At 37.9% G+C, this 144,179-nt stretch overlaps 1 protein-coding gene across 8 annotated transcripts; it reads right to left on the reverse strand.

The window, feature by feature from the left end:
• Positions 1 to 9,456: 9,456 nt before the first annotated feature.
• Positions 9,457 to 83,554, reverse strand: PAXIP1 (PAX interacting protein 1). 8 transcript variants are annotated; one of them, XR_009185919.2, is made up of 22 exons: positions 83,495 to 83,554; positions 83,147 to 83,252; positions 78,076 to 78,210; positions 71,392 to 71,435; positions 67,484 to 67,547; positions 59,915 to 60,028; positions 54,309 to 54,944; positions 45,157 to 45,892; positions 44,561 to 44,655; positions 39,928 to 40,023; positions 38,894 to 39,031; positions 37,677 to 37,798; positions 37,011 to 37,195; positions 35,580 to 35,623; positions 33,243 to 33,313; positions 31,179 to 31,281; positions 28,405 to 28,573; positions 15,016 to 15,116; positions 12,768 to 12,902; positions 12,605 to 12,680; positions 11,131 to 12,504; positions 9,457 to 9,965 (listed from the first exon to the last, which is right to left on the reverse strand). XR_009185919.2 is itself a non-coding variant. In XM_071215370.1 (22 exons), the coding sequence occupies exons 5-22, from the start codon at positions 62,762 to 62,764 to the stop codon at positions 9,918 to 9,920; spliced, it is 2,907 nt and encodes a 968-aa protein (XP_071071471.1). In that variant the 5' UTR covers positions 62,765 to 62,920; positions 67,484 to 67,547; positions 71,392 to 71,435; positions 78,076 to 78,210; positions 83,147 to 83,297; the 3' UTR covers positions 9,457 to 9,917. The 8 variants fall into 8 exon arrangements, 4 of the variants coding, with proteins under 4 accessions (XP_071071471.1, XP_071071470.1, XP_058153577.1 ...); XR_009185920.2 differs by lacking the exon at positions 83,495 to 83,554 and adding an exon at positions 62,756 to 62,920 and having other exon boundaries at positions 83,147 to 83,297; XM_071215370.1 differs by lacking the exon at positions 83,495 to 83,554 and adding an exon at positions 62,756 to 62,920 and having other exon boundaries at positions 9,457 to 9,933; positions 12,444 to 12,504; positions 83,147 to 83,297.
• Positions 83,555 to 144,179: the final 60,625 nt, after the last annotated feature.

Here is a 144,179-nt window from a genome sequence, read left to right on the forward strand (position 1 = left end):
CCCTCTAAGGACTTCTTTAACTGTATCCCATAGGTTTTGTGTTTTTATTATCTTTCACCTAAAAATATTTTCTAATTTCCCTTGTGAGTCCCTTTTTTACCCATTTAGTAATTTGAGTGTGTTGTTTAATTTCCACATATTTGTGAATTTCCCAAATGTCCTTTCATCACTGATTTCTAATTTCATTTTATGTCATTCTTTTTGGTCAGTGAATGTACTTATAAGACTTTAATGCCTTAAAATTTATTAAATTTTATGGATTAATATGTGGTATGTCCTACAGAATGCTCCATGTGCATTTTAGAAGAATATGTATTTTGCTGTGGTTGAGTGGAATGTTCTATAGCTGTTTGTTACGTCAAGTGATTTCTGGTGTTCAGGTCTTCTATTTCCTTTTTGATCTTCAGTCTAGTTGTTCTATCCAGTATTGAAAGTGGAGTTTTGAAATTTCTAGCTATTATTGTTGATTATCTATTTCTCCCTTTAATTCTGTCAGTTTTTGCTTTATGCATTTTGGGTTTTTTTCTTCATGTGGATATGTTTATAATGGCTCTATCTCTGTGATGTATTGATGCTGTACTCTTTATAAAGTGTCCTTCTTTGTCTCTAGCAACAATTTTTTAAAAATCTATTTTGCGATATTAGTAGACTCACTCTAGTTCTCCATTGATTATGGTTTGCCTAGTATATCTTTTTCTATCCTTTCACTTTCAAACTATTTGTCTTTGAATCCAAAATGTCTCTAGAAGACAGCATATAGTTGGATCATATTTTTAAAAATTCATTCTACCAATTTTGCTTTTTTATTTGAATGTTAGATACATTTATATTTAAGGTAATTATTTGATTATAGTGGGTTGAATAGTGTCCGCTCAAAATTTATGTCCACCTTAAACCTCAAAATGTAATCTTATTTGGAAAGAGTCTTTGCAGATATAATATATTAAGATGAGATCATACTATATTGGGGTAGGCCTGAAGTCCAATAACTAGTGTCCTTATAATAAAAGTAGAGTACTCATAGAAAGATGAGTCATTTTTTTCTTGATGCTCTCAAGATTCTCTTTGTGGATTTCTAAATTTTGATTATGCTATATCTCATGGATTTGAGTTTATCCTAATTGAAGTTCATCATGCTTTTTGGATGTGTAGATAACTTTCCATCAAATTCAGAAAATTTTTATCCCCTTTCCTTTCCTCTCCTTCTGGGACGCCCATTGTGCATATGTGAGTACACTTAATGGTGCCCCATAGGTCTTGAGGCTTTGTTCATTTTCCCCCTCAGAATATATAGTCTCAATTGACCTGTCCTCAAATTTGCTGATTATTTTGTCATCTCAAATCTGCTGTTAAGCCACTCTAGTAATTTTAGTCCTTGTACTTTTCAACTCCAGGTATTTTATATTGTTCTTCCTTGTGATTTCTATTTTCTTAAAGATGTTCTCTATTTGGTGAGATATTGCTCATATATTTTGTTTAGTGACTTTCCTGGATTAACTTTGTAAAGTTTGCCTTCTTTTTTTGTAGTAACTGAAGTCTCTGCTTGGTTAGCTTAGTGGTCAGCTAATGCTTGAACAGAGATTTCCTTAAATAACTTTAAGCATTACACCTCCCATGCTGTTTGAGAGACTTTGTTCAAGTATACCTTCAGCTCTGGCAAATTACAACTCCACCTTAATCTTCACTTCCTACTTGTCAGGGCATTCAAGGTCAGCCAGAAGGGAGAGCTTAGGGCCTTTTCAGGTCTTTCCCGGGCATATGCACAATCCTGCACATGTGTTTCTAGATTCCTAGGAATATGTTGGAAAATTTCAAAGCCCACTATATACATCTCATTCTCTAGATTTTCATTTTAAGTGTTTTTTGGTAATCTCATTTGCCCTAAATGGCATTGCTGCCTCAGGTAGATGTGATGTTAAATAATTGTTGCCAATTGTTCTCCACAAACACTCTAGGGATAGGGCTTTCCTCACTGGTTGAGATCTAAGGTCAAACAAAGACAAGCTCTATGAATAGGGACTTAACAGGGAAATGCAACACAGAGTAAAAAGTAAAGTTCTCTAGGAATGGGACTTTTGGGTGAACTTCAAACACATTCTGCCCCCTCTAGTGTCTACTAGGTTACTGGTTTTCACATTTACCATGGTTCCAAGGCTGCTGGTTTTTAAGGCTACTGCAGAGCTGGAGAGTGGAGGAAATGGGGAAAAGGCAAGTTAAACCATCACAAAACTCATTTTTTCACAGAGATTCAGCTGGGTTTCTTGAATAAAAATGCTTCAGATTGTTTCAAGTCTTTGGCAAATATCCTGAGTTCTGAAAAAGTAGATTCTGTTGAATTCTGCCTGTGTTCTCATTGCTTTTATGGAAGTTTTAGTTTCATAGACTGCTCAATCAAATACCATGAAATGGATCATGTTAAACAATGGGAGTTTGAGACTGGAAGTCCAAATCAAGGTGTCAACAGGTGATGCTTTCTTCCTGAAGACTGGGCACCCTGGGGGTGGCTGTTGGTAATCTTTGGTCCTTAGCTTGTTCATGGCAAGACATATGATAGCATCTCCTGGTCTTTCCCTTCTCTTCTGGGTTCTGTTAGTATCCATCTTCTGGCTACTCTCCAGGCTTTCTCTATGTCTGAATTTCTTTCTGCTTATAAAGGACTCCAGTAATAGGATTAAGGCCCATACTGGTTGAGGTGGGCCACACCTTAACAGGAGTAACTTCATCAAAAGGTCCTATTTACAATGGGTTCACAGCCACAAGAATGGATTAGGTTTAAGGACATGTTTTCGTGCGTTGTTTATTTTTGGGGGGTAGGGGGGTGGTGCTGTACATACAGCTTCAAATCACCACAATGGAGGAACAGATTTTCAGAGGTCTTTACTCCATCATTTCAGAAAGTTTTTTCCTATCCATTACACTTTATATTTCAATTATCATATTTTATTTCTGGAAGTTCCTTTTGGTATTTTTTCAAATCTGCTGGGTCATACTTATTAGTTTCTTATTCCCTACTCATATTTTCAAGCTTGTCTCAAAGTATTAAATTTTTCATGTTCTGTCTCAATTCCAATTTATGTAACTCTATTTCCATTACATCTGGTATTTGCCTGTTCCTGCTAAAGGAAACCTTGCTTCCTTGCTACTTTCTCTGTGGAATATACATTTAGTCCAAAATGAAGGTGGGTTCATTCAGAGAGGTTTTGTGATTACTTGAGGACACACTTGGTATAAATTCAGAGTTTGAGGGGTTTTTGTTGTTGTTGTTGTTTTACCACACATATATTGTGAACTGGCCCTGCAGATCCTCTTAGCATTAAGATTCAAGATTAGCAGTTACCCCCAGGGTTGCCATTCGTGGTTTTAGGTTTATTTCTGGTTTACACTTATACAGAGGAGATAGCCCTTTTGGGTTCCAGTTTTAGGGAAAGAGGGTCTTCTTCTACACCCTTCACCTTGAGTAGATGCTGAACTTTTATCTACTCAATGGGACTGTGAAAACTGAAACTCTGTTTGCCTAGTTGGGGCAAATACTCCCAAGATACTGGCTTCAGTGTTTAGTTTCTCCCTCCGTTCCCATCTTCACTAAGTTTTGGATCCTATTACTCCTGTCTTACCAGTTCATGGATTTAGTATCTTTATCTATTTACCTAATTTCAGCACTTTTAGCTTTCAGAAGGAGGACTGGTCAAGGAACCTGTCCACCATATTGCCAGAGATAAAAATCCACCTCCTGGACCTTGAGATCCCCTACCACCTATGTCTTATTGACTCACCCCTCTTTTCTGTCCACTGAAAGTAACCTTCAAACCTCAGTCATTGCCAGGGTAAATGGTAATTAGGGAGCACTGAACCCACAATATCTGTCACTATGACAACCCTCTATAATATAACTTAGAGTATACATCTTACCCAAACTCAAGCCTTTCACCCAAAAATTCTCCGGCTTCTTTCATCAAGTTCCTTGTTTATATTATCACTACTCTTCTTTTTCCCCAAATGTATAATTGTTATTTTAATCATGAACAAATTGACACTTTCCTTTGAGTCTATCCCAAACCTCTTTTTAAACCTCTTACAAAGATGACTCCAACATCATTTTAACTGCCTGCCTTCCCTATGTCTACTTCTAAATCTTTTGGGATAGTTTGTTATACTCCCTTCAAAACCATACAACTACTCCCTATTGTCGCCTCTCTGATTTTAGATCAATATATTTTGAGCAAATATCAAGCCTTCTACTAGAATTTGGGATACTCCATATTGCTTTCATAACAATTACCACAAACAGTAGCTTAAAACAATAAATATATATTATCTCACAGTTCTGTAGGTCAGAAGTCTGTTATGGGTCTCAGCTGACTGAAATCAAGGTGGTCAGGGGCTGCATTCCTTTCTGGAAGTTCTAGGGGAGAATCCATATCCTGCTCTGTGGGTTGTTCACACAATTCAGTTCCTTGCAGTTCTAGGTCAGAAGCCCCCATTTTTCTGCTGGGTGTTCTCAGCCCCCAGAGGCCAAGGTATTTTTTTTTTTCCCCTGCTCCCTCACCCTACCCTGCTATTTTTGCTGTCTGTGTCCATTTGCTGTGTATTCTTCTGTATCTATTGCTTTTTTGGTCATCTCATCTTTCTCCTCTAGGATTCAGAGGGATCCAATCCTGGGGACCTCTGATGTGGAGAGAACTTCCCTGTCAATTGTGCCTCCTCAGTTCCTGCTGTGATTCACTTTGACTCCCCTTCATTTCTCGTTTCATCATCATCTTGCTGTGTGACTCATTTGCATGGGCTCTGGCTTACCACGTGGGCACTCATACAGGCACTTGGCTCACCACGTGGGCACTGGCTCACTGTGCTGGCACACTTTCTTTTTCACCAGGAGGCCCCAGGGATTGAACCTGGGTCCTTCCATATGGTAGGCCTTATCACTTGAGCTACATCCACTTGATCTACAAAGCCAGCAATATGGGTTGTCATTTAACCTTGAGACATTTCTTGATTTGCAAAGCCAGCAATATGGGTTAAGTCCTTCTGTTGCATCTCTCTGACTCACTCCTCTGTCTTCCCCTTCTAAGTACTCATGTAAATAAATTAAATTGAGCCCACCTTAATAATCCAGGATACACCTCACACCCTCCCAATCTCCAGGTCCTTAACCTTAATCACATTTGCAAAGTTCCTTTTGCCATGTTGTTGGGGTCCGAGCCGGGCCCCTCAGTCAGAGTCGGGGAGTGAGGGCCATTAGCAAAGAAGACACATGGAGCTGTGGGGAGTTTATGAATATTGAGTTTATTCCATGCTTTTCTACCTTTCTCTGCTCTCTTTGCTCCTGTTCCTTTAAACTTTCTTTGTTCTCTCCACTGCTGTTTATGTAGGAGCTGCTTTTATGTTACTACTACCAGAATATATGATTGGCTCTTACAGTGGCATACCTATCATGTTACATATACTGATTAGCTGGTGCATGGGCGAGTCCAATCAAGTTCATTCCCTGGAAGCTGAGTGCAGTTATGCTGTGTCCAGGATGTAGCAAACAAGTATCCAGGATGCTTAGGCCACTTAACTATTGGGCTCTAGTGCCCCCTACACACGTACAGTTACGTATTCACAGGTTCTGGGCATTAGGATATGGACATCTTGGTGTGTGTGTGTGTGGGAGGCATACTCCCTATCACAGATAGATAAATGAAGGGGGTACTAGGGAAAGTGGATGTGGTGCAAGCAATTGAGCTCCCACCCACCACAAGGGAGGTCCCTGGTTCACTTCCTAGTGCCTCCTAAAGAAGACAGTGTGCTGGCATAACAAGAGACACAAGAAGTGAAACATGAGACACACACAAAAAAGCAGGGAGTGGAGGTTCCCAGTGTCTCCTAAAGAGGACGATGAGCAAGACAGCATGCTGGTGCAATGGGCAGGTATGGCAAGGTGACTCAACAGAGACACAAGAAGAAAAACACAATGAAAGACTCAACAAAGCAGGAACTGGAGGTGGCTCAAATGATTGGGGTGCCTTCCTCCCATACTGGAGGTCCCAGGTTTGGTTCCCAGTGCATCCTAAAGAAACAAGGAAGACAAACAGACACAGCAAGTGCAAACAACGAGGGGGAAGGGAGAATACATAAATCTTAAAAAAAAAAGGGTACTAGTCTCTGAGCTTTTATCAATCCAATAGAGAAAAGATTACGAACAAGTAGCTACATGCCTCTAAGGCATTTACTACATTGTATCAGAAAGGACTAAAGCTACAAAGAGGAGGAAGCTACAAAGAAAGCCTGGTAGAATCAGGAAAGGCTTTACAATTTTTAATGAATAAGAAAACTTGCCTGATAGATGTGGTAGTTATTCTAGTATGAAGGAATAGCATTTGAAAAAGTCAGAGATGCCCGTTAAATGTTTGGCAAGTTTGGACAGCAGCAAGGAATTTTGTGTGACTAAAGGAAATGAGCAGATGGGTAGGGGACCTCACATGAGATAAGTAAGATTTGAAACATCAATTTCTGCAGATTTTTCTTTTTGGCAGGAATGTGGCAATCAGAATCCTATTTCGGAAAAATTACTCATGCAACAGTATGGACGGTAACTTGATAGGGGAGCAATGGAGGCAAGGAGAGAAATTTAAAACATTGCTAAAGTTTAAGTGAAAGGGAAAGCACTTACAGTGTCAATGGACATGGACAGGCATGAGCAGCTCTGCAGGTGAGTGAATGAAGCTAGGTAATGGACAGAAAAGGAGAAAAGCAAAATGAAAAGGTGAAGATATGCTAGCAGCAAAAAGGAAGATGTTAATGACTGTTAAACACAACAAGGAATACTTAAGGGTGAGATTCATTTGAATCAAGAGGTAGCTAGACTTTCTTTGATTTTAGAACTTAATGACATAATTTTAAAATTCAACAAAAGTAATTTGGGAGTGCTTCACAGGGACCTGAGTAGTACTTGGGTTTTAAGGAGTTAAATTTAGATAAAATTATCTTTCCTTTAGCCTTATTCTTTTCTATGCTAAAACATTTAAAGAAAATAAAGTGTTGTACAGCTACTACACTCAAATACTTTTCTTAAATTACCTAATATTTGCAGGATTAAGACATGTTCAACTTTTTCTAACCAGACTGTAAACTCTTAGAAAGATACTCATTTATTCCATGTTTCCTCTCAATATCTAGCATCTAAACAGATAAAAACACATTTTTAAGTGTGTGATCAATCATATAGTAGAGGGAAATAACTTTTTAAATTCTACACAAAGATCAACAAACTTCCTTAAATGGAATATACACATTTTCATCATTGGTATTCATCTTTCCTCTCATTCATATTTGACAAGGTGTTATATAATTTAGGGTAAATCAAGAGAGCATAGTTAGAGAAAGCTATTTATTTTCTTCAACATGAGCAGCAAGACCTGGTCATTGAGTACCTGGAATGTGCCTAGGAAATGAATTTTAAATTTTACTTGACATTACTTAAAAATAACACTTGATTCAGTTATTGGAAAACATTTAAATATGTTTCAAATAATGTGAGCAGGTTAGTCTACTTTTTCAACTGGAAATATGTAATCTACATACAGATCAAATAGTTAAAAATAAAAACTTGTCAGAATTGAGATGTGCTCTAAGGATAAAATACAGGACTTTTGAGACAGCACAAAAAAGGAATATAAAAATACCTCATTAATAATTTAAAAAATACGAATTACATTGAAACAATGCTTTTGATAAAGATTAAATAAAATACTTATTAAATTTAATTATTTTTTTAAAATTATGGCTACTGAAAATTTTAAATATGGCTTGTGGCCTGCACTGTATCTCCAATTAGATGGTGTTGAGCTAGACAAAAATGGCAGAGCTAAATGAGACACATTTCCTTTTTGTATGAGAAATAATATTTCTGATTTAATCTTTTTTTTTAAAAAGCATTTATATTTGAAATTTTTACTCCTATTCATATGTTCCTATATAAGGCCCTCTTAGCCACCAAAATCAATGCTTAACACCTGTGCTAGCCAGTTGGCTTTAAAAGCTCCTGGAATTTTTAAGAATTTCTTGGTAGCTTTTTAAAAACCACTAATCGACAGGTTAATCAAACCACTCGTAACTTGTATGTTTGCTAAATAAACACCCTGTCCCCACTGATGATTAAATAGTTGTATTATGCTTTACCCAGAAGGTCCATTTATTCTATAATTAACTTCATTTTTTTCAAAGTTTTAAGTAGTTTGACAATATTTTTAACACTTAGCAAATCTAAATGTTATTAAAATTTATGAAAATTCTTTTCACTTCCAGGATTCTACAGAATTTAAAATATTTCATAGCAACACAAATTCTATCTATGGTTTTTGAAGGAAAAGGTCAGTTCAATTGATAAATATCTGCTTCGATATAAAAATATGAACTTAAAAGTAGACATAATTCAAGGCACAAACTTTGTTAAAAATGCAAGTGCCGGCATGTAGTTCAATCTGAGAAAAACTGCTTTTAGGGTGAATTTTTAATATTTCAAGGGATAACTATTTCTGATAGACAATAAATATATACCTGTCTTATCTATTAAGATCTGATTGTGTGCCCACATGGTATCAGATCACTGTGAGATGACCACAGGTCAAAGGTTAGATATATAAGGGATAAAGTTGAAGATACTGATCCTTACATAAAAACTTTGAAATTGGGTAGAGGTGGTGACCATATAAAGCTGAATTTCCTTTCCATTTGTATACGTAACTTCAACATGGCCCGACCCTACCAAAGCTGGGAGAAATACCTAAGGTAATAATGTCCTGAATGTGTCAAGTTTGTAAAACAATGTTTGTTTTACAACTCATTCAAGACATCATTATCGCAGGTATTTACACATTAAATGGAATTCATTCTGAGTTAAAAATTTTAATACATATGTTCCCATTGTGTTTTCTCAAAATTGGAGATTATGCAATTAAAGTCTGAAGTAAATAAAAAAATATTCCGAGGAAGACAATTCAGAAATTATTATAGAAGCAAATTCAGTTTTTCAGGAACCTATCTGATAAGCAGTGATGTGAGAGCAACACTGAACATCTATGACAATATCAAGCCACATGGTTTAATATTAATAGTTTTTGCCTTAATTATATTTAATAAAGTGGGGGTCTCCAACTACTGCGTTGTACCTATAATCCAGTAGGGACTACAGTACAATCAAGATGTGGTAAAGAAGAAGGGCTGATTACAGGCTTTTTGTGGCACCTGGGTTCTGAATAGCTGGTGCCTATACTGTAGTGATTGCTAAATATTTTGAATATACCCTTTGCCTTGGAGTTTATTATATTCTGAGATAATAGTTGTCTTCCAGAAATTATTTCTTTAGGAGAAAACTGAATAGAAAATATTTTGTCTTGAAATTACTTAAAATGTGATCCAGTTTGATGGGAACCATTTAAAAAATATGAAATAATAAAAGGATCACTCAATTCTAAGTAAAGTACAAAAGTACATTTATTTAAAATGTGGGCAAGATATCAATATAAAAGAAAAGAGTATAAGAAATAAAAATAATCAAAGTACAAAACAGTTCATATCTTTAACATCCATAATTTAGAGATAGCAAGGTCTTTATTTACACCATTTTACTTGTAGCTGAAGTTCTGAACAGTTTTGTGCAAACATTTAAAAACCTGGCAAATGAATCATAAAACCTAATGTGGGCTCTTAAAGTTATATAATACAAAACATAATTTATGTTTCCTCAGAATAAAATTACACATCTCAATAAGATGCAGTTTATTATATTTGTTCTCCTGCTTTAAAATGCTTATCACCTAAGAAAGCAGCTGGAAAACAAGAGCATCTGCAGGAAGCACTGGTTGCTTTATCCAACAGCTAAAACACCCAGATCTTGTGCTCCAGGAATCCAGAGTCATACAGGAGTTTAGGTGCCATCAATTAAATTTATATGTAGGCTTGTTGAGGAAAACAACTTTCAAACACTGCAAAATAACAACATAAAAGGATTTTAACTCTAAATTAGTTAACTAGTTTCAGGTGTTATTTAATAAGACTGAAACAGCATCTTCCTTATCCTTTTAAACCAGTCAGTGTTGCTGTATACCCAAATCATAGGAAACTTCTAAATATTCTGATGTACAGGTCTCACTCAAGCTAAGTAGTAAATAAATCAGACTCTCTGGGGAATGGACCCAAGGATCAGGACTTTTTAAGTCTACCCAGGTGATTCTAATGCACAGCCAAGGTTGAGATCCAGTAAGAATTGGGATTCTCCTTTAAACCTACCGTTTATAACGCACAACCCTGATAGGGTGTTATCACAAAAGCCCGACCACAAAAACAAACCAAAAACAAACCCCCAAAACAGTAACAAAAAACCCTGATGCTTACTTGTATCTTCAAGTGCACCTGTCAACCCTTGCAATTCTAACTCACCAATGTGGGACAAAATTTAGCCAGGCTAATTACAGGCTATAGATAGGAAAAAAGGAAGGTAATACCCATGAAATTTTTAAAGCTTTTCTTCTTTCTGAAAATAAAAGTAATACAGGATAAAGCTTAACACAAATATAAATTTAAATGGTAGGAAAAAAATCTAGAAAAATCTTCAGAGGACATACTGTATAAAAGCACAGTGCAACATATCTCCAAAAATTTTACAGATGTTTTATCACTTCTTTCAGTAACTCCTCCAATAATTTCCTAGTGTATGGAGAGGTGGGATATAAAAACCCTGTAACTTAGAAAGCAGTCTCTGGACTAAACGTCATTATAACTAGGTAGGTTATTTACTTTTAAGTGTTAACATTTGCCTATGGAACTGAAACAACTTTGCCTCTTCGTAAGTGCTCTACTTCCAATGAAATTTAGGTCTTCTGCATAACATAAAGCCTTTAAGGTTAAGGTTACATTAATTTTGATAAATATAACTAGATGAAACAGATATAAGAAGGGAAAAAGATGGACTGATATCATTCTAACCTGTATGATTTGCTTATGCAATAAGAACTATAGTACCCTTTTCCAAATACATCATAAAATTCCTTTGCTTAAGAGATCTAGCTAATGCTGACATTAGTCAGAAGATGTTGATAAAATTCCTCCCCATTGACAGTTTCTAATGCTTTATTCAGTCTTCTCCTTTACCTGGCCAACACTTCCTGTTTCTTTGTATGTTTTGTGACCTCTTGTTGAAATAAGGACATTTTGAAAATTTTAATGTTATTTCTGCAACTTAGAATCTGAAGCTCTGTTCCTTCAGCTTGTATCCAGGTAGCAGAGGTTTTTTTTGATTGCCAAGAGCTAACAACAACAACAAAGGAAGCCAGATTAAAAGAAAAGACCTTTTCCAATCTTTGCGGATTGGCCTGTGCAAGTGCCCTCCTTCAGGGCTTACCCTTACAGTCAGTTTAGGGAAGAGCTCCAGGTCAGGGTGCAGGGGCCTCCCAGGACTGAATGTCCCCTCTTCCCTAGAAAACTATTTTTTCACAGTCCAGACACGGCACTGTATGTTGTACAGCCAGCAACCCCTTGCCCCAGCAGCACGAATGACTGCTCTCCTACAGCATTCTGGAGGAGAGCCCTGTAAGCTGCCTTCCCCATGCAGGGCAAGCTCGGAGATGGTGCGTCCCTCAGACCACCACCAGAAGAGTGGGCCAGACATACATGCTTCCAGAATGTACCCAGGAAAAAAGGCTCAAGGGACATTATTGGAATATATGAAAAAACTGCAATATAGACTATAGGCTTTCTATTAATGGTAAATTTCTTGAACTTGATAACTGCACTTCATATGGCTACGTAATTACTTTGCTTGAAAGTATTAAGCGTTCAAGGAGGATGACATATACAACCTATACTGAAGTGCTGAGAAAATGCATTGAAAGGTAGAACGATATGGCAAATGTGGCAAAATGTGAAAATAGGCATATCTGGGTATGTGGGGGATCAGGGTACCCTGGATTTCTTATTTTTTTTAACTGTCATGTAAATTTGAAAATATTTCAAAATAAAAAGTTTTTTTAAAAAAAAGAATAGAATAGAAAGACTATTGCTCATGGGTTATTGAATTGTCTTGTCAATTATTTAAACACCTACATAAACTAGATACTAAAGGTCCTTTCTGCTTAGTAAGTCATCTCTTAAAACTGAACTTTCAAAGTAAGTTAAGAGAATGTTTTTATTTGAAATGCGAATGAATGTTCTGAAGAAAAAGAACTGCTAACTTCATAAAATCATAATAGTAAACAAAGGAAAGAAGGCTTGTAAAAATAGTAAAGCCACAGAGGTGCTGTGGCTCAGTGGTTGAGCACCTGCCTCACACACACACGAGGTACTGGGTTCAATCCTTGGCACCTCTTAAAAAACAACAATAACAGTAAAGCCATTGTTTCATCCTTCTTGGAAATCTATTTTCATATTCAACACAACCATTTTTCATTCTTTTTCTAAAAGGATATGATTCATAGTCCAGTGTTTGTGTAAGTACTCCAGTTAGAACAAACTCCGCATTATGAACATCTGAAAGGAATGAAAATTAAAATTAATTAAATAAGTGCACTGTTATGTCTGCATGTACACAAATACTATAATAATACACAGTGAGAGCAGTAAACCATACCTATTCCTCTGGCAAAGTATTCTCGACATAAGTGAAGGTCATTTTCACAGGATATTAAAATTATTTCTGACAAGCTCTAAGGAAAAGAAAATAAGGTTAACAGTTAATGAACAATGAATCATATATGGCAATATATTCAACAGCCTATTTCACTTCTATCCACCTTATTTTGCTTATGCTCCATGAGTTTCCGGAATGATGGTTGCTTAGATAATACTTTTCCTCCTGCACATTCCACAATAGCTTTCATAGTTGAAAGACTTGGACAGATCCCAGGTGTGATATAAAAATATTTTGCCTAAAAATAAAATGGAAATACATGCATTATATTTTAAAATGTTTTTAATTTTAACAGTACATAGTTTTTCATAACTTCTATCCTGAGATTTTTGATGAAAAGAATAATTTCATTAAGAAAGCACCAGCCCCCAGTCTCCAAACCTGAAGTGGGCCTAGAGGTCTATTTCTTTTTTTTTTTTTTTTAAAGATTTATTTATTTATTTATTTAATTCCCCTCCCCTCCCCCGGTTGTCTGTTTTTTTCCTGTCTTTTTGCTGCGTCTTGTTTCTTTGTCCGCTTCTGTTGTCGTCAGCGGCACGGGAAGTATGGGCGGCGCCATTCCTCGGCAGGCTGCTCCCTCCTTCGCGCTGGGCTGCTCTCCTTATGGGTGCACTCCTTGCGCGTGGGGCTCCCCTACGCGGGGGACACCCCTGTGTAGCAGGGCACTCCTTGCGCGCATCAGCACTGCGCATGGGCCAGCTCCACACGGGTCAAGGAGGCCCGGGGCTTGAACCGCGGACCTCCCATGTGGTAGACGGACGCCCTAACCACTGGGCCAAAGTCCGTTTCCCTAGAGGTCTATTTCTACCTATGTATTTTTCACATGCAGATATGACCTACGATTATTAAAAAGTAAGTAGAATTTATGATTCTAAAACTAATGAAGTATTTTGTGATATAAGCAAGAATATTATAAACATTTTCCAGAGTTTCTTTAAAACTCTAACTTAACATTACATTTAACCACATTTACATGCCAAGGAATAAACTGAAAGAGCACAAATCCTGGCCTATATTCCTTTCTTAACTATCTACATATTATTTAGATTTGAATAGAGTAGGAAATGATCTTGAAGGTTAAGATTTAATTCCATAACATCCCAGCTCCTAAGTATACCACAAAAAAATACTATTTCATTTTAATCTGCTCACAGAAAAAGAAATTCATTTAGAAAAATCAGTATTGCTAATCACTTCTAATTCCTAAATTGGTTCCTTAAGAAGTTTAAAAGAACCAATTATTTTTATGGATATATTTGGCTACACTTTGATACAAAAAGAATTCCAAACTGCCCTAAGTATTTTATTTAACATATATTTAAAAATCTTTACTTATGAGTTATCTATATAGTCAATGTTTTCCAAGTATCTCCTCCTTTTCAATATACATTTAATGAGACTAGTATTTAGTATAGAATGTCTTCCAAAGATTTATTAAGAAGTGAACTTAAATATTGCTTACCAATTAAATTTTTCATAAATATATTATTTGAATACCCAGCTATTAAAATTCATATTTAAAATAGACCCAGGATGATGATAAATAATGCCCATCCCAAAAAAACAGAGCAAGCAAGCAAGCAAGCAAGCAAGACAGTTCCATCCATTGGCCCACGGGATCTAAACCCCCTCTCAATCAGGAGCAGAGTGGGCATCATTACCTTAAAATCCTCAAGATAGAGGAATGAACAAACTTAAGGCAGGAATACAACTATGGACTAAAATAGACTTATTATTATTCTAGTAGTGGAAGAACTTGTAATACTGATATAAAGACAGTGGTCACCAGAGGTTCTGAGGGGAGGGAGAGGGAAGAATTTGTATAACATGGGGCATTTTTGGGACACTGAAACCATTCTGCATGACATTGTAATGATTACACATTTTGTCGAAACCTATTAAGCTGTGAGGAGCAAAGTGTAAACTATAATGTAAACTACAGTCCATGTTCAGTAGCAATGCTTCAATGTGTTCATCAACTATAACAAATGTACCACACTAATGAAAAATATGTTGTTAATGTGGGAAAGTGTAGGAGGGAGAGGAAATGGGTATATGGGAATCCCCTATATTTTTGATGCAACATTTAACATCTATCCTAAGCTTCTTTAAAAATAAAAAAAATTCAAAGAAAATAGACCCATTCATTTAATTTTTTTTCTAATTATAATAATGAAAAGTACTTTAGAGGTATACTGCATTTCACTGGAGGATGACAACCAGTAGCTACATACAAGAACAATTATGAAACAGGTAAGCCCAACAACACCTTAGATATGTTATCTGTTATCTTCAATTGTACAATCTTTTATAACTTCTTGGACTTATTTCATTTTTCCTTTAAAGTGTACCTTAAAGAGTGGAGAAACATGTGCCCTTTTTAAGGACTCTTCCAAACTGAAAGAGAAAAGCACTTCAGCCTCAGCATCTCGGAGAACATAGTTCTGTTCATCTGGAAAACAAAATACCACATATTTTGAAAATTTCAAACATACATGAAATGCGACAGGTGTAATCCACTCACAGAACTCTCCGAGCTATTCATGTACATATTAATCATGGATCACATTTACCTATGAAATCCTTAAGTATTTAAGTCTCACCCACCATATTTCATTTACTTACTCCTTGAAAATAGACCTATATAGGAAGATATTCTTTCTGTGTTCTTCTAGATCAGTGGTTCTTAACATTTTGAGACCATAAATTCCTCACAAAAATTTTTTTGAAAGCTATGAAACCCTCTTTCATAGCTGCATCTCCCTCTTCTACCCCACCAAACATAATTTCACATACTCTTTTAGGAACTTTATGCAGATCCCAGGCTCCAGTAGCAATCTTAAAACTCTGATTACATAGTATCTTCTTACACAAACAGTAATTTGAGGGACATTAGAGACAATTACCTAGTCATCAATAAGGTAAATTTACCAAATTTAATAGATTAACCAAAAGTTAACCCTTTTAAGTATATAAAAGCATATAGCAATTTTTATATTTCAAAGGATAGTTTACTACTTTTTAAGATTTCTGAGAATTTTTAATTGGCTAGTTTTTACTTTTTCATAGCAACATTTTAAGAAATGGTCAACTTGTCAAAAGTTAAAAGTCCACAATGTGGCTTAGTTTTCTTTCTTTCTTTCTTTTTCTAAAGATTTATTTATGTATCTGCCCCCTGTCCCCCCGCCCCCCCCCAATTCTCCCCATTGTCTGCTCTCTGTGTCCATTCGCTGTGTGTTCTGTGCCTGCTTGTATTCTTATTACGCGGCTCTGGGAACTGATCCTGGGACCTCCAGAGCGGGAGAAAGGTAATTGTTCTCTTGTGCCACCTCATCTCCCTGTTCTGCTACATTGTCTCTCCTCTGTGTCTCTTGTTGCGTCATCTTGCTGCACCAGCTCTCAGCGTCAGCTAGCACTCCTGCACGGGGCGGCTTTCCTGTGCTGGGTGGCATTTCAGCATGGGCCAGCACTCCACGTGGGCCAGCTTGCCCTCTCCAGGAGGCCCTGGACATTGAACCCTGGACCTCCTATATGGTAGACAGGAGCCCACTTGGTTGAGCCACATCCGTTTTCCACTTAGTTTTTTTATGAATATGTTTCATGTTCAGAAAAGCCATTTTTCATCATCTTCATCGTCCTTACCATTTCTGTATAAGACAGCTCAGAAATGATAATATATTTATCAAAATAAAATTATGGGGGGAAACGGACGTGGCTTAACTGATAGAGCTTAACTTAACATCTACCATATGGGGGGCCAGGATTCTATACCCAGGGCCTCCTGGACTGTCTGGTGACCTGGCCCATGTGCAGTGCTGCCTGTGTGCAAGGAGTACTGTGCCATGTAGGGGTGCCCCCGTGTGGGGATGCCCTATGCGCAAGGAGTGTGCCCTGCAAGGAGAGCTGCCCCTCATGAAAAAAAATCAGTCTGCCCAGGAGTGGCACGGCACACGAGGAGAGCTGACGCAGCAAGATGATGCAACAAAAAAGAGACGCAGTCTCCTGGTGCCACCAAGGGTGCAAGTGGACACAGAACACAAGTGAGTGGACACAGAGAGCAGACAACAGGATGGGGAAAGGGGAGAGAAATTAAATCTTAAAAAACAAAAATTGGGGGAAAAGGATGTGGCCCAAGGGGTTGGGCACCCACCTCCCATATGGGAGATCCTGGGTCCCGTTTCTGGTGCTTCAAAGAAGATGAGCAAATAATGAGTGGACACAACAAGCAGAGTCAATGAGCAGAGAGGCAGGGGAGCATCTGGGGGGTGGGGGAATAAAATTGGCAGGGAAGCATGGAAATGAAAAGCATGAAATTACCACAGGTTAGCAAACTAAGATTGGTCATACACACATATTTTAGGATTTGGGGCATACAAATTACCTCTGTTGTGTATTTTTCAATTTTTAAGAACAATAGGCTATAGAAAATGATACTGAAAAATTAAAGTTAGCTAAACAATCCTGCGGCAGATGAAATACTAACAGTTTAAAAAGAAGCAACATGGTTATGCTAACCTACTAGTAGCATATAGAAAGGTTCAACTGGAAAATTTAAACTTTTCAAAAAAGCGCAAAGGAAATGAGCATTTCAGAAAGTGATTATCCATAACATCGGTGCCTTAAATTTTATATAAATTAAACATAAATAATAGATTCTAAAACTATGCCCCTACCACTTCTTTGACAATTCAGTTCTAAAACTATTAGGCCCACAGTAGGGTGTCACAACGCAAGCACAGCAAGGAGGGCAATTCATTTTGGTGGCTGGCCTGGAATGGGGAATCAGAGCCCATGCAGAGAAAGAAAGGTGTCTGCATGGAGGAGCAACAGTGGCCAAGATGGGAGGACTGATCAAAAGAGTAAAAATATTAGAGTTAATGGAAGCCAGGTTTCTTATTGTTGGAGAAGGGATTTATAGACATAGGTAGGGAGAAAACTAGTATGAACTCTGTGGTGTTGGGGTGAATTGGAAAGATATAGAAATAAATACAGATATATATGTTCACTAAGAGGGCCTAGGAGGAACAATACCCAATAGCAATGTGCATATCTAACACCCAAATCTTGTTTCCTTAATACCATTCTCTACAAAAAGGAATAAGAACTGCTTAGAAAGGGCTGATTCCAAGGGCAGGGCAAAAAAGTTTAACATGAGCCTAGAATATTCTTGTGCCAGAAGCAAAGGAAGTGCTCAAAGAATAATGGGACATGTCAAAAGGACATAGAAGCCAGTTTAATGGCTCCATTGGTCAAAGCAGGCACAATGTAAGCATCAGTAAGGAAAGTAATGTAACAACACACTGAATAAAAAAAGAAAAAATGAGTCCATATAAAAGAAATAAGTAATTTGAAACTTTGAGGAGAAATAAGCTATTTCCACAGTTTCAAAGTACCTCCCCATAAAATATTTAATAGCAAAGGAAAAAGACTGTACAGTGGAGAAGACTGGCAGATATCACCATAATCAAGTGAGCAAAGTAAACATCATCAGTCAAAATTTTGCAAACATTGGATAGGATGCAATAAGAGGAATCCAGCATCCCTTCTGTTAGTTCTGCCAAAGATACATAACCTGAATTTAATCAAGAGGAAACATCAGATAAAGCCATACTGAGGGATAGTCCACCAAGTAACCAACCTGTAACTCCAGAGGTAACAAGGAAAGACTGAAGAACTATACCTGACTGAAGGAGACAAAAGAGACAGGACAACTAAATACAATATATGATTCTAAACTAGATCCTTTTCCTTTAAAGGACATTACTGGGGCAATGGATAAATCTGAATCAAGCTGAGAAAGGAAGCCACAGAAACCAGGAATTGAAAGTGACAAGACTTGGAGAAGAAAGGGGATGCTGCCACATGCCTTCCCACTTGACAGAGGAGTCCAGGATTGCCGACAGTTTGTCTTCAGGGAGAGAGTATTGCCTGATGCCAAAGCCTCAGAACTGTAAGCTTGCAACCTAATAAATCTGCACTGTAAAAGTCAACCCATTTCTGGTACTTGCTTTAGGCAGTCTTAGCAAACTAAAACAGGCAGAAAACCTTTTTTTAAAAATCAAAAGCCAAATTATTTTTTAAAAATCCTGAAAATGCTAATGATGGGCAAAAGTAACAAGTGATAAACTAAGGTCAATAGTCTTAAGAATTTTAAGAATGATCTGAAAATGTAAAATTTTGCCAAAACAGAAAATGTCTTTTAAAAGTATTAAAAATGAATCACTGGGGAAGAGACGTAGTTCAAGCACTTGAGTGCCTGCTTCCCACATACGAGGTCCTGGGTTCAATCCCCAGTGCCTCCTTGAAAAAAAAAATCACTGTAAAGTGAAAAAATTCTCTTAAAAAATCCTAACATTTGGGGCAAACAAATATGAAATGTTTTCTGAATAATGACTGTTTATGGCTAAACCACTTTAAAACCCTCAGAGATAAAGTAAATATTTATTAACAATGCTATAAAGAAATGAAAGCCAGTTATCCAAAACTTCCCATCAAATATAAATTACTGTAAACTTTGGGAATAGATAAAAGATTCACTATATTTTTTTCTCGGACTATTCTCTGGAATATACCATATGTTAGGTCATAAAACATAAAATTAAAAAGATTGAGATCATACAAACATCTGCTCCAACTACAATGGAATATAGCTAGAAATCAGTAACAGAGGAAGAATTAGAAAAATCACAAATACGTAGAAATTAAATATCTCAAACAACCAACAGGTCAAAAAAGAAAGCACAAGGGAAATTAAGAAATACTTGAATAAAAATAAGAACAACAAGCAAAACTTATGCAGCAAAAGCAGTTTGCAGAAATTTATGGCTCTAAATGCTTAAGTTAAAAAAGATGAACTATCTCAAAACAGTAACATAATCTCATTAGCGCAAACTAAACCTAAAGTGAAGGAAGGAAATAAAGATTAGGAAATAAACAAAATAGTGAATAGAAAAACAGTAGAGAATCAACAAAACCACAAGTTCTATCTTTGAGAAAAGATCAATAAAATGGACAAACTTTTAGCTAGACTGACAAAGAAAAAGAGAAAGGATGCATATAACAAAAATCAGAAAAGACAGGGGGACATTAGTACCAAGCTTACAAAAATAAAAAGGATTTCAGAGAACATTATGAGCAACTATATACCTCAGATGTATTAGACAAATTAGACAACTTGGATGACATGGATAAATGCCTAGGAACACACAAATTACCTAAACTGACTCACAAATTACCTAAACTGACTCAATAAGAAATAGGAGATCTCAACAAACCAATAATAAGAGATTGAATTAGTAATAAAATGAAACAAAATAAACCTCCTAACAAAGAAAAGTCCAAGACCAGATGGTCTCATAGAAGAATACAAATCCTTCTTAAATTCTCCCAAAAAAGGGAAGAGGAGGGAAATCTTTCTAATTCATTCTATGAGGCTACCATTACCTAATACTAAAGCCAGGTAGAGGTATCACGAGAAAAGAAAACTATAGATCAAAGTCTTAAGAAAATACTAGAAAGCTGATTCCAACAACGCATTAAAAGAATTATACATTTTGATTGTATTAGCCAAAGGGGTGCTGGTGCAAAATACCACAAATCTGTTGGCTTTTATAAAGGGTACGTATTTGGGGAAGAAGCTTACAGTTACCAGGTCATAAAGCATAGGTTACTTCCCTCACCAAAGTCTGTTGCCATGCGTTGGAGCAAGATGGCTGCAGACGTCTGCAAGGGTTCAGGCCTCTTCTTTCTCTTAAGGCTCCATGGCCCCAGCTTCTTTCAATATCAACTGTATTGTGGGATAAGTCTTGTCTCTATCTGGGCTCAGGTGCTTTGCTCTCTCCATAAGGCCAGCTGTAAACCATCAGGCGAATGGCTCAACTCTCTTCCTGGGACCTCTGCCATGTCTAAGGGAACCTTCTCTTTTTCCTCAAGTATCTGATTCTCTGTGTATTTACTTCCTGGGGCTCCAGCATTAAAACTCCAAACTCCTCTGCCATGTCATTTTCTCTGTGAGTCCCCAGTTGGGGATCAATGTTCTACTGACGTGGCCCAATCAAAGCCTTAACCATAATTTAATCAAGTAAAAGTGAAACCTCTGGGGAAGCGGCTGTGGTTCAATCAGATGAGCTCCCATCTACCATATGAGAGGCCCTGGGTTTGTGTCCCAGGGCCTCCTTGTGAAGGCAGGCTCGCCCGCAGACGCCGTGTAGCACCACCTAGCCCGCAGATGCTGCATAGTGCCAACTCAGCAAGGTGAAACAACAACAAAAAAGGGAGACAAGCTAGAACACAGAAGAGCCTGCAGCAAGTGGACACAGAGAGCAGACGGCAAGCAAGCCGCAAGGGGGGAGGGGAAATAAAAATAAATAAATACAGACACAGAAGAATGTACAGCGAATGGACAAAGAGAGCAGACAATACGCAAAAAGCCACGGGGGGGGGGGGGGTAGATAAAAAAAAAAGTGAAATCCAATACAATATAATATGCCCAGAGGAAGAGACTAGTTCACAAACACAACCCAATATCTATTTTTGGAATTCATAAACAATATCAAACTGCTATGCTCCACCCTCTGAATTCCAAAAACACATTACAATATTTAAAACACCTAAAATCAGTAACAATGTAAATATAAAATCATATCACAATCAATTTAAAGAAATACAGTTTGTCTTGGGGCAAAGCCCCCTCTGGCTGTAGATCTCTGAAACCCACAAAACAATTGATCTGCTTCCAATACACAAATGGACAAAGGATAAACATTCGCATTACTATAAGGAGAAACTGGGAAGGAAACATGAATCATGGGTCCCCTACAGTTCTGTAAACCTACAGGGCATACTTCATTATATGCCAAAGTCTGAGAGACATTCTGAAGATGGGTTCTTCTCCCCACAGCCTCATGAGGACTCACCCTTTCCATAGGCTTGCCCAACAGCCATTTTCTTGGTTTCACTCTCATCAAGCATCTGGGTGGCGACCAAGCTCCAGACATCACCCTCCAAGAGCACTGGGAAGATGGCGATACCTTACCCAATGTTTGGGTTAGAGTCTTAATTCCCCTAGTACAGTGAAGTAAAGACACATCCTCCCTAACCTGTAGAGTACATACAGAGCAACGAGTTGGCGACCTGGTCTTCCCTAAATCCTGGGGGACAGGCCTGCTCCTATCAGACCTATGGGGCCTAGGCCCCAACGTCCCTAATCCTTGGGGAATGTGCTCCACTTTCTGTACTCTGGAGCAGAAAAACTCTCCCTGAACATTGGGTGGGAACATCTACCCTCTTCAACTCTGGGGCGAACTCACTCTCACTGTAGATTTGGTGGGGCCCAAAGAGATGTCTTAATTCCAGATGCCAGATTTCATAGTTTTCCTCTTGAAGTCATTTCCCCTACAATCTCTCCCTTCCATGTCCCTTTTATTCCAGGCTAAGAGTGGTTTTGTTCATACAGTGCTCTCAAAAAGCTTGCTGGTTTAGCATGCAAGCAGCAGGGGTCCAAGCCATCAGACAGTAAGACTTTCCACAAGTTTTCCCTAGATAACTGCACTGTTAGCCCTGATTTGCAAGTTCCAAGTTTAAATAAGTCCTCAAATGGGACACTATCATCTGGGGACTTGATTTTCAGAGGCTTGGAATTTCTGGAATCAGTTTCTGGAATCTTTGTGCCCAACAATTCAGTCCTCAGCTTATCTCCTTCATCCAGTATTTTGCTTTAAGCTGCAAGGAGAAGCTGCAAGTTGCATTCTCTGAGTTTACTTTGGAAAGTTCTTCAGCTAAATACCCAGGCTTGCCATTTTCAAACTCTGCCTTCAATAAAACATCAGGAGTTAATCTTGTTAAGTTCTCTGCAACTTTAAAACATGGATGACATTTTGTCCAGTTTCCAATAATAGTTTCACCATTTACATCTAAGTCATCATAAAAAGTCTCTTCAAAGCACTCTAAGCTTTTTCTATCAAACATTTCACAATTCCTCCAAAAAATACCCCTTACCCATTTATAAAACCGTTCCGGCATTTTGGTAATTGCAAAAGAATGACACCACTTTCTGGTACCAAGCCAAAGGAGTGCTGATGCAAAACTCCAAACTCCTCCTCTGCCATATTGTTTTCTCTGTGAGTCCTACTAATGTGGCCCAGTCAAAGCCTTAATCATAATTTAATTAAGTAAAAGTGAAGCCTCTGAATACAATACAATATGCCCAGGGGAAAAGACCAGTTCACAAACATAATCCAATATATATTTTTTGAATTCATAAACAACATCAAACTGCTACATTAATCAGGCGGGATATACCCCAGGATTGCAAGGGTGGTTCGACATAAAATCAATCACACCTAAGCACATTTAATAGAATGAAAGGAAACAACCAACACAAGATCATCTCAGTTGATGCAGAAAAGGTTATTTCACAAAGCCCAGTACCTTTCTTGATAAAGACACTTAGAAAAAAATAGGAATAGAAAGGAATTTCCTCAAAACAATAAAGGGGATAAATGAAAAACCCATAGTTAACATAATATTCAACAGTGAAAAACTGGAAGCCCCCCCCCTCCCCCCAAATCAAGAATAAGACAATAATGCCTGCAATCACCACTACTATTCAACATTGTTTTGGAAGTGCAAGCCAGAGCAATTAGGCAAGACAAAGAAATAAAAGGCATTCAGATTGGAAAGGAAGAGATAAAACTATCCCTATTTGCAAATGATATGATCTTATTTACAGAACATTCTGAAGAATCTCTAAGAAAATCACCAGAGCTAATAAATTAATTCAGCAAAGTGGCAGGGTACAAGAGCAATACACAAATATAAATGTGGTGTTTCAATACATCAGTAAGGAACAATCCAAACAGGAAAACAAGAAAACAATTTCATTACAATAACAACTAAAAGAATAAAATATCTAGGAATAAATTTAACCAAGGATGTAAAGGACTTGTATACAGAAAACTACAAATCATTCCTGAAAGTAATAACTACTTAAATAAATGGAAAGATATTCTGTGCTCAAGGACTGGAAGAAATAATAACAGTAGATGTTAATACCACCCAAAATGGTTTACATATTTAAACACAATCCCAATCAAAACTACAACAATCTTCTTTGTAGAAATGGAAAAGCTAATCATTAAATTCATATATAAGGGCAAAAATTTCTAAACAGCTAGCACCATCTTAAAAAAATATAACAAATGGGGAGGACTCATACTTCCCAATTTCAAATTACAAATCTACAGTAACCAAAACAGTGTGCTACTGGCACAAGGACAGATATATTTATCAATGGAATAGAAATGAAAGTGCAGACATGCAACGACATATCTGTTGCCAATTATTTTTTTATTTTTTTAAGATTTACTTTATTTATTCTCCCTACATCACCCCACTGTTCACGCTTGCTGTGTGCTCTCTGTGTCCATTTGCTATGAACTCTCTGTATTTGCTTGTCTTCTCTTTAGGAGGCACCAGGAACCAAACCTGGGACGTCCCATGTGGGAGAGAGGCACTCAATTAATTGAGCCACCTCTGCTTCTGCTTTGTTGCCTCTCTCATTGTGTTTCCTCATTGCGTCAGGTTGCTGCGCTAGCCTATCATGCCAGCTCACTGTCTAGCTCGTCTTCTCCAGAAGGTACCAGGAACATGGGACCTCCCATGTGGTAGGTGGGAACTCAATCACCTGAGCCACATCTGCTTCCCACCAACTGATTTTTGACAAGGGTGCCAAGTCCAGTCCATTCAATGGGGAAAGAACAGTCTCTTCAACAAATAGTATTGAGGAAATCATACCCACATGCAAAAGAATGAAAGTGGATGCCTACCTCACACCATACACAAAAACTAACTCAAAATGGATCAATGACCTAAATATAAGAGCTAACTATAAAACTCCTAAAAGAAAACATAGGCAAATAACTTCAAGATCTTGTATTAGGTGACGGATTCTTAGATTTTACACAAAAAGCATGAGCAACAAAAGAAAAAATAGATAAGGTGGACTTAATCAAAATTAAAAACTTTTGTACATCAAAGGATATTTTCAAGAAAGGAAAATACAATCAACAGAATGGGAGGAAATATTTGCAAACCATATATCTGATAAAAGTTTACTATCCACGATATACAGAGAATGACAATATATATAAGAACCCAACAATAAAAAGACAAACAACCCAATTTAAAAATGGGCAGGGAGCAGATGCTGCTCAAGTGGTTGAGCACCTACTCGAGGTCCCAGGTTCGAGCTCCAGTACCTCCTAAAAACAAAACGAACAAACCAGCTCTCATTGGGGAGTGGATGCAGCACAGTGGTTGAGCATCTGCTTCCCAGGCATGAGGTCCTGGGTTCAATTCCCAGTACCTCTTAAAAAAGAAAAAGGGCAAAGGACTTGAATAGACACTTATTCAAAGAAGACATTTCTCCAAAGTAGCCAACACATCTATGAAAAGATGCAAAATTATTAGCCATTAAGGAAATGATAATCAAAACCACAATGAGATACCACCTAAGAGCCACTAGAATAGCTAGAATAACTAAAAATCAGAAAATAACAAATGCTGTGAGAATGTAGAAGAACTGGAACCTTAGTACATTGTTGGGAATGTAAAATGGAGCAGCCACTGTGGAAAGTTTGGTTGTTATCCAGAAAGTTAAATATAGAACTACCACATGACCCTAGGTATAAACCTAAAAGAACTAAAAACACAGACTCAAAAAGATATTTGTATACAATGTTCACTACAGCATTATTCCCAGTAGTCAAAAGGTATTAGCAATCCAACTATTCATCAGCAGATGAACATACAAACAAAATGTGGTATATACATATCCTGGGACATCATTCAGCCTTTCAAAGGAGTGAAGTTCTGACACATGCTGCAAAATGGATGAACCCTGAAGACATCACTATGAGCAAAATAAGTCAGATACAAAGGGACAGATGTTGGATTCCACTTGAACAATAGGTATAGGGCTTTTGTTTGGGGTAATAGGAAAGTTCTGGTAATGGATAGTAGTAGGGGTAGCACAACATTGTGAATGTGATTAATCCCACTGAATTGTATACTTGGGAGGGGTTGGAATGGGAAAGTTTATGTTGCATACCTTTTACCACAATTAAAAAAAAAAAGAGACTAACAAGGCAATGACAATTAAATCCAACACACGATCCTAGACTAGAGGAGAAAATATACAAAAAGACATTATTGGGACATATTAAAAAATTGAAATATAGACCATGAACTTTTTATCAATGTTAAATTTCTTGAACTTGATAAACTTGTATTTAAGGTGATTACTTAAGTGAATATCCTTATTCTTAGGAAATGTACATGAAAACACACAGTGTTTAAGGAACAAGATGAATACAACCTACTCTAAAATGCTTAGCAAATAGACAGATGGTTAAATTGACAGCAAATACAGCAAAATGTTAAAAGTTGGTGGATCTACGTATCTGGGGGATAGGGAATCTTAAGGATTCTCTGTATGGGTTTTATGTTATTTTTACAATTGTCCTGTCAGTTTAAACTGGTCATTTGTCAAACTGATTTTCACCAAATTGGCATATCTCTGTTTAGAAAAGGAAAATGAAAAGCCAATTCAGAAAGCAGTAATGAAGAACTCTAAAACAAGGGTGCTTGTAAAAAGGCAGCAAATGGAGCCAAGAGCTACTAGAAAACCACAAAATCTGTTTCCCAAAAGCACATGTATATTTTACCCAAAGTTTATGTATATTTCATTCCCTTAAACCTAAGAAATTATATTTAGTATTCCACTTAAAAACAGGCTATCTCATTCTAAATTTTATAATTCTCCAAATGATACAAAATTTGGAGCAGAAATATGTTTGTAATATTTGTTCTCCAATATTTTCTTCTGTTTCATTGTTATCTTTTATACTTTATCAATATTTTATAATTTAAGACCCCAAGTTTTCTAATATTTTGACTGAAAAGAAAATTTTGAAATACTACTCAATATACTGTAGTAGAGATTTAGTGTTTTTCTATAATATTAATAATTTAATGTTTTTTTTAAAAAAAATTTTATTTCTCTCCCCTTCTCCCCCGTTTTCTGCTCTCTGTGTCCATTCGTTGTGCGTTCTTCTGCATCTGCTTGCATTATCAGGCGGCACTGGGAATTTGCATCTCTTTTTTGTTGCATCATCTTGCTGCGTCAGCTCTCCGTATGTGTGGTGCCATTCCTGGGCTGGCTGCGCTTTTTCACGTGGGGCGGCTCTCCTTGTGGGGGCATACCTTGCACATGGGGCACCCCTACACAGGGGCGCCCTGCCCCTGTGTGGCATGGCACTCCTTGCACATGGCAGCACTGTGTGTGGGCCAGCTTACCACATGGGTCAGGGGGCCTTGGGGATCAAAACCTGGACCCTCCATATGGTAGACGGACGCTCTATCAGTTGAGCCACGTCTACTTCCTGATTTAGTCTTTATGTGTTATAACTTTGGATATAGAATCATGGAATTTTAAGTTTAGCTCTAGCTTTGCTATAAATGGCAATCTTAAGTATCTGTGTTTTTCTGTTCTTAATTTCTTGACTGTAAAATTGGACGATAGCCCCTGCTGGCTTTTTCTGTTCCATAGCTACATAGCTACACAGCTTGCCCTTAGGGTTTGAAAACTAAATTATTCTACCACTTAAGGGCTGGTGAGGGAGAGGATACAGGTCAGAAAGAGTAGGTACAACAGGGTAAAACAGGGCAAACTACTGGCAGAAAAACATAAAAGTAAACATAAAAGTACCTACACATCCTAAATCAGAAGTTGCTAACCAATATCATACATGGTAGGGGTAACAAAAGAGTTAAATTTTAGTGCTACTGTGGTTGGGGCATAGAGACCAATTGAAAAACAAATATGACAAAGTGATGAACGTGATACCAGGGCAAAATGCCTCTTCCCCCTGCTCTGACCCAAATAAATGGCCAGATGAAGACAAAGCTTTTGGAAGAACTTTTGGAAAGGTTCTAGATTCCTGTTCTACTAGATGATAGATTTGAAACACCAAGTCTGTATCTAAAAGATAACATTACAGTTATTTGTTATAATAAAGATACATTTGTTTGGTCTATATAGCTTCTATGTAAAAAAAATTATTTGGATTTTATATTCATTTAATATTTAACAAGGCTCTAAAAACATTTGGGTATATTTATTAATCTAGGGAAAAATATGCTTTACATTTAGAATATAATTTAAACTATCAGAGAAAAGAAATTGTGACTGCAATTAGGATTTTCACTTTTGTGTGCTAGTAAAAAGAATTAACTTTCAGTATTTGGAACAATGGATGGGCAAGAGGAGGCAGACAATTTTCTTCCAACATAAACTGATAATCAAATTATGCCAAAACATTTAAGTAAACCTTTCTTTCCAAGAGAAAAATTACATATTACCACATTGTGACAATCTCATTAGACAGCCAATTTTCCAAACAAAGTATATTAATAAGAAAACAACAAAGTAGGGATAGGCTACAGAGCTTATTTTTTCCCTTAATATTACCCAAAATACCAAGATCTTTATATTTCCGTGGTAAAAAGTAAAGCTATGAATCAAACTGGGACATGAAATTAATGTATACATTTCAGTGGATGATTAGCAAATAAACAGTAGCCTAAGATAATTGTTGGGATGAGGATGAAAACAAGTTCAAGAAAAAAAATGATTTATATTATTTGGCACTAAAAACAAAGGTACTGGTGCAATTACTTACCAATAAATTTCTGACATTTAAAACATTCTTCTAACCATTCTGGAGTTATGATGTGCTTTACTACAGAAATTGCTGTCAGGAACTTGACAGTGCGTGTCACTTTGCTGGCAATAAGATGAGTGCATTTCTGTGCAGACTCAGCTACCTCACCGCCAAGAATATACAGTTTCTAAAAGTTACAAACATAGATCAGAAAAGAACAAGCTAACATTCTAGAGAGCCATATCAACAGAGTGAAATACAGATGAATACTTACCTGAAGACAAGATTTATGAATATAATTCTCAGACATGGAGAACATATGATACATTAAAAAAAAAAAAAAACCCACAAAACTTTAGGAAAAAAGTAAAAATTAGAATTTAAAATTTATATTCTATAGTCAATTCTACATGAATTAAGATTAAAATAGGGAAATGGACTTTGGCCCAGTGGGTAGGGTGTCCGTCTACCACATGGGAGGTCCGCGGTTCAAACCCCGGGCCTCCTTGACCCGTGTGGAGCTGGCCATGCGCAGTGCTGATGCGTGCAAGGAGTGCCCTGCCACGCAAGGGTGTCCCCCGCATGGGGGAGCCCCACGCACAAGGAGTGCGCCTGTGAGGAGAGCCGCCCAGCGTGAAAAGAAAGTGCAGCCTGCCCAGGAATGGCGCCGCCCACACTTCCCGTGCCACTGACGACAACAGAAGCGGACAAAGAAACAAGACGCAGCAAATAGACACCAAGAACAGACAACCAGGGGAGGGGGGGGGGATTTAAATAAATAAATAAATCTTTAAAAAAAAAAAAAGATTAAAATAAAATTCTCCATCAAATAGGAATAACACCTCTATATGAAAAAATAATCCAAGCATTTTGCAGGTCATTTCATGGTAAAGAGAACACATGCCCAACTTTTATTGTTAAAACTGGTACTAATGAGGGAGATTAACAAATAATCTCTATTTTTAAAAAATGATGGCACAGAAATTGACTGAAAACACATGAACATAGTTTTAAAAATGACCTCCTAATAACAATACTCATATTTTAAAGGGAAATACATTAAATTGTACTAAACTTTAAGTAGCACTTATAATTGGTTTTTCCCTTTAAAAAATTGAGCAAATTATATCCAATGTGCAATTAATCTTATACTCTTAACAACCAGTTGTTAAATACTGATATTCTCAACAATCCCTTCCCCCAAAAAACGAAAACAAAATTCCACACTCTTAGGCTATTATTTCAAAAGGTATATTAAAACTTTTCTTCCTATTTATTATGAAAACATATAAACAAACTACTCTTCGGCCTAATCCCACCCAAGAAAACTAACTTGCCCTTTCAACTACAGAATGAAACTTGAAATTTGTACATCAGAGGAGATTGTCAAGAAAGGGAAAAGACAACCAACAGAATGGAAGAAAATATTTAGAAATCATATACCTGATAAAGGTTTAATATACAGAATATATAACAGAACTCCTACAAAAACAAAACGACAAACTACTCAATTTAAAATTGGGCAAAGCATTTGAATAGATATTTCTTCAAAGGTGGCATATAAATAGCCAGCAAACACATGAAAAGATATAACATTATTAGCCATTAGGGAAATGCAAACAAAAACCATATTATTACATCTCATAGCCTCTAGAATGGCTATAATTAAAAGCCAGAAAATAAGTGCTGGTGAGGGTGTGGAAAAATTGGAACCTTAGTACACTGTTGGCAGGAATGTAAAATGGTGCAGCTGCTGTGGAAATTTTGGTGGTTCCTGAGAAAGTCAAACACAGAACTAGTTGACCCAACAACACTGCTTCTAGGTATATACTCAAAAGAATTAAAAGCAAGGACTTGAAAAGATACATGTACATAAATGTTCATAGCAGCATTATTTCCAATAGCCAAGGGTGAAAGCAATCCAGTGTCCATCAACAGATGAATGGACTAAAAAATGTGGAAAAAATATGTGTGTGTCTATATATTTATATTTATGTACACACAGTGGACTATTATTCAGCCATGAAATGGAATGAAGTGCTGATATATATTTTATATCATAGATGAACCTTGAAGATAGCATGTTCAGTGAAAACAGCCAGACAGAAAAGGACAAACACTATTTCATTTATAAGAGATACCTAGAATATGCAAATATTCAGAGAGACAAAGAGTAGATTACAGATTATCAGAAGCCAGGGAAGGGACGGTTGAGGAGTTACTGTTTAATGGGCAAAAAGATTCTGTTTGGAGTGATGAAAAAGTTTTGGTAATGGATGGTTGTGATGATATAACAATTTGGTGAATGTATTTTATCAGTGAATTGTACAGATGAAGTGGGTAATGGGGAAAAATGATATTTGAGTCTTGCAAATATTTACATGATTGTAAAAGTAATTCTATTTATATTTAAGAAGCCTACTCAATTGATCATATTTTTCTACCAAAAAAGCAAGTATGAGATAATTGTATAGAACATCACTAGGAATTAAATAACTACTGATTACCATAAACACTACTACAAACACTTTTTTTGTGAGAAGATAAACACTTCTTTGCAAGAAGGCTCACACTTTTTCTTACTACCATTTTTATAAGAAAACAACCCTGAAATCCTCTACTTCAGCTAGACTGGCCTCCTCCACATCACTACAAACACTTTATAAAAATATACTATAAAAAGATACTTCAGATCAAATGTTTTTTTTTAAAATAAACTTCTAGCCCAAAGCAAAAATATACAGAAAGGAACACTGCTAAAAATTATTATATAAAGTAGAATAAAATTTCACCTTAATATATTGTTGAACTTGGATGGGCTCAAATCCAGTAAAAAGCACGAAAGGGGTCAATTCTGGTGTTAACTTTTTAGTGGGAGGTGGTATATCTTCAATCCTACAAGATAAATACAAAGTACAGTGATTTTATCATTTACCTAAGATAAACTTTCTATGGAAAACAAGAGAAGAGTTTAATTACTTTATCATGCTTTAATAGTTTTAAATTGTGTTTTTTTCCCTTAAGGTGAAAATAATGACATTGAGTTGCCTGTATTATCTGTGTGATTTAACAGCATTTACGCAAAGTCACCCCCAGAAAAGAAAGAATATCTGAAACCTCCATCCCGTTAAATACCTTTTGGTTTAAATGAATATTTTCCTCACCAATTCACTCCCTCCCAATTAAAATTTTTCTTTAAACTTGGCTTGAAAAAGAAGGCAAGCAAAAAAACTTACTCTCTTTTATATTTTATTGATTTTGCTAGCTCAAGTATTGCAAATAGCTCTTCATTTTTTATAACCAGTTTTAAAAATATTCTTTAATGATGGAGGCCTCTCCTTTTTCTCATGTTCAACATAAACCAAGGAGTGTCCCTGGTGCTTCAAGTATTTCCTTTTTTCAATCCTAGCCCTCTGTCTTCTATCACCCCTCCACTGTTTTATTCCAGAAGATATAAAGCTGTTTTATATAAGCACACATTTTAAATGAAACTTCTCAGTCTTTCCATTTCCCTTAAACTTTTTCAAATCCTATTTTTCAGCTTATATTTAAATGAGACAACCCAGGTAAATTTTCTGTAAAGTTTATTTGTAGCAATGTGATCACAGACTTAAAAAAGTAAAATCAGGATTTTACAAAAAAATTCAGCATTTCAGTTTGTGCTCTAGATGCAGGGAAAAGAAGGAAGAACAGTAAGGAGCAGGGAAGAGAAATAAGATGAAACTAGTTAACTGCAATTTAGGAGTTCAACTGTACTTCAGCAAAGACAATTTGGAAATAGGCATTTTCTAAAGTCAAGAATAGAGACCAAAGCTCCTTTGACATGTTCTTCCATTTGCTATGCTTCGCTAATTAAGTTACTGGCAAGATTTCATTATTGACCAATCATGTATTTAATAGATGTAAACAGTAGTTAAGGGAAACGGATATGGCTCAAGCAGTTGGGCTCCTATCTACCATATAGGAAGTCCAGGCCCTCCTGTTGAAGGCAAGCTGGCCCACATGGGAGCGTTGCCCTGCACTGGAGTGCTGGCCAACGCGGAGAGCTGGCAGAGAGCTGGTGCAGCAAGATGATGCAACAAAAAGATACACAGAGGAGAGACAATAAAAGACGTAGCAGAACAGGGAACTGAGGTGGCACAACAGAATGATCGCTTCTCTCCCACTCTGGAAGGTCCCAGGATAGGTTCCCAGAGCCGCCTAATGAGAATACAAGCACACACAGCAAATGGACACAGAGAGCAGACAAAGGGGGTAGGATGGGGGGGAAATAAAGAAAATAAATCTTAAAAAAAAAAAAATTAAAAGATATATACATATACACGCCAAGCCAAACTCAATGTGCCACACATTTGAGGGTGCATACACCTAATTCCAAAGGGGTCACAGATCCTCTTTTCCATCACAGGTAATATTCCTTAATTTTCTTCAAAATCCTCACCAAAAATTGGCAAACTCAAAGAAGTGAACCTAAGAGGATGTTCTTTCAGCACATCTAGATGAGGGGTTTAAAGAGCCCCCTGCAAAGGCCTAGGGATCTATAAGGTGTCTCAGAGCCTGGGGTTCCAGGCCTCCCGCCTCCATTTCAACCACATGGGCTCATGTTTTAAATACTGGGAGTTCTGTGTCAGATTTTACTTAAAGAAAAATATTTAATTTTTTAAAAGAAAGAAAAAAACATACTGTCCTATATAATTATTCACAATTTATCTCCAGCAATAAAATGAGACATATTCACAATAAAGTTGGTAGGCAAAAAGCAAATCCTTTGAAATCTTACTTACAATAAAAACTTTCCCCAATTGCTACCAATTTTCTAAAATGACCTGTGAAAAAAGTAAGCTGATTATCCATACCTGGCTCTTTTGGAAGAAGGTTGGATATTAGTAACTTCATTCTGTTTCATTTTGGGAGGTAACCTTAAACCCTGTAATTAAAACAGTGTTCTTTACTTAAATCAATAATGCCCCAAGTAATACAGTAACTTCCAAAAGATTTTGCTGTCAGAAAAAATCAAACTATCTAATCATACATAAGACTCAAACTCTTCACCAAAACAAAACTAGTATCTGCCTAAAAAGGTAACTTGAATAAGGTAAGCAAGGATTAGAAGTTAAGTATTCCAGAGTACCTCTGCATCATTTTTTGTTTTTCTTCTTCACTGACCAAATCCTATCAGTTCTTCAAAATATCTTCATCCCTTGCTTTCCTCATCTCAGGTGTAGACCTCAACTTTTTAACTTTCCGGGACAGTTTGTATTTCAAATATTTTGTTTTGTGTTTCAATATGGAATTTGGAAAACTTACCTATTGTAATTACATTCCCCTAAAAAAAGAAGACCATTCTTAAAACAAATTTTGCCCACGAGGTGGCACAAAAGATATTACATGATAATCAGACTGATACAGCATGAGTTCCTGATTTTGGAGCAGAAAGCCATGCCAAGCAATAGAAAGAAAGAAGGAAGAAGAGAATTCTCCCTTTTGGGATCTCCACCGTCAACTTCTCCATTCTATTCCTTTATCTTATTCAACTCTTTCAAAATGAAAACTCAAAGGTTCTTTAAAAGAGATACTTTATTTGTGAATGTTTAACTATTTAAAAAACCACCTCTCAATCTTATTAATTTACTTTAACCACCACTTAGGTTTTCTAAATATTGCTGCCATATCTAGAAAACCAAAATAAATATAAGCATATCTACATAAAATATTTGAAATCTATTAGCCCTTTCATACATGGAGCTTTACAATAATTAGTGAGAAGTTTCACACTTTTTCTTACTACCATCTTCATAAGAAAACAACCCTGAAACCCTCTACTTCAGCTGGATTGGGCTCTCCACATTACTACAACAAGGCAAGCCTTTTCTTGTTTTGGCTTTTTTCCAGAGAAATCTGAACTATCACATTTGGGTCTCCAAACAACTATGCAGGGGTAGCAAATACAAACACATAGTGGAATATACAAATAGAGTAAACTGGCCTTCTAGTCTCATCAATTTTCAGCTTTTAATTATTGATACAAAGGTATGAGAGAAATTGACATCCATAGGCCTTAACACAACATCAAGGGAGGACGGTATTCGGGAATCATACTGTATTTTCTATAGAACATTTATGTAATCTAATGCTTCTTAAAAAAAAAAAATAGTAGCCAAGAAGAAGAAAAAATATATATACATATAAGCCATCGGTTTGGGAGTAGACAAACTCCAGTGACCACTCTCAACTTAATCTTAAAGCCAGTCACCATAAAATGTTTTTCATCCAAATGAAGATAGAGAATATCTGCTGGTCAAGTTTTACTAAAATCATAATACTAGTTTATACCAAGAAAAAAAAAATACATATATGATATGTCCACAGTAGCATTAAGTAAACAAGGCACCAACCTACAGGCTGTCTGAAAGACTCCAGATGATTATCAGGATTTTCCAGATTAGACTTAGAAAATGAGTAGGTCAGTAGGTCAATAATCAGAAGACAAGCCTAGTGTTACTTGGTAATCCTGACAAGAATCTTCTCTTCACTTGTTTAAAGTGAATACAAACCCTAAATTACCTTTCTATATGATAGAGATGTTACAAAATATTGAATAAATACAAGAACATTAAAGTCCATTATTAAAAAAATATATAAGCCAAGGTATATGATAAGATGTATGTAAACCTAAACCTTTAAATTACACTATTATGAAGCAAACAGTAAAAATATTATTCTCACAATGCTGGCATGAAGTTAAATGGTGTCAATTAACAGTAGAAAAACTCTTAAGTGAAAAATTATTGAAATGGTCTGACTGTAACTTTCTTTTGCTCAAAATTCTTTTGTTGTCAAAATTCTTGTGTCTGTAACCCTATGGTTACCTATGCTATTTTTTAAGCAGTCATATAGCTCTTTGATTTTCCCTAGGGAACATAATTACTAATGTAATTACTAATATGAGAGAAACTAGATAGGGGATAGAAAAAAACTTCCAACTTTCCCAGAAAAATCCTCCTCACATGATTGTATACATATGTTATAACTGACAATAATATCATCAATAATTAGGATTAAAAAACACTACACTAAACATTTTGTGGCAAGTGAGGAAATCATTAAAAGAATTTAAAATTTATAAATACAACATTCCTACTGCATATTTACAATATTGTAATATCCAAAGTAAGGTTATAAACTTGACATACCATCAACAACTCTGCTGACACTTTTAATGGAACTCTCCAAGCATCTAAAGAGAGAAATATGTTATTTTTACAGTGACATATTGTTTAAAAGAAAAGTCTTGCTATAAAAGTCTTTTCTGGAGCTGGCAACACAAAGACGACTAAGATGACAACCTTTAATAGGGATAATATACTTAAAATCTTTACAGTACAAGATGAGAAATAGCAAACTACCCTTGCAAAAGCTCACAACTGAATTTAACTGTACTATAGCTATGTGAAGTAATGCTAAAAAAACAAAAAACAAAAAAAACAAAAAAAAAAACACAAAAAAACCAAATCAAACCAAAACAAAACAGCAAACAACAAAGCAAATAATGTGTCCAAATCAACAGTATCCATCATCCCACTGTGTGCTGTCTGGTTAGACCATTTCTAGAAGACTGTGTCCAGTTCTGGGTAATACATTTTGGCCTCTCACAAACCTGTTATAACTAGAGGTGGCCAATGTGAAGGACAGACAAAGAAACAGCATCTGACAAGGAATGACTGAAGGGACCAGCATGTTTACCCTTATGGTGTAGAGCAGACATGATGCTGCTGTTTAAATAGTTAAGCCAGATATCTACAAAAGGACCACTAGTCTTTATAATAGTTTCAGAGCTAAAGTAAGACCAATAGCAGATTATAGCTCAAAATGAAGAAGTTTTCTCATGATTAAAGCTATCCATTAATGGAAGGGGCTTCCTTAAAAGAAAGTTAAAAGTAGAGTATGAATGATCATTTTTGAATAATGTTCAATTTGGTATATGCAGAATTTAAATTAGGTGGGTAATATATACTATGAGGTCAGTAACCCCTCATGGAGTTTTTTATAAATGAAATGGGGAGCAGCAAGCATGCACACTACCACCTAATCTTACAAGGCATAACGGTCTCCATGACACAACTGCAATTCAATCCAAGTACCACAATGATAAAGATGAGACATCAATTCTAGCTTGACATAGCAGGAAAGCAGGGGATGTTTCATAGCATAGATGGCATTTTTTAAGAATAATGGCTCAAGAGACAAGACTAAAAGACTAAAGAGAGACAAGACTAAAAAGGCTTCCAAATGTTCCTTCCAGCTCCAACAGTCTATTAAAGCAAACAAAAATACCAAATGAACAGAAACTCCTGGGCAGAGTGGTGAAAAAGAAGAAAGTGGATGGAAAGGAAATAAGAAATGAATTAAAAACAGATTAGAAAGCTAAAGCCATGCTTGTTGGTTAGTATCAACAAAGGTGGTGGCAACATTTCCAATACTAGCAGAAGAAATGAAAGGTATCTTTTATATTACTGGAAGTTTAATCAAATTTTACTTCAATATTGCTGCAGTAAGAATCATTCAAGAATGTCTGAAATATCTCTTTACTTAAACAGAATTTTAGCATATGAAATTCCACTCACCTAGAAGATTTAAAACTAAATGCTGAGTAGGGGCAAATGGATCCTGTAGATTGAATGCTGTATAACGGCTGTACTGAATTTGCCTTAGAGCTTCAAAGTTTCCAAGAAGAATGTCTCCAAGCCACTGGGCATTTACACATGGTATCCTCCACTCTTTGGCTTTTTCATACTTTAAACCAGTTGGTCTTTTTTTTTTTTGGAGAGAACACATTTATTAAATGTTAGAAGTTAGAGTTGACTACTGTTTGAATTTATATTTATTTTCAACAAAAGTCAATAAAAATACTGTTTCATAATAGAAATGGCAAGCATATCTTAGCAAAGTTAACAGTAATCACTGGCTGGCTCCTTCTAGAATCCAAGACAACCACAACCAGCAAATACAATTTTTCTTAGTTCTACCTTTTACCTTATTCTTATTACCTAATTTCATTGTATTTTAATAATTGATCTTAATTCATCTAATTTCATGAATTCTAATGTTTTATGGGTATTTCTGCTAACACCACCACTAATACCATTACTATTTTTTTAATAGACTTTTAGTTTCACATCCAAGTTTTCACTACAAAACCATGACATAATAAAAAATACAGAAATATTGAAATAGCAATTGTATTGTGCATAAATTTAAGATTAAGTAATTTATTTCAAAATTTTGCTCACTCTTTACAGATGAGGACTGTGTTGCTGCGGCACAGATAACCTGTATATTTGGCACCTGCCAAGTAAGCCATTAACTTTAGGTCATCTCTGTCACTATCAACAAATCCCGTCACAGAAATAATCTAAGGAGAAAAAGCAAATAAGGTTAAAAAAACAAAAACAAAAACAAGAGAAATTCAAATCCAAGTCCTATTTATTTTACTTTTTAGTTGTTATACACACACATTCATGTACATACAACACATTCATTTAATTTTCTGGCATTATGGCAGTTATTTGGTAATATCATTCCTAAGAATTTCGTTGTTTTTTTTTTTTTTCAAGGAGGTACCAGGGATTGAACCCAGGACCTCGTACACGCAAAGCAGATGCTCAACCACTGAGCTACATTCGCTCACCATTCCTAAGAATTTCAAAACCTTAACTGTATTAAGGGGAGATAAAAATATGTTATATTTGAACCAAATATGGTTATACCTGAACCAAATATGGGAAAACTTTTTCTGTATTAATATGGCATTGCTTAGATAATTGTAATGACTTCTCAAGCATATATAGTGAATTCTTCACTCTTTTTTTCTTTTAAAGATTTATTTTATTTATTCCTGGGCCCTTCATTGTTTGCACTCGCTGTCTTGCTCTCTGTGTCTGCTCATCTTCTCTTTAGGAGGCACTGGGAACCGAAAGCCACCTGCTTTGTTGTCTCTCTCACTGTGTTTCCTTTTTGTGTCTCCTGTCCTTGTAGCTCACTGTCTTGCTCATCTTCTCCAGGAGGCACTGGGAACCAAATCCAGGACCTCCCACGTGGTAGGCGGGAGCTCAATTGCTTGAGCCACATCCGCTTCCCTTGTCATTCTTAGTGATCCTAAATTTGAGAGCATTTGAGTGGGAAGATTCATAACTATAGAGTAGAACCCAACAGTAGTCACCTCTGGTGCAAAAACACCTGAATTATTTTAGAATTTTAAATAGTGTCAAAGACTTTGGAAAAACAACCAAATATATACTATGCGCAGGAAACTTATTATTATAGGGGAATAAAAGGAAATAAAACAAATTTATTATGTTCAAGGCATAAAGTAAGCCAAAGTAGACAAAAACAACACTAATTCAGAAGCCAATATAAGAAACATCAGGTCAATCTCTTTAGCAAATATATGATTAATTGCCAAAGAAAGAGAATTATTAAAAAGCAAAACAAAATAATTTTTCCTTACATGCTGTGAGCATGGTTTTCCTCCTGGTGGAAATGCCACTGGAAAATGAAGGGCTCGATGAGGTGGTACCATTTTCTTCTTTTTTAAGACTGCATTTAACCAGTGTGCAGTGATACATCTCTTCCTTTCTCTTATTGCCTATCAATCATAAAATACAGGACTGTTGTTTTTGGATCTGTGTTGCAGGATTAAGTACAAAATTGTAAAACTACAACTACAATGCTGTCTTTATTGGAAGTCCCACAAATCTGAGAATTCCATGAAGTCTAGCATTCAATTTATTAATGGAACAAACTAAAACAGTGTAATTTGTTAATTTGAACACAATCTGAAAAATGGTTACTATCTATATATGAACAGGAACCTGGGGAGAAAAGTGGCCAAATTTATAACAATTTTAAAAGTAGCTTTAATCACAGATTGAGCTAACACTTATGATCATCAAAATTAAATTTCTCTCATAAGAACACCTAAAACTAATCATAGGAAAAAAACCTCATTATTTCTACCTTTTTAGCTGAAAAGTGGATCCAGTAAAATGGCTACTCTTATAAGAGGTTTCTGGAAGGTCCATTTATCACATACACCATTAACATCAGCTTGGCTACAAATAACATTTTTTAGAAAAGAGAAGAAAAGCAACTTTTGGAAATAAAAGAAGGTACTATTGAGAAGGCTTATGCCCCAGTAGTTTTAGAGAAGCTCTGTAGGATAGTCTATTCTTTCAGGCTCTTGCTTGCCAAGTCTTACACTGTTTTAACAGTGATGCTTTGATATTCATCAGAAGAAGTGTCTATCCTTTTTTTGTAACACTACCCAGGAATTTTCCTCTCAAAGACATAAAGATCTGGGGTCCACAAGGTTATCAATCCTACCAAAGAACCAATGAAAATTATTAAGAAGCAACTTTCCTAATCTTAGAAGTAGAACAAAGTCCTTTCCAAAAACAATAGTCACTAGAATCCTTAGACTGTGTATTAAAAATTATAAAATGATACTTTGTTCACAGTCATAGTTTAGATACTTTTACTTACCTGTGCATACATACTACTGACTTGACTTTCACACAGAAGGTGTGTACATCTACTAGTGAATGTAGGGTCCACAGTGCCACCATGTGCTTGAATTATCTATATACACAAAGTTGTAATCAATTTTGATTACTCAGGAGAATAGAGGAGAAATATAATTTCAAATAAGACAGCTATTAAAAAATCCACCACAGATTTACACAGTATATTTCCCGAAAGTATAAAAGATATGTAACAGTTACATTAACAGACTATTTGACCCAGCACTATAAAATGAAAATGAACTCCAACTCTCATTTAATATCAATTTACAAGGTGAAAAAGAAGAAAAAATGGAATATTTTCCTTCTCACACAGGGCTTCTCATCTCAGCACGACTGACATTGTGGACCATTTTGTTGTGGGGCACCCTACACATTATAGGATTTTTGGCAGCATCCCTGACTTCTTTCCACTAGATGCTAGTAGCACCCTAGTTGTGACAACTAAAAAAGCCTAAAGACATTGCCAAATGTTCTCTGGAGAGCAAAATCACCCCTACTAAAAACCACTATTCTAAAAGGAAGGGGGAGGAAAAAAAGGCAGGCCAGATCCAAGTAAGAGAACATCAAAGATTTATTTTTAAAAACAGATTCAGTTTTCTGGGGTGGGGAAACTATCTTGCAACCTGATTTTGGAGGTTGCAGGACACAATAAATTTTTCAAAATTAAAAAAAAAACAACAAAAACGAATACACACACACACACAAAGGAGGGAGAACTTTACTGTAGTTAAGTTTAAAAAATAAATTTAAAAAAAAAATCCCCCATAAAATTAATTCTACCTCATTTACTACTTTTTAATATAACTACTCTTATAGTTATTCATAAATACAGTTCAATAAGGCATATGATAAAAACATCAGTTTCCTATGCCATCCCAGTTTTCCATTCCCAGAAACAATCACATCCAGTCCTTTAAGCTATTTCTTCTTCTATTTCCTAATATATTCTAAATGACATGTTATGCTGCTATTTCTTTATTTTTCGGTTTCAGATATTATCTATTGACTTCCTCCTATGGATAGAGGATTTAGCTCTTTTAAAACCATTCTTTATCCCAGCACACACATAGTCACTTCCTTTGTCCCCCATCCCCACCTTCCTAATATAGTTATATCACAACTCTTTTTAAATCAGTCTTCTGTGATTTAATACAATGTAGCTCAGTCACATGGTTCAATACAGCATACTAGTATTAAAGTTCCTTTCATGTACAAACTTTTGTTATTCCCTGGTGTGAATAATCCTCATTTTTTCCTATCCCCTCACCTGCCTTTTTCTTAGTTTTCTTTGGCCTATCATTGTTTCATTCCCAAATGCTTCAGAAATGCAGATGTAGTTTAAATGGATGTCCACAAATTTTTTGATAGTCCTCCATTCCAGAGCTGGGGCGTGCCTCCCCTAGCTTTGAGTAGTAACTCACTTCTACTGAATGGAATATGATGAAAACGAGTGTGTGACTTCCAAGGCAAAATTATGAACCACATCGTGGCTTCCTCCCTGTTCTCTGTCTTAGATCACACACTCTGGTGCACTCAAGCAAGCCTGCGGTGAGGTCCAGGAACTGAAGCCTTCTGCCGACAGCCACGTGATCTCTTGGAAGGTGATCCTCTAGTCCCCACCAAGACTTCAGATTACTGTAGCCCCAAGCTCATAGGGACAGTTACCACCACTCTAAGCCACTCCAGAGTTTACGACCCATGAAGAAACTGTGAGGTAACAATTGTTTATTGTTTTAAGGCACTAAGTTTTGGGGTAATTTGTTACACTGCAATAATTACCTAATAGCTTCTCTTTTCTCAATATGTTAAAACATGACCCAGTATTCTATCAGCATCATTCTTTACTTATGTGCTCCAAATCTGGTTACTCTCTAGTCCTATTTTCGCATCTATTTGGGATTTCCCTTCACCTTTATCCTTCGCATCTATGACAGAGCTCCCCTTTCTTGGACACGTCTTCCTCTTTGCTGGTACAGTAGCTTCCTGAGAAAAAGGTTATGTGGGAAGTAAAGTTATTGATCTTGGAAGTCTGAAAATATCTTTATCCTACAGTTCCATCTGACTGATAGGCTGGGTATATTATTTTAGGCTGGGAACTGTATTTCCTCAGAATTTTGAAGAAATTGCTTGACTAGCTTCCAAGTATTGTATCTAAGATACCTGCTACCATCCTGATACCTGATCTTTTAACATTCTCCCCTCTATTGAGCTTTTAACATTTTCTCTCTCAAATTTTCAAAACTTTCCTGTCTTAATATTGTTCTCTTTTCATTCCCTTTCAATCTAAAGACTCATGTCTTTCTGTTGTAAGCTATTTCCTTTAATAACTTTCTTGCCTACATTTTCTGTGTTCCAAAACTTCTATTTTTGAATTATTTTTAGATGACTTGGACTAATCACTACCCTGAAAAAAAATCAAAACCTTTTCTCCATTATCTATCATTCACTTAAAAAAAAAAAAAGACATATATTTATTTCCCCCTCCTCCCCCATAGTTTGCTCTCTGTGTCCATTTGCTGTGTGTTCTTCTTTCTTCTATGTCTGCTTGTATTCTCATTAAGCAGCTCTGGCAACTGACCCTGGGACCTTCCAGACTGGGAGAGAGGCGATCACTCTCTTGTGCCACCTCAGCTCCCTGTTCTGCTACGTCTTCTTATTGTCTCTCCTCTGTGTCTCTTGTTGTGTCATCTTGCTGTGCCAGCTCTCCACATTGGTTGGCACTCCTGTGCGGGGCGGCACTCTTGCGTGGGCCAGCTCGCCTTTACCAGGAGATCCTGGGCTTTGAATCCTGGACCTACTATATGGTAAATGGGAGCCCAGCTGCTTGAGCCACATGCGTTTCCCTTATTCGCTTTTGTTCTACTTTCAAGGATAGTCTCTAATGTTACCTTCTAACACCTTCATTACTTTTTGGGTGGTTTAGTTTCTGCTGTTCTAATTGGCAAATGTGCCTGTCTCCAGCTCCTCACTATCATGGACCTACAGGAGGCTATCATCAAATCTCAACTGGTCCATGACACAGTCATCTTCCTGATCTCTCTCAAATTCATCATTTTACAATCCAAAATTTGGCCACCTCACACTCTGCCTTTTCTATATGCTTTAAAGACTATAAGGAGAAAAATCCAAATTCTATAACATAGTATATAAATAAGGTCTCCAAAGGCAAAGCCTTGTCTTTATTTATCTCCTGCCCCTCCTGTCTCTAATCTCACTACTGAGGAGCTTACACTTTACCACTTTCTCTATCAATTCCTGCTTTGCTATCAATTTATCAATTCATGTCTTTGCTATGCTCTACCCTATATCTAAAAAATCCTCCTCCTTTTACCCTTACTTATCTGTAAAGACTCAGTTGATAAACCACCTCTTCCAGGAGACTTTTCTTAACATGCCACCCCTCTAACTGATAGATTTTCTTAGGACTCTCATAATATCACATGTTTGACTCTCTCCTACCTACCACACTGACACATGCCTGTGTCTATTACATCTACCAGTCAACAGTTTTCTCAAAGGGTCTCTGTTTACTCATCATATACTTCCTATGTTTTGCAGCATGCCTGGCACATGGCAGGGGCTCAAATGCCAGCTGAGTAAATCAATTTCTTTAGTTTAATCAAGAATCTATGTGAAAGTTTTGGTAATATATAGTGCTGATGGTAGCACAACATTGTGAATGGAATTAACAGCACTGAATTATATATTTGAATGTGCTTAAAGGGGGAAACTTTAAATTATATATATGTTCCTGGAAAAATTAAAAACAAAACAAAACAAAACAAAAAACCCACAGGACTGTGTAACACAGTGAATCCTAATGTAAACCTTGGACTACAGTTAATAGTACAACTGTACTATTCAGTTGTAACTAATGTACCACACTAACGCAAGGTGTTAATATTGGGGGGGGAATAATGAGAACTCTGTATTTTACACATTATTTTTCTATAAACCTACAACTTCTCTAATAAAAAAAATTACTGCATTTTGAATGCTTGTAGTGAAGCACATTTAAGATATATCTGGAGCATACTTAAACTCAGTTTTTAAAAAACAACTCAGTTTTGACTTGTGGCACTGCAAGAATAAGTGTTTATTGTTTCTTTAAAGGTCACAGTGCAAGTAATAAATGGACACAGTTCTACAACTGGACTAGAAGACTTTATAGTCCTTTCTAACCTGAAGTTTCTACGATTTTCGAACACTGCTCTTTGGAGAAACAGAGATGACGAAGACATACAATTGATGGCTATTGTCCTGGGTCACCAAAAACCTGATTACCACCAAAGAATTTATTCTCATATCCTATATAGATACAGATAATTAGGAACCCTGAAAATTTCAGAGCTGAAAAGAATCCTAAGAATAATAAAGTACAACATCCTTACCTTACAGCTAAGAAAACTGAAGCCCAGAAAAGTGATTTTCCCAAAGTCACAGAAAAAAATGTTAACAAAAATGCCCATAAAACATTCAGAACACACATAAATGAATCTCAGTGAATAAACCTGAATGAATATAGTTAAGTCAGTAATCATAAAGGGGAATGTTCTAATACATAGTTTTATTTCTTCTAGGTATAACCTCACCCGTTTCCAGGTGGCCAGCAGCTGTTTATCAGACATCTGCTCTGGGTAATCTGCAATTGCAAATACACATCCCAGTAAGAAGCCTTCCTCTGGAACTACAATAGAATTGAAGAAGACAATGAAAATTAAAACCCCATGAATATACATGCACAATTTTTAAAAAAATGCATTTTGCTGAGTTATATTTGATTTTCTCAAGTTAATCAATCTCAACCATGATATGATGTTGCGGGATTTAAGTACACATGGATTACTTCTAAAATATATTAGCTTGACTGCTTATGTTAAATGATTGTTTAAAAATAAAAAGAACGTAATCTACTCCTGGCCATTAAACAGTCTGAGTTGGTTCTTGTGCCAGCCTTGAGGGTCTACGTAACACCAATAGTCACCTTAGTATATGACATTCCTAAGAAAGAAAGATGATAGAAGTATTCCATTATAACTATATTTTTTGTTAGGTATAGGATTTACACTCTCCATTTTGTAATAATTATTTTGATATGGATTCTTACCCCACCCACAAACATTCCCAAAGCATTTATGTAAGTATCAGACTTTTAGGAGAAATTTTTAAAAAAATCCACATTACTAACTCTCCACTGCTGGATCATGTCCAAAAAGCTGATGATGCTGTAACTGTGACTGCTGCTGGTGCTGCTGCTGGTGCTGTTCGGGTTGCTGAGGTGGAACCTGATGCTGCAAGACCTGGGATGTTTGACTCAAGTGTTGTGCTGTTTGATTTTGCATTTGTTGTTGCTGATGCTGTTGGTGCAGGCGCTGTAACTGCTGCTGCTGTAGCTGCTGCTGCTGAATTTGCTGCTGCTGCTGCTGCTGTAACAGACTCTGTTGCTGCTGCTGTAACTGTGCTAACTGTTGCTGTTGTAGCTGCTGCTGCTGCAGCTGATGTAACTGTTGCTGAAGGGCATGCTGTTGCTGGAATGGCTGTAGCTGTTGTTGAGGGCGATGCAGCTGCTGTTGAGGATGCAACTGTTGCTGTGGAAACTGTAGCTGTTGCTGTGTAAACTGATGTTGATGGACTTGCTGCTGCTGCTGCTGCTGTGAAAACTGATGTGACTGTTGCTGGGGGTAAGGCTGTTGAGAAATCTGTTGCTGCTGTAGCTGCATAAGCTGCTGGGGTTGAAGATGTAAAACGGGGTGGTGCTGCTGCTGCTGCTGCTGCTGGGCTTGATGCTGCTGTTGTAACATATGTGTCTCTGGAGTTACTTTCACTTGGCCGAACAGCACTGCATTTGCATTTGCATGTCCCTGTTGGCTATGATTCACCTGCTGTTCTAAATTTTTTGTAGGTGCTGAAAGAGACTGTAAGATCTAGAAAACAAAAATTAGGCAAAGTCATTATCAATAGTTTCTGAAATGTGCTAATATTTTTTTCAGAGAGTAACAATTTATTCAACATGTTTAATATCCAACTAAATGGGAAACTTCATATGACTGGAAGCTTCAAAACACAATCCTGCATTTTCTATTATATTTATTAAGCCTCATCATCTTTAATAAAGCAACTAAATTACTATTTGAGACCACCAAAATTTGAAACTTTCTGAGAGAATGGAATAAGCTAATGAGTTAAAACTGACAAACATTAAAACCTATATAGCTCATGTATTTCACAGAACAAAGAGTGATGAGGTAGTCAAAAAAATTAGAAGTAGTCTGTCCTATTTAGTTCTAGGACCTTTGGGAATCTGTCTCTGGCACTCACTTGCAATGTGCTATTGCAAACAAGCATCTCCCATCTCTCTCCCATCAGCCTCACAGACCTACTCTTAACCAGGGAATACTCTGGGGAATGACGAGTTATGAAAGCATCTGGCAGCCATAGACTGATTCTAACCCCAAAACCTATCCACAGCTGCCAATTTCAATCTCCTCCAGCCTTATGGCCACCAGAGTTCAATAAAGAAATTTTCCCTGGTGAGAGCAAAACATCAAAGAATACCTTGCAAACTAAAACCCAGGCATACGTTATAACCAGGAGCAGCCTGACAGAAGCTAACACCATCAAAGTCACCAACATCTCATCTACTGTCATCCTGGCCTGTGTGCCATGCTGCAGCTAAAAGATAGGCACAAAAAACACCAATTGGTTTGTTTAAATGGTAAACTTTCTCAATTGAAAAATCAATACAGCTGGCAAGTTTTCCTTCTTCAAAAATGTCTTTGAAGTCTTAGGACAAAAATGTGTCAAGCTAGAGAAAATCATACAAGTCATATGATTGTGTTCATTCTACAACACAATAACAGCGAGTAAGCTGAGTAATAAACATGCTGAGGAAGTAGGGGAAGGGATAGTGAATCAGGAGATGTTCAAGAAGCAAAGTATCAAATTTCAAGTTAATTTTATTATCTTCTATAGCACTGAATAAATCAAAAGAAATATAGCAACATGCCACACAATGAATTTTGTTCAACATGCTCAAATAACAAAAACTGGTAAACTTCTTGTGGTCATGGAAATTGATAATAATTGGATCGATTTTGCTAAAAATCAATACAACTAACTCTATTAAAAGCATATTTATCATTTAAATAGAATTCTAATTTAATGTTACTAAAGCTGTTCCAAAATCTCAAATTTAACATATATCCTGCACTAAAGTAGATGCTAAAATACAAACATTTTAAAATCTTTAAGGGTACATGTCTGTCTTTGAAATCACCTCATAGTTAAGACATCTTTATAAGGAGATTCTTTCAGTTGAACTCTCAGTTGAACTCTAAATAGAAAACTTTTTATTTTAAACAAATTTACAAATAAGTGGGTAACTGTTTCTTTTCTACACTGAGAAGAATTAAAAAAAACAAACAAACCAAAAACAGTTAAGTGGGGTGGGGGGAACTATCTCTCTCTATACCACTACCCAGAACAGTAGTTGATCTGCTAATATTTGTATAAGAAAGCACGGGAGGGTGAGGGAACAAACAGGTGGTGGTGTGAGAATACCTCCTTTACACAGATCAGGTATGAGTCAATACACAGAAACTGCTAACCATGGCTACCTTCTGAGAGGATAAATGGGAATCAGGGGTGAGAGGGAGTCTAACTTTCCACTTCAGCACGATGGTGAACTGATTGTGTTCTTCAGTTTGGATGTTTTCTTGGTCATGGCCCCCATTGTGGTGGGTATGAACCCTACGTAAATAGGACCTCTTGAAGATGGGTTATTCAGCTAAGGCATGGACAATGATTCAGACTGGGCTTTAATCTGGATTACTGGAATGCTTTATAAGCAGAATAAAATTCAGACGCAGAGAGAGCTAACCATAGGATGAAGTCAAAAGTCAATGGGACCCGGAGGAGAAAGAAGAAACATTGAAGCATGTATATTGCCGTGTGATAGAAAAGCCAAGGAAAAAGGATCACTGGCTGTCCCAGAACAAAAGAGACTTCAGGGGGAAAGCACTGTTTTGCTGACACCTCAATTTTGCACCTTTCCTGGACTCAAAACTATGAGTCAATAAATTCCCATTGTACAGTATTTGTTTTATCAGCCAGCAAACTAATTCAGGTATAATTTAAACTATTTATTTTGTGTATATGTTATTTTTTCACCCTCAGAAGTAAATAACCCATATAAATTTTATAGCTAATAAGGATCTGCCACAGGGAACCAGAGCCAAACCAACTGTTTGCCACATGCTTTTCCCCTCTCTGCACCTGCCAAGTGTAGAGCAAAGGGGAGCTCTGGAACTATAAAGAACCTATACACACAAAGGACCATACATTAGGAGTGAAATGGAGGAATGCTTGGGGTCAAAAGCTCTTCTGCGCACTTTTATTCCTCACTGGAGTGGCCAGGAAAACTCTGTGCTGGGGTCCTTCTACCTGGGATGACTGATCTAAGAGGGCTGAGGGAGGCCACGATGTGGCAAGCAGGGCAAAAGAGAGCTGTGTCTACTCCAGTAGAAAGGGCCCCTCTGTCCACTGTTGACCTAGCCCAATCAGGAAAAAAAGCAGATGGAGATGCAGGATGAGAGCCTAGAACATCAGCTTGGGAACACACTATGTATCTGGAATAAAGAGAATGGGAATCTGAAGGTGCAGATCTAGCTGAGTAGCTGGCATCCTGAAATGCCAGCAATTGAGATGCTACTTAGAACATAAAACAGATCACTTCAATCTTTTGACCTTGCTGAAAACTTGGGTTGGTCTTGAAGAATGTCATGAAAAAGTAAAAATTTTAATTCCTTGATCACATTAATAGTGCCACATTGCAAATGATCACTTTGAATCAATGCCAACTTTAGATTTATTTTTCCTTCACTTTTGTCATAGTCCTTATTTCAAATTACTTATTACTGAGTGACACAATATACAAAGGATTATGATAAATACTGCATGGCTCCTAACCACTGTAAACTTGCAAATGAAAGAGGATTTTGACGATTATCTATGTTTTCCCCTGATCTAATTGTAATCCAAATCTATCTTATATTTCTAACATTTCAAGCATTCATTTTCTTCTCATCTAGCAGAAAAATGTCCTGATATTCTCAACATTGCTGAAAAACTCTCAGAAAATCTCTTAGCAACTGATCTCATTAGTGATCCATGTATTCACTCATCAAAAGTTGATAGTGCCTTCCTATTTTTCCACCACCAGAGCACACAGCTGAGTATATTACAATTTACAATTTCATCTTACAAGGGTGTCTTACCAAGAAGAGGATTTCAAAAGCAGAGATGTGCCCAAACACTCTAGTATATACACTTATTTCCACTTCAAACTAGGTTATCTTATCACTATATCCAAACACAAACTTCGAGAACTCTGAGTTTAAATCAATATCCACTGTATTTGAAAATACAGAATATGGTAGAACAACCAGTTATTAATGAATGGTGCTTTTTACACTGAAAATGAATGAAAAGCAAAAAACACTTCCATTCTATTTTAGGTGGAAGACTATGATTCATAATTTTACAACTAAAGAAATGAAGGGGAAAAACCATTTATTGAGCTGTCACAGGCTTTCCATATTATTTCATTTAATTCTCACACCAACCCTATGAGATAGCTCTTTTTAGTCCATGAGTGAACACACAGGACAAATCTAAATGAGTGTTCCAGGCCTTCTCTCCACAGCTCGCTCACTCTCTAACTTTTCCCACTGCAGTCAGAGTTATTACTACACTTCTATAACAGTTTGACATAGTTATGAATTCCAAAAACAGATAATGGATTACGTTTGTAATCTGGTCTGTACCTGGGCATGACTGAGTTATGACAGGGGCTTTGATTGAGCCATGTTATTAGGGCATTGAGTCCCCACCCACTAAGGGGTGGGGACTCAGATAAAAGAGCATGGCAAAGGACAGAGTTGAGGGTTTTTGAGGTTGGAGTTTTGATGCTGGAGTTTGATGCTGAAGCCCTGGGAAGTAAGCTCACAGAGGAAAGAGAAGCCAGCCCCAGGAAGATGAACCTCTTGAACCCAGAGAGAAACAAGACACTGGAAGGGAGGAATCCAGGAAGCCTGAACCCTTGCAGCCATCAGCAGCCATCTTGCTCCAATGCCTGGAAATAGACTTTGGTGAGGGAAGTAACTTAAGCTTTATGGTCTGGTATCTGTAAGCTCCTACTCCAAATAAATACCCTTTATAAAAACCCACCAATTTCTAGTATTTTGAAACAGCACCCTTTTGGCTGAGTAATACACCTTCTAATTCCTCAGATCAATAATTTAGAATTATCTTTGCCTTTAGCCTATCATTCTTTATAGACTTTATTTCCTACTTATCACTAAGTTCTGCTTGCTTTCCAATACTACTTTGTGACCATTACATCTCTATCGTCTTCTAAAACTCTCTGTTCTTCTGAGACATTCTTAAATGGTTTTATCATTCACTACCTTTCCTGGGGGCTAATGTACATGTACCATATAGACAACATGCTCAAGCACTGAAAGATTATGGAAAGTGGTCCTTCTTTGCATTCCATCTTCTTTCTTTAACTTGAGTGACTTTAATACTCACATGGACAACCCTAACCACCCCTAGCCTTTTAGTTCTTTGAACGCTTCATCTCAATGGTCTTCTCCACTTTATTGCAGCCACTCATTCCCACTCATAACCTAGACCTGCTGTCAGTTACAAACTACAATTTATCTATAGGAAGTAGGCAGGTAATATAAAGTGTGACAGAACAGAAGTACTAAGATATAGTGGTAGAAACTGAAGCACACTGAACGGACCTCATTGAAAAAGCTGCCTCTCATTTCCAAATGAATGTTACCATTCGGGGCATTAAGAATGCAAGTGTAGTGTTTTATATTATCTACTTCTCAAAATAAGCCAGAAATCCAATTTTTTATAGAAATTTCATGATTTTGGCAAATAATTCAAGTTAAAAAATTATTTGGGCTAAACTAAATGTGTACAGGCATAATATGGTCTATAGGCTATTGGTTTGGAATCAGCATCCCTTGCTCTATGTCTTTCATTACCAATAGCAAACACCCAACTACAAAATTGCTAGTTCAACTAGACCATTCTCTGACCAAATCTGCTTTTCCTTCTGGGTTGCCAGTGTAACTTCTGTCATTATGACTGTTCTTCATCTTCATTGGAACTTTGAAGCCTGATTCCTCCACTTTTACCCTATCCAGATTAGATTATAGTTTACTGACTCTTGCCAATATCCTATGCCACCTACCCATGGTCACCAACTTAAATTGGCTCTTAACCATGTCCAGCAATATTGTCTTCCCAATCTCTCTATCGATTACTTCAGAATCTTCCATTCTCCTCAAATTCCTTCTCTCTTCCCCTATACTATATCTACTTTGCCTCATACAATCTTAATTTTCTTCCTTCTAATATCTGAAGATGTGTTTTCCTGCTACCTTACTGTGAATCCCTCTCCCCTTCTACCTTAAGAACTATGCACTATTAATTATTCACTGATTAAGCCTCTTTCATTATAAAGGAATAGAAAGGGAGTTAAAGACAAAGAGAAAGGAATGAAGGGAGGGAGGGATGAACCTGACTTACTATCTTTCTCTGGCAACTATGGTACAATTTCCTTCTTGCCTTTTATAGCTTAATTTGAGAACTACCTGCATTTGTTGATTCCATTTTATCATCATCTTTCCAATTTAACTTCATCCTCCATGCCGTAACAAAACTCTCATGCCAAGACTAAACACTTTCATGTTGATAAATACACTTTCAGTTTCATATCTCCATTTGACCCATTAGCAGAATTCAACACAATTCATCACTTTGTCTTTCCAGAAAAACTCTCACCCCTGGGCTTCTGTGATAACACACTATCCTTGCTTTATCCTGAACTCTTGGCTTCTTCCTCCAAGATTCATTTATTGACTACCTCCAAATCTTCAATTTTATTTTCTGTTTGAAATTTTCAACACATATGAGTGCTCTGCCAGTGGTTTCTGTTGATCAGAGATTCTCAAAATCTGATCTATGGCACACTCTCCTGACAGTCAACAAACTGACCCCCAAAGTATAAGTTCTTTTAATTCCAACAAGAGAATGGCTAACAATTCTATACACATTTTTGTGTGTTTAACTAGGAGCAATTTACAGATAACCTACTCATTAAATTCATTATTTTAACTTAGAATTTTCACCAAATTTGCCAACAATACAGTATTCTATCTATAATTCTTGCAGCTATACAATGTTTGATAATGTTGCACAATTTCTAGTGTGTGGGTATATGAGCAGATAGTTAGAATTCCTATGAGTTTCTTAATTGTTTTGAACTGGTAGCTGCTTTCCTGTTTAACTCGTACTTTTTTTTTCCTTTTGAGGTACCAGCGGCTGGGGATTATACCGGGGACCTCATATGTGGGAAGCCAGCTGCTCAACCAGCTCAACCACATTGGCTTCCGAGTTGGTTTTTCTGTTTGCTTTACTTGTTTGCTTGTTTCTTCAGGAGGCACCAGGAATAGAACCCAGGACCTCCCATGTGGGAGGTGGGAGCTCAATCGCTCGAGCCACATCTGCTCCCCTTAATTCATACTTTTAAATTATAATTTATCATATTTTTACTTTCACCACTTTCAATTTAGTTGGCTGCAAATTGATTAGTCTCATACTGTATAGGGATGCATACACCAATAAACTATTTTCCTTATAATGCTCCTTTAGTAAAGCTTTAAGATGTGTGCACTCACATTCAAACATCCACATCCATACTACAAATGTGTTTCTCGGATGGCACTTTCATAAACATCAAGTCCTTCCACTGAAAGAGGGACCACTGCTTCAGAATGTTCCTATATTCTGTACAGCTGCTTTTGTGGGACTACGTACTGTTGTTCAGAAAATGAAAATATGAAATGAAGGTGTGCCAGATCAAGGTGAATCACTAGACTGGCCTGAAGTTAGATAATCTAACTGATTTCAAGTGCTGAGGTTCCTCATTGCTTGGCCCTAGACTCCTTTCTAGTTCTGCTGTCTTTCCTACATAGCTCATTCATTTTCAGAGCTTCAATCAGAATGAGGACAGTTGACTGTGTCTATAACCAAGACACATATATCCAGCTACTTCTTAAACATCTTCACTTGGATGTATCAGATATATCTAAAAAGGAACTATGTTCTCAGAAAACTGCAGGTCTTCCAACCTTCCTTATCTTTGAAATGGCATCATCATTCAATTGCTCAAGTCAGAAAGTTGGGTCCTATCCTAAACTCATTTTTCTCTCAAACTCTACATTCAACAGTGTCTTCTGGTCTCTGCTTCTACTCCTGACTCTCTACAACCCATTCCTCAGACAACACCAGTGTCACCTCACTCCTGCTGAAAGCCATAAACAATGGCTTATTTAGAATGAAATCCATACTCTATCATTGACTTCAAAGGCCCAACACAAGGCCCCCTTTTAAATCTTGCCTAGCACTCACTCACCTCACTGACTAAGCTCAAGCCTCATTAACTTTCTTAGGACAAAACAAATTCATTCCCATCCCTGGGTCTTTACAGTTACTGTTCTTTTCACCTAGAACTCTCTGCCTTCAAGTCAGGGTCATTCAACCCTGATTTAAGTCATTTTCTTCATGAGCCTTCTCTGACCATCCCATCTAAAATAACCTTTCTTCCAACTGCTAGTACATGTTTTAAAATTTTCTTCAAAATACCCATAACCACCAGAAGTCAATTTGTTCATACCTGCCCGCTTATTGCCTATCTTCTCCAACTAAAATGAGAGCAGGGAACTTTTTTGATTTATTATTTTTGTCTAAAAAAGCACCTGGCAAACAGTGGCCAATATGCTACCTCAATTACCCTTCCTTCTGTCTTAAATTGAAAAGTATCTATTTAAACTTTTTTTAAGACCCATTCTATATCAAGTTCTATGTCATAAATTGCAAAATTGAGATTAATGCTTTCTTCAATGAACATATGAATTTATTTTATTAATTTACCATGAAATTCATTATAAACAAGCAGCTGGCAAACTTCATTTTTTCTTTGCTGACTCTACTAATTTTAAACTAAGCTAGAATGTAAAACCTTCAAGAGACAGCATGTTATCACTGGTTCTACTCAGTTGTATCAGCTCTTTACCTAAATGCACATTATTTTCCTTTTTTAAGATAGAATTTATGACCCACCAAAATATAGGACAGCTTCACTGACACAAATAAATACTGCTTATAGTTCCTGAGTCTGAAGAAAGAGAAAAAAAAATTACATTGAAACAGACTGTAAAACCCAGTATTTAAATTTTTGTTTTTTAAAGAGTGACTTACATGTGCTACATTTGATGGTCGGTTAATCTGCTGAATGTCAGCATTATTAGTAATATTTCTCAATGTCCGCACAGCTGGACTCCAAGTAGCTATCATTTCTGATCTTTCAGAGCCTTGGAGATTTTGTCCCGACGCCATTAAATTACCCCGGACATCAGGAGGCAAAATGTTACCTGGGACTGGTGGGACATTGGCACATAAATTAATCAATCCATGCTCCTTTCCCTGAGGTAGTCTGCGCTTTGCCGTAGCTAACTGTGGGACTTCAGCTGGGGTCCAGTTTAAGTTTCTCTCTTGTTTTTCCGGTGATGAATCTGAAGAATCATCAAACATTAATTCTCCTTTCAATTTTTCAGTGTTCGATTTGGGAGAAAACTGTAGGTCACCTGAAGGAGATCCTTCTTGAGAACTGGCAGGGCTTGATCTTTCCTCTGTACTACCCTCATTTTGAGAATCTTGCTCCTCATTTTCTACCTCCTCCTCTTCCTCTTCTTCCTCTTCTTCCTCTTCATAAATAATTAGACGAGGATGATAAAATGCTTCATCCTTTTTAGTTTTATCAGATACTGAATCCAGGACCCAGTCAGGTGTCACAATTTTTATACTTGCTCGCTTAAAAGCACATTCATATTTTTCCTATGAGTAAAGCACAAACACAAAGACAAAAAAAAAACAACAACAAAACAATAAAGCTGTAAATTTTTATCCAATTTCCTAGAATTCTGCATTAAAAAGAAGAAAATTGGGAGCGGATGTAGCTGCAAAAGTTCAACAACCATTATTGGCATTATATGCATAGGAAAAGCTTAATCTCTTTTGAGATAGAGGACATTGAGCAAAAATGTTAAAATGAATCATAAATCAATGATTATAGGAAATTACTTATGCCTGCAATAGTAGTCCTAAAAGATTATTTTTTAAATTAGCTTTCATAAATTAGATTTTAACTACAAAAGTAGTGCTAGGAATCCTATAAAATATTCTGATACAAAATGAATAACTGCTATCTAATCCAAGTTTTTTCTATTTATTTAGAATTTTCACAAAGCTGGTTTTTCATACATATAGTTTATTTTAAGTAAGGCAATGGTGTAGTAGAGTACCTTCAATACATCATGTATAGTCCTAAGAGTATGGCTGATTTTGTATGGTAATGTTTTCTTAATCAATTATCTAGTATTTACAGAGCTCCTACATGCCAATTAGTACTGGGGGTTCAGAGACACAAAAGATGCAACAGCTCTCTGACCTAACAATATGCACAAGTTAAATCTGAAGAGAAATTAAAAATGCAATGAAAAAAAAAACTATAAAAACTAGTCTTCAATGACATGGTATTAAGATTACAAAAGGATGATATCAATGTGGGTTGGAAGACTCAGAGAAAGCCTTATCAAAAGATGACATTTGGTTGGGCCATTAATGATGGGAATTTGCATAGTTGAGAAAGGAAAGCAGAAAATATGGCACAACGGAAAAAATATGCATGGAATACAACATAAGGAGTGCTAACAGGTAGAGAACTATCCTACTGGGAGGATGCATAATGTCAAAGTCACAGTGGAATAACTACCAAAGGAAAAAGGAAGTGTAAATTTTTAAACAAAAATTATATGCTAAAGTAGCTTTAAAATAAAAGATTAAAAAAATAATAGAATTTCACCTATATGCTTTTAAAAGCCTAGTATATAACAGCAATTCCCCGGCAAACACATAATTAGGATCCCAAACTAAAATCCATTTCCTGTTGCAGACACTAAAGACAGCCTCTGCTGTTAATGGTCAGGGTAAGTACTATACTCAATAAGGCTGTATAGGAAATCACAGAATATGAAATTACTGCTTTCAGTTGTTTTACTCTCTGTAGATAACTTGGTGTTAAGAATGCAAAGCACTCATAAATGGGAGACATTTCTTGGGAAAGAGGAAGGTTACATAAAGCTAAGAGACTTAATTTTGCTATTTTTGAGAATGTTCTTTTTTAATCCTTTTAAAAATACAAGCAAAATTTAGTCATGAGAAAACCCGTGTAAATAAAAAGCTCAGCAGCAGGAGAATGAATATGCTGATAATCACACTGATGAGAGACAACCACAATGAAGTGTACAGACTTAATTATTTATATAAATCTATTTAGATATATTTTATATATATATATGTTTATTTATAAAAAGGTGGAGGAACCATCTTGTCATAGTGTACAAATACTATATAAATATGCTGTTTTCAATTAATATATTGGGAAAATTCTTCTATGTCAACATGTATACTTTTACAATGGTACTTTTGTTAACTTTTTAAAAATGTTCATTGTCAAACACACCTCAAAGTAGAGAGACTAGTAATAAATCCCCTGCACCATCACCTAGCTTCAGTAATTGACAAAGTTTTGCAAATCTTATTTCATCTCTCTCCTTGTCTTTTCATATGTGTATGCTGGAGCACTGGAGTACCCCAAGACACCATGTTATTTCACTCATAAATATCTGACTGTACATCTCTGATACATTTTAACCACCACCATTATCATACCCAATGAAATTAACAATGAATTTTTAATACCATCTCATACCCAGATTTCCTTAGTAGCTTCAAAAACCTTTTTATAGTTCTACACAGTATTTTTAAACATAAGCATGCTTTTCTGTTTTATAACTGTATAATTTATTCAATCCCCTAATGATGACCACAGACACTATTTCTAACATTTTGTTACTATGGAAAATTATAGTTTAATCTTTACAAATATTTTAAAATTATTTTATATATGATAAATTCCTAGGTTTTGAACTGCAGGTTGGAAAGTAATACAGATATAAGGTTGTGTATCTCTAACTCCTCTTTTCTCCAAAAAGGCTGTAACAATTTATCCTTCCACCAGCTATGGAGTATGTCAATTTACTCACAACCATGATAATAAGAATTTTCATTCCTTATCCTAAAAATCATATGTTATTCTTTTTAAGTATAAAATAATAAATGGATCCTTCCATAATAAAAAAAGAAGAAAAATTTCTATAGCCGACTAGTGATTTTCAATTTCTGAACTACCCATCTTACTTCTCTGGGAAAGCAGAGCTATTTTAGGAGAACATGAACTCTAGGTATGCAAGAATATTTATAAACTATGTAATCTAAATATGTAATATGCCCAAATAACACATATTATATACAATATGGTATTTATATATTATACCATATTAGGAAGATTTAAAATGTTTGTTGAAATCATAAAAGATGAAGTTATTTTTAAAAAATTTTTTCAACAAATACCAAAATAAAACTATTGCCATGAAGAAGAGATGCTGAACATTTCTGACATTACACAAACGACTTCGTACTTAAAGATATTGGGATCCACTGTCATTGACTTGAGTTCCTGATATTTATATAGGTGACAGCATTCAACATTCAAGAATGAGTTGACAATATCCTAAACAAATCTAAATAAAACACTTAAATAAACTGCCTTATATTTCAATGAAGTTTTCTCTTGTTTTCCACAAAATGACAGTTAACTTTTTAAAAAAGGTGACTTAAAAGCAAAGCAATTTTTAAATGTTTCTGTTTGAGTCAATTTACCTCCTAAATATAATTCTTCAATCCTTGAAATTATAAAACTAAATGCTAAGTCCTAGAATGCCCCACACAATCGAAAAATTATCCCATAAATAACATTACAATGTACCTCCAGGTATTCACATAGATAAATATCTATAACATCAATTTTCCAGGACAGGAGCTGCCAAAAAAGGATGATTATTTCAGTTCTGTTCAAAAATTTACTTTATTTTTGGTTGGTCATCATTTTGGAAAACCATGTCATTGAGGGCAATACCACTTAAAATTTTTATGTCATTATTATAAAAATAGTCTTTATATTAGCTGTCATATTCATGACGATTCCAAGATATAAATATATGTATGTTTGTATGTTATATATTGTTATAATCTACATATCTATGATAAATAAATATCTTACTAGTTCATTATATGTTCTTAAGAATTTAAATACTATACATAAATACACCCTATTATCGATGACTTAGAGACAGTTTTCCTCCAAATAAAACTTTAAAAAACATTCCATTTTTAGTTACAGATTTAAATTTTTCATCTAAAGTCAGTAAAAAATACATATTATATCCTGAAACCTAAATTAAAGAGTTACCAGGGATTTATCAACAAAATATTTTCAGGAGGGAAAAAAAAGTTATATTAAGGCTCCAGAATTAAAAAGTCAAATCACAACCTAAAACAGTTTTAACAAATCCAAGCTATTCATATATTGCCTCAATTAAGTATTCAGTCAGTTACAAAAGTTACAAAGATTTCATTTCTCCTTCTAACTAGCTATCTAAATTAAATGATTTACCTTTAGCCATAAATCAATATTGATAGAAGCAGAGCCTTTAACTAATTTAACCAAAGCATACTATTTATCTTAAATTGTTCTGCAAAATGTTATGCAAAATGCAAATTTTTTACTTAGAAGTCCTATCATAAACTTTCACAAAAAAAGTTTTCTTTTTGGCTAGTATGACTGAATAATGTTAAGTTACAACCCAACTCAACAGGTTCAAAATTTATTTTATTATTGTAAAACTAGCTTGATGAACTGCATACATGTAAATTGCAAGATGATTAGCAAAGACCACAATTTGACATTTATGGCTTACATCTGCTGAGTTTCAAAGTTTTTATAAAGTGGAAATGACTCTTGGCTGGGCAAGGCTTGGATGAGTCTTCCACTCTTAATCTTTTACTTCAGTACTTTTTTGCCATATACAGTAAACTTCTTTCTTCTACTTTTTAAGGTTCAGTACACTCAGATGAAAGAAAATGGTGACAAAGTAGATTCAGATGGAAAACAATAAAAAAAAATGAAAGCAGTGGCCAATACATGGGAACATGAAATAGTGGGAACATAAGTATACTAATAATATAAATATACTATATTTATATCATAAATACAACTATATTTAGTTCTCAAAGGAAGAAAAAAAATTGATTTCCATAGACCAGTGGTTTTTTCAAACTTTAGTATGCATTAGAATTATCTAAAGGGCTTGACAAATCAAATTGCTGGGATCCAAATGCTGATTTAGCAAACCTGGAGTGGGGAAGGACATTACTAACAAGTCCGTAGTCAATACTGATGCTGTGAACCAGGGACCAAACTTTAGCTTAAGAACCCTGCTCTTATCAAGATAAATTTAGTTTCTTGACATGTTCTAGATTAAGAATGAAATGTTTATAATTATAATTAGCACAAGGTTCTTTTGAAAATTGTGAAGAAGAGTATACATTTTTTCAAAAATAAAATGAACTGGAGTTTTATCAGATTTTAAAGATTTCAAAAATGTTCTCATTTTCTCCATGAAAAAGTCAAATTTCTTTATATTTGGAAGTTTTATTAGGCTCAGTATAATTAACAATTACCTCACATCCTTTGTGAAATGATGTTGTATATAAATAGTATAATTAATATAATCAGCTCTTGCAAATGGAATCTAATAATTTAAAAGAAGATAAAAAAAGACATTTGATTACTGGAAATATTTAAATGACATTAAAAGAAAGGAGAATATATATGAAATACTTACCCCCTTTGGTTCTGGAACAATCAAATGTGTGCACTTCTTATTGAGGTTCAGCTGGCAATCCCCCCCATAAAATGTAACCAAAGCCCACAGAGCACTTCGGTCTTCAGACGACACCTGATAGAAATTTAGAAACAAGACTTTTATCATACATTTTAATCTATGCAATTATGTTATTTTATTTTATTACTAGAATACATTGTGACATCAAAAGTATTTTGCTTTATCTACTTTTCTACCTTATTAAATAAAATTAACCTCAGTATTAGTGGGAAAAATAGATAAAATTTTTAGTTCTTTGCTTTTTACAATGAACGTTTTATTTTTATCATAATAGTTTCATAGATATAAATAATTTATTTGCCTTATCACCAAATAAATAACAATAACATATTCACATTCCAAAGACTGGAGATTTATTTCAGTCTAAATAAAATGATGGGAGTAAAAAAGGCAGAAAGAACCAGTACACCATTCCAGCTTCTATGTGTCATTTGTGAAAATGTTTAAATGCAATAGCAATATCAAAACCATATTTAAGGAACTCCTTAATCACCAATTGATAACAAATATTAATTATGAAATGGATAAAATAAAAAGGAAGATAAGGAAGAAATGTAAATATTTAACATAAAAAAAGAAATAAGACAAACATAAGGAATAATTCTTATGCTTGCTTAGTGATGAAGTCAAGACTCCAGATATAATGGTTTATGTTGTAAAACAGGCTTTCACTATAACAAAAATAGCTACCATTTATTGCCTGCCTACTATGTGCCAGGAACTGTGCCAAGTGCTTTACATATATTCCTAATCCTTACAACCACAAGAAATAAGAAACATTAGTCCCATCTTAAAAATAAGGAAACAAATTCAGAGAGGTTAAGCAATTTTCTCAAGGTTTCAGCTAATAATTAGAAAAGCTGGCTTTTAAACCCAGGTTTGTGTAAACCCAGGTTTAATTTAAAACTATCTTTCCACTGTTCTATATTGCTTCTCTAAGGGCAATTACTACCAGAAAAGCCAAAAATAATGTCTAAAAAATAAAATTTTAGCATCTGAAAGGCAAAAGAAACATTTAAGAAAAATAAAGGTGTGTTAATTCTAAAATAATCATTTAACCAAGTAAATTTTTTCCTCAATAAATTTATTATAAATTGAAGACTATGGCTGTTGAAAAATCTTGTACTTTGTCTCAAGTTAATATTTTTTAAAGTACAGATAAATAACATTAATTTCTTAATTTCCATTATTCAGTGTGTTAAAATCTATCATTCTACATCTATTCTCAGCCATTTTACAAATATTTCAAGTAATGCATTCCATACTACTCTATGAATACAAAAAACATGTTAACTTTATAAAATCACCTTTTAAAATCATTTTTTTATATCTCTTTAATTTAGTAAGTCATTATCATATTTCAGAAGACGGGACCAGGTTATTTTATTAGACTTTCACAAAAATATTTATATCCTGCAGCATTTGGAGAGTTGAGATTTAATTATTTGATGATATCAATTAAGCCAATGAATCATTTTATCATATTTTTAAAAAATGAAACTAAAAACATAATCTAGGTATGCCTTTATTACCAAGGTCTAGCCATATGTCAAGTAAGTATTATTTTTATTTTTATAAATAAAGCTGCAGTAAATATAGTCCTGAACCTTATCTGGTCTATACCATGGGTGTCAATCTTAACAGGGTGCAGTGTGTTGCTGTGGAAAGAACGTCAGAAAGGGAGGAAGGAAGGAGACCTGGAATGTTGTATAGTGTCTCCAATAACTAGCTTATGTGAACTCGGAAATCTCCCATGAAACAAATTTTCATTTATGGACATTTGGATTACGTGACCTCTAATGTCCATATCAGCTCATTTAATGAACCTGTATCAGCCTAATTAATAATTAAGAATGTTCTTTCCACACCAAAATGTTAACAATAACTGTCTAGTAGTGATAGGATTATGGGGATATTTTTATTTTCATTTTTATACTTTTCTGTATTTTCCAAATTTTCAAGATCATTAATTTTATAATTGGGGAGCAGTGCTTTTTTTTTTTTATTAAACTCAGTACTTCTAAAATACACATCTTATCACTTCAATTAATAAAAAAGCACCTCAATGCCTTAAAGCTAAAATCCAAAACTTCAAAATGGTTTTGAAGGCCCTTCCTGATCTGCCTGGCTCCTGACCACCTCTTCCCTTTATGAATACTGCACTAACCTATGCACCTTAAACCACAACCAAATTTAAATGACATTCCTCAAACATGCTGTGTATTTTGTCTCCATGCCTTATCTAGCCCCTTGACTCCTACTCCTCTAAGATTTATTGCCACTCTATTCCCATAGCAAGCTGTACCAAAGTCTAAATATTTATCACACTGTACATCTGTATGTTTGTCTCCCACACCCATTCCCCTCCCCACACTATATTCTAAGCAACCAGGAGCCTCAGCCTAGTATTTCGTCTCCATTCCCCCTATTGAAAAATGCTTTCCTCTATACTAATCTGAAATGCCCTCCCTTCTTTAGGTCTTACCACCCATAATACACTCCTTAATTCTGGCTTACATGAATTTCTCCTTGTCTAGTCTTGACTATGAACAAAAATACTACTTTAATTAAAGACTAATGTCTTAAAATAAAGTGGTCTTATTTGTCTTCATTGATATCTTTCATAGTACCTAGTACAGTGCAAGGCACATGGGTAGGCAGTCAAGAAATTTGTTGATTGAGATACAGAAATGGAAAGGACTTTTATTTTTAGTCCTCTAGATTTAAATTATGACCCTGGCCAGGCTCTCCATTAGACTTGACCTAGTCCCCGAAACCTACCCAGCACATTACAACAGAGGGCCTCAGCCTGCATCAATACCGGGTCAGAAGAAGGCAGATGATCTTTGTGCTTCCCAACTTCTGCTGGCACAATCTCCCTTCCCTACCTCTCCCTGGGAGATCTCTGGAAGACTCCAACAAAGAGCTCCAGCTTGTATCAACACCCTGACAGGGGAAAAGACAGAAGGGTCACTGAGAACCACCAAGCAAACATTCCTCTTTTAAAGGTAGAGTCCTGCCTGGTGTATGCATGCATGTGTGTGTGCACAGGTGTTCCAGTATTCAGAAAATGGTACAAATACTCAGTTTCTAATCAGTGCAAAAAACAGTGCAATGGTCAACCATCATCATTGGACCCTCTTCTATATTACTTCTGTACCTTGTACCACTTTTAGATTTGCACATTATAACGTACTCTATTGGTTCACATGTCTGTCTCCCCTTTTAGATAGTAAGCTTATTGAGGGGAGAAGACACATCTTAATTTATTTGTATCACTAGTATCTAGCATTGTTCCTGACACAAAATATTGGTCAAGTATTTGTTGAACCAGTGTCCCTTAGCTGCACACTATACATATATTTGTTACTATATATTAAAAATGAATTAAATTTTTAAAGCAACCACAAAATATTACTTTTTAAACTAAAATTTCAAGGGATTCTTCATATGAACTACTATCAAGTAAAGTCTTCCCCATTCTTATAAGGACAATCTTTCTGAACTTAAAAGCCAGGCTTTTTATTTTGTCCTGTTAAATTACACCCTGGGGGTTTCAATTCATAAGTGGTGAACTGTGATAATAAGTATAATAAGTGACCCATAAAGATCATATTGACTTATTTTTATTACCCATAAATTTAATAAAAGGATATAAAATACCATTACAGGTCTTTCTATATTCATCTTTTTGTCCATCATAGACAGACACTACTCTCTCAACTGAAAATTGGTAGGTAGTACCATCACTCGGTTTGTCATGAGTAGGGTCACTCCCCAGATTGCAGAATCAAATGACACTATTCCACCTCTAAGAACCTAAGAATTTATGTTCTCTGACCACAGTTTCCTCACTACAATTTTTTTCTTCATGGGATCACCATCCTCTCTCCTGGTGTGTCTTCTCAGCCTGGACCCCAAGATCAACATAGATGCCTAAGCCTTTGTAAGGGTCACAGAGCCAATCAACAGTCCTGTTATTAATTTCCATCACCCTTTTTCTTTCTACTCTTGGATTACAGAACAGGACCAAGGGGACACACAGACCTGTACACAACGATCTGCTGCAAATTAATGCTATAAAACTTTACTTGGGGTGTTGCTATTTCCCAGCAATAAAAATAAAAATAATTTGGTCAGACTTCATCCTTGGCTTCTAAAAATAATACCCTACTTCTCCAATTTGTTTCTATTTTCAAGTTCCTTTTATTTTCATATTTCCTTAGCTATACATTTTACCTAAGGCTCTATCCTGGTCATCTGTTCTTCTATTATCCTTTGCAGGGATTTAATAATTCTCAGTACCTTCATGCTACTGTATCTCCAAATTCCTGCACAAGATTTCTACTTGGACAGCTGATCAACACCCCAAACTCTATTTGTTTCAAATCAACTTCATCACCTTCCTTCACAAACCAGATTCCCCTCTATTCCCCTATCTAGTGCTCCTAATCTCAACAAAATTATCTTTCACTCATGATTTCAAGGTGAAAGCATCTATTATAGGATCTGGCACTCAGGAGGGGCAGAGTGAAAGTTAGCTTCTCTTTCTTTGTACCATATCATTCTCAAATCACCAAGACTGCTGATTTCCATCTGTTTTCAGTTTCCATTTTGTATCTTCATTTATACCATGCTAAATATAATCAATCCAAATCTTCTTTATCTCAAGTCTAAAAGACTGCAAGTTTCCATCTTGTCAAAAATCTAATCTCTACCCTACCCTAGTATGTCATATTCAGAGCTCCCCAATTTTACCAACAATGACCAAAGATGATCAAAGTTTGTTTGCTTTTATCTGCAGTTAGGCAAATGTTTTAATATAAATATTTGTAATCCAAAATTAAATAAGGTTAAAAAATAAAAACCAGCAAACAAGCATCCTGTTGCCTACTTATCAAGTCCAAACTCCTATACCAATATTTCAAGTTTTCCATACCCTCTACCCACCTACCTACCCAAACTTTATTTTCCTCAATACCCAAATATATAACCTTGGTTCTCACTTCATTCTCCTAATACTTAGATACTTGTGCCTCCCTGATTTCTCCTTCAATGTTGCTCTATATGGAAGGCCCGCTTTATATTCCAAGTTTTACTCTACTTCTATTCATTCTTTCAGGTCCAATTCAAGTCTCATATTCTCTTTCAAGTCTTTCCTAACTTTTCCAATCCACACTGATGTCTTCCTTTTCTCAACTCAGATATTAATACCTGTGCCACTTAATTTAGCATATTATATAGTATATATTATGTATGTCATATACTATGTGTATTACAATTATTCATGGTATATATAAAATCTTTGTTCAATAGAACTATTAAATTTTTTCTCCCCAAGACTAAAAGTATTCCTTAATGCTAAATTCAGAGATATTTAATATCTACCTAATTTAACACCCAGTAAATCATTCTTACACTCATATATGTTTGATTTTCCTATTTATTTCCCTAAGTTAAGTCTGCTAAATCCCATGTCACTGTAACCTAGCTCCCTGAAAAATATCCACAGGACTTCCCCCAACTCCAACTCAGTATGCACCATCTTACTTGCTTCCTTTTTCATTCAATATGAACCCTCTCTGGATAGTGAGTGGACTTCTAAATCTGAACCCAGAAATCCAATCAACATGAAATAGAATTAAATGCAAAATTCACATTTCAGCCAAAGCCCATTGTATTAATGCATAAGTAGTAATAGTAATCATGAAAGTTTTTGTTTTTAAAACTTTGCTGGTATATTTATTGCAAATTTGGAACATACAGAGAAGTATAAGGAAAGCAATAAAATTTATATACATCCAGAGCACCCAGTGTTAAAAGGTTTTCACTTTGGCCAACTTTAAAGATCACCATATAAATTTTTATTTATAACACAGATATGAAAAACTTTGAAAAATGCAAATATCAACAAAATTCTTGATCCTAGGCCCTCCCTCCCCCAAAGTGCTAAAATTGCTTCTTTAAGGATATCTATAAAATTGATACAGGAAAAAAAGACAGACAAGGATTCAATTATTTTAAAGAACTTCCAGAATTTACAAGAGACCAAAAAAAAAAAAAAAAAAAGGTGCCATACTTATTGCTAAGGCAAAGAAGGGATCACATTCAGATTAGTAATATCATCTGTATCAAAAGCTGAGTCTGGCCAATAACCTAACAATGTTAAATTAAACTATAATCAAATCCCTTTTACCTCACCTAATATCCTTGATATTCTTTTCTCCAAATCTTTCACAAAGGATATGGAAGAATACATACTACCTCAAAAGAATTTTCTTGAGAATATCAAAATTACAGATTGGGACTATGTCTGTGAGTTCAAATAAAATGGTGGCACTCTAAATCACGTTTTTTTCCTGTCCAATGACCACTAATTTTAAACAAATTATCCTATGTAACTTCAAAAATGTTTAAATAACACCAACTTGTTATTATTTTTTTAAAGTAATATTTATGGTTTGAGGGTTTTTTTTTTTTTTAACTTGGGGGATTGTAAGGACAGAATATAATTAAGAAAAAATAAATATTCATTTCTTTCACTACTGAGATTTAACCACTAATAACATTTTGGTCTCTCTTTTTAGTCATTTCCTATATATTTTATTTGGTTGATACCTATTTTATCCTCTGCTTTTTTCCCACTAAAAACATTTCCATTCCTTTAAATATCTGTATAAAACATAATTCAAAAATGGCTACATGGTTTAGACTATTGTGTAAGAGCCTATAATAGTGTTCTTGACCACTTCTAAACATGGATAATCTGTTTCCAATTACACCCTCTTATAAATAATACTGTGTTGAATATCTTCATGCATCAATCTCTTCTATTTCTATCAAACTTGGATAAATTTCTAAACATAAGACAGCTGAAGAGGAAAGAGAATGAGTACTTTAAGACTCTTGAGACTGCCTTAGCTTTTCTAGAAAACTGTTAAAATGATTTATACTCCCACCATCAATAAGTAGGAGTGTTTGTCTTTAGGCATCTGCACCAGCATTGAATACAGTGTTACAAATTTGAAAAGCAAAATTTTTATCTCACTGCTATTATAATTTTCATCTCTTTGATTTTAAAGTGAATCGAACGCTGTTATACTTGTCATTTGTAATTCTTTATGACCTATAAGTTCATTTCTTTAATCTTATCTGCTAAGGTCTTTATTTTTTTTTCATTGATCTATACTGGTCCTTAATTAAGAATCTTAATTCTTTGCCTATAATTTGGATTGAATTTTCTTGTCATCTTTAATTTTTTTTCATATTCATTTTTAAATCTTTGTAATTCTTTAGAAAGACCATTTTCACCCACTTAAAACATTAAAATTTAAAAATAAGTATGAATATTTAAATTATAAATGTATAAAAAGCTCAGATTGAATATGCAGTCCGTTTAGTAAACAGCTTCTCTAAAACTAACAGAGGTCATAAATCCAATCATATAAAACTAAGCAAAACCAAATTATTAAATGTAAATAACACAAGACTGATTATAATCATGCTTACCTGAGAAAGGCAGGCAGTGACTCCAAAAAAAATCTGGCATGACTCTGGAGAAAAACCATTTACTCTGTTTTATAGTTATTAAGATTACAATGAAACAAGATTAGTGCAACCTATATTTCGCTAATAAACATAAGTCTATTTGCCAATTTGGACATTACCCATCTCCCTCCTCTCTCCCTTCTTCCCACTCAATCCATTTAGGGAAAAGACAGACATAAGTTAACCACAGAAGAACACAGAGCAGACTGGAATAAATAGAACTGGGCAGGCACAAAAAGAACCAAGAGGTTCCTATAATGTACATTTTAAAATCCAGTCTTGGAGAACGGATGAAGCACAAGTGGTTGAGCACCTGCTTCCCATGTATGAGGTACTAGGTTTGATCCCTATACCTCATAAAAACAAAAACAAAAAAAGGAAAAAAACAAAACAAAACAAATGTCAGTGGGAAGTAGATGTCGCTCAGTGGTTGAACACCTGCTTCCTATGTACGAGGTCCTGAGTTCAATCCCCAGTGCCCTCTAAAAAGTAAAAAAAAAAAAAAAAAAAAAAAATCCAATCTCTCCAGTTATATTATATATAAAATGCACATAATATAGTCATAGGGAAAATATCTGACCTCTGATAACTAGCTAACTATATGCATATATGTACATACACACATATATACACTCTTATGTTATAGCAATTATTTTAAAAACAAATAAAAAATTAAAATTTCAGAATGCAACATTAATGTGACCACTTCTGTTGCAGAGTAGAATGAATCCTTCATGAAAGAACCAGGGCTCTAATGTTATTATCAACATTAACTTCATCAACATAGGGCAAAACAACTCTGAGCTTTACTTTCCTCTGTTACATCAAGACTTGGAATATGTAATTCCTAAAATCCTTCTCAGTTCTCAAGTTCTGATTTCTAAAATCTGTTCAATATAATTACTGAGAACTTACTATGTGCCAGATACTGAGAATATGGCTATAATTAAGGCAGACATGATCTCTGTGTGCCTGTACTTTATAGTTTATTCAAAAGAAATACAATGACTTCTTTTAAGAATTTGGAGTATCTAGAATTCAAATAAATTAAAGAATCATTTCTCTTTCCCTATAGGAGAAAAGTATACATAATGAGACATGTGAATTAAAAAAACATATCAGACTGAAAATTCCACTGTAATTTTGAATTCCCTTATGCAGGTATATAGACAATCTTATAAAGATTTGAACATTCCTTGACTGTAATACTCCTCAAACCTGATGCCATTATCCCAAGATCAGTTGCCATCTTCAGGGATTTTCTATTTCCAAAGACTCAGGGAAACATTAACAAAGACAAATCTTAGAGTATGTTGTCTCCCAAGACTCTCCGGGGTTCCCTTTTCTGGTTCCTTTAACTTCTTTAGGATAGGCAAGTAAGAGCTCAAAGGCAATGATAATTTTTAAGGAATTCTTGTGTGGAAAATTAATGATCCAGAACAGGCCTTTTATGTTCAAAAATACCTATCCCACCCCTACAATACCTGCTCTGCTCTTAGAAAGAAAGGAAAAAAAAGGAACAGTTTCCCTTCAACTCTCCAGACCATGGATGAGAATCTCAGGATTTTTTAGTTGGAGTTGGTAAAGTTCTGCACATCCTCCAAGAAGAACTGCTTTTAAAGGAATGTTTTCTCTATTTGAGGTCCCCTATAAATGTTTAATTACAGTAAGATGCCTTCCATCTGGATTGCTTCAATAGGTTACAAGTGCCTTCAAAGGAACTGCCTGTCATAGCTGCAAAACAAAATAGGATGAAAGAGGTAAGCTCTCACCCAGGTCTAAAACTGTATCATCATAACTGTATGGTATTAGGTTGATGCAAAAGTAATTGTAGTTTTGCATTGTTGAAATGTGCCATTTGATATTGGAATACATTCTTAAATAAATGTGGTCATGTTATCATCATTGTAATGTGCATTTCTCTCTCTAGGTTTTTTTGCTAACAACTTATTTGCTGTTTATTTTATATTTACTTTAGACTATGGAAATGATGTTAGACAAAAAGCAAATTCGAGCAATTTTCTTATTTGAGTTCAAAATTTGTTGTAAAGCAGCGGAGACAACTCACAACATCAACAACACATTTGGTCCAGAACTGCTAATGAATGTACAGTGCAGTGGTGGTTCAAGAAGTTTTGCAAAGATGAGAGCCTTGAAGATGAGGAGCGTAGTGGCCGGCCATCAGAAGTTGATAACAACCAAGTGAGAGCAATCATCAAAGCTGATCCTCTTACAACTATACGAGAAGCTGCCAAAGAACTCAACATAGACCATTCTATAGTCATTTGGCATTTGAAGCTAATTGGAAAGGTGAAAAAGCTCAATAAGTGGGTGCCTCATGAGCTGACCGAAAATTTTAAAAAATCGTCACTTTGAAGTGCCACTTTCTCTTATCCTACACAACAATGAACCATTTCTCAATCAGACCGTGACATGCAAGAAAAAGTGGATTTTATACAAAAACTGGCAACAACCGCTCAGTGGTTAGACCACGAAGAGGCTCCAAATCACTTCCCAAAGCCAAACTTGTACCAAAAAAAGGTCACGGCACTATCTGCGGGTCTGCTGCTAGTCTGATCCACTACAGCTTTCTGAATCCTGGCAAAAACTTTACATCTAAGAAGTATATTCAGCCAATTGATGAGATACACTGAAACCTGCAATGCCTGCAGCCGGCACTGGTCAACAGAAGGGTCCAATTCTTCTCCACAACTCCTGACACACATCGCACAATGAACACTTCAAAAGTTGAACGAATTAGGCTACGAAGTTTTGCCTCATCCGCCATGTTCACCTGACCTCTTGCCAACCAACTACCACTTCTTCAAGCATCTCGACAACTTTTTGCAGGGAAAATACTTCCACAACCAGCAGGATGAAGAAAATGCTCTTCAAAAGTTCACTGACTCCCGAAGCACGGATTTTTATGCTACAGGAATAAGCAAACTTATTTCTCATCAGCAAAAATGTATTGATTGTAATGGTTCCTATTTTGATTAATAAAGATGAGTTTAAGCCTAGTTATAATGATTTAAAATTCACGGTCCAAAACCATAATTCCTTTTACACCAACATAACATTGGCTACTCTTAAAAGAAGGTCTGATTTCCCAAATCAGGTTATGCTCAAAGGAAATCTTTAAACAATGAAGATTGATACTTCCACAGTGAAATAGGAACTGTCAAGCCTAGAATGGTAAAAGAAGATCTGTAGGATGTTTCATTGCTAACCCCTAGCACATGCTTGATTCAGAGTCACACTCGAAAAATGCTGAGTGAATGAAAACATGCATATAAGGAACCTCTTTGAGGACACTATATTTTCAGTACTTCAGCTCACAGCCAGTGTCCAATATGTTTAATGAATTAATAAACCTTCTAGCCAACGTAATTAAAAAGAATAACAATGCATGTCATAAAACTGAAAATTTCTCTCTGATGTTCTCTTCCTCAATCTACCCTTCAAATAATGCTTATCTTGGTTCTTAAATAGAATTTTAAAAATATAGAGTCTAGCTAGATATCACAGAAGTTAGCTATTAAAAGACACAAGAACTATGGTCCAGAGAAGCAGACTGCCTAAAATTTTAAGTAGAAATGTACTAGCACTATTACTGAGTCACAGAAGAACTAGAACTTGTGGTTCTGTGGTCCTAGCCTAGAGTATGTCTACATAGCTGGTTCTCACTTTTTATACTATAATAACAAGGATCAGTTATATAATATTTGATACAGGATGGAAAATAGTAGGCATATTGGATGAGAAGACACAGTTCACCCTATCTGATAAGTCCATCTTTCAGTAACTATCATTTCAATCTTAAGCCTGGTGTCATCCTTTCCCTCCTCCCCATCCACAAAAAAGGATACGGCAGAAGAGTTCCACATTGAACGGATAAAATCACCCAAGAAGGCTGAAAAAGAAAATATTAACTCAATCAAAAAGTATGTTCAATTTAGAACCAAAGTGACATTACTTTATTTATTTTTTGCTTTTTTGGTACAGAAACCCAAGAATGAAAATGTGACATTATTTTAGTAGTATTGCTCCTAAAATTTAAAAGGCTCTGTTATAACCATTTATAAAACATCCAAATTACATTAAAATTATAATTACTCAAGTAGTGGAAATATCATAGTAAAAGATTAATTATAAATGTCCTAGGAGAAAAGTCCAATTGTAGGATGAAAAACTACCAGTTTGGTTTTTTTTTAAAGTATTCCATTTAGGTTTACAAACTTATCACTATGTAAAGCCTCTAGGCTGGCAGGAACTCTGTCCTCAAAATTACAGAGATAGGGAAACTGTTACCCACAGTCCCCTACCACTCCATCCATGCTATAAAAACAGCCCCTCATAAGTCCTCTTCTTATATCCTGAATTCAATGATGTCTAAGTTCATGAGATTTTTTTTTTAGCAAAGCTACACAAGTAGATAAAATGCTTGTAAACCATAAAAATTATTTCTAACTGCCTGGTAGTGTTTCTATGAATTCTAAGACTCAAGACCAATTATAAAACCTCAGATTAACCACTACCTTTTCAGGCAACAAATTTTTGAAAAATTATCTCATCTTATATTTCTCTAATTTTTAAAAGTATACATCATTATCTTGATACCTCTGCTTCACAAAATTACTATGTAAAAATACAGCAATGCCTGCTGACTTTCAGAAAAGTTAGCCAACTAAACATACAAACATACACATTCTTGACTCATCCATCAATTCATTAAATACTTATTAAAGAATCTATTTTGTGCCAGAGATTGTACAAGGCACTGGGAATATAACAATGAACAATTTCAAGCTAATGATCTTTAAGCTATTTTTGTTCATGTACACCTCAAAAGAATATTAGAAAATGAAGTGCTCCATCATTTTAGGTGACATCTAAAATGCTTCAGTGACAGGAAGTAGTTGTGGCTCAAGAAATGAGCTCCCGCCTTAAACATGGTAGGTCCCTCATTTGGTTTCCAGTGCCTCCTAAAGAAGACAGCAAGCTGGTTCGATGGGTAGGTGCAGCAAGCTGATGCAACAAGAGCCAGAAGAAGAAAAACATAATGAGAGACACAACAGAGCAGGGAGCAGAGGTTCCTGGTGTCTCCTGGAGAGGATGAGCAAGACAGCGGGCTGATGTGATGGGCAGGCACAGCAAGCTGACAAACAAGAGACTCAAGAAGAAAAACACAATGAGAGACACAACAAAGCAGGGAATGGAGGTAGCTCAAGCGATTAGGTGCCTCCCTCCCATATCAGAGGTCTCAGGTTCGGTTCTAGATGCCTCCTAAAGAAACAAGATAAACAGACACAACAAGTGCAAACGAGGGGGTGGGGAGAAATAAATAAATATTTTTAATAAATCAAAAACAAAATAAAATAAAATGCTTCAGCATTAAGTTTAAATAAGCTTATTTTCTGCTAATAAAGGGTAGAAATATTAAACATTTTGTAAAATAAAGTTTGGCTGTCCTTGAGATAACTAGTTCAAAGAGATAACTTGATAATTTTACCAGAAGTTTTAATTAACTTATTAAATTAAGTACACTAAATCTGAAAACACTTGTTTCTATCTAAACATTTTATCCAATATATCTTAATATTTTTTGGATAGTCCTGGGAAAATTCTAGTTAAATGTAAGAGAATTAGTCATCATCAGTCATCTATTCTGTGCTTTGACTCTTGTAAAATCCGAGTATCGCCACAAGGAGCAAGTATAACCCTTAACAGAAAGCTTACCTGGAAACAGTGTTTAAATTATCCCTTTGTTTGGTATGTCCAGGGGGTTTTTCACAGGTTAGAGCAGGGGTTCTTATCCAGGGATCCAGGGACCCCCACGGGGTCCAGGGAAAGATTTAAGGGGGTCCATGAGTTTGAACTGAATATTCAAAAAAGCATTATTCTTGTGGGAACATATTGGTGCGGGTGTGATATATTTATTAAATAATACACAGGATAGTGTGGACTTAGTATTATTTGTATTTTCCTGTAGTATATTCTGAGAGCAGTGAATAACTGCCTGCAAAAATGTTGGTAAGAATAGAGAAGATAGTTTTATACACTGTAGGAAAATTTGAATTTCTAAATGTTTACCAAAACTGACCACTTGAACAGATGTTATGGGAAAGTTGTAAAATGTAATTTTGAAAAATCCTAAATATAATTTAAAGACATGCCAATGTTGAGTGTCATAAAACTATCTGCTGCTACATTCTGAGAAGGTGTTTATGGTTTTCACCTGACTGGCAAAGGGGTCCATGGAACAAAAAAGGTTAAGAACCCCTGGACTAGAGCAATGTACTGTAATAAAATTAAAATGGGTAACAGTATGACTTTCTTGTGTGAAGTGGGTTTTTGTTTTCATGCAGTTTTAGGAAGGATCACATAGAAATGTATTGCCTTAAAACTATTTAAGAAGCATACAGCTTGGTAAGACTTTCCTTTGGAGGGCTGGGCAGGGCAATGGTGGTGGCGGGGGTGGGGGTGGGGATGGGGCAAGAGGGACATGGGCATCCCAGTGTAAAGACTGCTAGTCTAGCTATCAAGAAGTCTAAGCAGAGCAGAGTTACCTTGTGGCCCTAAATCAGGTAAATTGATAAAACAGTGCAAAGTAAGAAGCAAGAGAGAAGGTTGACAGAAATGTTTTGGTAACAGAGGGTGGTGACAGTAGCACAATATCCTAAATAACAGCATTGAATTATATATTTGAAGAATATGGTTAAAAGGGGAAATTTTAGGTTGTATACACAGTATTAGAATGAAATTTTAAAAAGCCCAAACACATAGGACTGTTCAACACAGTGAACCCTGCTGCAAACATGGACTAGTTAATAGTATAATTATAATAATATTGTTTCATCAATTTTAACAAAGGTACCACACTAATACAAAGTGTTAATAATAGGGAAAACTGTATGTGTGAAGTGGGGGGGGCGAGTATATGGGAACTTGGTATTTTCTACGTGATTTTTCTGTAAACTTAAAACTTCTCTAAAAAAAAAAAAAAGACTGAGGAACTGTTCCAGATTAAAGGAGACTGAGACATGACCACTAAATGCAGCTTGTGATCCTAGATGTATTCTGGATCAGAAGAAAAAGGACATTAGCAGGACAACAAGCAAAATTTGAATGAGATCTATAGATTAGATAATACTACTGCATCAATATTAACTTCCTGTTCTTGGTAACTGTGCTATGGTTGTATAAGATATTAATATCTGAGGAATCAGGATGAAGGATATGTGAGATTCTTTGCACTATTTTTGCAACTTTTCTGTAAATCTGAAATTATTTCTTAATGAAAAGTCAAACAACAACAAAAAGACACTCTAATAATGTAGAAATGAAGAAGTAATAAATGCAGAGTAATAAGGAGTTATTTACTCCAAAGGGAAGTGATCATACATAAAAATAAACCCAATTCTACAAATGAGCTAATTAACATTTCCAATGCCTGTAGGCCACTGAGAAAAATATTTCTATAAAAAAATTATTTCAAAAACTCTTGTACATAAAAAATCAAGTTTTAAACAGCTATAAAATCCAATGTTTTAAAAAATTAAAAAGTGGAGGAAAAAAAATCCAATATGTAAAATGTCTCATATTCTATAAATGATGGATAAACTGTTAACTTGCATAACGATGACATTTTAAAAATGCACTTGTCAAATTTAATATCAAGGCAAAGGCCAAGGATATACCCTTAGGGAACCAGGCCTTACCCAGGAGTCAGTCTAATTCAGACCCAACTATTAACAGAAGCATTCAAATAAGATAAGCCTATTAGGTTTAGACTAAGATGATAGGTCTACCAGAACTATCTTAGAGTCAACACAACGTGTTGGATCAACTCTTAAAAATTACCCTAAACCTATAAATGTAACACTGTAGGCACTGGACAATTCAGATGCTGCCACAAACTGAAAGCAGGCTGGAATGTTGACATATTTACAGATGAAATAATAATGTATCTGAGATTAAAAATATATAGCCAAAGGGAGAGAAAAGTGGGATGGGGCTATATTAAGCTAGGTTGGCATAATGTTGACAATTGCAGAAGCAGGGTAATGGGTATTTGTAAATAGCTTTATTATACATTGACTTTTTAAGGAATATAACCACTGTATATAATGAAAAAAGACTATGTTGTTTAGTTCAGAACTTTACCAAGGATTGCTCACCATTCTGAAATATCACCTCACAGCCAGCAACTCCACTTATGGGATATAAGGATCGATTGGCATTTGTAGCAGTCACATTGACAGCGTTTCTAAATATAGCAACATCTGACTATCTCATTATGTCCCTAGTGTAGTTGTGCCCAATGTTTACACACTGAAGTACACATTTATTATATTTACTTTCATTTTATTTCTCCTTTACATATCAGTATGTGTGTATATATATATACGCTCTGTGATAAGTTATTTTAGGTATGAATTTTATTTCAGGATAAAGGGGTGTTTACGAAGCATTCATTACAAAAATATGGCTTGAGAAGCGGACACAGCTCAGTTAGTTGAGTGCCTGTTTCCCATGTATGAGGAACCAGGCTCAATCACGGTGCCTCCATAAAAAAAAAATTGGGCTCTGGGTCACAGGTTTAAGAACCCCTCCTGTAGGTGGTCTGGCAACAAAGACTTATACCCCAAACATTGTTAATAAGGCTGCCTTTTTAAAGTTGACTAGGGAAACAACACAAGACATGCAAAGTCACTTTGATGAGACAATAGCACCTGTCTGAAAGTTTGTAGGAAGGGAAAGAAACTGAAATACAGTTCCTTACAGCTAAGGAAGAATGGAAACAAACCAGAGACAAAACCATGGTCTAAGAGAGGATGTCCTAGCTTACAGCCTCAGACTCGTCCTGTGACAAGTATATCTCCCCTACAAAGTGGCATCTGGTTAACTCACCAAGAAACCTACTAATAATAAGTCTTCATAAATGGATCTGTACACATAGCAACAATGAGCTGGTTATGCTGAAACAAACATTCTAGTGCATGAACGTGATAATTGTATTTATCGCTGCAAATTAATAATCACTCTTATACATCAGTCTCTTGAGAGTTTGGTTTACGAGAACCTTCTCTTGAGACAGATCTACTTTCAGATCTATTTTCAAAAATCAAGTTTCTAAGTCTGCAGAATAGAGTTATAATCCTGGATATTAGTGAGGTTCAGCACTTCCAGAAGCCAGATAGCTTCTCTGCTACCAACCTTACTTAATGGAACAGCTTTCTGAACTCCTACCTCTATTGATATTAAACTACAACTCTTCTGCTATTTTTTTTTAAGGCAAAAAAACAAAACAAAACATAAAGACACCAAATGGTACTGGTATAGAAATGCAGTAAAACAAATATATAATACAGAAGATTAGAAATAAAAATTGAAGGATCAAAATTAACAACTTTTAAAAATATTCTTTAATGGCAGTCAACTCAATTACTAGCCACAATAAAGTGGCACAGTAAGCAGATCCAAAAAACTGAATGAATAACCCACCAGCTGAGGCCCCTACTTTCTATAATAAACTTCTCAGCAGTCAAGTAGGATAGCATTACAGATGGCCACCAGGTGTTCAGTGTTACAAATGGTCAATGTGAACTTTGTCTGAAAGTAGTTAAGCAGCATGGGGACAGGACTCCTTTCAGCTATTCTAGCTGGAAATTAGGGTCACATGCCACAATCAGTATGGAAAGTAACCTTGTTCCAGGGTTGTCTTTCAATAGAATTTAGCCTACTTTTGGAATCAAATACCTTCTTATGAGTAAATTCACCAATGCCTATTTGATCCAAGACAATAGATTCACTTCCTATGACATGAAGCATGGAGGGCTTCCAGGGAATGAAAAAATGGGATCACTCCTAGAGCAGGTATATAAGATGATCTAGAATTATTTACAATATTAAGAAATCTTGTGTGAAAGTTAGGTTAATGTATCAATTCAGCCAGGTAATGGTGCCTAGTTTTTGGTCAAGTAAGCACTGAGCTACATGCAAAACAAGTTTATTTCATGGACTTTAATAATAGTGAGTTGACTGCATAGATGGCTACATCTACAATCAAATAAGGAGATTGCCATCAGCAATGAGTGAGGTCTTATCCAATCAGTTAAAGGCCTTAAAAATAAAAGTGATTTCAGCATTCAGAGAGACACTCCCCATCTTTACTACAGCCAACGTTCCTGGGAACTCACTGGAGCTCCTTTTTCATAGCCTGCCTTGCAGAATTTAAACTTGTGCATCCCCACGGTCATGTGAGAGTTTTATAAAGTCTTATACTATTTATAGATGTCTCCTGTTGGTTCTCTTTCCCTAGAGAACCCTAGCTAATATATCTTGCAACATCATGATTTAACTTAAAGGGCCTTAAGCTAAGGTAGGTTACTGACATGTTAAAAGGACTTTATTAGTTTAGCAACTTTCCAAGTAAATCAGTACTTCAGTAAAGACCCTGAGAAAAGTTACAATAAAACTCTAAAAATGTATTTGCTTTCAAGATACAGGATGAAAATATGTAAAATTAGTTAGAATTATTTATTACTGACCTTTACAACAGGTAAATCAAAGACTTCTCGAGCTTCTCCAACCTCTGGATTGTCCCCATCTTCTGAAATTATGTGTGAGGCTAGTGCATTGTAGGAGACTTCCTTAGCTTTTCCAGCTTTTAGAAGCTGAATAACCTAAAGAAAAAAAAAACAAATTAAAATGGAAACTACTATACTTCATTCTTAATTTATACAAATACTTACTGTGAATAATGGAAACTTTTAATAAAACACACCATATTCACACAGAATTAATAGCCTCTTACTCTGAAAGGTGAGTGTTAAAACTTGGAAACGCACATGATACTACAAGACCTCAAACTTAAAGGCTTGGGGATGGGGATAGTATAATCAGGGAAAGTTTCTGGAAGAGGAAAGACACAATCAGAATCCTTTTGCAGTTATAGGAGTCAGCCAGGCAAAAATATATGTACTGGAGGGAGAGTCCAGTGTTCAAAGCACTGGGTAGGTAAATAGTGACCAGACTATAAATAATCTTATATGCTATGCAAAAAAGTTTGTATTTTAATCTGAGGTATCTGAAGAGCCAATAAAGGATTTTAAGCAGGGAGACAGAAGGATCAGATTTTACTTATTGAAAGATTACTGTCAGTGGATAATTGTGTTGGCACATGGTAGGAGACAGAGGAGACCAGTTAAGAAGTAACTGCAGTAATTCAGGTGAAAGAGGCAGGTAACAACGAAAGAATGTTTGGAGATAGAAAAAAGACATGAGAATCAGCTAGACATTGTGAATGGAAGGGGTGCAAGCCTAACAGAAAAGTCAAGAATGAAATACTGCCATTCATGGAAGAATATATTAGAAGAGCTGAGCATGGGGGGAAGCAAGAAGAAACTTTAAATTTGGGGCACACTGTTCTTTGGTTGCCAAATGCAATATCTAGTAAGGGGTTTGGCTCTCACCAGATAGGGAGTTACCAAAATATATATAAGGGATAGCTAAAGCTACAAAAGTGGATGAGAAGCCCCAGAGTATATTGAGTGGGATGTGGTCTGCAGGCAAAACCCTGGCAATAAAGAATACCTCTGGGGAGCCAATGTGACTCAAGCTGTCAAACACCTGCTTCCCACATGGGAAGTTCCGGGTTCAGTTCCCGGTGCCTCCTAAAGGAAAACGGAAACAAACAACAAACAAAATAATCATAAAAACCAACTCAGGGGAGTCAATGTGGCTCTGTGGATGAGCACTGACTTCCCACCTATGAGGTCCCAGGTTCAATCCTCTGCCCCCGGTTCCTAAAAAAAAAAAAAGAAAGAAAAAAGAAAAGAATACCTCTGGGACAGGAAGAGGGAAGAGCAGTATTGGGGATGGCAGTGTAAACAGAAGCCAAGTGAGGTAAGGGTTAAGGAAAGGTCAACAGAGTCAAATACATCAGAGAAGTTAAGTAATATAAGTGCACAGCAAGTATCTAAGTGATATGGTGTTCACAAAGCTAATTTTACCCACAAGTTAGACAATCTTTTAAAATATTTTATTGACCATCCATTATTATGAACTACAGCAGAAGCTAAATATTTATTTAATAAATGAAAACACAGTGGCCATTAGATATGAACCACCTCTACTTTTCTTCCTTTGCCCCCCAAGCACCTTTAGCTTCCTACATTCATTGCTTTTGTTTCACAGAAAAAGACACCCCTCTTATTATCTACTCTCCCCATCTGTGTTTTCAATTCTATTTCCTTTCCTATGAGTCTTGAGATTTCAATCTCTGCCCCTCCACACCTGTTCCCTTAGCATATAAGGAATGGAGTCTCTCACATCCTTATATACCATGAACATGCATGCAAACATACATATCTATCCCCTGGCCATTATCTTTCTTAGCACACCCTTCCGTGTTTCCTTTTAACGACAAATTTCTTGAAACAGTAGTCTAACTTTTCTATCTTCACTTCCTCATTTCCTACTCACTCTTCAACTCAATGCCCATTTACAGCCTCTGCTACACTCTAAGGAAAGTACTTATTCAGGGTTTTCACTAACTTTGAAGCTGTCAAAACCAATAGCTTCTTTTCAGTCTCCACACTACTAAACCTGTATTTTACCAGATTCATCTCCTTCCATGCGTTCCTCTGCTCCAAATATACTGATCTCCCTGATATCCCATTCCTTTAGCATATACATTTCACGTGAAGGAAGGAATTTTTCATGCTCTTTTTAATTTCTGCTTAAGACCCAACTCAAACAAAACCTACTTAATGACATTTCAGTAGTGCCTTCTATGTACCACAGAGGAAAATTTGTTCTCTTATAGTACCTATCATTTTGTATTGCAATGTGTTCAGATGTGCTTCCCCTACCACCAATGTGAAGTTGTCAAGGACAGTATCTATCCTTGTCCATCTTTATATTATATCCAGCACCTAGTCCAATGCCTGCCACGTCAAAACACTTGTTAACTTTTTTAATCCATACTTATAAGACTCAGACCATCAGATGTTCTGGCTCTAAAATTTTTAGAAATTATACTGTTTCACATCAAAGTGGTTTGCCAAGGACATTTTTAAGCACTTAGATTTGATTCATAATTGAGCAAATATGGTTCCAGTTCAACTTGTTCCAGGTTTTCAGTAACAGTTGCTTCAAGTCTCTTGTAAGAGGCAAAATCATAAAATAAAAGAGGAAGAAGAGAATGGTACATAGCTGGAGAAAAGGAAATTATCAACACTAGAGAGGGCTACTACTCTTTGAGGTATGCATTTTTATCACTCTGGGTTCAGCACCTGTTTAATGCTTTAAATTTAAAACCAAAAGTCTACTCACCGTAAAGTTACAGTGGGAAAAGGATCCATCTTTGGGGGTGATCCCAGGGACCCTAGTTCATAAGATACCATCACACAAAGCACTAGAGGGCCAAGATCAATCAGCCTTTCACAATTCCTTTTATACCATCCAAGTTCATTGGTAAGTATTAATGTTTACCTTTTGAGGCCTAAATTCTGCATTCCCCTTACTCCCAGTTTAGCACTACTGTGACACTGAAACCAACATAATTGTATAGTTAACACTTTTAAAAAATATTGTGAACATTAACAGGAAGAAAATATTCAACCAAGATTCATTTCCCAATCCCACGTCTAGGTATAAACCCAAAAGAATTGAAAGCAGGGACTTGAACAGATAAACACCAGTGTTCGCAGCAGTATTAATCACAACTGCCATAAGATGGAAGTAACCCTAGAGTCCAACAACAGATGAATGGATAAATTTAATGGAATATTCTTCAGCCATAAAAAGGAATAAAGTTCTGGTACATGGCATAACATGGATGAACCTTGAAGACATCATGTCAGGTGAAATAAGTCACAGACCAAAGGACAAATATTGTATAATCTCATTGATAGGAAATAATCAGAATAAACAAACAGTCAGAATCTTGAATATGTTACCAGGGGATGGGGGGGAGGGGAGGGAATAGAGAGCTAAGGCTTAAAATGTATAGTTTTTATTCGGATGATGATGTGAAAGTTTTTTTAAGAGATGGTGAGGATGGTACCACAATATCGTGAATGTAATTAATAGCACTAAATTATGTATTTGAATGTGGATAAAAGGGGAAATTTTTGGTTATATGTATAACAACATATATTATTTATTATATATATAATAAAAAGCTTTTAAATAAAAATGAAAAAACAAATCCAGGAACTGCACAACATAGTGAATCCTAGGTTAGATAGACTACAGTTAATAGTACAATTAAAGAAATGTGTTTTCATGAATTGTAACGAATGTTTCACACCAATGCAAGGTGTTAATAATAAGGTGGTATATGGGACCTCTCTATTTTGTGCATGATTGTTCTGTAAAGCCACAACTTCACTAATAAAAATAAAAAGATTAATTTACACCATGTAATAGAAACATTCTGACCCTTAAACATAGGAATCATCCTTAGGAAAATCTTCAGTATCTCTTGACGTTAATCCCAAATTACAAAAAATTAAACGTTCAGTGGGATGGTGTTAGCAGGGTATTTTTCACATTTATTGTATGGCTCACCCAATTAATAAAGGAATACAAATTCAACCGCCCATTCCCATGGTGAGCCAAGCCCTTCTCAGCCCAGCATAAATTACCGGAGCTAAACTGGTCGAGACGTCCAAAATCATTTGGCTGACCAAACCAGGGGCATAGCTAACTTTCTCCTTCCTAGCTGCTTGGAAACCGGGCTCCCTGAGTGAGCTACATCGGCCAGGGCTCCCTGTCACTGTCCCTATCATCCCGTCAGCCCTCTTGGACCAACTACTATTCCTGGAGTCATGACAGCCGGAGCTGGATACGCTGAACCGACGCGTTCCCTTTCTAAATCCGCTCCTAAAAGGAGCAGAAGGCAGGGATCGGGCCGAGGCTGCGGCTGCGCCCGTGTGCCGGGCGTGGGGGGCTTACCCGCTATTCAGCAGGACGCCAAACGGAGGGGATGGTGACAATCGGTCCTCGCGGCGCTAGGCCCGAGCTCCAAGCTCGCGCGGGTAACGCGCCCGGGGGCGCCGGGGCCTGGGAAGGCGGCGGCGCCGGCGCCGGCGGGGGCGGGCAGAAGAGGGGCCGGGCCGCAGGAGCCGCCGCCGCGGCCGGCCGGGGCGAAGTGCCCTCCGCGTCCCCGTCCCCCCACCCTCTCCGCCGCGGCGACGACAGGACCCGGAGACCCCAGCCCCACCTCGATCCCCAGCCCGGGGTCGGACAGCGCGGGAGCCCAGCAGTGGCCACGCGCCCCCGCCCGGCCGGCCAGCAGCCCGCGGGCGCGGAGCAGGCGCGAGCCCGGCCCTCGCGCCTCCTCCGTCAGCCGCCCGGGCCCCCTGCGCCGGCGCGAGGCCGCGCGAGCGCAGCCGTCCCTGCCCCTGCCCGCGCAGCCTGGCCGGCGCGGGCCACCTCGGCGGCGCTGCGGCGGGGACGGGGGCGCGGCGGCGGGGGAGGAAGGAGGCGGCGGCGGAGGTGTTAAGGAGGGGGCTCCTGCATTACAAGCCCAGGGAGTGTGCGCCTGTGTCGGGAAGCGAGGAGTACGGGAGAGACGGAGGGAGAGGAGAGAGGAGGAAGCGGTTGCGGTACCTTGGGATCGATGTCTCCCACCGCGTAATATTTGACCTCTTTGAACATTTCCTCAGGAACTTTCAACTCCTGGTCCGACATGATCCCGGCTGCTCCGCTGGTTTCCCTAGATCCGGAAGAATCCACGATGGCACCCACCCCAACCCCACCCACCCCCCACCCCCCAGCGAGGCCCACTTTGGCCGGCGCGCTGCGCGCTCGCTCTCCCCCCCCTAAACGGCCCGGCTAGTCCGGTCCTGGCGGAGTCTTTACGAATTGGGGTCCGGTCCCCCCCTCCCTCCTCCTCTTTCCCCCCTCCCTCTCTGAACGGCCAAAGCGCGGGAGCAGCGCGCGCCCTGCGGGACGCACCATTCCTCTCCGGACACCAAGGGGGACCCACGAAGAGGGTGTCTGGCAGCCAGCGCCAACCAGCGGTTCCTCTCCAGTCCGTGACCCCAGAGGAACTTTCATTACATATGCCTCTTTGAGGACCGGAGATCTGCAGCTCCTGCTCTCTAACCCGGGGGGCGTCGGGGACTTAGGGAAGCCCGCCACCCCCTTGGTGGTGTAAGAATGAGCGGATCCCAGGGAAAGAGGGGAGCAGGGAAACCCTCCCATCAACACACGCTGCCTCTCGGTGGGGGCGGCGCGTGCGCGGAGCGGAAGGGGCGGGGCGCCGGCTCAGCGCCAATATCTGGGCTAGTGGGGCTGGGGCTTGCGGGGTTGACTGTATGAGTGACCTGCCCTCTTCCAGGTGACCGCTGTGGTTTTGGAAGCCCCTGTGCCGCTGGCAAAATAGCATTGAATTTCGCCGATTCGAAGCTAGAGCGGTGCGGCGGCGGGAGCTGTGGCCGGCTGCTAATGATGACCTTGATCCCTCTTGGGTGGAGGTAAGGCCACAGAACATCTCCGAACGCCTCCGGCCCGAGAAGGTGCGTGGTCCCGCGATTTAAACCCGCACTGGAACCCGTTTCAGACATTTCCGGATTTAAGAGGTTCTTGTGCGACCGGAAAACAAAACAAAACAAAAACTGGAAAGAAGCGCGCAAGGAGGAGCTATCTCGTCCTCAATTAAAAAGAGCATCAAGTCTCTCATGACTTTCCTACAGGAAGTGACCCGAGTGTTTTCGGCGAGAACAGAAGTTGGCGGACGCCACCTGTGGTTTGCCTGCTGAGCCCATTTTCCTTTTGGACGATGTGTCGTGGCTTGGTTAAATAGCCCCTTTCCTATGCAGTTTTATTGACACTGGGTGGGTACGTTTGATCCGGGTCCACCAATGGGAAAGATGAAAAGCTAACTTTTTAAAAAATCGTTTTTTAAAAGAAGAGTTGGGTGATTTGAGAACTCTGAACTTGTGTCAAAGGTCTTGAAAAACACAGAGGCTTACTAAGGAATAATTCAGTTTCCCTGAGATTAGCTCATTTCTTCCGGGTTTAGCTCAGGATGCACTGTGCATGCAGATAAACTACACTGCCCTCATTTTTCCACTCCGATATTCTCAACCACTCAGATATTTAAGAGTCAGCTCTTTCCAGGGGACATTGCTTGTTCGAGTAAAATATATTCTCCTAGATTCTAAACTCCCAGTCATAGTTTAGAATGCATTACAACTTAGTAATAACTTCGTTTTTCTGTATTGTGACATTCTAAATGCAGTCTAAGGATTGTCTTTTGTGACATAGTTGTCTCCCTGAGGAGTATTCTAGAATACAAACCGTACTTCTATAATTTCAACTGGCTTTGAAAAGACATGTTCATAAAGCAAAACATTTGATGAGTTTAATATTTGATCATGGTGGTTTTAATTTGTCAAGCTTTAACTTATATTTGGTCTCCCTTTCCCTTTTGGCAATCACAAAACACAACAATGACTTCAGGTTCACCTTCCCATAACACGGTGATAGAAAACTGAGAGAAGAAACCATGCCATGATAGTAACTGCAACCTTACACAACTTTTTTTCCAAACTCAGAGCAAATCATACACTCGAAGTTCCTTGTGGATAATCAGAATTTTATATAATCCTAAATTTTTTGAAAATTGGTTTGTTAAAGGAATATAAATTAGGCCCACAGTTTTTTCCCTGCATATCAAGTCATTATCCGCTGTTAAGCAGATAGACCATTTTTAAGTAAATGTTAGTGAAAATGGGTAGAAAAAAAAGGGGAACCCTTTAAAAATGACTCTATAGTAGCCTAATATAACAGATTGATTCATTTTTGAGGCTTATTTAAATTGGCCTTTTCCTCATTTTTGTGTATTAAAAAGTTCTGAAAATAAAAGTTGGTATGAGTTCACCTTGTTATTCAGGTGAATGGAGCTTTGATTGTCTTTAAATTAGCATGTGTATAACTTTAATATGGGCAGAAAGTTAACTGCACATATTAAACCTTTTCGATATATTTAATGTTTTATCATTCTATCTTGTTTTCTATTGTTTCTTTTTCTAGTTTTTGAACAACCTGAAACACCCCTATTGTAAGACTAACGTAACTGATTGCTTGCCTGCATGAATAACTAAGAGTTTATAGTTCATCCTTAGACTTTTATCACATCCCTCAGGAAACTTTTGAGTACCCAAGAATATATTCGATATTGGCCCTTATAAGATTTAAAGTTTAATGTTAAGAAAATGTCAGTAATAAATTGTTTCAAATACAGAATGACAATTAGTGTGCCCTTTTATTGACCTGTGTGAGGAAAATTGTTTAGCTTTTATGCTAAAAGACTTAAAGCATACCTCTACCAGGTATTTTATATGATAAGTTAAAAAAGAAACTTGTAACACTCAGCAGGACCAGTTTATCCTACTGGGACTTTGGATATTCGATTAGACAAATTGTGGGAACAGTAAATTTGATAATAATCTCATCAATCTGTTGGATTTTATTATAATAACGTATAATACATGTGAACTGGCAAGGTCAGTGTCATACACACATGTCAGTCTTATACCACCAGCATTAGGAAAAACCTGAGTCAGTATCTGACAAAAAGCATTTAACAATGAAAAAAAAAAATCTGCAGATGAAATCTAATTTCATCTAGAATGCAGATGTTCTGAGGAAGTCTATGAAACTGAACATCCTGAACTCATGAATAACCCACCTGCAAAAGGACTTGAAGATGACAATTCAATTTAAAAAAAAAACTCCAACTATCTTCAAAAATGGTCAGTCTCTATAATAAGTCCACATTCAAAGTTATAGGAAAAGTACCATGTTGAGTCTGCTGTGCTTTATTCATTGTTAAATAGATAACTCTTATAGTTGCCTTGTGACATAAAATATGACCCATTTTAAGGTAACAACCTTATTGGTTCATTCAATAGAAGCTTTGCTTTTTTTCCCCAACAACTTCCATGCATGCACTGTCCCCCAAATATGACACTGAAAATTAATATCTTGAGAATTCTCCTAAGTTCTAAATGTCCATTTTGTCAATAAATTACAGAAAATAAGCAGCCTGCTTAATGCCGACACTAATAATACATTTCTCATTTTCTGTTTTGCAAAATGAGATAACCCAAGCTAGAGAAAATAAAAAATGTGAACGATAAAGCAAAAGTAGGATTTGGAATATTTAACTCAAATTGTGCTTACTGGTAGAAATTTGAAACAGTTACTTAGATAAGTATTTTCAAATGACTATAAAAAACGCATCTCTATATCATACAGGACTCTTCAATCTTGTTCTCTTGTCATGTTCTGTTCAGTTTAGCTAAGCATAGCCTTTAAAGTTAGATATTACCAAATGCTTAGTAAACCTTTAGTTTGAACTTATAAATTACATGTAACCTTCCCATGAAAAGCGATAAAAAATAACTGAGTTACAGGCACAAACAAGCCAGGGATTGAGATCAGGAAAAACTGGAACCCCAGAAGGTATTGTTTCATAGTGGAAAGATTGAATTATATCCTTACCCATGGGGAGCAGTGGACCACCAATAGTTTTCTAGGTATTCAATGAAGAGAAGCTAATAAATACAAGGAAAAAGATGTCAATCACCCCAAATCATATGCGCAGAAGCAACCACTATTGAAATCTTTCAAGACATTGTCCCATATAAATTATTTTTTCCCTTTAAAAAAAATACTGTAAGAGAGTAGAGGTGGCTCAAGTGATTAGGTGCCTCCCTCCCACACAGGAGGTTCCAGGGTCAATTCCCGGTGTCTCCTAAAAAGAAGATAAACACACAACGAACGGAAATAGCAGGTGCAAACAATGAGAAGGTAGAGAGAAATAAAATAAACCTTTAAAAACATATATGTATATACATACTCTTCTGATGGCACTTTTAAAAAAATCAAGAATGTGCTGTGCTGATAAATATAAATCTACATGATTTAATGGATATCTAATAACTCCATTAGTTGAGTGTACCATAAATTATTTAATCCTGTCTTGTGCATTTGTTGTTTCTGAATTAACAATTACAACAATGCTATAACGATGCTCTCATCTTAAAATGGGAATATAGTATAATGTACTATAGTGTTCCATGCTTTCAGGTTGGAAGCCACTTTGAATACCTATCTCCCACAGCTCTGTAAAGGGTGTCTAGCACACAGTTAGTGTATTTGTCTAGGAGGAGGCAATTTTGTCCTCCAGGGGGCATTTGGCATTATCTGGACACATTTGGTTATCACAGTGGGGGAGGTGGGGGTGGCGTGGGAGATATGCTACTGGTATCTAACGGATAGAGACCAGGGAGCTGCTAAACCTCCTGCAATGCACAGGACAGCTCCCCACAATAAACCCTGCACAACCTGTCAAACCCTGCTATTGAGAACCCCAGCTTAGATTATATTGTGATAATGAACAACATTTCAGTGGCTTAAGATATTTAAAGTTTCTTGCACACAACTCCTGGGTGGCTTGTTCAAATAACTTTCCTCCAAATGGTGACTCAGGACATCTGCTATCAATCACGTGGCTTTGCTATGTCAAAGCCTTTTACTGCCAACTATGGGGGGAGGGAGGGAAGGGAAAGAGCATTTCGAATATCATGCAGGAAGTTCTTTGGCCAGGTCTAGAAGTAGCATACTTCACCTCCCATGATTTCCTTTGGCCAGAACCTAGTCTCACTACCCCAACCTAAGCTGCTAGTGAGGTTGGAAAATGTAGTCTTCCTGTGTATCTAGAAAAAGGAAATGGGACTGGTGAATTTGGCTAATTTCTACCATTTTCACTTTTTTAAAAATTCCTCTAAATCTCAAATTAAAATTAGAGGGTGTAATATAGCATGAAGCAAAAAATTCTTACTGATAATTTCGGGAAAAAAAACATGCTTCACATAGGTGCTTAATTTGTTGAATTTGGGATTATTGGTTTTATATGAGAAGGATTCATAGAACTATTTTTTAAAAGCAAACACTTGTACATTTATGCAATCAGGTTATTTATTGAAAACCTATTAATGGATATGCTGGTTAACTTCCATTTGTCCCACTCCTGACCTTCAGATCTATACTCCATCCTTCTCCCAAATTGTTCTCTGTCCCAGGAAACTGAACTGATTGGATTGTATCACAGACTCCCTTGCTCTCTGGCTTCCAGGTGAATTTGGTCGATGTGAAATCCCCAGCAGAAAGTTGAGTAGTGGGAGAATTGAGAAATATGGGATTTAGGTATTTATTTTCCAGGTTCCTAGTTTCCAGACTTCCTACTTTGCATTCCGCAAGGTAACCTGTTCCATAGGATCCCCTCCTTCCAGGTTCTGGTAAAACTTTCCTTCCTCTCACCGTTTTGGGTTTAGGATGGTGAGGTCTTCTCTGCTCTCGCCCCAGGTTCCTTTTCTTTCCATACATCCTGCCTATACCTCTGAAATCAATCCCTTTATAATTAAATCTCAGATGATCCTAATTTTTTATGAGCTACTTCCTGTTGACACTCTGATATAATAGATGTGAATACCTGTTAGGGCTACTCAGAAATTTTTTTTCTTAATTTTTATAATATTTTGCCTTGTCTCAAAAACTGGCAAATACTTGGACACACAAGCCTAACGCTAGGGAAATTAATCATAACTGCAGCAGAGATTTGGATAAAAGGCACTTTGGCCCAACAGGGTGTCTGCCTACCTCACGGAGGTCCAGGGTTCAAAACTAGGGCCTCCTGAACCGCGTGGTGAAGATGGCCCACGTCCAGTGCTGATGCGCGCAAGGAGTGCCGTGCCACACGGGTGTCCCCCGCATAGGGGAGCCCCACGCGCAAGGAGTGTGCTCCATAAGGAGAGTCGCCCAGCACGAAAAAGTGCAGCCTGCCCAGGAATGGCACCGCACACATGGAGAGCTTAACACAGCAAGATGACGCAACAACAACAAAAAAGAGACACGGAGTCCAGGTGCTGCTGACAAGTATACAGGTGGACACAGAAGAAGACACGGCGAATGGACACAGAGAACAGACAACAGGGGAGGGGGGAGTGCGGGGAAGGGGAGAGAAATAAAAAAAAAATTAGGGAAAATGTCAGGATTTGATATGAAAGGAGTAGTTCTTGAAGGGAGGGGAGGAAATCACAATGCTGTAAAGTGGGGAGGGAAAAATCCTGGTATTTGCTGAATAAAAGATTGTACATATTAGATAATAGATAACTGATGACTTGATATAAGGTAAAAATGGGAAATAATACAAAATATTTCTAGGTCCAGTACATGAGATCCTTGAATCCCAACCAGAGTGTTTTGTTTATTTGAGACAGAGGATAATCCTGAAGCTATGTTGTGGTAGATTGAACTATATCCCCTAATTTAGACAGGTTCTTGGTCTTGCTCAATATTCCTGTGAGTATGAACCCATTGTAAATAGGATCTCTTGAAGATGTTATTTTAACAAGGGTGGCCCAAGAGAATGAGGTTGGACCTTAATCTAGATTAAGCAGAAGAAATTCAGACAGAGAGAGAAAGCCATGGGGAGGGGCCAGAAGACAGAAGTCAATGCAAACTGAGATGAGAAAGGAGAGGACATAGCCATGTGGCACAAGGCAAGGATACAAGTCAAAGAACCACAAGGATTGCTGGCAAACCAGCATCAGAATGTTACAAGCTTTGGGGGGAAAAACATTGCCTTACTGAGCCTCAATTTTGGGCTTCTAACCTCAAAATCATGAGCCAATGAAATCCCATTGTTGAAGCCAGCCCACTGTGTGGTATTTGTCATAGCAGCCCAGAAAACTAAAATGTAGTGATAGAGAAAAGAAAATAGCTTACTGACAAATGTTAAATACTTTGTGACAGGCTGGCTATGGGAATGAACTGCTTAACTCAGCATCTCTAAAGTCTGGACATCAATCAGTCTTCCACATTTTTTAAAAAACATACACCATCTTGATAAATAGGCAGGGTAGAGAACTTCTACTTTAAGAGCATACATTTGTAAGTATGCAATATGCCCACAACTTTTATAGTTTAACAATTGGGTAAAATGAAGAATATTTGTATAAGCACATTTTGCTAAGGAACAATGGGGTGGTATTGAGGAAGTCAAGGACACACTCAGTGGCCGTCTCCCAGCCTTCACTGATCTCCCTCCTTTTCCCTCTTTCTAGTTTCTGTGCAGATGTTTTGTATGTGCTTGTCCATTTGTGCTTGTTCATATCCATATGTTTGGTATGTTTCTATTTCACAAGACACCATAGGTTGCCAGGGGAGCTGTTAAATCTTAATCAGCCCCAGCTACTTTCCAGGGCACAAACGTTGCTCATTGGCAGATCCACCTCCCCCCTGGAGTATATAAAAGCTCAGTGCTCCGTCAGTGCAGGTGTCCCTCATCTCCAGCATGAAGAGAGGCATGCAGAGCTGTATTCCACTGACACTGACCTAAACAGTTGGCCTCCCCAGGACAACAGTCAAGGTGTATACTTTCCTCTACTCTTTTGGACCCTTTGTGCTGTCCAAACAATAAAGCAGTTATTAGCTGGGAACCTCTGTCATGCCTGAGCCTGTGTTGCCATAATGCACTATATAGCAACTCTGTCCACAGGTAGCCAAAATGAAGCTAAAAATTAAAATGTTAGAACATGTTTGGAATTGATTTAAGCTAAATAGTATACTATGCCCTACTGAAAATTCATTTTTGGGGAAATTACAGTTTTAGAGTAGCACCAGAATTTGCCACTGACTTTTAGTGCCCAAGAGCTGCATGATGACTCCATTGAGATAAAATTATTTCAATTCCTCACTTTACTTGAACCTGTTTTTTATTCATATCACAAATCCAGTGGTCATTTGGATCTAAGTTAGGTCTGTTGGTCAGCTTTTACTCCCTAATTTCAGTGGTTTACCATGAAGTTTACTTCAAACTCATGTTGACTGCAGGACAGCTATAACTCTGCTCGATATACCTTTTTTTTTTCTAGGCAGAAAGAACATGCAGTTCTAGTGACCAAAGGGAAACAATGATGGTAGCACCACGTAATGGCTCATAAAACTTCTCTTTGGACTTCACTCACATTCCGTTTGCCAAGGTAAGTCTCATTGCCAAGGCTTATGTCAATGCAGCAGTGAATATATTCTTCTCACAGGAAGGCTCTGCAAGTCATAGTGCAGTGGGCAGGGATATGTCATCCTCTTATGGGGAAGACAGCAAGCAATTGAGAAGTACACAATCTTGCACAGTCTTGCCTCTTGGTCACCAATGAAAGCTTCCAACCCTTCTGTACTCAAAATACACTTAGCCCCTTCCCCAGAGAAGAAACCTTAAAAATTCCAATCTCAGCATCAGGCTGAAAGTCCAGGATCTCAGGAAAATTGCAACAGCAATGTCAGCTGTGGTTCCTGTCAATCTAGTAACCTATTAGTTACTGCCCCCATTTCATCAGCATACAACAGACGAGAGAAACATTCCCATTTAGAAACAGGGAAGAATGGGAGGCACACAACAGTCACAGGTACATAGCAATAAGGAAATTCCTTTGAGTAGATATTGGGAGGGCTCCCTACCTGGGGTTTGAGGACTTTTCCCATTAGTCCACTTTCATTTTTCAGTCACCTTTAACCAAGTTAAGTTGCTGCAACAAACAACTCCAAAATCTCAGGGGTATATAGCAACAAAGGGCCTATGGGAGCCTGCTCTGTACTCAAAAGGACAATGCAGAGTTCTGAAGAGTTAACCTGTAAAGTCATTCTTGATCACAAGGGACCCTATGGTAGACCTGTGGAGGAAAACTTTTCCTTCCTGCCCCGACCTCTCACTTCTCACAAGGCTCCTCAGAATCTTCTTATAGGCTGAAACACGGAAGCCCTTTGGATGGCCAGTTTTGTTAGACATTTTCTATCTCCACCCCACCCCACCCCCCACCCACACACACCCCTCTCTTTCTCTCTCTCCTCTCTCTCTGAGCTGCACTCTTTCTCCCTAGGATCACTTTCCCAATTAAACCATTTGCACACCAGCCTTTGTCTCGGGTCCTACTCTGAATGAGAAGAGAAAGGTGGGGAACCCAGGCTAAGGCACATTCATTGGCCATAGCAAGTCACATAGTAAAATGGTTTGAAGCTGTACATACCCAGAAAAACATGTTCTTAAATTTAATCCATTCCTGTGGGTGCAAACTCATTGTAAGTAGGATCTTGTGATGAAGTTACTTCCATTAAAGGTGTGACCCCACCTCATTCAAGATGGGTCTTAATCCTCTTAGTATAGTCCTTTATAATAGAAGAGAGAGAGAGAGAGAAGAGAGTGAGGGAGGGAAACCATGGAAGTAAAAAGCTGAAAGCAATGAAACGTGGAAGAGAAGGGGGAGACCAGCAGACACTATTTTCATCCATAGATTGCTCTTTCAACTTAGAGGTTATTTGTACTACAGTATCCAGATTTTGTGTGTGGCAAATCAGTTTCTCTAAGTATTTTACCTTGTGAAAATAACTGAGCTCTAGTTTTGGTGGCGTTATTAAGTCAAGTCTAAAAACTGTACTTGTATAACTCCTGCAGAACAAATGGGAAAGAACCAGGCATAGTGTCTCATACATTTATTTTATCACTAAGAAGCATGCATACATTTGTGAATTGGTTCGTGTATAAAATATTTAGACTTAAGAGACCCTTTCATTTTTTGGCCTATCATTGAGACTGAAAAATTCAAGGACTATAAATACATAGTCAGGAAATAACTGAATTAGTCCCAGTCCAAGGTTTTAGCCTGCAGTTTTAGGGTGGTTTAAGAGTTCTATTACTTCATTATGGCCTTTGAAATGTGTGAAAATAAAATTGTCATTATGAATTGTATTGTTCATTTGATTTAAAAAAGCACCCAGCAGATTAACATGCCAAAGAATTAAGAGCATTATTTGTTCATAATAAAATGAGCTAAGGCCAAGGGTTCATAAGCTTGAATTGAAATTCAAAAGAAAAGAAAGATTCTTGTGGGGACGTTTTGGTGTGGGTGTGATATATTTATTAAATAATATACAGTTTACTATGAACTTAGTAAGGGGCCTGTGGTTTTCACCTGACTTGCAAAGGGGTCCATGGAACAAAAAAGGTTAAGAACCCCCGAGCTAAGCAATCAAATTTGGGGGGAGAAACTGTGTCCCATCATCTGCCACTGAGGCTTTATAACACCTTAATCAGATTGGCTGTATTTAATTTCTGTCAGTATTCACAGACACCATGTACAGAAAGTATGTATATTCAAGGAGCCCCTCTGAAATTTGAGAGGTTCCTTACAAATTGGGGCTACTCACTTTCCTCTAGGTAAGACCACATCTCTATTAAAGATCTCCTCTGTTTTCAAAATGATTTTCGGAGTTGACCTTTGGGCAACCTAAGTTAGCTACCTCACCTTCCCAGAACACATTCTTTAAATGACCTGGCCGTGGGACCCCATGCTCTTGTCAATTGCACAGAGTAAAAACAAAGGAGAAACATCAATTAGAGCCCTAAAATTTCTAGCAGGATACTTGTTTAGACATTTTCAAGCTTAGAAAAACAATTTCCAAAGGCACTAAGTGCCACTACATTATTCTCCATTCTGTTGTTGCTCTGAGACTTTTCCCAAAGTTAGAAATTTATATCCCAAAATAATGTTGAGAAACATGCCAGGGATTTAGAGAGAAATGGGCTTGTTTACAGAAATATATCCTTATTTTTTTCTCATACAGCTCACCAACTAAATAATGAAAGATCCTAGGCCAAGAGCCAGTTTTACACTATACCATACTGACAAAGATTATAAAATCTTTAGATTCCGCACTTTAGATTCCTGGTCTGTTATTTCTATTTAGGCCTATTTGCAATCCTTTTCAGTCCCCAGTGTGAGTCAATTCCATGACTTCTATAGAATCTACTAAGGATGAGGAAACTGAGGCCCAGAGAACTCAAATGACTTGCTCATGGTCACAGCTACTAGCAGAGTTTGGATTAGACTCATCTCTTTGGACCTTTTTTAATTCTTTCTTTTTAAAAAATGACAAGGAAAAAGTTCAATTTCATGTATAAGAGAAGTAGAAAAGAAGCGAACCCTCTAAAACTCATACTTATACTATGGAAATTTTAATTTTATGTAGGTTGAAAATAGTCCACTGATTTATATTTTTGTAGCTGATGTTATTCCTTTATTGAAATTGGTTGAAAGTGAAGAGACAATTGTTAGATCTAAATTCACAGCTTCTTCCTGATTTTAATGTCTTGTGCCAATTTTAATTTTCTGATTTAATTAGTTTTCTAATTAGAAGGGGTTAAATTAATTAACCTCATTATTTACTATATATTTAATGATTCCTTATCTATAGGGAGTTACTTAATTTTCAATAATTGGATAGCTTATGACAAGAGGGAATATTGCCAAATTTTACACTGACTGATGTAAAATAGAAATAACAGACCAGGAATCTAAAGTGTGGACTCTAAAGATTTTATAATCTTTGTCAGTATGGTATAGTGTAGAACTGGCTCTTGGCCTAGGATCTTTCATTATTTAGTTGGTGAGCTGTATGAGAAAAAAATAAGGGAATCTTAGGTGAGGTATCAGATGTATGCAAAGATCATTTTCCACTTGTTTTCAAAGATGGTACAAGTAAAAACTTGGATTGGGATTCAATCATTTCTATCAAACTGAAACTCAATGGGTATATCTTTTATTTAAGGTTGAATGATATCCTGAAAGAACATAAGATACATTATAAGAAGAAGCAATATCATGTGATCTTCACTATATACAATAAAATAATCATGAAACATTGAATAATACTAAATAGTTATAATGAAAAGGATTGTTTCTGAAATTATCACCTGGTATATATAGCATAATAAGATAGTTTTCCCTTAGGCTTGTCAATGGCCTAAATGGATGACATTTGGGGAAGCCATAATAAAAACATATATAAACCTAACATCTTTACAACTTGTGGAAATCAAATAGACCTTATTACCTCATGTTTATATATGTATAAGTATTACTGTATACAATTTGCAGATGACTATGTTTTAGTATAGTGATATACAAAAAAGGTTAAAACTTTTAGAGAACAAAAATAAGTCTGCATCTGCAAAATGAATGAATTTGCATGGTTTTCCCACTTTTGGTGTATCTTCTAATTTGGAGTTGAGCGATCATTCATCTGTAGAGCAGAGAAGGACAGGACAGAACACACTTGCTCACGTATCTGTGTCTCTTTACTGCCCCTTGTCCATAGCTCCAATACTACTTTGTTGTGTTCCTACCAGGTAGAGAGCCAGGTCTACCAAGAGGTTACATCAGGAAGGATTGGATGATTATACAATTTTAAACACAATACTAATGTATTTAGTAAAATGAAGTGTATCCATTACAGAAAATTCACTTTAACTGAACAAATATTTATTGAGCACTTAAATGCACTGCTAATAGGTCTTGTTCAAGAAGGCAGTTAAGAAGCACACAAGGAGTGACTAAGTTCCATTCAATAAGGCGGCATATTAAGTGTCAACATGAGAAGTATAGGGTAATGGAACACAAAGCAGGGAGGTATCATGGGTATTAGAATGACCAGGGAGGAACTTCCTGAGGAGATGGATCATTTTAAAATTTTTAATAAAATTTTATTGAACTATATCATTCATATATAAACATACATAGACAACAAATGTAAAAGTAAAAGTTGTGAACTTATAAAACAGACATGCATATCATCCTACAGGGATCCCATATATCACCTCACTACCCACACCTTGCATTGTTGTGAAATAGCATTGACAAAAATATTACTACTAACTATAGCCCATATTTTCTATTCAATGTATTTTGCCCCAAACCCACCTGCTTTTTAAACACCCTTTATTAGTATTATACATTTGTTATAGTTCATGAGAGAATATTCTCATATTTGTCCTGTTAATCACAGTCCATCTTTGACCACTGGATTCCCTGTATTAAAGAGCCCCATGTTTTTTACAGTCCTTTCAAAGTGTACACTTAGTGGCTCTCATTTTCATCACAAAGTTGCGCTATCATCACCTTAGTCAATTTTAGAACGTTTTCATTACTTCAAAAGGAAAAATCACATGCCCCTTTATATCTGCTACAGTTGTCTCTTAGAATTTATATAGTAACACTTCTTCGTCATTGCTGCAAAAATGTTACAATATTACTGTTAACTATCACTTATAAGTTACATTAGTTGTAATTTTCCTATAGATCACCATATTCTTAATACTTTGTAAAAGAACATTCTTATATTTATATTATTAACCACAATCTTTATCCACCACTAAAATCACTGTAATACATTCCCTAGATTATTCTCTAGCTTCCTTTCAATTGACATTTACATCTACAGACTACCCTTTTCAACCACAATCTCATTTCTAAATCAGCAATGTTAGTTATACTCACTATAATGTGTTGCCATCAACTCTATTCATTTCCACACTTTTACAATAAACCTTATTAAAAATTCTACATACATTGAGCATCAGCTCCCATTCTCAACTCACATTCTCTCTCCTAGTAACCTATACTCTAGAGTTTACCTCCATGAGTTTACTTGTTGTATTTAGTTTTTATTAGAGAGACCACACATTTTTTGTCCTTTTGTGTGCACTCTACATAATATCCCAAGGTTCATCCATATTGTCATATGCACCCTAATTTCATTTCTCCTTACAGCTGAATAGTATTCTATTGTGTGTATAACCCACATTTTTTTAGCCATTCATCATTTGATGGACACTTGGGCTGGTTCCATTATTTTAGAATTGTGAATAATGCTGCTATGAACATTCAGGGTGCAAATGTCAGTCAGGGAAGCCGACTTGGCCCAGTGGATAGGGTGTCCGCCTACCACATGGGAGGTCCACGGTTCAAACCCCAGGCCTCCTTGACCTGTGTGGAGCTGGCCCATGTGCAGTGCTGAAGCATGCAAGGAGTGCTGTGGAACTCAGGGGTGTCCCCTGCATAGCGGAGCCCCACGTGCAAGGAGTGCGCCCTGTAAGGAGAGCCGCCCAGCGCGAAAGAAAGTGCAGCCTGCCCAGGAATGGCACTGCACACACGGAGAGCTGACACAGCAAGATGATGCAACAAAAAAACACAGATTCCCGGTGCTGCTGATAAAGATAGAAGCAGTCACAGAAGAACACACAACGAATGGACACAGAAAGCAGACAACTGGCGGGTGGTGGGGGGAAGGGGAGAGAAATAAATTTAAAATAAATTTTTTCAAAAAAACTAAAACAACCAAATGTCAGTTCACGTCCTTGCTTTCCATGAACTGAAATATATTCCTAGTGACAGGATTGCTGGATCATATGGCAGTTCTATATTCAACTTCTTGACGTATTGCCATGCTGTTTTCCACAGAGGCTGCATTATTCTACATTGCCACCAAGAGTGAAAGAGTGTTCCTATTTCTCCACATCCTCTCCAGGACTTGTAATTTTCTTTTTCTTTCTTTCCTTCTTTTTTTTTTTTTATCATGGCCATTCTATATGGTATGAAATGGTATCTCATTGTAGTTTTGATCTGCATTTCCCTAATAGCTAGTGATGTTGAACATTTTTTCATGTGCTTTTTGGCCATTTGTATTTCCTCTTTGGAGAAACATCTATTCAAGTCTTTTGCCCATTTTTAAATTGGGTTGCTTGCTTTTTTATAGTTAAGTTGTATTATCTCTTTATATAACATGGATATCAAATCCTTGTCGGATATGTGGTTTCCAAATATTTTCTCCTGTTAAGTAGGCTGTCTTTTTACTTTCTTTTCAAACTCTTTTGAAGAACAAAAGTATTTAATTTTGAGGAGGTCCCCTTTATCTATTTTTCCTTTTGTTGTTCAAGCTTTGGGTGTAAGGCTTAAGAACAATTAGGAGATGCATCTTGAGAGGACTCTGAAAGATAAAAAGAGGAGGAAGCACATTCCTGTTTGCAAGAGCAGCCTGAATATGCACAAAAAAACAATTATTACTCATATTTCTCATAAATTAGAATTCATCCAGTACACATTCATATAAAAAAATAAAGGCTGAAATTGAAAAAGTAGAAGTTGGTCTTTCATTTTAATCCATTTGGAAAATATCTGAATGGTAACTCTAAAATTGTTCGGTTTATAACAGGCAAAGAAGCACTACTAACTCCACAATATCAAAAAAAGTACTAGACATGTAGAATTTACCATTGCTCTGGCCCCAAAATTTTCAGTAGCTTCTTTTTCTCCTTGCAGAGTGAAATGCAAACCTTCTTGGGCTGCCATTTAATGAACTCCGTTATCTCCTAATATTCTCTTATATACCTCTGCCTACATACTCCAGAATCCAAGCACCCCAGGCTAATCTCCTGCCACTGCCCTCCATACATGCTCTCTTCCCACCAAACTGGACTATCTGGCTTCCTGCAAACACATGGAGAATTTTCCCACCTCCACGGCTCTGTACATACTGTTAGACCCTACATCTGAAATTATCCTCTTTACAAATCTTACCTCTTCTTTCTAGGGTCAAATTCAAATGCTCCATTTCATGAAACATCTCTGATGCCTTGAGAGAATTTCTTTGGTCCCTTATGTTTATGATTATAAATAAATATAAATGAATTATATAGTTGGAGGCTCTTGGACATAGATCAAGGGTAACTAACCCAACAAAGCATGAGAGTTTCAGTTCATCTCAATGCGATGTAACAAAAGGCTGATGTGATGATTCTTTGAACTGTTTCCAGGGCAGGGAGTATAAAAAAGGTGGGAGGAATCCTAAAATATGGAAGCTTGCCTTTATCCCAATGCTTATATAGAAAATAAAAATATAAAAAAGATTTTACTTTAAAATACTTCCCCATCTCACCATCTCCCTCAATCCTCCACTACTAAAACAGGTTTATTTTCCCTTTAACATATATTCACCTCAACCCTGAGTTTGGTGCTTGGCGCCAAGTGGATGATGGATAAATGTTTAAGGAGAGGATGGGTGCATTTTAAATGAGTTAACATTACTGCGAGGGATTTTTTTACCTTAGTTTTTTTTTAAGGCATATTTTTAAAAAAACTTAAAAAAAAAATTTATTCCACCCCCACCCAGATGGTTCTCTCATCTGTCTACTCATTGTTTGCTCGCCTTCTCCAGGAGGCATCCAGAACCAAACCCAGGACCTCCCACGCGGTTGGGGAGTGCCCAATGACCTGAGCCACATCTGCTCCCTGTAGGTTGCAGCGCCTGCTGACTTGTGGCTTCTGCTCATTTAGGTATCTGCTTGTGGTGGTGGGTGTGGTCTAGCTCGTTGCAGTGGGTGTGGGCATCTGCTCATCTTCTTTAGGAGGCACTGGGGGAAGCGGACTTGGCCCAATGGATAGGGCGTCTGCCTTCCACATGAGACGTCCGCGTTTCAAACCCCGGCCCTCCTTGACCTGTGTGGAGCTGGCCCATGCTCAGTGCTATGCGCACAAGGAGTGCCCTGCCACCCACGGGTGTCCCCGCGTAGGGGAGCCCCACGCGCAAGGAGTGCACCCCATAAGAAGAGCTGCCAAGTGCGAAAGAAAGTGCAGCCTGCCCAAGAAGGCGCTGCACACACAGAGAACTGACACAACAAGATGACACAACAAAAAGAAACATAGATTCCCAGTGCCGCTGATAAGGATAGAAGCAGTCACAGAAGAACACACAGTGAATGGACACAGGGAGCAGATAACTGGGGCAGGGGGAAGAAAAATAAATAAGAAACAAATCTTTAAAAAAAAAAAAAAGGAGGGACTGGGACCCAAACCTGGGACTGCCCATGTGGTAGGTAGGCACCCACCTGGTGGAGCCACATCTGCTTCCCTTACCTCAGTTTTAAGACACCATCAAAGACAGTTACCATTATACAAATTAAAGATTTAACTCTTCTCATGAAGTTTCTATATTATTGCCTACTGCATTGTATTTTACAGTTGGTGAAACAAATGCAGAGACATTAATCAGGGTCGACAAAATTTTTCTGTAAAGAAAATATTTTAGGCTCTGTGGCCCATACAGTATCAGTCACAATGAATCAACTCTGCCATCACAGCATGAAAGTAGGCATGGACAACATGTATAGAAATGAGTGGGGCTGTGTTCCAATAAAACTTTATTCACAAAAACCCATGGCCAGATTTAGCACATGGGCCTTGGTTTGCCAGCTCTGGGCTGGGGCTTTCCAACATGACAAACTAGCAAGTAGAAGAAACTAAGATGGAAACTCAACAGATGTGCTAACAGATCTCTTGACCTCCAGTACAGCACTCTTCCTGCTTCCCTGCGATAGCTCTGTGGTCTCGGGTGGTGTATCTGGATGGTTGACCAGTAGGGAAACAAGGGAATTAGGGCTAATTAATTAGTCAAGACTTTGAAACCCATGGAGAAAAGGGCCTCATATTAAGTGCAAACTATCATTCTCAGTAATACATCTGTGGCATTTTCATTAAATTTTTTCTCAAATCTTGAAAACTATGTATCTCTTGGCTGCCAAGATTTTCATCTTAGTATCATTATGAGGCCTCCCCAAATAATCATTTTTCAGTTTGTGATACTCAGTGGGGTACAATGCCAGCTGCTGAGACTTGATGGGGCTATTTAATTTGAGACTGATTAGCACAGTACAGGTGAAAATGAGTAAAGTCTTAGTGATATTTGTTCCTAGTATATCAAGTACAAATTCACATTGTTCAGTAAGGCTTCTGGAGAAAGAGAACAGCACAAATCTAAAAGAAGTTAAAATAATTCAGTGCCTATCACAATAAATATATGATTTTAGGAACAGTTTCCAAAGGTACTAATAAAACCCATTTTATACAAAAAAGGTAGAAATTATAACATGTGATAACCATTTTTATGAGCAATATATTCAGAAAGAGAAAATGGTCACAAAATTAGATATGGGGCCTGCTTTATTTTTCTAGGCTGCTTAAATGATTTGGCTTGAAAAATGGGAATTAGCTTACAGTTTGAGGCTGAGAAAATGTCCAAATCAAGGTATCATCAGGGCGATGCTTTCTTCCCAAAGACCAGCTAGCTGCCAGTGATCCTTGGCTCTTCTGCCACATGGCAAGGCACATGGTGATGTCTGTGGGTCTCTTTCTTCTCTTCTGAGTTTTGTTTCTCCCAGCTTCTTGCTTATGTGGCATTCTTTTTCTCTCTCTGTATTCATTCCATTCATAAAGGATTCCAGAAAGAGGATTAAGACCCTCCTGAATGATTTGGGTCACAACTTAAAGTAGCCTCATCAGAAAGTCCTACTTAAGAAGTGGATGTGGCTCAAGCAATTGGGTGCCGGCCTATCACACGGAAGGTCCCAGGTTAGGTTCCCAGAGTGTCCTAAAGAAGGCAAACTGATGTGACGAGTTGGTGTGGTGAGCTGATGCAACAAGATGACACAATGAGGAAACACAATGAGAGACACAACAAGCAGGGAGTGGAGGTGGCTCAAGTGATTAGGCGCCTCCCACATGGGAGGTCTTGGATTCAGATTCTGATGCCTTCTAAAAAAAAAGAAGACAAGCAGACACAGAGAGCACACAATGAAGAGACACAGAGAGCAGACAGCGAATGCAAACAATTTGGAGGGGTGGGATTAAGCAAGTAAAATAAATCTTTAAAAAAAAGAGGTATTTTTTTTTAAAGTCCTACTTACAATGGGTTTACATCCACAGAAATTGATTAACTTTAAGAATATATTTTGCAGGGGTACTTAAAGCTTCGAACCATCACAGGGCCCCTTAGATGAGTTAATATATTATTCTTAGTCTTTTAAAATGAATAAATTTTTTAATGATTTATTTTTATTTATTTATCAGCCCCCTCGTCATTTGTGCTCCTGTCTGCTCTCTGTGTCCATTTGCTATGTGCTCTTTGTGTCTGCTCATCTTCTCTTTAGGAGGCTCCAGAAGCTGAACCCAGGACTTCCCATGTGGAAGAGAGGCTCTCAATCACCTGAACCACCTCAGCTCCTTGGTTTGTTGTGTCTCTCATTGTCTTTCCTCTTTGCATCTCTTTTGTTGCATCACCTTGTTGAGTCAGCTTGCCACACCTGCCCACCACGCCAGCCTGCCTCTTGCAGAAGGCACCGGGAACCAAACCCAGGACCTCTCATGTGGTAGGCAGAAGCCCAATTGCTTGAGCCACATTCACTTCCCTTGAATAGTTATTTTTGAGCTGTAAGCTTATAACAAATTTAGGGACTGAATCTAAAAGGGTGTCTATGAGTCACTCTTTATGAACATTCTAATCCAAAGACACATTTTCTAAGATCTTATAAACCTGACTACATAGAAGTTCTAATATTTTATGACTAGGATTTCAATAGTTGTCTCCTCAGTTGTAAATCAGTTCATTTTCTTCACATCAAAACATTATATTCCTCAGAAAGACAAAGACAATTTTAAGGTGCTACTAGTTGAGAGCATTAGGGATATAAGATAGATCAAAAAGAAGATCACAGGAAAGAAATAGTTGCTATGTTTTGTTTAGGTGGCATTGACATCCTGCTTTCTCAATCATGAAATGAAAACTCATCAGTGAATGTTTAGAATATTGGTGATCATCTTGCTTCTGTAATACTCATGTGTTCATATAGAAGAGTCTGCTCAATACCTGTGGAAGGAAAGGAAAATAAGACTATGAAAAGCAAAGAGTAACCTCAGTGAACATAAAAACAATTTATTTTTAGAACCCTTTGCTTAGGCAACTGTTTCAATAATTATGTGATTTAATAGAGTTCTGGATAATTCTAATGTTTCTCAACGAGATAATTTATTTACTCTGTTGGTCTGTGTGAGGCAGCTATGAGAACTTTTACGTAAGTATGAAAAAGCAAGGAAATGCATAGATACTGTTGAGTTCTATGTTCCATTCCTACAGAAAATTCTAATGTATTAGAGGATCTGTATACAGGGCATCATAAAAATTGAACTTTTATGTTTTCTTTTAGACCTTGTAATCAATATATTTTGTTCCATTTATCTACAACAATCACTAGAATCAGAGAAAGAAGGTTCAGTTACACTTTTTTTAAAAGTAGTGGAATTTACATAAAGATTCTTCAGAGATTAGTATACTTGAAACTCATCCATCAGTGAAAGTTTTTCTATAGTATTCTAATCTAGGCGGTCTTCTCTTGGAATCCGTCCTAGGAACAGTTGTTTATATCCTGAATCAGATATTCTCAGGTATCAAATGATTAATTCCAATATTCTTTTTTTTTTTTTAAGATTTTTAAAAAATTTATTTCCTTCCCTTCCCCCACCCCATTGTCTGCTTTCTGTGTCCATTCACTCTGTGTGTTCTTCAGTGTCTGCTTGGATTCTTCTCAGAGGCACCAGGAATCTGTGTCTCTTTCTGTTGTGTCATCTTGCATCAGCTCTCTGGGTTTGCAGTGCCACACCTGGGCAGGCTGCGCTTTTTTCACAAGGAGTGGCTCTCCTTACCGGGTGAACTCCTTGTGCATGGGGCTCCCCTATGCAGGGGAAACCCCTGTGTGGCATGGCACTCCTTATGCACATCAACACTGCGCTTGGGCTAGCTTCACCACACGGGTCAGGAGGCCCTGGGTTTGAACCTTGGACCTCTCACGTGGTAGGTGGATGCTCTATCAGTTGAGCCAAATCCGATTCCCTCCAGTCTTCTTAATGCTAAATAAAAATCTAAGCCTGCAAATAAAAATGAGAGACTTTAGAAATTTGGGCTGAATAACATCAAGAGTTTCCTTTTCTCCCTTTTTTCACACTCTCTTCCCTATTTTTTTCTTTGCCATATTTTCCTAATCTTCTCATCTATCGTGATACAACATTATTCTTCCTTTTTATTTTCTCTCGTCCTAAATTGGGAAATATGGGTTGGTAACTAAAGCATGCTAAAAGGAGGTTTGAACCAGAAGAATTTAATGTGGAGACAGAAGTGTTTTCACCTTGCATCTTTCAATAATCATTTGATTTATAATAATTAAACCTTTTGTTAAAGTATTCTCATTGGCAAAAAGAAAATCTTGCTTATCCAATATTCATGTTTCTTGATGGGCCTCTTATTTTGTATCAAGTTCCCAGAGATGTTTTTTGTCTTATCTTCTCCAATAGGCCATCTGCTGCTGCCTTACAGATGACTTGCATATCCTCCATTTTACAACTCCATCTTTCTATCTGGGATGCAGGGTACCCCTTAGTATCCCCAAGTTCTATGACTAAAGTCAATGGATTCACGAGAGTACACAAGGATGGATATAAAACATGTATTATTACACCATAAACATATAGGGGACGACAGACTAATAATGTAAACCATAATGTAAAACATAGGCTAACTAAAAATTTAGAAAACTGTATATCCTAAAGTATGACCCACAATATAAGCACAGATGTCATCTTGTTTGAAAGCTATTGTCACAGAGTCTCTACATCACTGTAAGTAAATATGATATGAATAAGATATAAGAATATCGCTGTGGAAGGGAAAAGGTTTTACGGTGGATGTGTGGGAGTACTGCATATTGTATATATGAATTACTGTGGTCTAGGGCTCTTGTGAAGAGAAGTTCAATAATTAGGGAAAAAAAAAAAAAGAAAGAAAAAGATAGGATGTAGAATTTTTCCAAGTCAACACGTATTCTATATCTAAACTTTAAACCCATCGCTCTATGCCATTTTACTAGTTAGGGATCCTTACATTATATTGGGCTTCAATTTTCAGGAAGTTTTGAAACACAGAGTGGTTCAACAATGGCAGTGGAGGAATACTGGTATAGGATACTATTGACAGGTGATATATGGCTGACAGGGAGCTATACAGGGCATATGTCCAGGGTGCATGGTAATGTTTGGATATACTCATAGTGGCAACAATTAAAAACTACAGCTGGGGGGAGTGCTGGGTTCCTGGCCGGGGGTGCTCTGTCGTGGTCACTAGGGGAGCAGCGGCAGTCCTCCAGGTGCAACGGTAAGGACCAGGAAGGAATGAGGGTCCAACAGTGAGAGCATGATACTAATGACTATGCTTGTGGGCCTATATGCCTGAAATAAGAACAAGGCCTAGAGCAGCACTGTGCCTAGGAATTTCCTCCTGACAGCCTTTATGTTACTCAAATGTGTCCAGTCTCGAAGCCAAACTCAGCATGTAAATGCAATGCCTTCCCCCCAGCGTGGGACATGACACCCAGGGATGAGCCTCCCTGGCACCGAGGGATCACTATCAAGTACCAACTGATGATGCAACTAGAAAATGATCTTGAAGTAAAGGTTCAATGGGATCAGCAGAATATCCCTGTTTACATATAATAACATGACTTTAAAATGCTGTTTGACCTAATGTAAGGGGGAAATGGAAAGGAGAAATGAGTTTATATGGCTATGAGTCTCTAAAAAAGAGTCTGGAGGCTGTCAGAAGGATTGCCCTTATGCACAACTGAGCAGAATCTAAGAGACAGATAAAGTAGATACAACCCCAGGTATTGGTTCCTTTGAGGGCTAGAGAGACCCACGGGCTCTATGGTCATGGCAGATGGGGTTCACTGCCATGTCAGATGGCCCTTATTTGGAGCTGGTGTTTCTGCGTAATGAAACTGGACTCAGATGGAATCTCTTTTCATAAGACTTTCATGCTACTTTACTGGAATTGTAGTTGGTGTTGGGGTTTAAGATATATTTAGGGGATTTGAATCTCTGGACTGACAATATGATAGCCAGGCCCTGAGCCTCAACAGACTTCAGCTCCTACAATCTGATTTATTGGACTCACCTCACTCAGCTAAGATGGAGTTGAAGAAGGACAACCACCACACCATGGAGCCTAGAGTGCCTACAACTGAAAGCAGGAGGATTGCATCCAGTATCCATGTGGAATCTGAGCCTCCTCTTGACATAGAGATGCCACGGACATAACCAATCCAAGGTCCACAGAGAAAAGGTGGCATTGGAGTGGTGTGGGAAAAGTGGACATGGTGGCTGATATGGGTATGGGGAATGGCAGGAAGAGATGAGATGTGGAGGTGCCTTTGGGACTTAGAGTTGCCCTGGATGGTGCTGCAGGGGCAATCACCGGACATTGTAAATCCTCCCAGGGCCCACTGGATGGAATGTGGGAGAGTATGTGCCATGATGTGGACCATTGACCATGAGGTGCAGCGATGCCCAGAGAGGTACTTACCAAATGCAATGGATGTATCATAATGATGGGAGTGAGTGTTGCTGGGGGGGGAGTGGTGGGGTGGGGGTGGTGGGGTTGAATGGGACCTCATATTGTTTTTTTAATGTAATATTTTTACAAAATCAATAAAAAATAAAAAAATAAGAATAAAAATAAAGTCAATGGAAAACTACAACAATCCAAGACTAGTCAAGGTGCTTGCTGAGGTCAAAGTAAACATGGAATTGGTAGTGGAAGAAAGTAGTAATAGATTCTAATACGACCCGTTGCAGAAACAGACTGTAATAGTTACGAGTATTTCTTCCTTATTTTGACCCAAATGTATTTATGTATATATATATTAACCAATATTTTTTTCTCTTCTTTCCTTTCATCCTCCTGTATTTACCATATGATATGTTCAGTAATTTACCTTATATCTCACTGCTTAGGTTACAGGATACCAAAGAGGAAATGTGACTCAATTAGAAGAGGAATCAATATCATCTGAATTAAGATAAAGGGACTTTGTATCCAACTCTAGGAAGAGGGTTAGCATGTTTTCTGTAATATGAAAGGTAATTGTTTTATGGTAGCATGATGGAAGCATGATTTTGCTATTGTCTTAATTGGAATTTAAGTATGGTCAAAAGCAGTGTCTATGTGTGCTGGTAAAGGGTAGACTGTGGTGGAATTGTATCAATTTAGCTAAGTAGGAATTACATTTCCCAGAATTCTCTTCCTTGCATAGTTTGGGGTTAGCATAAGCCACGAGAGACATTTGCTCAAGATTTTGAAGACTGTAGTGGAACAGCAGCCATTTTCTTTTCAGGCTGGAGGCCCTGTAGCAGTTCATGTATGTTGTTGCTTATCTGCTGGCTCACAGGCTTGGCATGGGGCAGCAGCTGGGCCCACAGCAACTCCAGCTTCCTGCTGGATCCTTTTCAGTTTCTCCACTTTGAGCCAGGTGTATGTTTAAGTCCTGCAGCCTTGCTGTAGGTCCTTGCCATCATCGAAGTTGGAGAACTGGAAGCACTGGGAGATTACTGTGCATTCCAGTTAGACCTTGTGGGTTGCAGCCCGGCCTTGCATGTTTCAACTGCTCCTTACTTCCCTCACTTCACCTTTACCTTCCCATCTCAACTGCTTGAGCTATGGGTTTCAGATGCCAGCCCCAGACACAGAAACAGCAGCCTCATCGAGATGCTTTTATCAGCAACCACAATTATGTAAAGTTCAATATTTATAATAAATCCCTTATGTATCTCCCATTTTTTTCTGTTTCTCTGCCTGAACCCTGATTCCGGGTTTGTGGCACACAAACTCATGTGCGTACGCAACTTCCTATCCTATTCCTTCCAGTTATAATAGGGAAACTGCCCTTCCAACTCTCCAAAGCTTTAAATTGTATCCCATTGACTTTTGCTGGAACTTATTAATAATTCCTTCTCTCCCTTATACTTCCAATCTCTCTTAATTGGGACCTTCAAAATGCTTTTGAATAAGCTCATGCCTTTAAACATTTCCATTGAAAAAATTTCAAACCCTCCCTCAACTCCAAGTCTTTCTAATTTCTTCCTTTTCCCATAATCATACTTCTTTAAAGAGTTGTGTATATTTACTGTTTCCATTCCTCACTTCTAAAATCCTCAAACCTTCCTAATCTGATCTCCATTGCCAAGCTACAACTCTCATTAGGCTAGATGGAAAAGCTATCCGCTTATAATCTTAATGGTAGTATACTGCAGTTAAGTTCATTTTCTCATAGATTGAGTTTGTAGCTTGCAACTTCCAGGCACTTTTTCTATTTGTTGATATTGAAGTCTTGAAAAGAATAAAACTTGTAAATTAACTGGCTCTGCTAGTATTTCTTAATGAAATGCCTGTATTTGTTTGTTTTCATGTGGTAACTTTGCAATCCATACTTTAAAATGATTTTTTTGAGGTATCAGGGGCCAGGGATTGAACCCTGGACTTCCTATGTGGGAAGCCAGTAGCCAGTGCTCAACCACAGAACCACATCAGCTTCTCTGCATAGGTGGTTTTTTTTTTTTAGTATATATTTTTATTAGAATTTGTGAGCATACAAAATCTGCATAGGTTTTGTCATTTGCTTTACTTGTTGTTTGTTGTTTTTGTTTTTTTCAGGAGGGACCAGGAAACAAACCAGGATCTCCCATGTGGGAGGCGGGCACTCAACTGCTTGAGCCACATATGCTCCCCTTTAAAATGATTTTTATCAAAGTTTTATTAAGAGATATAGTTTTAAAAGTTTCACAAGGTATACTATTAAAATCTGCAGTGTACCTTATTTGAAAGGTAACTACTTTTAAAAAAACTCTTATAACTATTTATTTTGGTATTTACTTGTATATTTTAACATAACATGCTTATTCTGTTATTTCTTAATTTTTCACTTCTAACTCTCATCTATTGCTTCCCGCCTATGGAAAATGAAGGCTTTGATTTTATTTCCTCCCCCCCATACCCTTACCCTACCTCCACTTACTTCTCAATACAGTAATATCATAAATAGTGTTTTATTATTAGGTCTGTGTAAATATTATTTTGTTACTAGAGCTAAGCCATATTGTATAGTATGAGTATATACCATTGTGTCAAATTGCTTTCTTTCTTATATTTCTAATATTTAACCTTTTTCAACTCTGTCTTAGGTGTAAATCTTCTCTCAATAAAATCAACATATCAATGTTCTATTAATTATTCATAGACCTCTCTGCTGGATTCTAGGCTTCTTGCTCCAGTCTAGATTTGTTGCTTTCTGAGCTTGATTGGCAGTTCACTGCCTTTCTCTTTTCTTATGTGGATCCCTTGTTTTCTGTAGCCAGTATCTTCTTTCTTGGTTTACTTCCCATTTTTGGTAAGACCCTGCTCTAATAACTTCCTGAAAAATAAAAACGATGTATGGGAGGTAAAATTTTTAAAGACTTATCTTTTAAAAAATAAGAAAAAAATTTTTTTAACTTTACCTCTAGACTTGGGTAATTCGGTAGAATATTGGATTCCAGACTGACAATTCCTCCTCAATTTCAAGGGTATTAATTCACTGTCTTACAGCTTCTAGAATTGCTGTAAGACAATCTGGGTGCCCTTCTGATTCCCAGGTTGTATGAAACCTTTCTTTATTGTTGTCTTTTAATTCCTCTCTGAAAGCTGTTAAGGTCATCTCATTGTCTCATTATCCTGAAACTTCATGTTGACATGCCTTACTTTTCGTTTCGATTTTTCCCATTGTACTACAAGTTTTTCTAGACATTCACTGAATCCTTCCAATTTAGGAACTCATGTTCTTTGGTTCTAATACAGTAGCCACTAACCACATATGCTATTAAACACTTGAAATGTGCTAGAACTACATGCTGAAATGGATGTATTGGGTTAAATAAAATAAAATCTATTATTAATTTCACTGTTTTCTTTAAAAAATGTAAATGAAAAAATGACACGTGACTTTCATTGCATTTCTAAGGGATAGCACTGTTCTAGAAAAAACATCTTAAATAATTTCCTTGAAAATCTCCTCCCCCTTTTTCCCTTTCTTAAATTTATATTATTTTATTTGTGACTATTTTTGGCCTTTTGAATTTCCATATAAATCTTCATATGAGTTTTTTTTTTCCTCTCCTCTTCCACACCACCCCCCCCCACAGTTGTCTGCACTCTGTGTCCATTTGCTGCATGTTCTTCTGTGACTGCTTCTATCCTTATCGGTGGCACCGGGAATCTGTGTTCCTTTTTGTTGCGTCATCTTGTTGTGTCAGCTCTCCGTGTGTGCGGCGCCATTCCTGGGCAGGCTGCACTTTCTTTCACGTGGGGTGACTCTCATTACGGGGCGCACTCCTTGCACATGGGGCTCCCCTAGGCGGGGGACACCCCTGCATGGCACGGCACTCCTTGCACGCATCAGCATTGCATGTGGGCCAGCTCCACATGGGTCAAGGAGACCCGGAGTTTGAACCGTGGACCTCCCATGTGGTCAGCAGATGCCCTATCCATTGGGCCAATTCCGCTTCCCAGGATGAGCTTTTTATTTATTTTTTATCTTTGTCTTTTATTCTACTTTCTTAGAAAATTTTTTAAAAAACTTATCTTCAACTAAATTTTGTTTAAGTTTTTATTATGGAAAATTTCAGGCTTATATAAAAGTAGAGAAAATAGTATAATTATCTCCATGCACCCATCATTCAGGTTCAATAATGATCAACTCATGGCCAATCCCAGACTTTAAAACATTACATCCATAATTACTTCAGCATGTATCTCTAAAAGATAAGGACTAAAACAACAAAAGAAAACAAAAAAACACCCCAATACAATTATCATGCTTAAAAATATTAGCAATAATTCCTTTTCTATTGAATTTTAAATTTCTGCCCTTTTTTTCTCCAAGTGTTCACTTTCTCTTTTGTGTACTCTTTAACAAAATGGTTTGCCCTTTTTGTTTTTATGGATACAATATCTTTTCTTAAAAGAGAGTCTTTATTAAGTTATCTTTTCCCTGTATCATGGTGATTCTAACAGTTTTTTTCCTGTTTGTGTTTATCTCTGTTATGTGAGAAACTTCCCTCAGGTCACTGATAATCCTTGGCTGACCACCATAATTCCATATGTCATTTGGGAGTTTTGAATGCATGGTGAGGATCATTGAAGAGCAAGCTTCACTGTAGAGTGACCAGGCTAGGGGGTCCTCCGACTATCAGAATCTTTAGGTGTTTTCTCTTGGGTTGGATGGAATTTCTCTGAAAGAAACTTCTTATCTCCTGCCTAGAAAAGATAAGGCTGACTGCCAACATTATGGGAACCATAAGGAGCAAGAAAGCCAAGAGTATTAAAGAGTCTTTGGTATGTAGTCTTTCATTTACTACCTCTATTTCCAAGGTCTTCCCACCCTAATCAAGAGCCTCTCTGGCTTATATTCTCCAGAAAGTAAACCTGCAGTTTTCTGCTGGGTAGGGGAGTAGAATGACTGTACAAGGCATATGTGTGTAAGGGGGGGGGGGCGTCTTCAACATTATAGTGGGTGTCCTAATGGATTTAACAAGGCAAGGCAGAGAAATTATAAGATCAGAAGAAATAAAACTGTCATTATTTCCAGATGACATTATTTTATATGTAGAAAATTAAGAATCTATAAACTATTATAATTAATAAGTGAATTAAGCAAGCCCACTGGATATAAGATCATGTAATAAACCAACTGTGTATCCATAAAAGAGCAATGAATAATTTGGAACTTAAACAAAAAACATTAAATGTGTAGGAAGAAATCTAAAGAAATATTTCTATACATATCAGTATACTATGCATATGTTGGAAGACTCAATATTGTAAAGATGTAAATTGTCCTCAAATTAATCTCAAGATATAGTGTGTTCCCAAAACACACTCCATGAGGATTTGGGAGTGGGGGCAGGAGCTGACTAGCTCCTATTAAAAATTACATAAAAAAGCAAATAAAATGTATTTTTATTACATAAAAATATCTATTACTATCCTTAAGGAAAACAATGTTGGAGGACTAACACTATTAGATAATGATATATCATAAAGTTATAGTTATTAAGATAATGTGGCATTATCAAAAGGATAGACAAAAAAACAAGGAGAAGCCAGAAATTGACTTATGCACAAAGTTGTTTGATTTGTGACAAAGGTGACACTGTTGCCCATTGGGCAAAGCATGGTCTTTTCATAAATGGTGTTGGGTCACTTGGATATTAATATGGAAAAACACAAGCCTTGACCCTTACCTCTGACCTTACATAAAAATTAATTCCAGATCTAAATGTTAAAATGAAATGAAAAATTCCTAAAAGACAACATTAGGGACTGTCTTCATAATATTGGGGCAGGGAGGGATTTCTTAAGAAGTCGTAAAAAGCATTAACCAAAGGTAACATGAATTACATTAAATTTAAGAACTTATGCTTATCAAAAAGAAACCATAAAGAGAGTGAAAAGGCAATCTACATAGTGGGAGAATATATTTCCAATATATGCAACTCATACAGTATTTGTATCCAGAATATATAAAGACAGGATAAAAATCAATAAGAAAAAGACAAACAACTCTGTAGAAAAGTGGAAAAGGACTTCGAGCATGCATTTCACAAATAAAGATATTCAAATGTCAAGTAAGCAAAGGAAAAAGTGCTCAATTCCATTGGTCATCAAGAAAATACAAATTAAAACCATAAGTCGTGCTGGAGGTATAGTTAATGTTGGGGTTTAAGATATATTTAGGGGATTTGAATCTCTGGACTGAAAATGTGATAGCCAGGTCCTGAGCCTCAACAGACTCCAGCACCTACAATCTGATCTATTGGACTTACCACACTCAGCTAAGATGGAGTTGAAGAAGGACAACCACCACACCATGGAGCCTAGAGTGATTACAACTGAAAATGGGAGGATTGCATCCAGCATCCATGTGGAATCTGAGCCTCCTCTTGACATAGAGGTGCAATGGACACAACCAATCCAATGTCCACATAGAAGAGGTGGCATTGGATTGGGAAAAGTGGACATGGTGGACGATGGGTATGGGGAAAGGCAGGAAGAGATGAGAGGTGGAGGCGACTTTGGGACATGGAGCTGCCCTGGATGGTGCTTCAGAGGTAATCACCGGACATTGTAAATCCTCACAGGGCCCACTGGATGGAATGGAGGAGAGTATGGGCCATGATGTGAACCATTGTCTATGAGGTGCAGAGGTGCCCAAAGATGTACTTACCAAATCCAATGGATGTGTCATGATGATGGGAACGAGTGTTGTTGGGGGGGGGAGGGGGGGGTGGGGGGGTGGGGTTGAATGGGACCTCACATATATATTTTTAATGTAATATTATTACAAAGTCAATAAAAAAAAAAAACAGAAAACAAAACAGGAACTCCCTATGAATAAATCCCTGGCAGAGCACAATAAATGTGAAGTTGCTTATCCAAAAAAAAAAAATAATAAATAAAACCATAAGTCACATTATATACCCACCCGAATAACTAACATTAAAAAGAATTATAATATCTATTGTTAATGAATAACTGGAACTCTCATATTCTGCTGGGGACAGTGTCAGTAGCACACTATTTGACAGTAACTACTGAAGTACAACATGTATGTGCCCTATGAACAAGCAATTCTACTCCTAGTCATATGCCCAAAAGAAATGTATGTGTCTGTCCACAAAAAGCCTTGTACAAGAATTTTCATAGAGCACAATTCTTCTACCAATCAGAGAATGGATAAATAGTGCATATTTGGATCACAGACTTTTATACAATGATGGCAATGAATGAACTACTGCTGTATGCAGCAGTATGAATGAATTCCACAAATATAATGTGAAACTAAGAAGCCAGACCCAGAACTGTTCTATACTGGTAAAAACCAAGATAATGGTTACCTTTTGGGGGTATAGTCACTGGAAGGGAGCACTGGTGGTTTCTGCAGTGCTGTAATGTTATATTTTATGATCTGCATGGTGTCAAATGGAAGTGCTCACTTTGTGAAAATCACGTCACTGTACTAGTGGGGTTAAGACTAACCCAAAGACTGGATAAGGTGTGGCAATCACCCCAGCACTCTTGGAGGGAGAGATCTGGAGCTTGGTTGACACCCAGATGCTTGATGAGAGTGGAACCAAGAGAATGGCTGTTGGGCAAGCCTATGGAAAGGGTGAGTTCCCATAAGGCCTCAAAGAGAAAAAAACATCTTCTTAAGAATGTCTCTCAGACTTAAAAATCGAACAGAAGATTCCCTGTAGGTCTACTGAACTGTGAAGAAATTGTAACTCATGTTTCCCTCCAAATTTCTCATGATAGCTCAAAATAGACATTTATTCACCAGAAGAAAATTTGTGGTTGTTATACAAATCAAGTAAGACCATATGGATTGTCTGTTGTGGTTGGCTGTATTAGTTTTTCCAGATTCAGTATCCTTCCCCATAGAATGACTATACATCATCCCCCTATCAAACTCAGGTGTAGACATTTGACTTTCTTTGCCAATGAAAAGGAGAGTAGTTGGCATGTGTCACTTCTGCAGAGACACTTGAAGAGCTAGTGAATCATTTGCCATGTTCTCTTTCCCCACCTCTATGATCATGGAAGTACATGTTGAGATGGAGCCTCCGTTAGCCTGGATCCATAAGTGATTACAATGAGCAACTCATAATGGAAATGTAGTATTGGTCAGAGATTGTCGTAAGCCACTGAGATTTCAAGCAGTTGCTGCAGTATGATCTACCCATAAAACGGATAGAAGACTGGACATGCAAGCATGAAAATGGATGGAACAAAGCCAGCTCTAGATAGCTGAGGAAAATGATCTATAGGACAGGTCTTGCTAGTATCCTAGCAGTATCTGAGTATTAACCACTGGGTTAAATAAATTCCAACTATTTCTTCTATACTTGTTTCTTTCTCTCCAGATTCAAAGTCACTGGAGATTTCATCAAATCTGGATTAAAAGCTTGTCCTCTCATTACACCATGGGGTTGACAGGTATTTCAATTTATTTTTCCTCTAAACACTAGCTACAATGGAGGACAGTAGATTCCCAAATTTCTCAAGGTTTCTTTCTAGGATTGGGAAATGGATACTTGTGGGGAAAAAATTAGTGTATCGTCTATCCCTTTTTCTCTGCTTATAAAGATATATAAAACAAGAACACAAAGATTTTTGTCCCCTTTTTTTCACATATATTATGGCCTCCTCCAAGTCAGTATGGACATATCTTGCAAAAATTTTTAAATAATATTCTATATTGTGGCTCTACCACAATTAATTGAACCTGATGTCTTCCAAAAGAGGTATCTGGAGGTTTATTTTTGTCACCACAAACAATACTGCAATGAATAGCTTTGTACTGCGAAAGTAACAGGTGATTTCATTTCTGTAAGATAAAATTCCAGCAAAGCCTGCTGAATCTTGGATTATACATTTCTAATTTTAACATTTTCTGCTAGACTGCTTCCCCCTAAATGAACTTATATTTTTACCAGCAATTTTCATTACCATCAGCAATGTATAAGGTAGCCCACTTCCCCTTCACTCTTATCGACTTTGGATGTTATACTATTTTTTGCCATCAAATTAGAAAAATGAAAGATTTTAAAATTTTTAATGATTGAGGTTAAGCACCATTTGATTTGCTATTAGAACAAGAGTTTTACTAATTTTTTATTCATCTCCTATATCCTGCAATGCCTTGCAGATGCAACCCTGTTAACATATCCTTGGTGACAAGTGACAAGTGTGGGTGGGTGTGTATAAGAGTATATATATAGACATATGAGTGAGAAAAAGACAATGCAGCAAAATGTTAACAATTGCCCAAGTTGTGATATATATGTTTTCATTTTATTATTTTTTGAACTTTTCTGGAGGCTTGAAAAGTGGAAGAAAAAACAGTTTCGCCAGTGGCAGGTGTGATAATCACTTGGGTTGTCAAACTTTTTTTTTCTCATTTCTTTATTTAGATGTTCATGCTCCCATATTAAGTTTTTTTTTTTTAAAGATTTATTTTATTTATTTCTCTCCCCTACCCCCTCCCCCCTCCACCCTGGTTGTCTGTTCTCTGTGTCTATTTGCTGCGTCTTCTTTGTCTGCTTCTGTTGTTTTCAGTGGCACGGGAATCTGTGTCTCTTTTTGTTGCATCATCCTGCTGTGTCAGCTCTCCGCGTGTGCAGCACCATTCCTGGGCAGGCTGCACTTTCTTTCACGCTGGGCGGCTCACCTTATGGGGCGCACTCCTTGCGTGTGGGGCTCCCCTATGCGGGGGACACTCCTGTGTGGCAGGGCACTCCTTGTGCACATCAGCACTGCGCATGGGCCAGTTCCACATGGGTCAAGGAGGCCCGGGGTTTGAACCGCAGACCTCCCATGTGGTAGACGGACGCCCTAACCACTGGGCCAAGTCTGCTTCCCTCATATTAGGTTTTTACAAGCTGGTGAACACTGACAAATTATTCTGGCCAATCAAGAATATGGATGCCTGCTTTCTCCACAAGAGCTGTGTCCTAAGTTGCCTCACATACACTTACTGTTGTATAACTCCATATTTCTTAAGTTCCTCTATAAATCTGCTTAAGGTTGTATTGATTGGATTGTGTGTTATAAGAAATCTTATGCTATTGTATGTAACTTCCACAGGAGCTGGGCAGTTCATTCCAGTCATGTTAATGTAGTTTAAAAAACAAACAGGGCGGTGGATTTGGCCCAGTGGTTAGGGCATCTGTCTACCACATGGGAGGTCTGTGGTTCATACCCCGGGCCTCCTTGACCTGTGTGCAGATGGCCCATGCGCAGTGCTGATGCATGCACAAGGAGTGCTGTGCCACGAAGGGGTGTACCCCACGTAGAGTAGCCCCATGTGCAAGGAGTGTGCCCCATAAGGAGAGCCGCCCAGCATGAAAGAAAGTGCATCCTGCTCAGGAATGGTGCCGCACACACGGAGAGCTGACGCAACAAGATGACACAACAAAAAGAAACACAGATTCCCGTGCCGCTGACAACAACAGAAGCAGACAAAGAAGGCGCGGCAAATAGACACAAAGAACAGACAACCAGGGTGGGGGTAAAGGGGAGAGAAATAAATAAAATAAATCTTTAAAAACAAACAAACACTAGATAGGATTATGAAAGAATTTTAAAAATTAAATATAGGGAAGCAGATGTGGCTCAATTGATAGAGCATCCGCCTACCATATAGGAGGTCCAGGGTTCAAACCCAGGGCCTCCTGGCCCATGTAGTGAGCTGGTCCATGTGCAAGGAATGCCAAGCCACACAGGGGTGTCCCCTGCATAGGGGAGCCCCACTCACAAGGAGTGCACTCTGCAAGAAGAGCTGCCACGTGCAAAAAAAGTGCAGCCTGCCCAGGAGTGGCGCTGCCCACACGGAGAGCTGACGCAGCAAGATGACACAACACAGAAAAGAGACACAGATTCCCAGTGCCACTGAGAATGCAAGCAGACACAGAAGAACACTTAGCAAATGGACACAAGAGAGCAGACAGCGGGCTGAAAGGGGAAATAAATAAATAAAATAAATATTTAAAAATTAATACTAAAACAAAGTTGAGTACAGAAATGATGTAAAGAAATGGAAGTCTACGTTAAAGCACTCCCCTTGAAAGTTTCAGTGCTTTACGTATGAAGTTGAGATAATGGGAAATAAAATGACCCTCCTAACAAGAAGCAGTGATTCTTTAGCCTAATAATACTGAGGCAATATAAAGAAGTGCACTGAAGTTTACCCCATCCCGGTCAGAAATGCTCTGCAGATTTCAATTCAGTGCCTCTGTATCCAGGTTAGTCACTCTTATGGGGAGGTTCTTAAGGAGTAGTGAGTTTCTACAGTTCCCTTGTCTCCATAGAGGTTGTGCTGTGACTGGCAGTCAGCTCCACTGGCCCTTCAGAAACTCCATAAATGTGTGACCAAAAACACCATAGGGGTTGCCTTTGGGTTGGGCTTTGCGGGTTTGAGGGGGGCTGGGGCTGGGCGGATGGGTAATATTGCCCAAAAAGTGGGGGGAGGGAGGGGCAACATATGAACATAGGAAAGTGTCAGGTGTTGGTTGAGAGTAAAATGCTGAGAAAATCGTATCAAAATATAATTAGGAGGGTTACCTGTTTAGGATGCTCGGAGGGGATGGTCTGATGTGGGACGGGCTCCTGGGGAATGTCTGAATGCTCATTTTGCCAGAGTGGATTTTACCATTGGGTAGAGACCCAAGTAGTGAGAGTCAGGGTGGACCCACATCCTGGGGAAGACTAATGCCATCAAATAGGGGGAACTGTATCTCTCGAGAGAAAGGGTGGCTCCCAGGGCATTAGGGCAGTTGAGCAAGTTAGGCCTTGAACACTGTTGTAAGTATCTCTGGATGTGGCTCCTCGGGAAATGGAGATTGGCTGTTGCTGTGGGCCCCAAGGGGAGGGGAAAATGGATGTTAAATGTGTGGAACCAAGGTAAATGTGGGGTAAGAGAGGAGTTTCGCGAGAGTACACAAGGATGGATATAAAACATGTAATATTGCACCATAAACATATAGGGACGATAGACTAATAATATAAACCATAATGTAAAACATAGGATAACTAAAAATTTAGAAAACTGTATATCCTAAAGTATGGACCACAATATAAAGCACAGATGTTACCTTGTTTGAAAGCTATTGTCTCAGAGTTTGTACATCAGTTTAAGTAAATATGATATGAATAAGTTATAAGAATATTGCTGTGGAAGGGAAAAGGTTTTATGGTAGATGTGTGGGAGTACTGTATATTGTATATATGAATTACTGTGGTCTAGGGCTCTTGTGAAGAGAAGTTCAATAATTAGGAAAAAAGAAAAGAAAAAGATAGGATGTAGAATTTTTCCAAATCAACACGTATTCTATATCTAACCTTTAAACCCATCGCTATATTCCATTTTACTAGTAAGGGATCCTGACATTATATTGGGCTTCACTTTTCAGGAAGTTTTGGATCACAGAGTGGTTCAACAATGGCAGCGGAGGAATACTGGTATAGGATACTATTGACATATGGCTGACAGGGAGCTATACAGGGCATATGTCCAGGGTGCATGGTAATGTTCGGATATACTCATAGTGGCAACAATTAAAAACTACAGCTAGGGGGGTACTGGGTTCCTGGCCAGGGGTGCTCTGTCGTGGTCCCTAGGGGAGCAGCGGCAGTCCCCCAGGTGCAATGGTAAGGACCAGGAAGGAATGAGGGTCCAACAGTGAGACCATGATACTAATGACTATGCTTGTGAGCCTATATGCCTGAAATAAGAACAAGGCCTAGAGCAGCACTGTGCCTGGGAATTTCCTCCTGACAGCCTTCATGTTACTCAAATGTGGCCAGTCTCGAAGCCAAATTCAGCATGTAAACGCAATGCCTTGCCCCCAGCGTGGGACATGACACCCAGGGATGAGCCTCCCTGGCACCGAGGGATCACTACCAAGTATCAACTGATGATGCAACTAGAAAATGACCTTGAATTAAAGGTTCAATGCTGATCAGCAGAATATCCCTGTCTACATATAATAACATGACTTTAAAATGCTGTTTGACCTAATGTAAGGGGGAAATGGAAAGGAGAAATGAGTTTATATGGCTACGAGTCTCTAAAAAAGAGTCTGGAGGCTGTCAGAAGGATTGCCCTTATGCACAACTGAGCAGTCTAAGAGACAGATAAAGTAGATACAACCCCAGGTATTGGTTCCTTTGAGGGCTAAAGAGACCCACGGGTTCTATGGTCATGGCAGATGGGGTTCACTGCCATGTCAGATGGCCCTTCTTTGGAGCTGGTGTTTCTGCATGATGGAACTGGACTCAGATGGAATCTCTTTTCATAAGACTTTCATGCTACTTTACTGGAATTGTAGTTGGTGTTGGGGTTTAAGATATATTTAGGGGATTTGAATCTCTGGACTGACAATATGATAGCCAGGCCCTGAGCCTCAACAGACTTCAGCTCCTACATTCTGATTTATTGGACTCACCCCACTCAGCTAAGATGGAGTTGAAGAAGGGCAACCACCACACCATGGAGCCTAGAGTGCCTACAACTGAAAGTAGGAGGATTGCATCCAGTATCCACGTGGAATCTGAGCCTCCTCTTGACATAGAGGTGCAACGGACAGAACCAATCCAAGATCCACAGAGAAAAGGTGGCATTGATGTGGGAAAAGAGGCCATGGTGGCTGATGGGTATGGGGAATGGGAGGAAGAGATGAGATGTGGAGGCATTTTTGGGACCTGGAGTTGCCCTGGATGGTGCTTCAGGGGCCATCACCGGACATTGTAAACCCTCCCAGGGCCCACTGGATGGAACGTGGGAGAGTATGGGCTATGATGTGGACCATTGACCATGAGGTGCAGAGATGCCCAGAGATGTACTTACCAAATGCAATGGATGTGTCATGATGATGGGAGTGAGTGTTGCTGGGGGGGGAGTGGTGGGGTGGGGGTGGTGGGGTTGAATGGGACCTCATATTGTTTTTTTAATGTAATATTTTTACAAAATGAATAAAAAAAAAAAAAAAAAGAACACCATAGAAAGGAATATGTTTACTCATTTTAGATTGTGGCCTAGTGACACAGCCGTCCGGAAGCCATGGTGAAACAGGCAGTGGTGGCAGCCATAGGGCAGGGGCCAGCGGTGGTCATCATGGGATGGCAGTGGTGGCACCAGGCACTCCGGTGCAGTGAGCTGTTCCAAGGGAGGGAGTCGCCAAGCTACTCTGCAGCGGCAGGAGCCAATACGCAGGTGGAAGCCTGTCCAGCTCCTTTGTCTATCTTTATGTATGCAACCTGAGTTTCAGCTTCTTGCCTTCCTGGATCCTAACCTGAAAATCTGGTATTCACCTATGTCTTCCGTTGCCACCCATGAGCTAAAATCAAGCAGGTGCCTGAAGTTTAGCATGTCTTCTTAGATAGCTGAGCCTCTCTTCATGGAATGCTGGGAAGAGTTGGGCAAAGATGTCCTCAAGTATAGGTAAAATTATTAGGCATAAACTCCAGAAGGACCAACCTTCCCAATTTGCCCAGAACTATGTTGGTTTTAGCCCTGAAAATCTGGCTGGGATATCCTGCAGGTCAGAGCAAGTTGAGATGGTTGTCACCTCAACAACTCTCTAGTAGCTGAAAGAACAGCCAATCAAAGTTTATAAATGAAGAGGTGGCCCAAGGATTGCTACTTCTATCTTAAAATGAGACTGTGGATGTCACAGTGGCCCAGGCAACTCCCATGCTGCCAAGAGGGGATGAAAGAGTCAAGTCACTGCCTCCCTGATCCCACATTTGGAAAAAATGCAAAAAGCACAACTATTTCTAGATTATACTATAGGATTCTTCTTTAAGACTTTAATCAATTTTTTTTTCCTTAGGACTTTAACCATTTAGCATTCTAGAGGTTATTTATAAATGTCATTGAGGCACAAAATCTTAAGTGACTCCCCCAAATTTGCTTGGCCATCTAGCAAGACGAAAATGACCTCCTAATCCCCAAACTCAAATTAAAGTCACTATAAGAACACACAAAATTTGAGTAAAATATTAGGAAATGGTTTTCATGAACATGTTCATTTAATTATTTTTATTTTTATTTATTTATTTTTTAATGGTATTTTTTTCTTTTGTTTTTTTCCAAATTCTACTCAATTTATTCATTTTTTAAAAAATATTACATTCAAAAAATATGAGGTCCCCATTCACCCCCCCCACCCCCACCCCACTACTCCCCCCACAGTAACACTCTCCCCCATCATCATGACACATCCATTGCATCTGGTGAGTACATCTCTGGGCATCGCTGCACCCCATGGCCTGTGGTCCACACCATAGCCCACACTCTCCCACGTTCCATCCAGTGGGCCATGGGAGGACATACAGTGTCTGGTAATTGTCCCTGGAGCACCACCCAGGACAACTCCAAGTCCTGAAAATGCCTCCACATCTCATCTCTTCCTCCCATTTCCCGCACCCAGCAGCCACCATGGCCACTTTTTCCATACCAATGCCACATTTTCTCGATTATTAACCACAATAGTTCATGAATAGGATATCATTAAGTCCACTCTAATCCTTACTGTATTCTTCCTTCCTGTGGACCTTGGCTTGGTTGTGTCCATTCCACATCTATGTCAAGAGGGGGCTTAGATTCCACATGGATACTGGATGCAATCCTCCTGCTTTCAGCTGTAGGCACTCTAGGCTCCATAGTGTGGTGGTTGACATTCTTCAACTCCATGTTAGCTGAGTGGAGTAAGTCCAATAAATCAGAGTGTAGGAGCTGAAGTCTGTTGAGGCTCAGGGCCTGGCTATCATATTTTCAACTCCATGTTAGCTGAGTGGGGTAAGTCCAATAAATCAGAGTGTAGGAGCTGAAGTCTGTTGAGGTCAGGGCCTGGCTATCATATTGTCAGTGCAAAGATTCAATTATTTTTAATTCAAATAGATTTTTTAAAAGGAACTGTTACACATCTAGGGGAAGCGCCACTCAAAGGGAGAAGTTTTGCGATTGAAGGAAAATTCTTAAAATAAGACTTTTTATTTATAACAATATTATGGGCCTCAAAATAAATGATTTTTACAGAAAGATCTATTTTACTTTCAAAAATCTCATAGCACTTCCTTTAACACTGTCATGATACTAACTGGATATTAATGTGACCAAATGCAAACTATTTTCAGGTAAATAGCTTTAACTTTCGAAAAACAGCTGTAGCTATAGTAATGAATGTTTTCAAGCACAGTAAACTCAGGCTTAATTCATTGATTGATTGAAAAACCACTTCACAGGAAGCAGATTTGGCCCAATGGATAGGGCGTCCACTTACCACATGAGAGGTCTAAGGTTCAAACCCAGGGCCTCCTGACCCATGTGATGACCTGGCCCATGCACAGTGCTGATGTGTGCAAGGAGTGCCGTGCCACACAGGGGTGCCCCGCACATAAGGAGCCCCACGTGCAAGAGTGAGCCCTATAAGGAGAGCCGCCCAGTGCAAAAAAAGTGCAGCCTGCCCAAGAATGGCGCCGCATACACGGAAAGTTGATGCAGCAAGACGACGCAACAAAAAGAGACATAGATCTGGGTGCCGCTGACAAGAATACAGGTGGACATGGAAGAACATGCAGTGAATGGACACAGAGAGCAGACAACTGGGGAGGGGGGTAAGGGGAGAGAAAATAAAAGGAAAAAAAGAAAAAAAAAGAAAAACTACTTCAGCACATAGAACTTAATTAGGAACAGAGGGCTGGAAAAACAAGACAGTGATGACAAAAACAGCAGCAGCAGCCAACATAGATTTCCAATAAGTCATTTGCTCTGCGTAACTAAGCAAAAGACAGTAATTATCCACTGAGTATAGACTATGGGTGGAAGGACATGTCTAAAGCCAAAGAGTCTTTGGTCTCAATTTCAGTTTTTGGGAAAGATGCCATTTGGCTTCTCTACACAATGGAGTACATGCCTGCAAAATTTGAACAGTAATGAACTGTAAGTGAAGAATACTGTCCCCTGAAATATGGAATTCAGATGGCAGGACCACTTTTTGAATCTTAGCATTCAGAATTTTGAGGGCTTTACAAATGGTGAGTGCTAGGGCAGAGTAAAATAGATAAAGATTTATAATATAATGTTAGATGAGGGAAAAAAGGGCAGGAAAAATCACATGCATTCAGCAGTAATTAATCATTGTAAACTGGCATTCCCAATCTCTTTGTTCTTGCTTTTCCCTACAATACAGAACAGAAAGCAAACTACTGAATATTCTACCTTCTTTTGTATCTAGCCCTAGCCATGTGATAAAATTCTTGCGAAGGAGATACAAGCAGAAGTCTACTAAGGAGGGAAACTTTGCATTCCCAACTTATGAAAAAGAAAGGCACAGGTAGAGCTAAGTAGCTCACCCTTTTCTTCTTTTTGTTTTTGTTTTTCTTTTTTTCTGTGAACAGATGTGATGCTTGGAGATACAGTAGCCGACTTGCATCCATGAGGTGGCAAGTCAACCTGCAAAGGATGAGAAAACTGAGTCCTTGATGATATCACTAAACCACAGCTGTAACCCCAGACAACCCATTCTCAGACTCTTGTTAGGTAACATAATCCCATTTTTGGATCACTGCTCATCAGGCATTCTGTTACTTGCAACCAATAGCATTCTTGGTTCACCGACTGTAATTTAAAAATGACAGCACAATTCTATGTAAAGCAGCAAATGATTGTCCTATTATTATAACATATTAAAGGAAAGTAAAATTTAACATTGCTAAGAGGAGTGAAATACTAATATCTTTATTAATTAAAATTCTGCAGAAAATTCCCCAATCCACTGAATGTAGTTTTTGCTAGAAGAGGTAATTAATTTTAAAAATACCATTTTACACGGATGAATATTGTGTTAATTTTATTATTGTTGACATTTTTATTAAAGTGTAATATATATTAAATATAGCATAACATATATAGTATAATATATATACACACACATAAACACACAGGCGCACACATTTGTGTAGCCAGTAAGAAATAGAACATTACCAGCATTCTAGACGTTTCCTCACATACCCTTTTCTAGTCACTGTCCCCCCGGTACGTAACTAACTATCCAGATATCTAACACCATAGAGTTTTTTCCCTGTAGTTAAAAATTTATGAATGGGATCTTACATCATGTGGTATTTTGGTATGGCTCCTTTTGTGGAACATTATGACTGCAAGATTCATTCCTGTTATTGCATGTAGTTGTAGTCCCTTCATCCTTATTGCTGTAGTTTTCCATTTTGTGAATGTACCATAGTTTAATCCATCTTACTATTATCCATGTACTATTTATTTATTTCTTTCTCTCTCTCCCCATCCCCCCTACCCCAGTTGTCTGTTCTCTGTGTCTATTTGCTGTGTGTTCTTCTTTGTCCACTTCTGTTGTTGTCAGCAGCATGGGAATCTGTGCTTCTTTTTGTTGCATCATCTTGTTGTGTCAGCTCTGTGTGTGTGTGGCACCATTCCTGGGAAGGCTGCACTTTGTTTCGCACTGGGCGGCTCTCCTTACGGGGTGCACTCCTTGCGTGTGGGGCTCCCCTATGCGGGGGGCACCCCTGGTGCACATCATGGGCCCTGGGTTTGAACCACGGACCTCCCATGTGGTAGACGGATGCCCTAACTACTGGGCCAAGTCCGCTTCCCAACCCATGTACTATTGATGAGCATTTAGGCAGGGTTGTGGGCTTTTTTTTTGTATTTTCTTTTTTTTTTTTTCTATTAGGCAGTTTAAAATTTCTCATTATAATGCCTTGTGCTACTCTAAACATTTCTCTGTATGCCATTTGGTGGATATATGTATGCATTTCTGTGGATTATCTATCTGGCAGTGGAATTGCTGGATTGTAGAATGTGTGTATGTTCAGTTTTGATAGATGCCACCAGTTTTCAAAAAGGCTGTACTATTTTATTCTCCCACCAGCAGTGTATTGTCAAACTTTTTTATTTTAGTTATTCTGGTGAATGAGTAGTGGTATCTCATTGTGGTTTTAATTTGCATTTCTTGGTGATTAATGGGGTTGAAGATTAGGTCATATCTTTATTGGCCATTTGGAAATCCTTTTGTATGAAGTGTCTCTTTTGGGTGGGGAGAAGTTTGCTATTTTTTTTTTTTAATTTGTTCTCCTTTTTTAAATTGACATAGCTTCATGGCAGTGGGAAAGGGGCTTCTCTTCCATTGTGACTAATCTGGTATTATCGCTGAGAGACTTGTGCGGGCATCTGCTGCTGAAGTCCATGTTCCCTATCAGACTTTCCAATCCCAAGGCTTCCATCTTCTGTGGAATCTTTATTATGACCCAGATCTATTCCAGGCGACAGGTTCTCTTAGAGGAGCCATATCTATTTTGGGACTCTGTTCATCAGTAGTTGTTTCAGAAATATCATCCCCAATACAATATTTTCATTTAACTTTTTAAAAGTTAGTTTCAAATATGTTTGCACTGATTTCTTTTTTTTTTTTTAAAGATTTATTTTTATTTATTTAATTCCCCTCCCCTCCCCCGGTTGTCTGTTTTCTGTGTCTTTTTGCTGCGTCTTGTTTCTCTGTCCGCTTCTGTTGTCGTCAGCGGCACGGGAAGTGTGGGCGGCGCCATTCCTCAGCAGGCTGCTCCCTCCTTCGCGCTGGGCGGCTCTCCTTATGGGTGCACTCCTTGCGTGTGGGGCTCCCCTACGCGGGGGACACCCCTGCGTAGCACAGGCACTCCTTGCGCGCATCAGCACTGCGCATGGGCCAGCTCCACACGGGTCAAGGAGGCCCGGGGCTTGAACCACGGACCTCCCATGTGGTAGACGGACGCCCTAACCACTGGGCCAAAGTCTGTTTCCCTGCACTGATTTCTGATTAAATATGATTTTGTTGAACATTGTGACGGTTGATGGTTAAGTTCATGTGTCAACTTGGTTAGGTTATGGTGTCCAGTCATTTGGTCAAGCAAGCGCTGGCCTGATTGTTACTGTGAAGATATTTCATGGATTTAAATCATCAGTAAGTTGATTGTGTCTATGATCGATTACATCTACAATGAACTAGGGAAATTGTTTTCAACAATGAGAAAAGTCTCATCCAATCAGTTGAAGGTCTTAAAGTGAGAACTGATGCTTTCAGCAGTCAGAAGGAAGAATTTCCATCTCTATTTTAGTCAGCTAGCTTCTGGGAAATTAATAAAAAATCTTCATTGGAGTTCCCAGCTTGCAGCCTGCCCTATGTAATCCATACTTGCCCATCTTCACAGTTGCATGAACCAATTCCTATAGTAAATCTCACAATATTTACATTATATATACATATACATATGTATATGTATATATATCCTGTCAGTTCTGTTTCCCTGGAGAACCTAACACAAACATTATACTTTTTATGCATAAAATGCCTTTGGCTTTGATTCAAGGTATTTTTTTTTCCTTTTATAATTAGTTGTAAAAAGCTAGCAGGAAGGAGTTTAAGCATTGGAAATTTAACAGTTTGAGATGTCATGTTCTAAAAAGTAATGCCATCTCTTTCATTTACAAAGATTTCTTTTTCTGGGTGAAGTACATCAAATTCCTTACTTTATAGGAGCTATGGAAACCTTAAATGTTTTCCTTCTGAAAAATGCATTTTTAAATGCTGTTAGAGAGAAATACATTAGTCCTGTTGACCTTGAAGAATCAGAACCCGAATACCTCAAAATTTAATTTCTCAAAAAATTTATGTATATTTGCATAGACTGTATATATATGTGAATATAGTCAAAGTATATGCAACATTTACTTAGGTATACCAATCAATAGATTCTTTTTCTGAAGGACTGGGTTTAGTCTTGAAGAAATCTGAGTCTCTTGGGTAGAATATGAGAACTTGACCCATTCTCATGGTTTCACTTAATTTTCTATTCAAATGAGCCTTAGTCACAGGTCCATATGCCTCAAGTAATGTACACAAAGCCTGTTTCCTCCTGGCAGAGCTTTACAAGGATGGGAACATTTGGAGCTTAAACTAAGGATGTCAGTAAGAATGCAGCATAATACTTTCATGATTCAGATCATCTTAGTCTTAGCGGTTCAATGAGAAGATTTAATATCATTAAAAGAGAGGAAAACAAAAAAGACCAGAACATTAAATACAAGCCCAACTTCTCTTCTTGGCCCCAAAATGAGGAACTTACTTCTTTCATGATGCAGGGGAAATGGTGCACATATTCAGAATGAGGATGAAGGACAGGTGACATGAGAGTTTTGTTTCTAATCAGAAAGAGGCATGAGTTATATGTTGAGAAATACTGTACTAGATGAAAGTCTTAGTCACCCTCTGCCTATGTGTGGACCAAGTCTTGGTGGGGCAAATTTTTAAAATATTGCCTATGGAAACCAAGGCACTGACCAATGTTTATTTTCCTTTTAGTTTTTAATTTGTCTATTTCTCCTCTTCCCACCAATCCAAAAGAACAGTCACTGGTTGCATATGTTTATTTTCGCTGTGTGCTGAGGCTGTTCTCATGCCTTCTGGTAATGGTTAGGTCTTCGGTTCTGCAGAAAACCTTTCCCCAGTTGGTGATGATGGCTAAAGGTTGTTACTCCACAATAAGCATCAGGACTATGATCCCTGCTGGTTTGCCTGGTTGGTGAAAGCTTGGTGCTCTAGGGCCAAGTTCCTGGACTGCAGAATTTTAGATCTGGAAGAGACCCAAGATATTATCTAGGATGATGGTTTTCAATTATTTTAAAAATAATGTCTTAAATCGAACTCCAGTGTAGATCAGATAAAATCTGAGATGTTCTTGTCAAAGGCAAGGACATTTGTTGAGCTCTATCCTGCTCAAAGTCTCCTTTGTCCCTGAGCTACCTCCTTTAGACACTACTCCCCTGAGAACACAGCTTGAAAACTGCTTTTGGAGTCCCACCCTGTTTTGGTAGAGATGGGTAAACTCAGTCCTCTTGGGATTAAAGAACCTACTCACCCAAAGAAGATTAAAAATAATTGAGACTTATTAACCAAATGAAGTATGTGGGCCCTGTGTGGATCCTGATTTCAACAAACTAACTATAAAAAAGTTTCCAAATTTGAATGCTGACTGGATATTTGATGATAATAAGGAATTAGCATTAATCATTTTAGATATAATAATGCATAAGGTTATATTTTTAGAAAGAATCCTTATCTTAGCGGTACAAGCCAGAATACTTATGGATATAATAATATAATGGAATTTGCTTCAAAAGAATTCTGTGAGGGTGTGGGATAGAGAAGAGAAAGTGGATGTGGGTAGAGATAAGACAAGATTGGCCTTGAGTTGATAAGTGTTAAAGTTGAATGAATGATAGGTATGTGGGAGTTTGTTGTAATAGTCTCTTATGTTTTAGGAAATGTTCAAATTTTTCCATAAGAGAAAAGTAAAAAGAAGATCAGAAATGCATTGTTAAAGCAACATAGGCATCCTTGAAAAGTTCTGTGGAGGCTGTCCTCTGGAGGATAGAGAGGAGGAAAGGAAAATGACACATTCAATTGGGCTCCCTGCTTTGAATTGAAATAACAGGATCCCAGAGGAGGAATACTTCATACTTGACAATTTATGTAATAGACCATGGGGACAGAGAGACAGTCAAAGTGTTTTGACCCACAGGGATCTCTGGTGTAGGGTAATCAATCATGGGCTCTGTACTAGTCAGCCAAAGGGATGCTGATGCAAAAATATCAGAATCTGTTGACTTTTAAAAAGAGTATTTATTTGGGGTAGAAGCTTACAGTTACCAGGCCATAAAGCGTTTAAGTTACTTCCCTCACCAAAGTCTGTTGCCACATATTGGAGCAAGATGGCTGCCAGTGTCTTCAAGGGTGCAGCTTTCCTTCTCCCTCTTAAGGCTCCATGATAAGTGGGTTCAGTGAGCAAGCGGACCAAAACTGTGATTATTCCCCCAGTTTCTGAATGCTTACTTAGACAAACTTAACAAGTTGCAGAATATCCATATTGGCTACTTGATCCATGAAGCAAAAACTAGTATGGCAAGGGAGGGCTGAGTGAGAGCCTATTAAACTACCTCTACTGCCCACCCCCAGGGGAGGGTGGTGATTACAGAGATTAGTGCTCTTGAGAAATGCAGGGGTGTTTATTTCTACTACATCACCATTTATAGGACCTGTTTGGCTGGTACAAAAGATGAATGGGTCTTGAATAATGAATGTGGATTACTGTAATTGCAGCTGTGCTCCCAGATGTTGTATTTTTACTGGAGCAAATGACCATAGCCCCCGGTACCTGGTATGCAGTAATTGACCTGGTGAATGCTTTTTTCCCTTGGTAAAGAAAATCTGAAGTAATTCACTCCTTTTTTTTTTTTTTTTTTTTTAGTTGCTGGGGCCTGGGATTGAACTGGGGACCTGTATGTGGGAAACTGGCCCTCAACCACTGAGCTAAACTGGTTTCCTAATTCAGTATCTTTGTTGTGATAACATATTATTGGGCATAGAATCACATCCCCCACAAAAGAGAAGTTCGGATATTTTGGGTGTGAACCCATTTGTAAACAGGACTTGAAGATGTTATTAGTTAAGTTGTGCCCAGACTGAACAAGAGAGGGCCTTCATCCAACATGCCTGAAGTCCTTACAAGCAAAGGAAATTGGGCATGGAAGAGAAGCCACAGGGAGTTGCCAGAAGCTGAAAGTCAATGGAACTTGTGACAGAAAAGCCAAGGACCAAGGATTGCTGACAGCCAGCCCCAGAATTCTATAGTCTTCAGGGAGAAAACATCACCTCTCTGATGCCTCGGTCTTGGACTTCTCCTGGCCTCAAAACCATGATCTAATAAATTCCCATTTTTTAAGTCAACCCATTGTATGGTATTTGTTTTAACAGCAAGGAAACTAAGACGCATATATTCAACCTATTTCCCATTTTAACCACTTTCCAGCATACAAGTCAGTGCTTCAGTTACATTCCCAGAGATGTACTACCATTATCACCATCCACTACTAAAAAGGCGATACACTTTAACCTGGTATGGTCAGCAATACACCTTCATTTTCTTATTTCAGGGTTTTGTTAATTCTGCTGATCTCTGTATTTATATAGTTTTGAAGGAAATTGATTATCTTGGCATCCCAGAGAACACCAGCAGGTCCATTATATTGATAATATTATGCTGATTGCACATGCTGAATAGGAATTAGCAAGTACAATTGATATCTTAGTACAACAAATACTTACCAGAAGATGGGAAATAAAACACAGTAAAAGTTTCTGGGAAGATTTCTCATGGTATGGATACGTTAGGTTATCCCCTCTAAAACAAAAGGTACCACCTTGAAGAAAGGCACAATGCTTGTTCTTTAGAGTTTGTATTACATTTGCATATGTTTCTCTGTCTCATTTACTAGGTAACTAATAAGGCTACCAGTTTTTGTGTTTTTTTTAAGGAGGTTCCTGGGATTGAACCCAGGACCTCAAGCAGGTATTCAACCTCTGAGCTACAACTGCACCCCAAAGCTACCAGATTTAAGTGACATATAGAGCAATAGGGGACTCTAAGCTGTGGCACAAGTGACCAAGCGAGTCATCATAAACTGGATGGATAAATCAGAAATCAAAAATTTGGCCATGCATAGTTGCCTCCTTATAATGCATCCATTATTAAATGGAAATGGTATGTAAGACTGGGTCCTGAACAAACCCATGGGGCACAATAAGTTTCATGAGCAGATGGCTCAGAGTCCCATGAAACCTATTCCTGATTATTCACTGCCTGGCAGCTGCATTACAGCCACTTTCAGGGATGCCCTTGAAAGACAGTGGAGAGGGAAAATCTTCCCAATGGGTAGGGCAGCAAGCAGTGTACCTGGTCACCCTCTTGGTGTGGAAGAAGTGGTCTGGCATGAGAATTTCTATAGATTGGTCACCTGACTGGGGAGCTGGAAGGAGAAAGACTGGCACCTCCTGATACTTCCTAGCCCCATTGTAACTATGTTCAGACATGCTGCAACACTGGCCTGAGAGCCGGGACTCAGACACTTCAGGTTGTAGGTCACACCACCAGGTAAGCCACCCAGACCTACTGCAGTGATAGCAGAAGTTGAGGAGACTTTAGAAAGGTTAATGTATTGTGACCCTGTGTCTAATAATCCTTAAAATGCCTGGGTATTCCCCATTTCCCTGTATACAATCACTGGAGTACATGGATATAGGTCCCTTTTTGGAAAGCACTAGGACTATCGTTACTGTCCATGCTTGACATGGTCCTTCCTACTAGAGACCTGGCCTGTTCTTTTCACAGTGGGTTCTAGATCTGAAATTTGGCTCAGGTCTGAGAACTGAGAAAGATTGTGACTTTTTTATTGAGGTGAATGCTCTCAGACTCCTGTTCCTCCAATTTTGCCTTTTGTGATTCCTGTTGTTAAATATTAAATAGCAGCAGCTACAACCCACTGAATCTTATTAAACATATTGCCCATCTATTTTTTTAAAGATTTATTTAATTTATTTATCTCCCCCGCGCCCCCCCCCCCCCCCCCGTTGTTTGCATTCACTATCTGCTCTCTGTGCTCTCTGTGTCTGCTCATCTTCTCTTTAGGAGGCACCAGGAAGTGAACCTGGAAGCTCCCAGGTGGAAAAGAGGCACTCAATTGCTTGATCCACCTCTGCTCCCTGCTTTGTTGTCTCTTTCATTGTATTTCCTCTTTGTGTCTCCTTTCTGCATCATCTTGATGCATTAGCTCACTGTGCCAACCTGTCTTGCCAGCTTGCTATCTTGCTCATCTTTTCCAGGAGGCACAGGGAACTGAACCTGGGATCTCCCATGTGGTAGGTAGGAGCTAAGTTGCTTAAGCCACATTCACTTCCTGCTGCCCATCTATTTTGCCCCAGCATTGCCATCTCCACATCTTCATGGGGGTCAAGGTCCCTTGGCTACACCTCCCATCTCCTTGGACATATGGCAATTTAGGTTCCTAGCTTCTGGTGATTAAGTGCCTCCACCTTACTTCTATTTTTTTCAGGGCCACATCATCTGCATTGATATTATTGAACCTAGGTTATTCTTACCATTAGCCCTGCCTCAGAGAAGATCTAGCATGGAGTTTCTCACAAGTTTGTTCTTTGTTTTTTTTTGGAGGTACCCAAGACCTCGTACGTGTGAAGCACATGCTCAACCACTGAGCTACACTTGCTCCATAGCCAGGGCATTCTTTTTCCTTTTATTTAAAAAAATTTTATTAAAAGATACTTAGAGTATACAAATGTCACATAAAAAATATAGGGAAGGAAGTGGATGTGGCTCAAGCAATTGGGCTCCCTTCTACCATATAGGAGGTCCAGGGTTTGATGCCCAGGCCTCCTGGAGAAGGCATGCTGGCCCATGTGGTGAGCTGACCCATGCGGAGTGCTGCCCATGTGGAGTGCTGCCCTGTGCAGGAGTACTGGGCCATGGGGAGAGCTGGTACAGCAAGATGATGCAACAAAAAGAGACACAGAGGAGAGAGAATAGGAGATGCAGCAGATTAGGGAGCTGAGGTGGCACAAAAGAATGATCATCTCTCTCCCACTCCAGAAGATCCCAGGATCTGCCTAATGAGAATAGAAGCAGACACAGGGGAACACACAGCAAATGGACAAAGAGAGCAGACAATGGAGGGAGAGGGAAGAAATTTTTTAAAAAAAGATCTTATTGGGATTCTAAAAAAAAGCATAGGGAATTCCCATGTGCCCTGCTCCCCACATTTCCCATATTATCCCACATTGACAACATCCTTCATTTGCGAGGTACATTCATTGCAATTGAAGAACACATTTTGGAGCATTGCCACTAAGCATGGATTAAAGTTTACATTGTAATTTACACTCTTTCCCACCTAATTCTGTAGGTTATGGCAAGATTTATAATGGCCTGTATCTGTCATTGCAATGTCATTCAGGATAATTCCCAAGTCCCAAAAATGCCCCCGTATTATACTTGTTTTTCTCTTTCCCTGCCCTCAGAACGTCCAGTGGCCACTACCTCTTACATCAATGATATAATTTCTTCCATTACTAGAATTACAATAAGTCTAGAGTAGTATACCAGTAAGTCTACTTTAGTCCATAGTTCATTCCCCAATCCTGAGGATTCTGAGATGGCAATGTCCTCTCCACCTCTAATTGAGAGGGAGCTGTGATCCCATAGGGCCAATGGATGAAACTGTCTTGCTTGCAGTTGTAGATTCTCTTGGTTCCTTGGTAAAGTAGTTGTCCAACATCATTTCCATGTTAGTTGTCCTGGGTGAGACCAATGAACTGGAGAGCAGGTGTTGCAACTCCATTAAGATTCAGGGCCCCGCTGGTACATGGACATCCCAAAGATTTAAGTCTCTTGAATGTACACCTACCAACTCTAGTACTAATTATAGGTTCATATAGAAGGACAGATGCAATGTGAGGGAAACCACAACTGAATTCAACTCTGTCACTCCTGGGAGTATAAATTCCAAAGTAGGGCCCACTGGCAAGGCACCAAACTCCTGAGCTACCTGCCCTGACTATAATGTCTGGCTGTCTCCAGAGGCCTCAGGAGCCCTGCTATTTGGTGTAGTATCTATTTGGCAGTCAATGAGATCCTGCTGAGATGTGCATAAGTGTAATCCCTGGAATGACCTCCTGAATCACTTTGGAGTTTCTTAGCCATATAAACTCATTTGTCTTTACCCTTTCCCCCTTTTGGTCAAGGTCTTTCTCCAGTTGTAGTTTTTTTTTTTTTAAGATTTATTTTTTTATTTATTTCTCTCCCCTTCTCTACCACCCCCTCCCCCAGTTGTCTGTTCTCTGTGTCCATTCACTGTGTGTTCTTCTGTGTCTGCTTGCATTCTTGTCAGTGGCACCCAGAATCTTTGTCTCTTTTTGTTGCATCATCTTGCTGCATCAGCTCTCTGGGTGTGTGGTGCCATTCCTGGGCAGACTGCACATTTTTCGCACTGGGTAGCTCTCATTACAGGGTACACTCCTTGCGCGTGGGATTCCCTAGGTGGGGGACACCCCTATGTGGCACGGCACTCCTTGTGCATACCAGCACTGTGCATGGGCCAGTTCATCACATGAGTCAGGAGGCCCTGAATATGAAACTTGGATCTCCCATGTGGTAGGTGGATGTCCTATCCATTGGACCAAATCTGCTTCCCTTTCCAGTTGTATTGCTAGTTAGTGCTTGGTAGTAATCCCTCAGTGCCAGGGAAGCCCATCCCTGAGAGTCATGTCCCATGCTGGGGGGAAGGTAATGTATTTATATGCTGAGTTCGGCTTAGAGAGAGGTTGCATTTGAGCAATAAGGAGAGTCTCAGGAGGTAACTCTTAGGCACTCTATAATACTAGGCTAAGTTTTCATTTCGAGGGTAAAGTTCATAAGCACAGTCATCGGTATCAAGAGCCCATCAACGGACCATCCTCTTTCACTAGTCATTGCCCCTATACTCAGGGGATTCTTGCTGATCCATTAGAGAATGTGGCAGAGCGCCCCAGGATGGGAATTTGGTATTCCTTTAGTTATTGTGTCAATCTCCACCCACCATGACAATGCCCCATGAGCATTTGAACACATTTGTATGCCTTATACGTATGTCCAGGTAAACTTCCTCCCATGTATGCCCCATCACTGACACCTCACATCAATGATCCATCCACTCCTCCAACAGTTGTAACTCTTCACGATCCAAAACTTCTTAAAAAATGAAGCAAATAAAATAGCCAAATGCAATTAATAAGAAAATTAAATAATAATGATAGTTTTAAAAATATGAAATAAAATACAAAAAATTTAAAAATTAAAATTAAAAATTTGGGATAATAAAAAATAATGAAAAAATATTTAAAAAATTTTCTGACATTTTGCCTTTCATCAGTGTAATATCTATTGCCCTATATGTACAGTGACATTTTCTTCCATTTATTCCCCCAGGCCAGTGCATTCTTGAGGGTCTGGGCGAAAGGCAATTCTCTGGGCCCTCCCATGGAGCATAATTCCCTCATGGGTCTCTGGCCTTTATAATGTATCTCTTCCTGAAAGACCACTTTACCAAGCCTCTTTATACCATCTGCCAAGTAAACTCAGGATTTCCACAGCAAATTGGCTGTTACTTTTTCTGAGCTTCAAAGAACCATTCTTGTAGTGAGTTTGATTCATCTCCTGGGGTCTGTGCCAGGACATTAAATCCTATGTCCTGAGAAAGTGCCTCCACACCAGTGAATTCCTCATTATTTGCTTCTTGTCCAGACCCTTTGGTCAAGCTCCCTCCAAGTTCAATCCCAGGGGTCTTCCCTGTCTCCTGCTGATATCTGTTACTTAATTCTTACAATTCGCCTAGTTGATAGATTTTCCTTCCTTCTCAGGTACTTATGCTGAGATTTTATCCTTGTCGTAGCCTGTAAGTCAGGAGAGGCATTGGGAGCAGCTTCTGAGGAGAAGAAACTGTTGCCTTGTTGGGGGGATGGCCTCTTCGAGCTCTGAGGGTACAGGTGGTTCTGAGAAGCCAACCCCTGTGATGAAGAGAGAGAAGGAGGGAGGGCTGGATAGGAAGAATCTCAGAAAGCAGTGTCTTCCTTAAAATGCCTTGGCCAGGCTGATGGCAAGTCCTCGAGCCAAAGTCACCTGTCAAAGAAATCTGTGCACATGAATGAGCCTGGCTTAGTACCCTGCCATGCTCAATCATTGCCTGGAATAAGCCTATGGGATGGCCTTAGTACGTGGTGGTGGATTCAAAGCACAGCAGCTGGGAGACATGAGTGGGGCACACTCATGATCAAGAGCTTTTGAATAGTTGTTCTAGACTGTCTGGAAATGAGATAGGTAATTCAGAACTTGGTACTCTCTAAATAGGCCACTGTAATGTGTTTAAAAGAGCATTGGACTTGAAATTACCTTTGAGGCTGAGCCTTGCCACTAACTAAGCACATCACCTAATCCTTACTGAATCTTACTGTACCTATGTTACAGATCTGATGGGATTAAATGCCATATGCTGTCATACTACTTTGGTGTTCTCCACAGTAACTAATTCTGTTTTCTGTATGTAGCCCCCACCCACCCACCGAAATTGTTAAATGCCTCACATTTTTAACTCTTTTTTTTTTTGTGATTGCTTAGGATATTTAATCTTGCCTCCCTAATTAAAAAGTAATCTTAAATATGCATGGACCTTCTATTTAAGTGGTCCCACAATACCTAGCAGCTATACTAAAGAATGTATTTTTCTGCTTGCTTTTCCTCAACCGGGTATTCACCCATTTGAGTTTGGAGTCATCCTTCCAAAAGCCAGATGGCTATAGTAACTGAAAACAGATTGCCCTCATGAAATGCCATATTCATTATTGCTTTCCCTCCACTGTCAATGCCCATTTTAAAAATGCCTATTTTTAAAGTAGCTTCCTGAAATCTGCCCGATAAACTACCGCGGCAGCTTATGGCCCTATTTTGAATGGGCAGGAGAAAAAGGACCTTCGTTATTCCCCACTTGTTACAGGTAGAATTGTATTCCCTAAAAGATATGTTGAAGTTCTAACCTCTGGTACCTGGGAGTGTGCCCTTATTTGGAAATAGGGCCTTTGCAGATGTCATCAATTTAAGATGTAGATAAGATCTACAGTCACCATTTACTCTACCCACACATCTCATCCAAACCCACAACAGATCCCAAATGATAAGCCCATCATCCCCACCCCCCTCGGTCCAGCAGTCTTTTCACCCTTTTGCCCACCTTTGCTTTAAATTAACCAATCCTTGACTCTTGTGGGAAATCTAACCTCCCTAATAAAGGCACAAGCCCACTGGTCCATCTTGCTTTGCCTGTTTGCTCCTCACCTGCTGGTTGAGGCCCCTGAGCTGGTTGTGCTCCCGGTTGACCCTTCATGGCACTTCCCTCTCCCTGGCACCTGGAGTAACTATCTTATCCCATGCATTATGGCCTTGGACTCCCATTGTGTCACACCTGACCTCCACCCAGACCCAAATTTAAAATCCAACTTAACTAATTTGAACCACAAGCCAAGAAACTCCAAGGATTGCCAGTTATCACCAGAAGCTAGAAAGAAGCAAGGAAGGATCGAAGTACACAGTGATTCTCCCGGAGCCTCCAAAGAGAGCACGGCCCTACTGGCATCTTGATTTTGGACTTCTAGTCTCCAGAACTGTGTGAGAATAAATCTCTGTTGCTTTAGGACACTCAGTTTGTGGTACTTTGTAATGGAAGTCCCAGGAAACTAACAAAATGACTCCTCTCCCCATGTGAGAGAGTTTTCTTTCACTTTTCCCCCCAGATACCTGAGGATGTGGAAGGAAAAAGAAAACAAAGAACAGCAAGTGTGTTTTTTGTACTAATCCATTTACAGGAAATCTAGCTCATCCCACTACTAGAGACTCCTTTCACCCAAGAGAGTAACTGAACTTTGGAAATACAATGACAATTTGAGCATTCAGTTTAGCACCTTACAGTATCAGAGGACATTTCAAAGAGAAACAAATAAGCATTGTTCCATTCTTCTAGGGTAAGACATTTCAGAAAGTGCCATTTCAATGAATAACCTATTAAATTCGGGCTAGTGACTTTCGCCTGTAGAAAAAATAAGTATTATTATTTTTCTTCTTCAGAAAATTAGCTATCCTAGGCTCAAGTATTTTATGGTCGTCTAAGCATTTCCGCTTGCCACATACCAAGATAGATGTTAACAGTGCGTTAAGGTCCCATATTTTAATAACACGGTGTCCTCACCATGAAGGAACTTACCATAAAGTAATTCTGCCTTGGATTGTGTTCCCTGGAAACAGATTTTGAGGCAGAGAATTGTGCATTAAGGTTTATTGGGAATTGCTCTCAGGAGATACATCCATAAGAAAGTGAGGAAAGCAGGGCTTGGAAGAAGGAAAAACTGACCCACGATGTGCTTGGAATCAGCCTCAGCTGATTCTGCAGGGAGCTGGACCTCTGGACCAGGGATTGTTCATCTGAGCTGCCTCAAACTGAGGCAAGGGGGCTGGGACTCTGTATCTCTGCTTCAGAATGTCATTGGTTGTAGTCCACCCAACGGGATAGGGTGGACCTTGGTGAGGCATTATCCGGGAGCAGAGCCCCATTCCCAGTGAAGGATGTACCTGTGAAATATCAGGGAAGAGATCTGGAAAAAAGCACCATTGTATCCACTGGAGTTCATCTTTATGTCCCTCAGATCTACTTGCTCCTTACAGTAAATTCTTTCCATTTGGGAAAGTTTATCCAGAGTTCTGGTTGGTGGGAAAAACCATAGTCCTTACTGCTACTGCTGATTTCAAGGCATTACAGATACTTGCCATCTCCCTCCTTTACTACCAATTCTTGTTGCCCTGAACTTTTACATCTTTTATTGATCTAGATTTCTTAGTTATCTCACAGTAAGCCCCTCACACTTGAGGGATTTGATCCACTGGTTACCAAGTTCTCTTCTATCCATGGTTGCTACACCTATCCATCACAACAGTGATGGCTGACATGTGGGCATCTAGGCCACCTGTCTGTGTAGCTTATTTGTGCCCTCAAGCTCTTCTCTATATCACTTCCATTGATTTGTTGGGTCTGTAAAAATCCAGAGGGCGATAGCTCTGTTGTCACTTAATACTTCATACTCAGATGCCGAATCTCTGCTAGAATCCTAGTGCATTATAGACAGCTTTTCAAATGATGTAGATGGAATGACTTTTCTGCTCTTAGTCCCAATCAAATCTAGAAGTCTTTTCATGTCATCTGGTATATGAATCAGAGAATGTTCTCAAGTGTGGAATATGTAGCATCTAGAACCCACAGTGTCTACCTAGCATAATGCTGCCTTTCTAATAGTGGTTAGTACCCCAGATGCAATGCTTTTCCTTTTACATTGCCCCAGACCTCTGGACCCCTAACATCTTCACTGGTATAATGGGTGCTTAAATCTTTTAAGGTTTATTTCCCCCCCTTTGAAGCACATGTATCTAACCAAAGCCTCTAACAAATGTGTGATTTCTGGCTCATCCAATCCAATTTTCTTTCTGAATCAATATAGTGGGTCAATGTGATGTTCTGATGAATGCCTTGAATAACAGTTCTCAAACATTTTGATTTCAGGACCCCTTTGTATTGTTAAAAATTTAGTAGCCCACAGATCTTTTTTTTAACATGGGTTATAGTTATTGGTGTTTATTGTAAGTTCAGATAGCAAAATTTAAAACATATATGTATATTAATTCATTAAAAATAAAAATTGTAAGCCCGTTATATGTTTATATGTAGTGAAAAGTAATTATGTTTTTTAAAAGAAAAAAGTGGTGTGGCATCTTTGCAAATCTCTTTGACAGCTAGGACCTCAAATCTGCTTCTGCATTCCATCTGTTGTGATACGTTATTTTGGTTTAAGTTTATGAAGAAAAGCCAGCCTCACACAGATACATTACAGCTTTTGCAGATAATTATAGATATTCTTGTGATGTTACATAAAAACTCAAGAAGTAGTAGTTTCTTAAAGGTGTATTGCAATGCAGAATTTGAGCAATGTGGAATTTGAAACCATACCACGCACTTTTTGAACTCTGTTAAATTAAAATCCATTGGTTTATTTTGCATTTTGAATGATTCTTTTAACCAGTCATGATTTTATAGCATCAGGTACTGGTCATTTGGATAATATTGTTCACTGAATTATCTATATCTATCAAATGTTGACACATTTCATTACACAATATAAAAAAATTACATTTGTGAATATCATCACTCATCTCATCAGAGAAGTCTTTAAGTACTGGGAAGCTGTCAAGCAAACAGTAATTGATTTGAGTTTTCCAAAATTCTAGTTTTCACTTGAAATTTCATTTTTCATAATGGGCAACAAATACTGTCAGTTATTTTCCTTCAAGTGATGGCCTTACTTCATTCATTTTTTAATTAATTTAATTTAATTTAATTTAATTTAATTTAATTTAATTTAATTTAATTTAATTTAATTTAATTTAATTTAATTTCTTTCTCTCCCCTTCCCTCCCGCCCCAGTTGTCTGTTCTCTGTGTCCACTTGCTGCTTGTTTTTCTTTGGTCCACTTCTGTTGTTGTCAGTGGCACGGGAATCTGTGTTTCTTTTTGTTGAGTCACCTTGCTGTGTCAGCTCTCTGTGTGTGCGGTGCCACTCCTGGGCAGGCTGCACTTTCTTTCACACTGGGCAGCTCTCCTTACCAGGCACACTCCTTGCGCGTGGGGCTCCTCTACGCAGGGCGCACCCCTGCGTGACACAGCGCTCCTTGCGTGCATCACAACTGCGCATGGGCCAGCTCCACATGGGTCAAGGAGGCCTGGGGTTTGAACCGTGTACCTCCCATGTGGTAGATGGACGCCCTATCCACTGGGCCAAGTCCGCTCCCCGCTTCATTCATTTTTGAGACAGTGTCTACCAAATACTCAAGACTGAATAATAATGTTTATCTGTTATTAGTTCTTCCAAGTAAAAGTGGTATTTCATGAAAAAAACTGCTAGTTCTAGTTAAGATAAAAACTTAAACAATCACAAAATGCTTTTCCTTGAGACAATACACTTTCGGTGTATAGCAGAAATGCTGTATGCATATTTTCCAATTTGTTACACAGAATATTAGAAGGCGTATATTAAAAAGGCAAGATATAATAAAATTCATCATTTTAACTGCTTCATTAAGGAATTGTAATTAGAATTTTCTTAATTCTTAAGTGAAACTGGAGTCTTCCTTTCTTCCCTCCTTCCCCCTTCCCCCCTCCCTCCCTCTCTCTCTCTTTCTCTTCCTCCCTCCCTCCCTCCCTCCCTCCCTCCCTCCCTCCTTCCTTCCTTCCTTCCTTCCTTCCTTCCTTCCTTCCTTCCTTCCTTCCTTCCCTTTCTTCAGTGTGAGTGCCTGGTGGTGAAGAATTAATAGTTGTTAACAACTTGGTGCCTTTTTTGTCACTTGTGCTCAGGTGCCCATCAATTTATTCACCATTGCTTTTCACCAGTAATGCAAATGTAACACAATGAAAAAAGCAGATAATATCTTTATATGATTGTGACGATAGTTTCAACTTTTCAGACCAGATGAAAGGGTCTTTGGAACTCCCAGGGGTTCATAGATCACACTTTGCAAACCATTGATCTAGACAAGCCAGGGTCCTTCAGACTATTTTATGACAGAGAAAAGGGGGGGAGGAGGAGGAGGTTAACATAGCAAGACTGTCAATGTTTGGTGTTGTCCTTTCCAAGGGACTTTGAACTGCTTTTTACTTTTAATCAGTTTTATTGAGATATGTTCACATATCATACAAAGTGTATAATAATCAGTGGCTCTTAGTATAATCACAATGCTGTGCATTCATCACCAAAAAGTTTTAGAACAATTTCATTACTCCAAAAAGAAAAACTCCACACTCTTTAGCAGTCACCTCTTATTCCCTCTATCCTTCCCCAGCCCTACATAACTACTAATCTAATTTCATCTTTATAAATTGATTTATATTTACATATTAAATAAATGGAATCATACAACATGAAGTACTTTGTTCCTGGTTTCTTTCATTTAGTGTAATGTTGGGTTTTTTCTTTTTTCTTTTTTTGTCAGACATTAACATCTTGTAACATTAACATGTATTTGTTCAGTTTCACAGAAAAAGTCTTCAATATCACCCATATTTGTATTTCACATGAGGTTTCACTATGCTATATGGTCCATGTTACCTTTTTTACCTTTTCTTTCAGTAATTTACATGACCTTAAACTTTCCCTTTTAACCACTGTCATACCCTTGTAATAGAACTGCTAGTTACAAACATTATATTATACTTTCACCTTTTCTATTCATTTCCAAAGATTAATAAACATCCTTTTTACCAGTTTTGCACTAGTTAACCCTCAGCTTTCCATTCTCTAAACTCATTCTATTTTCTGGTGTCCCATATTCAAGTTAACTCCATGGGATTATACAATATATTTTGTTCATAATAGCTCAATCTTACAGTATTTGTCCTTTTGTACCTGACTTATTTTACTCAACATAATGTCCTCCAGGTTCATACGTGTTGTCATATGTTTTACGACTTCATTTCTTCTTACAGCTACATAGTATTCCATTTTATGTATATACCACTGTTGGTTTATCCATTCATCAGTTGAGGGACACCTGGGTGGTTTGCATCTTTTGGCAATTGCAAATATCACCCATATGAACATCAGTGTGCAGATGTCTGTTTGTGTCACTGCTCTCAGCTCTGCTGGGTATATACCTAGCAGTTGTATTGCTAGGTCACATGGCAAATTTACATTCAACATCTATATTCAAGCAGTCCTCCACAGTGTCTACCATTCTACATTCCCACCAGCATGAATAAGTGTTCCTCTCTCCGCATCCTCTCCAACACTTGTAGTTCTTTGTCTTTCTAATAGCAGCCATTCTACCAGGTGTAAAATTATATCTCATAGTTTTGATTTGCATTTCCCTCATTGCTAATGATTTGAACATTTTTCATGTGTTTTTTCACCATCTGTATTTCTTTTTTGGACAATTATCTATTCAGGTTTTTGTCCATTTTTTAATCAGGTAGTCTTTAGATTGTTGAGTTGTAACTTCTCTTTTTATATTGAGGACATTAAACCCTTATCGGACATGTGATTTCCAAATGTTTTCTCCCATTGAGTTGGCTGAGTTTTCACTCTTTTGACAAAGTTCTTTGGGGTGCAAAAGTGTTTAATTTTGAGGAGGTCCCATTTACCTATTTTTCCTTTTGTTGCTCATGCTTTTGGTGTAAGGTCCAAGAAACCACCACCTACCACAACACCTTTAAGAAGCTTCTCTACATTTTCATTTAGTAGTTCTGTGGTCCTGGCTTTTATATTTAGGTTTTTGATCCATTTTTAGCTGATTCCTGTGTAGGGAATGAGATAGGGGTCCTCTTCCATTCCTTTGGTTATGGATATCCGGTTCTCCCAACACCATTTGTTTTTGTTTTTGTTTTTTTAAAGATTTATTTTTATTTATTTAATTCCCCTCCCCTCCCCCGGTTGTCTGTTTTCTGTGTCTTTTTGCTGCGTCTTGTTTCTCTGTCCGCTTCTGTTGTCGTCAGCGGCACGGGAAGTGTGGGCGGCGCCATTCCTCAGCAGGCTGCTCCCTCCTTCGCGCTGGGCGGCTCTCCTTATGGGTGCACTCCTTGCGCGTGGGGCTCCTCTACGCGGGGGACACCCCTGTGTAGCACAGGCACTCCTTGCGCGCATCAGCACTGCGCACGGGCCAGCTCCACACGGGTCAAGGAGGCCCGGGGCTTGAACCACGGACCTCATGTGGTAGACAGACGCCCTAACCACTGGGCCAAAGTCCGTTTCCCCCAACACCATTTGTTGAAGACTGTTTTGTCTTGTTAACATGGATTTAGTAGGAATGTCAAAAACCAGTTGACTGGGAAGTGGCTGTGGCTCAATCAGTTGGACTCCTGTCTACCATATGGGAGGCTCTGGGTTCCTGTCCACTCCTTGTGA

Source organism: Dasypus novemcinctus, chromosome 5 (genome assembly GCF_030445035.2).
Source record: "Dasypus novemcinctus isolate mDasNov1 chromosome 5, mDasNov1.1.hap2, whole genome shotgun sequence".
NCBI lineage: Eukaryota > Metazoa > Chordata > Mammalia > Cingulata > Dasypodidae > Dasypus > Dasypus novemcinctus.

Coding starts and splice junctions, on each gene's coding strand:
- PAXIP1 (XM_071215369.1), bottom strand. CDS start 83,227: ATGTCGGACCAGGAGTTGAAAGTTCCTGAGGAAATGTTCAAAGAGGTC. Junction 44,656..45,156: donor ACATGATCCAGCAGTGGAGA/GTTAGTAATGTG, acceptor ATTCTATTGTAG/TTCCAGAGGAAGGCTTCTTA. Junction 28,574..31,178: donor AAGTTCAACAATATATTAAG/GTGAAATTTTAT, acceptor TGTAACTTTTAG/AAACTGTATATTCTTGGCGG.